Source organism: Parus major, chromosome 3 (assembly GCF_001522545.3).
Source record: "Parus major isolate Abel chromosome 3, Parus_major1.1, whole genome shotgun sequence".
Classification (NCBI taxonomy): domain Eukaryota; kingdom Metazoa; phylum Chordata; class Aves; order Passeriformes; family Paridae; genus Parus; species Parus major.
The window spans coordinates 44,201,788-44,345,966 of NC_031770.1; the positions used below are offsets into that span (position 1 = coordinate 44,201,788).

Genomic DNA, 144,179 nt, shown 5'->3' on the forward strand with positions numbered 1-144,179 from the left:
TTTTTATCCCTATATAATGAAAAGATAGGAAAAACTATATAATCAGGTCCTCTCAAAGCACATGTTTTGTTACTCCTTTGATATCAGAAACCCAGCTGGGTAAATGACTACCTTATTGAAGCTTAGGCTTTAATATGCACCTCTACAGACTGTTGTTCCCAAAGTGTTCTTTCCTTCTGTTGGAGCTGATCCTGCTGTAAGTCACTGCAAAAATGCCTGGTTACAGTATCATTATGCATAATTATTTACCTTAGTGCCACTGACAGCAAAGGTTGTATTTATTTTAACCTATGGTGTGGTGTAGAACAGCTTAGTGTAAACTTCCCTCCATATTTTTCTCCTTCTTTGACCATAATTTCATAGAGGTCATCTTAAAAAAAATGCCTATCAGCATCAGCCAAGTACCCTGCTACTAATTTAATACATGATATAGGAAGCAAATAAGGGGAATTTAGTATTTAATAGAGAGGAGGAATATAGTTTTTAGGATTGAAATGGTAGCATCTTAAATTCAAAGTAAACCAAGGAGATTAATCTGATGGAGGCAAAACAGCCAGCCCCACATGTGCTTCCAAGACATTACAATTTACCACCAATCCATTGGGAACTCTTATTTCATCAGAGCAGCAAGTTGGGATATGAAGAAAGGATTACTCAAAATGGTCAAACCCCCCTTGAATCCAATTCTGTTCTGAAGTTCTCACTCTGTGAGATGACAGCCCCAACTCACACAGTTAAGAGAAAGCACCCATTACTTTCTGGGCCTGAACTACAAATAAACAAGCATATTTATGACATATGAAATAGACACAGAGAGCAGTACAGTGTTAGGATGGCAGCAGGTCTGGTTTTGTTTTCATTTAAATTAGTAGGAATCAAATCAGACTGTTTGATGAAAATATAAACTCATTGCTTCAGCCTATAGGAAGCCTTTCTGTTAGATAAATTCATGTTTTGGAGAGCTTTGGGTTTTTTTTTATATCATTCTATACTTCATGATATAATATGTATTCATTATTTAGAAAAATGTACAATATCATTCAGATATTTTTGTGTAGAGGTGGGGCAACATGCTTAAGCATGAAACTCAAGTATCAATAGCAGATTATCCAAACTGTCTCAAAGGTCAAAGCAATACAAAATATAATAATGGCAAAGACATTTTATGGTTTGCTGGGATTGGAGGAAAAGATATTCTTTTAAATTTCTTTTAAGATTTTTGGATCAAGCTGGCATTGAAAAAAAAGCTAACCAGAAGATGCCGTTCTCCTTCAGAGAGTAAATTTTTTGATGGTGTTCTTAAGGAAAGTAATATACTTCCATGCAATTGAAAGCTGTTACAATTTTATTTGTTGTGTTGATCTTCTAAGTTCACCTCACCCTCTTCCCCTTCAAATTACTAATTTGCCAACAGTATATCTTCATTCAAGTAACTGGTAAATAAGGCCCAAGGATATTAGAGAAAGAGGTTTTGTTTTCCAGTAAGGAATTACGCTTCTACAGTTTAACCTCTTCAAACACATTATGGACATCTCCTAACATAAATATGCACTTTATGGTATTTAATGTATATATTTTTTTAAAATTGGAAGTACGAAATAATCTTAATAGATACATTTTCTTTTTTTTAACTTACTGAAATTTAAGAATTGATAAAAGAAGCCACAAACATGGGAACCAGCTGTTTAAAACATAACTCAAACACATTCACAACTCCTTGAAGAAAAATTTTGGAGAAAAACCTGAAGATCAAAAGAATTATATTCTCCTCTTGTAGTAATTCTGGACTTTTGTAAATGTAGCTCTTACAAGCGCGGATGATCAAAAGCACTGAAATGTTTCAATCTCAGGACGTCAGACACTAATCCTAATCAGAAACAGAAAGCAAAAGCAAGTTGTTTGCAATACTGTAATAAGCTGCAGCAATTTTGTTATTTTAGATGGGAACCTTAATGATGAGCCTCAAATGCAAGTTGTTACAAAGCCTTTGAGACTAAAGCTGTATGCCCTATATTCTCCTCCCATGCTGTTCCAGTTAAAACCATACATGCGGAAGGACAAATGAAAATGTTGCCATGGTGATCAGAGCAGTTACCAAATCATGTACACTGTAGGAAGGATTCCCTAAAGAACCTTATTAAGCATTTTGTTGCTCTTTTTTTTAATAAATATTTTCAGAAAGCCTTTTTTTTATTTCGCTGTCAATAAAATAGCTACTCAGTTAGCTAAACCCTATTTCTCTACCCTCAAAATAAAAGCACACCATACATATGGAAATAGTCTTGTTAAAAGTTAGGAATGAGATTCTTAAGCTGAAAACTTTGAAATAAGAGCCAAGAATGAGCCTACCAAAAATGAGATCTGTTCAAGATGCTTGAATGTTTTTCAGCATAGGTATGTCAAGCCTGGTAAGATACTGATGTCTTCAGCTGCCCAGTTCAAAAACCAAATCTTTAAATGGAAGACATCCCAAAAGCCTATTGATTAAAAGGAATATGGTTATGTAGGGGTTTTTTACAATATCATTGCATGTGAGACACGAGGTGAGCTCTGCCAGCAGCAGCAGCACTGTCCAAAGCCCCCTGTCTCGTGTGCCCAGACTAGTAGCTGAAGACAGTCTGGTGAGGCACATTATCCAAGTTGAATGGCAAAGGAAACAAAACCTGTACAATGCAGACATCTTGTATTTCCACTGCACAAAACAGTACAACAGACATTGATGGAAATTGCTAAAAATAAGCTAGAGAAGGTACATGCACTTCGGGGTAAATGCACATGGCTTTGTTCACCAAGCAGCCCTTTATAGCATCTATATTCAGTATTTAAGAACATCCCAAGGCCCTCAATTCCTCAGCTAGTTTTTGCCTTGGAGGTATTTAAGATGTTTATGGAATACAAGTTTGTGCAGAGGATGGGGGAAGCTTGATCTTTATTGGTGGCTGTTCAAAGTCTCAGCTCAGACTGGTGCAGTTCTCCAACAAAATTGTCTCCTGCCTTATGGGGCTGACTGATACACTGTACATATCAGGTACTGCAGTGAGACAAATGTCCTAATGCATCAGATTGGAAAAGAATTCACCTTTTTTTTTTTTAATAAGGAGAAGAACAAAAAAATAAAAGTCTGTAAAGTAACAGTTGCTTCCATCAGGTGCCTTGCATGAGCTTAATTTTACTTCATGAAGAAGGCAGCCTTATTTCACACCTCATTCTTTTCCTCTCACTGCACTTTAAAGCTGAAATAAAAAGAAATCCCAGAACTTCAACGAATTACTTGCTGACAACTTAACTACTCTGCAGCCACAAAATACGCAAATATAGTGGCTGTCAACACAGTGGTCTCGCTGCATATCCTAGAACAACGTTTATTTACCATTACTCTCCATCCCCATAAAGTCCTACTCTCATGGGCAAAAGCAGGTAGAGAGTTGCTCAGAAAATGTAATTCTTCCATCCCTGTGCTGTTCAGGGCAGTTTTACACCCCCACAGTAAAACCCTCAGGAACACTTATTTCACAGTTCAGTTTACTTTCTAAATAATTCAAATCATTGTAATTGAAAATAAGATACAAGCAACCACGTTTTTCTACAGTTTTATTGATGTAATCCTGGTGTGTGACTATACATCTCCATTCTGCTCATAGATACAATGGCACTTTACTAGGATTGTTTTTTGTAGTCAAGTTTCTTACAGTCTTCAGAAAACATATTTATAGACACCACTTACTGTATAAGTCCAATCATTCTAAACACTGTAAATCACTGGGACTTTTCCCTAGATAGTGCTACTTGAGGAAAAGGTCACACTACTCTCTTTAGATAGAAATTTGTAAAGGCAATTGAATTGAATTCACCTTCCAAAGAAAACAGGATTGTTAAAAATAGCTTCAAGAATTGGTATGACTCATTTAGGTCCCAGAAAAATCTATGACTGGCAAAGACATCTACAATTTGATACTGTACTTGATATTTTCATTAAGACCAAAAGAATGTTTATGAAGAACTGAAATTAAACTTTTACATTGCTCTGAAAGATAAGCATTACCTTGAATTTTTTAGTTTTTGGGGATTTTTTTTAAATTTTAGGGACTTTTTTTAACAGAAATTGCACTACCTTCCAAAAATATTGTAGTTATGGGGTAAGTGTTGACATCTGAAGAAAAAAATGCTAAAAGCATGCAACACTGATACCAAATTTTAGCAGATGACATTTTTAATTGAAAACTGCCTCAAAGGATAGTACAAAAGAGTTTCTTCTCCCTAAAGGGATTTTCAGATGCAGGTACAGGAATAATAAGGGGATCTTCTCCAATGTGTGCATCACAATATGCCAATAAATCTGCTGCAGCCTTGGATACCTAATAGAGGTAGAAGAGAAGAGAGAACTACTGTAACATTTAATTCTGAACCAATCTAAATTGCATAAATATTTTTTCATAGAACAAATGATAATGGAAGCTATCATAAAACAAGGAGTAGATTGCTTTATCCTTTTAAATATTAGACACATCTCTCAATTTGCTCTTCCTAGGACTAGTAATCCTTACACACTTTTATCTAACATAGTGACATAGATGATATCAATTGACATCATCCACATCAAGCTGTACCTCTCCATCAGAAGGAGGTCAGGAGCACATAGTCATTAAAACATTTATATGTTAATCACCCATAAGCAATAAGGATTCTCCTTGAAGTGTCTGTTTCTGTAGAGAAACCTCCTTCAGCTCTTACTCCCAATTCATTGGTTTTAAGGTTTTCCACACACACTCTCTCTCTGTCCTTTGTTCCTCTGGTGGCAAAATAAAAAGTTCTCTAGACACATGATCATGGGATTAAAAAGAAATAATAGATCACGAACAAAACTTGAACACCATGATTCATAGCTCTCATTTAAGCTAAATACTGCTCTTTTCAATGAAGCAAGACTAATGTCTTCTGCTCAGTAAATTACTATAAGTAGTCCTTTATTCACAGCATTCATTTAAACTTGAGCACTACACCTTAATATTTTTTAACTTTATATTTTTTTAATTCTAAAATAAATAATTCTCAAGTCTCCAAGTTCAGAACATGTGTTTTTGCTTACTGAAAAGTCTACAAAAATACAAATACATACAAAAATGTAGCAGTGTGTTGAATATTTGCAATGCAAGCTATGAAAAATGAAATATTAAACCTTATAATTTTTTCAGCTTTGTGCTGTAAGAATATTGGTGTCAGTAGGCCATAGTGATTCATTTATTTTTTCAAGAATTTAGAAAATATACACAATTTTTTTTTTGTTCTGCTCAGTCAATAAGATATTCACAGCTATCTGTATCTCTTTACTTTGGTGAATTATTGGGTTTTCAATATTCTGGTTGAAAAAATGAATTCTGGAGTCTTTACAAAGAAGTCTTTTCTTTGAGCACCATGACAGCTTGTCCCCCTTCCAACACCAAGGTCAGCATGTTTGCACAATTAGAGTGAAGAGAAGAAACAAATCACATTTCTGATATTTTTCTAGCAGGTGTTTCCTCAGTGTTAGCTTTAAGCTTCCCCATGCCCTGCTTGTTTGCACATGGACCCAGCCCATAGCAGGCTTCAGATCAGACCTATGAAGTCAATGGGTATTGAATCAGAATTTGCATGAAATTTGAATGAACTTCTGAAGACAGTTACAGACTCTTTATTTCTTTTTTTTTTTTTTTTTTAAATTTCTGTATGCCTTTGTAGAATGCTTAAACCTATGGAAAACCTGTGGTTGGCACCCCACAGTGCCAACTATAGTATGGACTATCCCCCTAATGGAGGATATAAGAGTGTTAAGGTTATTTAAAATTACTTTGTCTTTGAACTGGCCTGTAACAAAAGGGTGTCAGAGACACTACATGTGAACAGAAGGCTGCTGGGCACAGGTGAAACAGAAAACATAACATATCAGAAGAGATGTTCACAAGGACCAGTACTTCTCAAGAAAGAAGCAGGTAAAACAAAAATGCATGGAAAGTTACAGACCTCAAAGTACAAAGGATTGTAATGATTTTCCTGTAATGATCTTGTTTGTTCCATGCATGGGTAAAAAACATCAGCCCAAGTCTATTGCTTATCATTCAATGGAAGAGAAGTACAATTTCAGACTTCATTCTTAAAAGGGATAAACCCAATAATATAATTTCCTGTTTCTCTACATATTGTTGTGCTTTGATACAATATAATAAACAAAAGGGAGTTTCACTAGAAAAAGCTCTACATACATTTTTGTATCTAACTTATCCTGTAATGCTGGTAGGAATGTTGTGAAGCAGAGCAATGCCTTCACAGAATCACCTGGGTTGAAAAAGACCTTTGAAATTATCAAGTCCAGCCTTTGACCTAACACCACCTTGTCAACTAGACCATGGCACTCGGTGCCACATCAGGGATGGCAACTCCGCCACCTCCCTGGGCACCCCACTCCAATGCCCTCTCACCCCTTTCTGTGAAGAAAAACCCTTCCTTCAATGTCACAGTGTTTAAGTCACATTTCAGTTCGCTTTTAAACAAACCATAGTACAATTTATTTAAAAACAAACCTGCAACAAGAAACTGAGGAATATGATAATTGTCACAAACTAAACCCACACTAGACCATATATTTTCATTCTTTAAACAAATAAAATATTCTGAGGGGAAAAATCCTCCCACTGGGATTACAGGAGTCATAAAAGTGAATTATAACCATTTCTTCACTAAAAGTAGAGTAACTTAGGCCTGCACAGTGGAATAATGACCATTCACAACAGGGAGTTAAACGAGCTGATCACAGTCCAGGAGCGATGAAAACACGAGTTCCTGCAGCTGTGAGTGGTGTTGGCAAAGTCAGACCTGTGGCCCAAAAAAGAGCAAAATACAATACTGCCTCCAGCAAGTTTCCTGCTCAGTGTCATTATTGGGAAGAGCAGTGGTGGAAGGCCTGTGCACTGAGCGTAGCACCAAGGCTCCAGCAGGGGTGGCTGCTTTGGCACAGGCAGCACCCAGAGGTGTGGGCTGTGCTGTACATGTGGGTGTGCTGATTGTCCCCCTGTGCTATGGAAGGAGTTAAATGGAGCCCACTCTAGCACAGCTTTTACTCGCCTTTGGGGTTATTTGTAGCCCAGCATTGCTGGACAGCTTCAAAATAGCTCTTCTTAAGAATTAAAATAAATGCATGTGATTTGAATATTCAAATGAAGCTAACACATTTATCATGTCAGCTTTCCTACTCAATATGGCTTGGTCTGCAAATTTGAAGTAATTTATACATATTGCAGAAATGGCTAAAGAAAAAAAAAAAAAAACAGACTCCAGTTTGATTGATGAATTCTATCAGGAAGTTAACATTTCATTCTTAAAAAATCTTTTAAGGTGTATGGATTAGAAGAGATGGAATACATAGGTAGCACACTGATCTCACATTTTGTAGAATTACTTTTACTCTCCGTATCAAAAACCACATCTGGTTATCAAATTAACAAAAGGGAAAAACAAATCTAACAAAACACTCAATCCTGGTGCTTTAAAGAATTAGTCTCAGGAGGACTCTGAAATTTTACCATTACATTTCAGATTAGCAGAGGTGATAAAAACTGCCATAGTTAAAACATCCTGTTAGCTGCACTAATAATTATAAGCTTCAGTGACAGGGCAAAAGGCTGCAATTATGATGTCTTCTGCCTTGTCATGGATTGTGACTAATTACCATCATTGCTACAACACCACTCTGCTTATCCTTTACATCTAAAACAAAGAGATTCACACACATTTATTGGCATTCTCACTCTTCATCTCCCAACACTATTCAGGACCAGTTAGGAATACTTCCTATCTTCCTAAGGAAAAAGAAAACAGAATGGTAACTGATATGCCAAGTGTCTTAAATGTCAGAGCACTCTTGCTTTTCTGCTTGCAAAGAGAAGATTAAGTAGTGCTTTATTCTGAGAACAACTCTGATAAACACCAATACTACCTTTGCTTTCTCAATTTTACTGCTAGCATCTTTAGAAGACACATCACTGCACTAGTCACAAGGCCACTGTTCATCTGATTTACTTTGATTGTTCCTACCTAGGAATATGCATTTCCAGCTTCCTTCTTACTTCTGTTATAACTCTAGTTCTTTTGCCAGGTAAGACAGGTTCAATCATGATCCTTCTGGTATTCCTATGGTTTACAAAAAACCCACAGTAAACCTCCTTCCAACTACTGACCAGTAACTCTGTCCTCCTCTTTCGAGTCATCCTGTTTCTTTCTCACCTCAGCAGCGAGTTGTTTGTGGAACTTCAGAACACAGCACTGCTTTGCTGCTCTGACTGGCTAGAGGACTTAAGAGGACTCTTTAAATTAGTTGAAAAATCCAGAACACAGTGTGAAGTCAGCAACTATCAACCTACTTTTAACTACAACATTCTAATTGTGCAGACCGAACCCTTGCTGGTTACAGCAGCTACTGTGTTTGGGAAACAAAGTGCCTCTGCAGTAGAAAAATAAACAGGAACTTCTGATTTCCCCAGTCAATAACACAGACACATCTTCAATCTTGGCAATGTGGTCTTGCCTATTGTGGCAATAACAACTTGGCTATAGTTATTTGCAAAAGAGGGTTTAATTAAATTATTTGGAAAGCCCTGATCTTTTATTAAATGTCTAACTAGTTTAATCAGATGCAAAACACCAGGAAAAAAAAGGAAGCAAGTTCATTTATCTGCCTTTACAGTGATATTTTGAGAACTTAAAATCTCCTGCTGAAACCACTGGAAAGCCTCTTGGTAAAATTTGGCTGTGCTGAAACACACACTTAAGTGATTCAAGATTAAAAAGCCAAGCAGATTTTAAAGGAATAAAAAGTCAATCAACTGCTTTTCACAATCCCTCATATGCTTGTTCAAAGAAATTCTAGAAATCAAGGCATTTTTTTTTAAAACTTAGAAATCTTAGAAATCAAGGCTATATTTGTTTTATATTAGTATAGGAACCCTCTGAAATGTCAGATTTTCTTTGGTGTGCTCTTGGTCCCAGGCTGTTTCAAAAGGCAAACTAATTGCACTTTCAAGCTACCTGTTTTTTAGGTCTGCCACATTTGCTAATAACTGTGTTCTTTTCAATTAAATTGACAGCAAAAACAACCTGTGTCTTTCTTGCAGCTATGTCTTTCTTACATTCGTAATTAAGAATGTTATACACCCAACTAATGAAGCTATTTGCATAACTGACCTAATGATGTGGGACATGACAGTTACCACTGCATATGTGGAAGCAGGTTTAAGACAATCCACTAAGTATCAACAATTTCAAATGCCAATAAACTGGGCCATATTTTTCCAACCCTTTCCTCTGCCACCCACACCCTCCCTTGCCAGCTATGTTCAGGGAGCTGCAATAGGACCTGAGCTGGGACTGACCAAGGCAGACCTTCTTTTACTGCAGGAAACAAAAACCTGTCCCTGTGAACAGGTTATTTGGAAACAGGAATTTGTGACACATGAAGAAATAGAGAAACTACTTTTGCAAATTCAATGGTCTTACAGACCATTGCTAAAAACTGCCACAAAACAGAGTGACTGAAATTTCTTTTTTCATATGAGCAAGACTGACCACTCGTGGAATTGCACTAATATTTATGAATTGTAAATACTACTTTTCCAGCTGGTGAGTTTGTGATCTGAGGTTATTTTAAAAATCCTAAATGTATACTATACCTGCACTGACTGCATACAGACTTTTAGCACACAGGATGGATGGACAAACAGACTGCATTAAGACTACATGAAGATTTTAATGTACAACATTTCTAAATTATCCTACTGACATAATAATCTCAGTTATAGTTTGCAAAAACTCAGTTACAGTTTGCAGAGAACTGGGTCATTTCAATGCATTACTTTTTAAAGATGGAAAGACTAAAAAATTCTTCCATGTAGAGACTGGATTTTTTATCAAAACAAGTATTCCCTATATTCAGAGGCAAAGAGCAAAATAAATGAGCATTGCTTTCTTAAAAGGTTTTGTGGCATTATTAGCTTCTAGGTGCTTGGTATTTCACAAAATTTTAGCCTAGTGGAAAGCAGAATGACATGCAAGAATAATCCACAGGATTTTTTGGTTAAAAAAAATTAAAACCTGTGTTTAATAGTGCCTTTAATGATAATATTTCATGTATTTAGAGGTATGATGAAACCAAATCTTCACATACAACATGTTATCAAGTGTGAAGAATCATAACTTTGCACTCTGCAATCATACACATTCTTTGTGCAATGATGTGTGCACTAAAACTAAACAAAGCAAAGCAATTCAGCTTGTGTCATCATTATTCAAAAATTTTGCAATACCTTAAACACTTATTCCAATTCTTAAAGGAGAAAAACCAAGAAACCAGAGCTGCACTTAAATTCAGCTACAGGTGACAAAGAAGAACACCTGTGCACCTGCTGGCTGATTTTAAGTATTTCACAAAATACCTCTTTTGACAAATGTAACAGACACTCACACAGAAGCAGGCTTGAAGACAGGCTTTGGAAATCGCTTCACTAGAACCCACCAGTCAGTATGTAACCCACAGTACTGAATATTGTTTAATTGCTCAACACAGATTCTTGATTTCTGCATTATTAAAAGCATGCTGTTCCACAAACTAGTCAGTGAATTAAAAATCTCAACAATAAGTCTAAGTTTACCTTTATTCTATCCATGTATGCTTCCATTTTTAATTGCTCCACAGCTTTCCTGGCTTGAGAAATACTGGTAGTACTGTTTGACACTAGTTCCTTCATTTTGTTTTTCCTGGAAGAGACAAAGTTGAGACCATTTAAAGAAGGGGTGGGAAATGCAGCAATCACTGAGAGGAGTTATCTGAACTCTACCCAACCCATTGCCCACCACATCGGCACTGCCAGGCTGTTGGTCACGAATACACAGCAGACAGCATTTATTTCTGTTCTCTTGCTCCATGGCACCTTTTTGCATGACATATTTGCATCCTCAGTCGTCAGCATTCTGCCTGAATCCTGCAAATGACATACAAATGCAGAGCACATGACCATGACTTCAGTGTAAAAATGGTTGCCCTGGTTCACGTTGCCAACGCAGAACAGCTGCTCACAAACAGACCTTGCAGGCATTGCACAGTTTGGCTCCACGCCCCAGTTACACCTAGAAACATCAAAACAAGCTCAGAAATGTGTGCAGTGGAAACGAATGCCACACCGCTCCCAACGAGCATCAGAGAGAAATTGTAAGGTAGAGAATGAGTCAGAATTCTGACTATCAATAAAAGAAGTTTAGAAATGAGGTAACAAATCAAGAAGAAATAATGCAGTGGTTTCCAATGTTTAGCTTAGACATCCCCAGCCAAGTGCAAAGGTGACTAAACCCAGTACAGTATGCTGCCCAGGATAGGAATGCTTTACTTCTTAAGGGATTTGCAGCTCTTGGGAAGGGACATCTAGGTAAGGTATGTTAGCGTTTGGTTCTGTGGCACTGCTACTCCCTGAGGGATGAGGCGTAAATCAGCTCAATATCCAGCAGTCCTCAGCACTGTTACCAAATGAGTAGAGACACATTCAGACCTTGACTAACTTACAATATTATTTATGCCAGAGGTGGTCTGCGTGTTAGACCCCCTTGTGCTGACACCTCTACGCAGCACTGGTCCAGCACAAGGAACAGTCACTATTTTGAAGTCACTGGAGGTTGGACCAAGGCCACGTGGAAAGATGATGGGCTACAGATGTCCTAGGCAGGTCGCAGACTAGCTGTACTACCTAGTAAGATGATGCTGAGGTTCCAATCAGGCAACATTCTCCTGTGGTCCTTACCACAAGTGCCACCTGCAGCCAGATTAGTCTGGCACCAAGCCTCAGAAGCCAATGCAAAGTTCAACAAAATGCAAAGGACACGGGATGTGAGAGGCAGATGGGACACAGGAGAAAAACACACACAAGGAGGCATTTTGCACTGCTGCTAAAGCAGTTTTAGGCTCAAGCCTTTCAAAATGAATACTTCCAGCTTATTTCTGGATAAGAAGCAAATACCTAGAACCACACAAATTTCTTTTCTTGAACCTTGATAGCTTACCTGATCCAGTCACTGGGGTGTAAGATACAAACAGGAAATAAAGTAGGACGCTGGAAATGCTCTTGTAAAAAACCTGTATGTAAAATGTCCCTGCTAGACACAAGAGAAATACACAATCCATAGTACAGAAAGAATGGAGGAATAATTTTTTAACTACTTTTATTTTGCAAAACACAAATGCTCAGAGACAAGGCAAAGCCAGTTGTTTCTTCTCACAGCCTGGTATGAAACAGAGTGCTTCTAAAAATCAGTAACCTGTGCTGTAAAACAGGATGGTGGAACACATGTGCCATGGTGAGCCATGCTCAACACCAATTTGAAGAAACAATAGAATCTTTTTCTTTCAGGTCTAGTGTAATTCAAGGCAGGGAAATGCTACTTTAAAATATATTAATTGTGCCAAACAAAACAAGAGCTTTAACATATGCCAAGACAAAGAACAGGTTTTCTGCCTATACATGTGTCATTTGAATGTAACACAAGTTTCCCCCTTGCGTGCTCTGATGAAATAAAATCATGTCAGAACACAGCAGGTTCTTTGTCTTCATCTTTGTTTACCATTTTTAAACTCATATTCCTCACAAAGCAAAGGACTGAATACATGTGGAGGAACTGGCTTTGCATAAAATGCCACGTACCATAGAAAATCCACAACCAAGCCACAGCCTCCAATCAATTTTGAGATGTGTTTTGACTTGCAGTGGAAAGTCAAACAGCAGAAAGGATACAAGACATTCACAAAAGAAGAAAGTTCTGAATTACAGCTCATCTCTGAACTTTATGTTTGACTCAACCCCCTCACTTTTAAGTATCAACCTACCCATAAAAATTAGAATAAACACGTCTAGCTTTGTTTACAAAATGATACCCCCACAAGAGTGAATCACTTAAATTTTATCATCTACACATCTACCTTACTAATGATCACAAAGTCAAAAAAAGTCAAAGTAGAGGCCCTTCTACATTTGCTACATAGATTTAAATTAAACTGAATTAAGCAACTGCAACTCCTTGAACAGTCCAGAGAATTCCAAATCTCCCATTTTTTCTGGCAATTCATTCACTCATAGTGTAAAAGCTACAAACATTAGTGACAGACAATTTGAACTGTCACTGACTACAACAAAGTTGGCAAGAACACAGGTCATAGTACTTCCAGCCAGTGTTTAAGCATTTACAGAATAAGGATTGAGTTAAGTCCAGAGCAGAATTTTGAAAAGGCTATTAGGCATAAAAATGCTTCTAAAAATTCAAACCATGTTTCTAAAGCAATGCCACAAAGATAATATATCCTTACCTATATTCTAAAACACCAAATAGGAACATTTAAAAAAGAAAATATGTATCTTGCCTAGTAAAGCATTTCACAGTATCAGAAAACAACCAGAATATGAGGCTTCATAAAAAAATAACTTTAAAAACAAAAAAAGTCTGGCACTAGGCATTTCAGACACTGGAGAAAATTTCCACTTACCCCCAGCAAGAGGTTTGTTTATATTCTGAAGCATAAACATTTGTTCTGTTCCAAATCCTGTTCCAACCTTGGCCTTTACATGCATTTAAATATTTAACTACTGTATCTCTGGAAGTGTTTAGCATCCGTTTAAGTATTTAATTTCAATTTTTTACAGACAGGCCTGGTTCCTTAACTTTGTGAGGCTGACTTCTCCTCACATACCAAGTTACACATACCTCTACCTTCTCTCACTCTCTGCAAACACATTACATATCTGTGCATCATTTAAGGCCTTACTACATGTGGTGTGATGACGAAAATGAGAATTGCACTCATTTTCAAACCAGGCTTTGATAAAGGTCCTTATTGCACACAAAGCTTTGTAGTGACACTTGATTTTGCTCTCCTTAGGATCTATGATAATAACCTTAAACTTAATATTCTTTAATGAAATAAAATTGTTACTTAGAAATAAAGCTCTGGAGAGAACAGAAATTTTAATTACAAGAGAATCTATTACACACCCATCCTCTGGAATGTGAGGAAGCCTCTCCTTCAAACACCCTCTTGCAGGATGTGTTTGGTCTGAGGCTGCAGCCTGACAAATGGATCTGATCCTCTCTCTTAAGATGACACCTCTTAAACTGTCCAAGTATTCTCTAAGCCTTTATTCCCAGAGGAAGGCACATTTATCTTTGTATTGTACCTTGGTGGGCAGTCTACAGGAGCATGGAATGGTTTGTATTGGAAGGCTCCTGCAATGAGCAGGATCATCTACTATAACAAGTTGCTCAGGGCCCTATCCAGCTGACCTGGAATGTTTCCAGGGATGGGGCATCCACCACTTCTCTGGGTAACCTGTTACTGTGTTTCTCCACACTCACCATACTTTTTTTTCCCCCTTATATCTAGTCTGAATCAACCCTCTTTTAGTTTAAAACCATTACCCTTTGTCCTTCCACAACTAGCCCTGCTAAAAATTCTGTCCCAGTTTTTCTCTTTTTATTATTTTATTATTGTTTATTATTTATTATTAATAATTATTTTATTATTAATTATTTTCTTATTTAACCCTCTTTTTATTACTGAAGGGCTGCAATAAGGTCTCCTTGGAGCCTTTGCTTCTCTAGGATGAACAACTCTAACTCTTTCAGATATTCCTCATAGGAGAGGTGCTCCAGCCCCTTGATATCCCTTCCCTGGGCTCGCTCCAACAGGTCAATGTCCTTCCCATGCTAGGGACCCCAGAGCTGGATGCAGTGTAGGGTCACACCAGAGCTGAGCAGAGGGGCAAAATCACCTCCCTTGACCTGCTGACCACACTGCTTTTGATGTTTAAAAAGAGCAACTCCTCCCCATCGTTTGAATTACCTAAAACCCCTTGAACCAGAAATTCTCAGCTGGGTTTGCTCATTCCTGGCTGTTTTTACGGTGGATCAATACAGGCACACACACAGGTCCTGATAATCCATGTAGTTACAGTAACTGTGCTATTGAGCAGCCTACTTGCAGTCTACATGTTACTGCTGCAGCCAACAGACCTGGATTATACAGGAGCTCATTTATCCAGCGCAGTTTTGTGCAGCACACCCAGTTCATTGACCTGGTCTCTGTTGACTCCTCTTTTTAGGGGAACACTGACCATGCTAGCAAAAAACAGTGACAGCAGCTACACAGCCTCTTTTAGCCAAACAGCTTCTGCTGACTGGCACCCCACACCAGACAGCCCTTTCCTAAAGCATCACTCCTGCAAGCTGCGCATCGACAGCCTCCCTGCCAGCTGCATTTTCTGGTGTTTTGTTTACCTCACTTCATCCTTTTTCTGGGTGCACGTAACTCTTGTGTGCCGAAGTTCCTTATTTCCCAGGCTCCTAAAAATGCTTGTGAAGAGCAGCTTTTCCTTTTTCGTTTTTACAGTGGATGATTGTACCCAACAGCACTTCAAAGGCAAATTTATCTTATGATAATGCAGAAAGCTGCATAAATATTTGCAGGTATAGCTTGATGCTGCATTGGGGTAAAGAGTGCAACCTTCGCTTACTAAACATTATAAATACTTGCTGGTAAAATGCAGAGAAAGTCTAAAAACTTGAGTAACACAGAAGCAAAACTGAATTTTCAAGCTCTTTGGGATGGATTTCTATAAGCATCAGGGAAGAAAAGATGCAATTTCCCCCCATCTAGCTTCAAGTACAATCTTAAAATGCCATACCATAAAAGTGACCTCTAGAATTCAATCTAAAAAGCCCTAAACCAAATTGCTGCCTTAATCTAAAGCGATGGATCCAAAATTACTATATTAGAGAACCTAGGGCTGACAACTCTGAAGAACACCTCCCACACAAGCTCCGTACTTCTTGGACCACACAGCTCAATAGGAAAGTTAACCCAATCATTCAACTAAGTCCCAGTGACATTAGTGGGAATCATCTCTGGATAATGACCTGTAAATCACATCCTAAATTGAGGAAAGATCATCACATTTAATTATCCACTTGCAGGAACATAAACAGCAAAATTTACAGCCTCGCGGCTGTTCAATGCCAAACGGGTATACCGAAGAAATTAAAAGGAAAAAAAAAACCCACAACCAAAAAAAACCAAAAAGAAATTGAAAGAAACCCAACTTTCCCTGCTATCTCAGTGCTTACTCTAAGATTTACAGCAACTGATGTAGCTCAGTAAAGAGAGAGGGAAGCTAAGGAATCCTTCTCTATTTCATGGCTGCACAAAGGAAAACAACAAAATTACTACAGCTTTTCACTCCATCTCCTAAGGAGAAGCTTAGTAGTAGAAGCAGAAATTATTAGATTAAAGACAAGAACGATTGTTCACGATAAGGAAAGAATGCAATTTTCATACCATAAATGTGGTGACTTTGAAAATAACTTCTCATCTAACTGCAAATCAGCGAAACTCCAACAGCTCAGTTCTCATCTAACACATACAGTCCTATATCGAGTCCATTGTCAAGTTCCAAATATTCTTGCTGTCATATCCAAATTTTTACTCAAAAATATGATCTTGTTTCTCAACATTAAAAAATCAAAGGAAACAATGGTTGAACTAAAGTGATATTTCCCATAGACAATATTTTCGTCCAGTATTATTTATCATCAGCATACAGGTTACGTGAACATATAGCCCAGCAAACCATCAGATTTGGAAAGTCTGAGGCAGAAAGATTATTCCTGGCTACTCTTTTACCCCTTTAGCTAATTTTGAAAGCTAGCTGTGAGCTTTCAAAGAAGTAGACAGGGAATTTTGATTATTCCACTCGAACCCCGCTTACACCTATGTGAACAGAATTGTAACCCACAAGGTAGGGAGAGCGCCTGCGGGAAGCTCGGCACTGCATCTCCTGCAGGGCAGAAGCGTTTTTCAAGTTGTTATTCCGAGTTTTCTGTCTCACTGCACTGCCCTAATGGCTCTGCTGTGCAGCAGCTCCCAGCGCCACACATCAGCGATCACCGCCAGCAGCAGCCGGGCAGCGGGAGTTGTTCCTCCGTCAGCGCCAGCCAGTCCGCAGGAAAAGCGGACACTTCCTCGAGCCTTCGCCCCAGGCAGCTGGCGGAGGAGGAAGGAGCACGCCGGGCAGAGACCCCCTCCCCGCCGCCCGCGGGATACCTGGGCTCGGGGCGGGTTCTCGGAGAAGGATGTTCCCCGCCGGTGCCAGCGACAGCGGAGCCCAAAGCCCGACGCCGACTCCTGCGGATACCCGGGAAACTCCGGCTCGCGCGGCCGCCGCCTGCCCTCGTCTATCCGCAGCAGCCCACGGGAGCAGCGGGGCGCGGCCCCGAGGGTTTCCCAGGACACCGGCGCCCACCGCGGCCACGGCGAAAGCCCCGCGAGGAAACCCCGACCCGCCCTGCGCTGGGCGCCCCTCCCGGCACCTTCTCCCGGCCGGCCCCCGGGCACTCCCTCCCGCTGTCCCTCCCTCTGTCCCTCCCGCTCTCCCTCCCTCGCCGTGAGGGGCGGCCGTGGCACATGGCGCGGCGGGGCGGGGCGGCCGCAGGCCCCGCTGCCACCGCCCTCACGCTCGGCCTGCCTCCGGCCCTCCCCATTCCTGCCGCAGCCGTCTCCTGCCCCGGCTCCAGCAGGCGCTAGGGAGCGAGGGATCGTCCAGCTATTCTCAAAGAGAATCACAGATCACAGAAACAAAGTCAAGGCGGTTGGAAAAAAACTCTGAGATCATCCAGTCCAACCTTTGATCGAACACCACTCTCTCAACTAGACCGTGGCGATAAGGACCATATCCAGTCTTCCCTTAAATACATCCGGGAACAGTGACTCCAGCACCGCCCTGGGCAATCCATTCCGAAGTTTAATCACCCTTTACGGGAAGAAATTCCTTCTACTGTCGAAACTGAACCTCCCCTGGCACGGCTTGAGGCCATTCCCTCTCATCCTATCACTCATGACCTGGGAGAAGAGTCCGGCCCCTACCTGGCTACAGCCTCCTTTCCGCTGGTTGTAGAGAGCAATCTTTGCTCTGCTCCAGGCTAAACATGCCCAGCTCTTGCAGCCACTCCTCACAGCACCCGAGTTCCCTTCACCAAGTTAATTTCCCTTCTCTGGACAGGCTCAGCGCCTCAGTGTCCTTCCTGAACTGAGGGGCCCAAAACTGAGCATGGAATACTCAAGGCGCAGCCTCAGCAGTGCTGTGCACAGTACAGTCGCTGCCCTGGTCCTGCCGGCCACACTATTGCTGATCCAGGCCAGAATGCTATAGTCTCGCCTTGTCAAGGCTAGTATGTCAGAATAATCCCATTCAGCTTCATAGATCAATTTTTATATGCTTCTCCCTATAAAAGCTGTATGGATCAGCACCATTTAAAATGCCAATTAACGTTTTTAACTGAAAATTTTGTCAGCCGTGATAACCTGTTTGCAGGATCACCAGATTCTCGTTAATTTTTTCCCTAGTAAGATGGCTGTTCCCTCTGGAGGGGTGTATGTTCTCTCCTACCTGCCCTCGGCACTTTTTCTCATTCCATCAGAAATTCTGCTTCATTATAAGTAACATTTGTTTTCCATATGGAAGAGATCGAGGAAGAGTCCTATTTTTAAAAGGTGCTCTGGAACAAGGGCAGCCTTTTCTGAGTCAATGGCTTTTGGGGTAGGAGATGCAACAGGAAGAAGGTAAACATCACTAAATATACCTAGGTATGTTCACAAGCCTCCCATAACTAGAGTTCCAGAAACCCATGGAAACCTCAGTGGTCTACGCTGCTGCTCTTTCATTCATGTTCAACTACATCATCAGTCAACAAAAGGCCTCATTTCATAATGTAAAAGGGATTTACATGCTGTTAGACAATGGCACATTAGATGGTTCTAATCATGAGACTGTTTTCATCGGTTTTTACTACTGGATTCTAACAATTTTATGACTTAAGCCAAAATATAAAGGTGGGAAATGGCTGTTTTAAAATGTATTTTCATCATATAATACACAGATACTTCTTTTAAACTGTCTTCTTTTAAATCTGCAAACTCTTACCTTCCACCACCACCAAGAGTCTCCCCTACAGGTTCTAGAGGCAATACCCATAGAGCTAACACAAATTTCTATTCCTTGGATTTACATGAACTTGGCTCTAAACCACATTTCATTTATAATCCTTTTTCAAAATTATGAAATACAAAACAGAGCCTATTACAGAAATCCTGACGCAGAATCAGTGCCTTTCTGACCCCACTCCAGAGCAGTAATGGCAAATAAATCTCTAAACAGCAGTCACTTGTCACTCGTTTGTAACTTAATACAGCAACAAAGTAAAAAAAGGTGTCTGTACACACAGAGGCTTAAATATTCCACTGGGTATTTTTCAAGGCAGGCAGAGCTTTTAAATAGTAATTGTTTGATCGCTTTCGTAATAGAGTAGCAGCACATGGAAGTGTGACTTCCATTTTCATATGCAAGAAGGAAAAAAACCAAGACAACTTTAATCAAAAGAATTCATGAAGAAATTAAAAGGTAAACTAAATATTTGTTAGTAGTAAGCCAGGTGCTATTTCCCCCACCACTCTATGGTTATCTTTTACTATTATTATAATATTTTTGCTTAATTCAGTTCAGGCTTTTTTTTTTTTTTTCCTTCTGTTCATTGTTATGGGTTTGTTTAAGCAGTGGATCTCTAAATGCAAGATCAGAACTCCCTTTCAGTAATGGGTTGGAACACAACACAAGTGAATATCCAGCAATTGCTTCCCCTTTCCTTTTTCTCCATGTCTCTCCACTACCAGAACATCAAGGTCTGGATTTAACACAGAATCCTGCAATCAGATAGATAGGCCTTTCCCCATGAACCTCTCCCAAACCCTGGCTTCCAACAGGAAGAGCCTCACATACTGTCAGATGCCTCCCTGAGATCCCAGTCTACCAATTTCCACCCCTCTTTCTGAGAATCCAGAGACAAGTTGCTTTTCTGCCTTTGCAGCTCAGACAGGTTTTCAGTGAGAAGGCAGATGGAAGGAAGGGGAATGTCTCCACTTTGAAAACCATCATTTAATCCAAATTCTACTCATGCATCCTAGGGGAAGGAAGGACATGTGCACACATGTGCAAAGTGATATGCCTAGTTTCCCACTTCCCATCTCACATTCCCCCCACCTTCAGTTAGACAGACACAAGATGTAGTCCATAAACAGAATTTTCCCACTCCATGATTTTTAAAATATGAAGGACAAGGGAATCAGCAGAAACTGATCTGGAGCAAGGTGTGAAAGATTCCCTAAAAGAAGAAAGTTGTAACTAAGCCAAAAACATGTTTCTAATCATCTCAAAATGGTTTGATACAAAGATCTGTTTATTACCCAACAATGTGACAGTGTATATACAAATACAGTGTGGAATGTGACATTTACAGGAAATTTAAGTACATCATGCACAGACACTATTGCAATGTTATTTTAATAGTTCCAGAATATCAAGCTGAATAAATATTCCTTGCTTCAAAAAATCATTTTTACTTTTACATAAAAATATATAATATTGCACTCTTTACAAGGCCAGCACTTTTGCATATTGGTTTATAACAAGTGGAATTCTACTTTATAAAAAAATAAGCCTTTGTGAGCAACACCCCAAAACAGGGAGCACAAATGCACCCCAAAACCACAATGTTTGTCTTTTTCTCTTAAACAAAGCACATCACGTTAACATGAGCCAGGAAGCTTTTCAATCTGTATGTGGACCTTACATTAACATTTAGACAGCAAAAAATATGACTACAGCCATCCCATACAATGCTGCTACAATAATATGCAGTTTAAAACTCAATCCATACAGTGTGCAGCCACTTGCTTAATTGAACCAAGGATGAGCCTTTGTGTCTTGAACTATGAGAACATTTTTCTTAAGTTTTTCTAGTTTGAAAAGTTCTTCAACCAGGAAGTCTCAAGAATTTCTGAAGACTATCTGGAATTTTCAAAAGTGTAAAGATTGTGTGTGCGTCACCTTCATCACGACCTGACAATTTAATGTAAAGTGTTCTGAAAGCATATGAGTCTTAAACATGAGAAGATACAGCAGTTTGAATGGCAATAGCAGGACATGTCAGTGATAAAAAAGCAAAGCAATTTAAAAGGAAAATGTAACTACATCAGACTTGCGTAGCATTCTTGCTTTACCATTCGCATGACTAGTAGGCACTCAGTCATGGTGCCAGATTTAGAGGTCTTCAAATCCATCAACTGAAATACTAATTTTTCATGTGGCCTAAGATGTCAAATTTGTTAAGCCGTTCATGACAGAGGCTTATTTTTTCCCCCTCATAAAATAGCACCCAGGAACACACAAGAGATTTGCACAGCGTATCTGTGTGAACCTTTCCGGATCATCTGAAGCTTATGAACATTGATTATTCAAGCAGTTAGATTCAAACATTTTACAGTGTATTGAACCTCAATGACACTGGAACAGGAGCACATCTGTGCCTTCTTTAACACCTCTGTTTAGAGCTCTGGAAGATAAGCTGTGCATGTACATAATAGATGTTCTGCCACAGAACTGGGAGAGCCAACTATCACAAACAAAATTAGGGAATTCACATTGCACTGTGATCTAATCATTGTTTCACGATGCCATGAGGTGTCTACCCATCACTAAGACGAACATTTTATTGTCATCTGTCACAAAGACTATTCCACTAACAGAGATGGCAAAAATTACAAATATAGATAGCAGAAATTTGATTTTTAGCATTACGATACCATAAGACGGTGCAAAAAGCACCTACTAAGTTCTTGCTTCTCAAAAAAAGCAATTTTAAATGGTTGTTGATTTTTAAGTTTTGGATTGCTTATCCCAGAGCTAACCATATCACGCTCAACTAATCAGATATACATATGCTGACATTTGAATAGATATTTACAGAATTTGATGCTGCTGATATTTTACATACTAAGAGGGGGAATAAGCATAATAATTTTTTTAAAATACTTCCGCACTAGAAGTGATTTTAAAAAATACTGTTGGTGTTTTATATTGCAGCATTGAGCATTTCTTAGTCACTTTGCTGGCATTGGATAATATGACCAGAGCTTCCTGCTGACCTGGATATGCTTCAAGTTTGTGCATGCACATATGCAATCTTACAACCACCTTAGGCTGCTCTTTAAAAACAAACCCCACCTGTTCAGTCATTCTAGGGACATTCAAAGTACTTCAAAGTCCAGTTAAATAAGAGTTCCTATAACCTATTTGGATTAAAGTGCATCAGAGATATGAGTTAGCAGCAGGCCCTGCCGTCACCCAGCTGCGTAGCTGCTGAGGAAGGAGTAGAACATGGGCAGCTTCAAGCGCTGCTGGTCCTTGCGGCACCAGGCAATGACATTCCCGTCACTGTTAGCCGTGAACAAGTGATGGCCGTCACAGGAAAACGTAAGGCTGCAAAAGAAGGATTTATATTTATACCAAATGTGGCTATTCATAATGCTAGAAGGCATTAAAAGCCCATGAGAGTTCAGCCAACAAAGATGAGCTGTCAGGGGAGGCCCAGTGCCTACATTAACACAGCAGTATATGCTAAGTTTGCATATACCTGCTTACCCATTTGTGGGCTGAACTGTAGCTTTGGCCAGCACTTCAACATCCCCTGCAGTTTAACACTCATTTCTTTGCAGTGTCACAGGGCAAAGGGCAGGATTAGTAGCAAAATCCTACATTCTTCCCTTCTGTTTTTGAAAGGAAGGATTTTCTGCAACAGAGCTCTGTGCCCTCTGAACTTGCTTTGCTGACAAAGGCAGAAACTAAATCCATCAGATTTCATGACACAGCACAGGACTTTTGTTCAGATGGGCATTTCCTGAGCTGTAACAGGGCTGGTAAATCCCTTCACAGTCATGCCATGGGTAATGTTAGAGAGCATGAAGGTCAGCATCCATTTACTGTCACATTTAAGCAGGAAACTTTAAATTATTCAATAGCTACTAAATCATTATCAAGAAGCTTTGTGAAATATGCCACTTAAAGGAGGTAACAAGGACAATAACTGCTATCAGACAATCTTTTTAATTTCTAAGATAAAATGGTAGTTTGGATTTTAAACGGTATTTTACCAACAGTCAAAACAAAAAATTTTCAGAGTAATTTGTTACTATGCTAACATTAAGATAAAATTTTGGCATAACTCTAAGACCTTTGTGCAGACTACCGTACCACTGGGAGTATCAAAGACTCAGTCCTTTCAGCACGTTCTGAAAATTTAACACGAGAATTCTGCTCATCTAAATCAAGGGGACTCAGAGGAAACTAACTACACAGGCACTCCAAAATGGCAGTTTCCAGGCTACTCTGAGTTTGACTCCTTCTCCAACATTTCCCTCTACCACCAGAAAAAACAGAAAAGGCAGTATTTTCATTTAATTTTGAGGGAGAAACACTCTATTTGAGTCTGGCATAGGTAAGATTATTGAATTTTAACACAGATTCTGAGGAAAAATAATAAATTTAAAAATAAGAGGATAGCTACTGTTCAGTTTTCAAGGGAATCCTGCTAATTTCCATCTGCCAGCAGCAGAAGCTGGTTATTACTGTCATTACAAGTACAGTACATTTGTGCTCACTTTGCTTTCATGAATAATTAGTGGGCTTGCATTGCTCTTTTTAGACATGGGTGTTTACCTCCTATTTTCATGTTCAACACTCAAGACTATTTTGTTGTGGTTTTATTTGTTGGTTTGGTTTTTTTCCCCCTAAAGAGAAAAATACAATTCATTGTATACTTAAGATCTTTTTACCTTACAATAGGTTTGGCTGACTTCGAAAACGTTATTTCTCGTACTGGCTTCAAATCCCACGTACTCCACAGTCTGAAAGAAAGAGCCATTTTTCTTCACACTTGCTTTTACAAATACTTCAGTGATAAACAATCTATTTAGCAACTGCTACGACTGGGAGCTGAGTAACAGCTTGTCCACCTTATTTAAAGCCAAATACCAGCGTGATGTTTGGCTACATGCTCTCAAACTGTGAGCCTAAGTGATAGAGCATTTTAATAAATAAACATTTCAAATGCTTACCTTACAACTCCATTTTCAAGGCCCCCTGCAATCACATTGACAGACACACCTTCAGGCTGGTTAGAGAAAGCAACAGAGCAAATACTTTCCCTGCAGTGCACGTGTCCAACAAGATCACCATTAACTGTCCAAAGTCTCAAATCACTGCCTCCTCCAACTGCAACAGAACATAGCATGGGAGTATTAAAAAAATAAATCTAGACCACAGTTAAGTCGATAATATTTAAATATTCCGTGGTAAAGAATTCAATTTCTTGAGACTTCATAAGGTTTAAATGACTGAGTGATGTCTGCAATTACTTCTCTCTCTCTGAGACAGGAAGCACGCAAACCTCCAAGTCACTGCAGTAATTTAGAAGCCATCACATCCTATTTCTGGAACATTTTACTTACAAAGCATTATGTGAATTTACTTTTAATGACCGGTTTTCATGCACTAATGGGGAAGGCACTAAGATGGAATTCATACTAGCTATCTAAGCAGTTGCTTCTCATAACTTAGCTTGCATTTTAAGCAAAATACTTTAAAAATAGCAAGCATAGTTCTCTTATCTGGTTATCTGGGGTTATTTGATTCTATTAATGAACTAACAACCCAATTACTGCTTTTGTCTTGAAAGGACTTGTCTTAAAAGGAAATGTAATGTCCCTTACAAATTAAAGAATACAATGTTTTGCAGGACAAAAAATATTTTGTAAGCTATAGAAATGGACTTGAAAATTCTAAATATTAGTTTTCTGAACATGGCAGAAAAATGTCCCCTTGTCCTTTAATACCCCTTGCTTGTGCTCTGTAATACATGGTACTCCCCCGAATAATTGTACCTTTGACAACAAATCTCTGTTTAAATGATAGCAGCCAATGTCACAAAATTTGAGTCCCCCAGGCATCTTTGGAATTTCAAGTCTTTTAATAAAGAGACCAAGGTGTTGGTCTTCATATTCCTACATCAGATTTAAACACCTGCCTAATCACTTCTGGAGAAATTTTTATGTTACTATGCAAAAAAAAAAAAAGCAAAATGTTGTTCTGTATGACTGAATGCATCCTCAGATGATTCATACACACTCAGTAACTAATTTAGTTATAAGTCTCATTATTTATTTGGTCTGCAAGTCAAAACAGCTTTCTTGACTGACAAATATACCTGAGTCACAAACTGTTGCAATATCACCAGTGGTTTCACTAGCTGAAACTGCAGTCACAGGACTCTTGTGTCCAGCCAGACTCTGGACATAGCACAGCCTGAAGAAAACAAAGGGAACAAGCCTAAATTTCAGAATCAAATGCAGAAAAGTTTTTTTGAGGAAAATATTAAAAAGAGCTACATTAATTTCAATCAACATTTTGCAACAGTTATGGTATTTTTTTATATTCACTATAAAATCTTAGCACTTTTTAATGAGAAAAAAACAGGAAGGATTTGATTTCACAATAAGATACACACTGAACAAATTAAACTATCTTCAAAGGTGCAAAGATACCCAAGAGTGGGAAAACCTGTATTTATAAGAAAGCTGTGGGGAAGAGTTACATATATACTTGTACCTGTTCAAATCCCATATTATGCAGGTTCCATCTTTGCTGACACTTATCATTATACTGTATGGTTTGCACACAAACAAGCTTGTTATTTCTGCTGTGTGTCCATACAGATGGACTTGCGACTCCATTTCTATCTCTGAAGGCTGAAAAACAGCAAGATAAGACAAACTCTCATGAAATACGAAATTCACATCTCTTTTTCTAGAAAGGATAAGCCTAGTTTAAGTCTTGGATTTCAAAGAATGGTTCCCCACTGCTTTTAATAACACCATCATTTTGGCAACTATATTCATGCTTTATTATGTTTAACACATTATAAGGTGATAAGACTTAGCTATCATTGATGCTCAACTTTTTGCTTCCAGTGCTTTAGCCTCAGCAAACATATTGATGTGATCTGACGAACTGGAATGAAAAACTATCTAGTTCTGTCTCAGTTACACAGCTTGAACTTGGCTGATACGTTTTCTGCAAGACTGCTTTTTCCATACCACAGTGAAATGACAGTTCTCAATATTTTAGCATCTAGTGGAAGCACTTGGAAGCATAAAAGGAAAACCCTGCTCAGAAGCTGTCACTCTGTACAGCAAATTACTAGGAATTCCTCAGCTTGGTGCCAAAGTTCTTCAATGACACCAAGTTGGAAAAACATGCAGGAAGTCAAGTTTAAATATGGAAATTTCTAGGTAAAAATTAAAGCAGCAAAATTTAACACCAAACAACACACTGTATATTCAAGTCATATAATTTGAAATGATTCAGACTTCCAGAAAACTGGCTAAGTTGAAGGAGCTGCTTAATCAGAATGCTAATGCTTTACTTAAGACAACTTGCTGTACAGAGATTAGAATAATCTTTGTAAAGGAAGAGAACAGTTTTCTGCTTGTTTCCTCAACCATGTCAGAGCACATTATCTGTATTTTTTATGCTGGTACAGGATGCCTACCTATAGCAGGTCTACAAAAAAGCCTTGAAAGTTCTAACAGACAAGATAAAAGTATACATATGCTCAAGTCATGGGTTGTAGAAAATTTCCATCTTTGCACAAAAAGGGACAATTGAATCTATGTACTACAGCAAAAGGCAATGCACAGTCTGACAACAGTAAGAACTGCTAGTTTGCTCTTTCTACTGAGCATCTCATCCATGTAAGACATTTATGAAAGTACCCAGGTGTCATTCTCAGTGACACCTCACATATAAAAATCCTTCTTTAACCCCTTCTTAGTTAAGAGAAAAAAATTACACCAAAATTTTCTATAACAGCAACCAAAAAGACTTGTGGTTTTTTTAAGAACTGATTTTGATAACCTTTTTACTGTGCTCCTCCCACTTCCTTTGAAGTGTTTCTTCTTGATCTGCATTTTGACACTTGAACTGAAAGCAGCACCCAGCTTTAGCAGCTTCTCTCTACCACACTAATAGCAGTGGTTTATTGATTCTTATAGTGACAATATTGCAATGAGACAACCTGGAATCCTAACACCAACTGTATTATGTTACATTAAGTTCAATAAGTCATGAAATAGGTATTTCTCATGCCTAAAATGTTTTCCCCTTCTTACTTCTCCCATTTCTAGGTGAGAACTCCTAAAATGGTAGTTAGATGTGGGAAAACACACATATACATATCTACCTTTAAACAGCAGCTCTTCCTGCCTACAGCACCTGGAGTAGGGAATTGAAATGATCACTTCCCAGAATTACCCAAACAGGTCCTTTAAGTGCACTCTCTGTTTGCAAGACACCTCTAACAATCAGCAAGTGAAGGCTGAAATAATGTGTACAACCAGACACCTGTGGCTGAGGGGCTCATGCAGATGTGACTTATTGTCAGCACAGATCACAGTATCAAAGCAGTACTTCATGGGGTTTTCACCATCATAAGGCAAGGATAAACAGAGCACCTGAAGCACAACATGGAGCCATTTTTTAATTCTGACAGTATGCCTTTGAGTGCCCATACACAATTAACAACATTAATATCTACTTCATGCCCATGCACTGCATTTATACAAATGTGAAACAGGGCAAAATATTCATGTTTCAAGTACTGCATTACCAACTGTTCACTTTATCACTGATCAGCTGACAAGATGGATACAGAGGAGATGTCAGGAAGCACATTTGCATTCCCTGCAGCCCTGATTTGGGTAACTGACTCAACAACAGGAGCTACAAAATTGACACAATGTCCCCTCTGCCTGGGGCACGTAAAACTGTCAGTGCTGAAATTCAGCAAAGATGGCCTCAAAGAACATCATCTGCACAGATGAACAAAAATCACTTTTTTCTAGGAAACAGAAGGAACTCAAGAATCATAACCCCACTTAACTAGAGTTTCTTTTCAGCTTTGTAGAAGGCAAGTATATTTAATTTCTATTTAAAAAAAATAAATAACTGGAATCCAAGTCTCAGTACAGGTTTTACAAGTTCACTATTCTGGGGAGCAGTTAAGGTAACTAACTTATGATCCAACTAAAGTTTGCAGGCTTGAAGCTCTACTTCATTTTCTATACTCAAGGTGCTGCTGAGCTTTGGAAGTATGAGTGGCAGATCACCAGAAACTGAAAGAAAGCCAAGGGGAAAATTTTAAAAATCACTGTGTTTCGGTTTTTCCTAGCCTAAGCATCTGCTGTTTGCCACTGCTGAAAACAGAAAACTGGGTAGGCATAGCAGATCATACCAAGGTTCTCTCCAGCTCATGCTAATGTAGGGATTCAAGAGCATCAAGGAGTACAACACCAAATATGTTTCCCAATACCTGTATCAAGCTACATCTAGGAAATCAGTTTAGTTCAGTTGCTGCTATGGGTAATACTGTAGACACACCTAAAATGAGCTGTTAGGAAAGTTGCCTACTCTTTGTTAAAACTATGGAGAAGTTACTGCTTAAGAAAGTATGGGAGATTCAGATGGAAGCTTCAAAACTCAGTCAGAATCAGATTTTAAATTTGGAGTTCTATTTATGCTTTCTATTTTTTCTATTTATACCACATTTATTAGCAAAGAGTATCAAGGGACTTTCTACTACTCTCAGTATTTTCCACTAACAGATTAAGTAATCCAAGTTACTTTCTCCCTTCCCTACTCACAACATTTCCCTTGGAGAATATGACAAAGTGAAGAGGTTTGGTGGTTAATATATACACTGTCTGAGAATTCATCCTGGCTCTCTGTAGTTTAAGTGCCTTCTGCACTTGAATTATTGTTTACTTTGGGGAATTGCATTCCACAGCCTCAGTTAAAGCACTGAAAGGCTCTGTCTCCTTCACAGAAGGAATTACTCCTTAATGCAGGGAGCTTCACTATGCCAGAGAGCTTCAGTTCCAAGCCCTGCCCTGAGCACAGTCAGAGCACTACATGTTGTGCACTCAGGCAATGAGGGCAGACTAAAGGCTAGCTGTATGTAAACAGCAGCTTAAGAAAAACATGCAAACAAACATGCTGAGATGTCAGAGGAGCCTTCAAAAATAAATACTAAAAACTCATGTGATTCTTTTAGCAATTATCCAGAACATGGCTCTTTTTCTTATTTTTCCTGTTAAAAAAAAAAAAAGACTGTAATACTGCATGCTCTAAATCCTTTATTTTAAGTTCTATCCAATATAACTTACTGTATTGCTGGTGAATCTGTTCATATATGCTGTGATGACACCAGATTTACTACCTGTGAACAGCTGACAACTGTCTGGCACCCAAGCACAACTCGTTACCTTGAAAATACAAAACAAAGCCAGGAAAAAATTAGAACAGAAAAACTATTCTAACTGCTGCTTTCATTATGCCACAGCATTTGGTCAAACTGATTCTTTATTAGTTAGCCTATGAAAAACCATGTAAAACACCTAAACTAAAGAAATACAAGAGCTAAAATGCTCTAGGTTGTATTTGTTACTATGACAGAAACAGAATAAGGAGGGAGTTTTATGTAGCCTGGAATTGACAGCTAAAGAGCAGTGAACTAGTACAGACTTCAAGATCATCCACCAAAATCTTTTTTGGCAGGATCTTACCAGTCACTGGATTGTGACAGATTATGCAGCTTTCCCTGTCTTTTAAACAATCTTTTTTTCAAATAGATACTAAACTGTAAGTGGAATTTTTCTTCTAATTTATGTTTTTCCATATTGATTTTTCTTGTGACAGAACTTAAACTTTTTTAAATTCACAGCAATATTCTATAGGAAGGAAAAGCTACAAAAATCAAATTAATTCAAAAGGAACCTTTATCTAGCACAGGAAAACAAGGAGCAAGATACAACAGTGAAGCCATGAGGAACACATTCCAAAGGAAATCAGAAAGATTAAAAGGAATTGTGATTGGATGCTCATCTCCAAAAAAATACCCCACTGCCAAGTCAAGCCACCACTTAAACTACCAATATTAAATTGAAGAGCAAGAGACTGATTTCGTTTTACCTGATGGAGCTGTGAGCTCTGTATAAAATTCACTGGAGGTTCACTTTGTTTGCTTTTCAGTCGTAAGATGTTATCGGCGTATCCCCAGCTCAGGATCGCTGACCACTGAATGTCTGTGCTGTGCATGCTCCTCACCCCTGAAGGAAGGCACATAGGATTGTGTCACGTGCATAGCAAGATTCAAATCTTTAACAGTCAACAACAAAAGTCTCAGCTTCATGTTTTATCACAAGCTAAACAAGCTATAACCCCCCCAAAGTTTCAAAATAAGGTATTGTCTGTAGTGTTATTTATAAACAAACAGTTTTCAGAGACCAAATCAACATTCTATTGTCTCCAAAGACAATTTGTGACCTGGACAACACTTTTTTGAAGAAGAGTTGCATCTTTTGATGATTTTGACAACAGGGAAAAGAGATAGACAATACCTCCCACCTAGAGAAATGAGTGCTTGTAACTTCAAGTAGAGTGTTACTTGCTTTTACTAACTCCAATGTGATTTTTTAGAAAGTCTGCACTAGTATATGCCACCAGGAAAACAAAAGATTGTAGAACTTGTTTGTACATTCTTAATAAGAATCCCTCCAAGAAGTAACTGAAAGCAGAAGATTCTTCTCCTCTGCTTTTTTGCCGTTAACTTTTCTCATTATATGCCTCTAAATTCCATTTATTAAGTTTTCTGTTGCCGCATGAGATTTTTCATCTGTTCTTCAGTTCTTGGACCCAATCTGCTGGCAAGTTCTAAAGTTAGATTCTCATGCTTCAGTCACTTCAATGAAAAATATGAACTCAATTACAGAATGCCTCTACTGTAGAGTTTTGAAAATTTTAAGTAAAATCCCTCCTCCAGTAAAAATGCCACACAATGTGGAATCTGTTAATGGAGTTACAATTTAATCTTTGGCAAAAGCAACTAAACTTGAGAAGTTTGCTGAAGAACAATAATAGCATTAGATTTAAGTTTTTTTATGGCTCATTTCACATACATTGTGCATACAGAGATGAAGCACAGATTCATACCTTGCTCCTTGCTATATATCATCAAAAGGCAAAACTTGCTGGACAAACCACAGATAGCTTTAGTTGGTAAAGCTTGGAGAGAGCCAAACCTTTCTCCATGTGGTTGGCTAAAGCAGACAACAGGGTCTGGAGCACTTGGGGAGCCAACGTATTCTCCCCACTTCAAGCCTTTTATCCATGGTAATGGACTCTAAAAAACAAGCACAGGTAAGGTTCAAATTATATAATTTTCAGAAAAACATAATTTCATTAGTAATGAAGAATGATTAATGTCAGTTTCCTGTAAGCAATCACATGGTAAGGACAGCTGAAGTCTTTAGTACCATCAGTTAGACTGTTAATTTTAAGGTAGTTCTATTCCTTCTTTAAAGGTATAGGCAGCAAGCTTCTCGTTCAGGTAGTTTAGTGAAAAATACAGATCTTTACATCCAAGGATGCAGTTTTTGACTGAACTTCAGGTAAAACAAGTGTCTGAAGTGAAGAAAGTCCAACTGTCCTATAGGCAGTGAAGAAGCTGAGGATGGAAGAAAGCACAGTATGTGTTTGCCTGCAATAGATCTGCACACTGATCCACAATTCATCACTGAAAGTATAAAATTGGTTAACTGAAATGCTGTCCAACACCTATTTGCCAAAGCCAAGGTAAACTCAGATCTTAGTTTACACAAAAAAATCACAAATGCATGAAAGCAATTTTCACCATCACTTACTAATTTTGTGTACTTTCTTTATAGTACAATATAGGAAGTAGCACTTTTAGGAAGACAATTCTAAAACCAAAGGTGCAGGGTACAACAATTGCAGCATACAGATATTAATTAAACCATCTTGCAATTGAAAATTACATACTGGATAAATGATTTCTTTAGTGTGTTCTCTGGTTTCTCTGAAAGCAAACTGCACTAGCAATCCCATGGCAGCAGGAAGTTCTCCTTCCATGATAAGCCTGGATCCAGGTCTACTAACATGTGCTGCATGAAACAGCTGGCGAGGTGTTTGCCCGTATGTTTTTATCATTGTTTCAAGGGCTCTCCTCTGAACAGGATCTTCAACAGCAGAAACATCCATCCCAAAATAGGTCTAGAGGCAAAAAAGAAAGGGGAGGGGCAAGAATAAGCTTGTCAGGTTTGTCTTTGGGAAAGATTTTGCAACACACACACAAATTCAGAGGCAGACTATCCAGTTGTTTGCTTAAGGTGTGGATCAGAAGCCATCCCACAAGGACTGTGCTGACTAAAGAGCCACAGAGAGCAGTAACCTTGTCACTTCCTCTTTACTGGAATAAACTACCACTTTAAGGATTATCATGTGAACTGCTCCTACACATGTGCTATGACTAATTTCTGTCCAAGAGGTTTTCTTTGAGACTTTTACCAATCTATGCAAAACTGGAAGGGTTGCTGATGATAAAAGAATTGGAAAGAATTAGAAAAGTTTATTTTCTTTACCTCTTTTTAACAAGCATATTAAAACTCTCTTTTGGGGTAGGGAAGAAGAAAGAAACCTCATACTTCAAGAGAGTGGAAATTATTTCCTTCTATTTGCCTTTTTCATGCTTCTTCAATTGTGCACCACACACTTTTCCTCAGTCACACCAAAGGCCTTGACTTTTCGCTTTAAAAAATGATTAACATGCAAACTTAATATTTGAAGCTCAAGTTACTAAATCAATACTTCAGCACAAAAAGAAATAAAAGAAAGGGAAATATTTGGATGGCTACTTGAAAAAGCCATCACTGCCATTTTATTAGCTTTTCTAGCCATAAAACAAACACTAAAAAATATGAAACATTTGAATGCACTTAAAACCAGGACTTCCTGCTGAGCAAACCTTGTGATGCTAAGGATTGAAGCTAAAGAACGCAATTCAAGATATCCATATAGCAATTAAGCTGTAAAACTCTGGAATTCTTTACATTAAATGAAGACTTATTTGAAATCAAATTTACTGTAGAAAAAAGTACTCATTAGAGGGACAGAACACAGGATGTGTATGAAGGAAAACACCATGAGCTCAGGACACACAGAACTATTTTAATCCTATCAAAAACTGCAGCAGCACCTGCCTAAATTAAAAGCTTTTGAATTAGGCAGAAGCAGATACATACAGTTACAACAAACTACTGTAAGACATTGCAAACAACTATCCACAAAGTCTAAACCCCAGACCTGATCATCCCCCCACAGCTAGCTCAAGGCAAGAAAGAGAAACAAAAATTCACTAAGTCTCACAATACCCCCTGGGATCTTATAGTTCTACATTGAAATGGTTAAAGCCTTTTCTTATTTGTCAACACTTCATGAGCAAGGGATCTTGTTTCATGCTTGATGTTTTCCAAGTAAAATCAAACTCTCCCCCATTAAGTTACCAAGGACAATGAACAAACACACTCTTTAACAAATACTTACTGCAGGATGAAAGACATTAATAGCCTGAACAGAGGCCTTGCCTTTTTGCTTATAACCAAACACCAAGTCAATCCAATGACAGATTGTCTGGGAAACATGATCAGACTCCAAAGCCTGACGATGAATCAAGATGAACAGACGAGGATCATTACGGGCCCAGGGTGGAAGATTGACATGGTTAACTCTTTCACCATTTTGACGCACTCCAAAATCAAAACCTAGAAACAGTGGAGTGAATATTCCAACATTTTAGTTGACAATAACTCCAAAAATGTCTACAGGGTTCTACAAAACTCAACGGTTAAGCACAGTGATTAACAATCAACAAAGCAGCATCACTAACAAGTCCCTCCAAAACACATTCAGCTGTACATACTCATTCAAATGGGAAAATGAGAAAACAAAAAACTCCTTTGCCCTGCTGACAAATTAGGAAAAACTTAGCTTAACTCCTACATAATAGCTTTTTTACCATATCCCACAAATTTGTGCCAGATTTCTCCCATACATCTACTACTTAGCATATTCAGCCAAGGGATATAAATGTTCTCAGTTTCAACCCATAAGCTCAATCATACAACTCTTTTGGGTATATAGCTCTGTTGTCCTCTTAGTATACCTTCTCTGTTAACTAGAAAGTCGGGAAGGTAGAAAAATTCTGGTATAAGCTCCTTTACGTCAGTCATTGATTCATACGAAGAGAGGCGCCAGGTTGTATTGGTAGAGTGAAAAGTTCTGTCTGGGATGTCAAAACTTTGATCTGTAAAGAAATCCAAACTCATTTGTTACATTGATGATGGACACTAACAGTTGCACATCTGCAACTTCATGTAGTTAACTGCTCTCTAGTTAGCTGAGAACATTTAGAATTCTCTTATCTCAATTGTTATGTGTTACACATGGACTGCAAGTCAAACAGAGGTCAGCTTTTCATGCTCCAGAAACTAAAGTATAAATATCAGATGACCAGCTTTATGGTCTAGCTTGATAATTTCAGGAATGGATCTACTGTTAAAGCATTTAATTAACCAGATTTAATTTAACCAGGCTCAGCTATCTGAAATTGGAAAACCTATGCTAAATAGGGTAACATACAGCATTCCTGGGTTATTGGAACAAGGCCCAGATGTAAAAGGCAAGGACAAGCAAATGCAACCTTACCTTGATAAGCTAAAAACATTTTAGTAAAAGGTGGCAGCCTAACTAGGAAATGAAGTACAGTTCCACTGTTAGAATAATGAGATCCATAGTGATATGGTTGCACAGGGGGCATTGGATCATCCTCTCGTGCTCCTTTACGGTACTCTTCTTCTAAATACTAGAAAAATAGGAGAGAATAAAGAAAAGAAAATCAAAAATATCCTCCTTAGATGCATTCCAGCAACAAAAATAAGAGCTTGCCTAAATTCTTTAGGAATAAACTCTCAAACTTTTCAGAAACATGCATTCAAAAGTGATCTGGAATCAAATACACTTTTAAGCGTCTAAAGACACACAATCACTTTTACAATCCAGTTAGGTATAGAAGCCTTTAGCCAATTTAAATGACCTATTTTCCATGATTCATTACTCTTGCTTTTCTCCACTCCCCCATCTTGTTTTCTAACAAAGCAGAGTCATGGAAAAAACAGTATTTGCAAATAATACAGTAGACCATGGTGACACAGACAAGTTTGAAAGTCCAGCTGCAGATGCTTTAATTCCCCAGTATGTTGCTATTTCCTACAGCCTTTAAAACATTTTAAAGGGGGAAAAAAAAATAAAAAGTTCCATTATCATAGTAGGGCATGTTAAAATAACAGAGTACTTGTGGGAAAACAGACTTTCTGTTATCAAAAAGAACAAATAGCTACAAATTCCACCAAAGTAATGTCAACTAAACAGCAGTAAATGGTCTTCCTGATCTTTAGGGAATCTTATGATCTTAAATGTATGCACATTCCCATATAAGGTGGAACCCATTTAAGTTCTTCAACAGTACCACATGGATGGGCTAAATTGATTTGTGATTTCAGGTGTAGGAAAAAACACGAGTTCCAAACATGTTATAAAACAATTCCTAGGAAATGTTTCCTGGAAAATATACTGAAAATAAGAGTTCTATAGCCATGAAATACTGTATTTGTGGTTTCTTCTTCGCCAGTAAAAATATGTTATAAAAACTAAAGCCACAATGTCATTTATACCTGGGACAAAGGCAAGAAGAAAAAATTATCCAAATTACCTTGTAAGTGTCCACATAACGATCCTCTTTTTCTTTAGACTGCACAGCTATTGGTTTGACCAGATTTCTGCAACAAAAGCAGTACTGATATGTTGTAGTTTTTATTACAAATTGATTCACATCATTAAGAATAACACCTTTAATATAATGAAGAGGACAAGGAAAACTAAAGACTTTTCAAAAAAATTCAGAAAATAATAAAAACCAACTTTCTGTTAGTGCTAAAGGCAAACTCAGATCTACAGCACAGCAACAGGCAAGCAAATGCCAAGCTCCTCAGTCAAATCAGAGGCATCCCATAAAGGCAAAGACTTAGTACACACAAATGTTAAATCAGCATAACAGAATTAGGGTGGGACAATTCACTCAAATCCATTCAAGTGAAGACTTATCTTGTAACTGGCCGAGTAATTTATTATACTATTTCCTTTTCTATTTAATTGTTTCTAATTGGCCTGGAAGTCTGTAATCATATGAATTTAAACATACAGCTTCTATATAATTCTGTGAATTATCCATAGCCTATTAAGACAGTATAAGTCCAACACATTGCATTTGAATCTACACACCTGTTTTATTCCAATATCCCAGGCAAAGCAGCCACTTACTGTAAAAGCCCAATTAGAGATGAGGCTTGTCCCTGTATAGCTCCATTTGTGTGTGTGTGCAGTTTAGTACAATAAAGCTAAAAAGCTATATAGGATGATCAGTTCAAGTATATGGAAAAAAAAAGTTTAAAGCACTTCATATTACCTATATACCGAGGGATCATTTAGGTCCAGCGTTTCATTGGTGTAGTCAGAAAGTATAAAAGGAAATACTGGATATTGCATGAGATCATTGAAGGAACGACCTGCATGTTTGTTTAAATGAGTCAGATATTCAAAGTTAGTAATCTGTCCTGTGCACCACAGGTGGGTCAAAGCAGTAATGTTTCCATATTCCAAAAGGTTAGGCAAATTGTTAGTCAAGATGTTGTGGTACACATCATCACGGACCTAGAAGAAAACACCATAGATATAGTCATACAATTTAAAAGTTTAAAATTACCAAAAGTAAGTCTCTCTCATTTTGTGTATTTCCGGATATCTGCTGTAATAGAATGTCTAGTATCACTAAGATTTTTTAATGTCTTAAGATATCGGATATGTGTTTTACAACATGCCTATGATCATCCAGAAGCCCAGCTGAGCCAAGTTCTTTCAAAGGTATTAGGCAGAATTTAATTAGTCCATGCAACAGGTTTCTTTAAAAACCTAATGCCTGAATATACATGTTATAAACACACAGCAAAATGATTTATGGTGTATTACTCTGCATTGGTGCCCCAGTACCTTTGTATTATCAAAAGCCAAGAGCAAAGTTCTGCCATTGGTTAGAAAGATTTCCACAGCATTGTCTCTTAACTGCCACCAGCGCTTATGAACTTCCTTGATTTCTTCATAGGTCCAAGAAAACGATGCTGGTTCTGTTTCTCCATGAAAACTCTGTAGAATTTGCAATTTGGAAAGTTGTTTTAAATAATGGTTTTTCCAAACAAGAAACCCTTCAATGCAGCCAGTTTATAACAATACAACATATCATAAGGCAAAACTTAATTTTAATGCAAGGTTTTAATATGATGTGAATTTCTTTAGCTGCTTTCCCTCTCCTCAAGGCAGTGGGTAGAACATGACACATGCTCCTCAGCTGCTCCAGTTCCTTACCCAGCACTAGCAAGCAATGCCACCTTTTCCACAGCTCTTAAGCTAAAAATATTGGACAGCCAGTCAGAGCAAGCAAAGCTTTGTTGTGAATCCCAGCTCTGACAGCTCTGTGAAGGACACAGCAGCTGCTAGCATCTTAAACCACAGGAACTGCCTGTTCAGTACATGCAAGGAAGAGCTCTTATAAAAGCAGTTTAAAGCTTTCAGTAGTACAATCCATATCTTGATTATTTTTACATGTTTGTTGGATGTATGAACAATTTACATATTCAAGTCTTTGTACATCAGAAGGATTAGGTCAGCTCCCTTTTCTTTCATGAAACAGTCCTCTTGTACAAGAAAAGGAAGGAGCTAGAACATCATATATAATGTAAAATTCAAGAATGAGATGCTGTGGAGCACAATTCATACACCTGTGACTTTCTGCACTTCATAGTGCCCAGCTTCCACTGAGGCATGTTCTCAGGTGTAGACCTAAGGAAACTCTGTGCACTTTGCAGAAAAACTCAAAGCAATGGACTGCAAGGTGCAGAAGCCTCTCACATCACCTGTTCCTCATTCCCTCCCAGCATCAGGCCCACATCTTTGTTTGCTTCTATCACCACAAATTCCATAGCCAGGGTCAACAGAAGCACCACAAACCAAACTAATCAGTTTGGCTAGCTTTATCCAGAGATCTCTGGTACTACTGCCACTGAATTTGCTGAAGAAACAAGCTACTCACAGCCATAGTTTGGTAAAATTAAAGCTGGACAATATGTTCTAACACTTACCGAATTTTCAATTGTGTCTGAAGCATTATCTTCAACAAAATACATGCCACATTTTCCTACAGCAAAAATAGTTATGAAAAGGTACATGATATTGCACAATGCATCTTTGGGTTTTATAAACAGCATTCAGGAGTTAATAATGCTAAGAATAGTACCAGGGGCAAGACAGCACTTGACAGAAATACATTTATCATCCCACATCTTTTAGCAAGTGGTCTTAAAACTTACTGGCAGTTCAAAAAGCATTCATGAAAACAGTAGAGAAGAAAGGCAAAACTGATATATCAAAGTATGTAATCCACAGAGTCAGGCAACAACTCAATTACTTCTAAAAAATTAGCCAGGTTTATATATACAGCAGACTCTAACACCAAAAATATATTTATAAAGACTGAAAATTCTACTTACCTAGCAATAGTTCACCAGCAGTCTCTCTAGAAGGTGCTACACTTATACATCTTCGATTAACTCTGAAATATTTCAAAGTGGAAATGCTTATGGATTAGGGAAATGCCTGTCCTTTCTTTAAGGATTTATGTACCTTTCAGGAGACCTAAAACCAACTTAAACCAAACAGCCTCCAAAGTTACAACTGAAGAAAACTGTCCAACAACATGACTAATGGTTTATATCCCAAAGAGGCAAAGAAAATAGAACCTCAACTTTTTAGATGTGCTTATGAGTGTATTTGCACTTATTTCTTTCCATGTTCTCTACAGTTATTTTAGGCTGTATTAGTGCCTGTAACAGGTGGCAAATTTACACAACTGCAGAGTTGAGTAATGCAGTGATAAAAGCAGAGGACTGAAAGACAATTTGCTTTTGAACTCTGATGGAAAGACCTACCAGATCTTAGATATCTAGGACAGGCAGTGCTACTAAGTGAAAATAAGAGATCTCACCAGGTTATCCCACAAGTCCTATCCACAGCACACCAGATGGTATTTGGTAGCTCCAGTCTTACTTTTGAGTAAAGCAAAATGCCTACTATTTTTGACACTAGTTTCATTTCCCACTTGATTTTTTAAAAAATGTTTTTAAGACAAAAAAATTGTTTTTAGACAACTGTTTAATTTGGTTAGAAAAAGACAGGAAAGGGAAGCAAGTGTTATCCAACATTTACCTTATATGTTCACTTGCAGCTTTGTCCTTTACAGTAGAGGAGTGAGAAGAATGTGTTTTGTCTTCAAATAAATAAGACAATGGAGTTTTTATCACACCTATAAAGACATCACAAATAGTAAGGTAGTAACAGCCATTGCAATTCAGACATTATGCTACATTCAGCATTGAAGATGTTTTAATTACCTTCCTGTTTTTGCCTGTCTGGGAGAAGATATTTGTTTGGAATAGTTAGGTAGCACCTCTGCAAGCGGCGCCTCTCTCTGTTCGGGCCCTCTGTTGGATCCAGTTGCCAAGAAGTTGGGTAATAGACTGGGTCATACCAGAGTGCTCTGATAAAAAAATATATGTTAGGAGTATGGCAGCTGAGGCAGTATACATGCTTATTAATTCAGCTCTTCTTTAACTAGTAGAAAGACAGAAGTTGCACTGAAGTACACTGGGGAATTTTTTCTGAAAAAATATTAAAAGACTGAATTCTGTAGTTTATTTTCATGAGCTATTCCATCAAATGACTTTTCACAAGCTGCTACTCTAAGACTGTTCTTGAAGTTACTCAGTCTAATGAAAACAGCACTACAATGCATCCAACACTATTTTGAAAACTCTGCTGCTGCAAACATGACATAATACTAGTTCTGCAGTGGTGAAAATACCATAGATTGATTTCTTATCAACATTAACATCCTCTGTTCTACACTATTTAGTGAACAGATTATATAGATGCTAATGTGAGTAACATTACCCCAAAAATACTTTTTTTACTCCATCTATGTTGTGCAAAATGTGAAAACTTTAGGACACCCTTCATTGTATTAGGCACAACAAAATGTTTATGATGAAAAAAAAAAAAGTCTAAATGGGATGGAAATACTACTTGGCAACTGACCCTAAAAGATAGGGTAAAAAAAAATAAAAATCTAATCAAGTCTTTTACAAGTGCAACTATCAGACAGTTAGCAAGAGGAATTCTTATTTTAATATCTCCATTTCATATTCCTCTAATTAGAACAAGAAGCACATGTCAGGCATCAAGTCTCTCTCACTTCTTCACTGAGATGAGAAAACTCACCGATCATGGGTAAGCTGCTGAACAAGTTCCTGCCAATGTCTGCTGGCACTTAGCTCTGCCTTATACATCCCCCTGATATGCTGGATTACTTTCTTCCTCTCCATTCCTTGTGACAGCGACACAGCTTGTGTGATGTCTCCAGCTATTTTAGAAATGTCTTTAGATTTTGTATCTAGACGCTGAAAGAGACTGAGGAGAGGAGCTGTGTTTTAAAATGCCAAATAAACACACTGAAAAGGGAAAGACACCAAAACGCCTCAAAATACAATCAGTTTGGCAGTAGATATGTAGAGTTCCAGTTACAGCAGAAGCGGAGCAACTTAGCCTACATAATGAGATTCATGAGTACCTTCTGCTTCTTAGTCATCAAAAAACCTATTACTTTTGGCCAAAGACAAGCCAAGCCAGTCAGAAGATCAATGGCTATGCATCAACGTGCTTGACTAATTCATGTATACTCGTTACAATAAAAATCTGGAGTATGGACACTAATTTACTACTGATTAAATCTCCTAAGTCATTCAACATAAGAAAGTCTTAACATTTGTCTGCCATGGACTTGACTAATCTGCCCTTTACAGCTACTGCACTTGCCTACTTAAAAGCACATTGTGTGTGCATCTCAAATCTGATTTTCATGGCAAGCCTGAAATTTAAATTAATGGAAAACTCAAACTACCACAATGTACTGAAATTTACAATTACGCCACGGAGCAGTAGTCTACATAGCTCACATTGTATATTGAATACAGTATTTCAGTTGTTGGAAATCAGGGTTAGTTGCAGGAACATTTAATTGCACAGACCACAGCAACAGGAGAGGTGATTGGACAGATGCAGTAGTCATAAAATTAAGGGTGAAATGCCAAATGTCCAAAAAGCAATTCACTATTGAGGTTCACACAATGCCATTTATTATGCAACCTACCAAAATGCATATGCCTATAATATAACAGTATACTTAAAATCCTGAAAACTAGTGATGGTGTTAATTTGTAAAAAACCCCATCCATAATAACCACACAGGCAACTTTGCAATGGGAAGTGCTGAACAGGGAACATTTCTTTAAGTTCTTGCAGCCCCTCTAAGGCACTTACTTCTGCCGATTATTAGCCATCGTCTTCTCCCAAGCAGCTTTGTTTACACCTTCTTCCATCTCATATTTCTTCTGATCCTGAATGGAAGTTTTACACATTACTTTCTTTTCCAGACAGATGAAAATAAGGAAGGGGAGGCTAAAGGATATACCAGTTTTAAAAAGGAAGAGGGACAAAATTGTTAAACTGAGATCTTCACAGCATTTTAAATCAGCAAGGCTTCATTTCAGTTACTGCCATTTTTATTATATTTATATGTAATTATTCTCTTTGCAAGAAATTGAAAATTATTTTCTTGAAAATAAGAGATACTAGTAGTTTATTATGAACTCACATCTTCCTCTGGATTAAATATGTTTAAGTGAGAAGCTTGTGAGCTTGCTGTGAAGAGCTGAGCGTATCTGACAGAAATATTGAGAACCCAAAGAGAATTCCCTAAAGCATAAGCCACGCACCAAAGAACACCACAATCTGCAGTTAAACCCTGACCCCATGTAAGACAATTGTCTCAAATACACCCAGTTTTTAAAGCAAAGTTTTTATTCACAAACCTCTTTCAAAGCTTTTATTAAATCTGGTTTTGGTCGTGGGCTCAGGGGAATGCATTTATAGCCACAACTCCTCAGTGTATTCATTAGGTCTCCTGCTGCTCTTTGTTGTTCTTTGGTCATTCCATCACTGTGATTGTGCATTAACTCATACAAATAGAGCACTAATTTAGGCCCATGCTAGAAGATGAAAAGAAGGAAAGAGGAGAATACAAATGCATGGTCACGCTCATTTCCACAACACTGAGCAATATTTCCCTCTCCACTTTTATACCCTTTTCTAGTCAGACTGTGCAGATTTCTTCTAATTGTTCTCTGATTTAAAGAAAAAGACAGCTTTAATGGTTAAACGTAAACTTTTATAAAATTAGAAAAACATGCTGAATTTTATCCTCACATGATAAACTTTGCCCCAGCATCTTGTGACTTGTCAAACAGCTTGCAAGAAAATGGAGTGCCCCAGTACTCATCTCCTGAAGCCTTATTTATACTTCAGGAAATATGTGCCAGAGACTTCTAATTTTGCCTGCCAAGAATACTACACCTCATTTGATTAATGAAATTAGAGCTGACAGATAATGAAGTTAAGCAGACATAAGCCATAAATACACTCAACATGACACTCCCACACAGAAGTCACTGCTAGTATATCAGGTCTTTTCTACCTGATAAAACTCATTTATTTTAATAACGTATACGTGATCAGAAATATATACTATCTATTTCTATATTTTATATATATGTATATAAACACTAATCCAATAAATACTTTCTCTCCCTCAAACTGTGGCACGTCTTTTATTTCTTCTTGCAATTCCTGAAGATCTCAAACGGCAACATTTCTATCTAATTTCTCCCTGTGACTCTAAGACATGATTGCTCTTAAGCTTGCACTAACATAGTACAATTAGAAGCTTTCTTCTGACAAACTCAGAAAATCAGGGAGAACATATTCAACTTTTTAGCTTAAGAACATGGAATACACAATCCCACTTTAAGAACTAATAAAGGTTAAGTAAGAAAAGAGTGTACTGCTTTGGCTTATGATTGACTGCTTCTTAAAATCTAGTTGCAATCAATTCTTACAAGCTTCAGGAAATCTACAGTTAAAAGCTCCATAACAAGGATAATTCCTTCCTTAATTTGCTTTTTAGAGTACTTTAATTCCCAGCTTCCTCAGTAAAATCCTTCATGCTAAGACTAGTATCACCTTTTGTCTCTGCACTGACAGAGGATATGTTTGATGCAGAATAGCATCAACATACCCAGACTTAATGCTGTCTGTCCTCAGGATAGTATAGCAATTGCAGAGGTACACGCAGGTGTTTTGTTTGACAATTGTCATACTAAAATAGCACTGAACAACTAGCCACATACAGTTCTAAATAATTGCAAAATGTAGACAAAAAATTGAAAACAGGTTTTAAAAACTTATCTCAAAAACTCTTGAGCTTACTTGCAAAGTTGGGCTTAGACAGTCACGCAGAATCTCTTGCTGGTTTACTTCTTGTACCATTTCCAAAGCCTGCTTCCTCTCCTGCAGGGGCCTTACAGGAGACAAGCTATGCACAAGAAGCCTCCCAAGCTGCGTACGGAATGTGTCCTTACATAACACAAGGATTCTGTTCCACTGCTGTTTTGGAGCGCTCATTCTGCTGGTGCCCTAAGTAATGGAGACAACTTTTTAATATTGCAGGGTTAGGACTTCCTTCTATCAAGTTTTTCACATTACAAAATAAACATGGTTAATATGATCAAAATGCAAGATGAAGTTTTATCTACCAAAGTAATTGTTTTGGTTTAGTACAGCGATTATTATTATGGGTTAAAAGGCATTCTACTAAAACAATCCAGAAAGTGAAAATTGTGATGTAGAGGATTTAAAAACCAGAGCAATTTCTTTATTGCTCATTTTAATCAACAACCCTTTTACATTAATCACCAGTTTCTGAAGGATTACCTCAAAAGACAAGAAACCAGGCATTGAAAGGAGGTGTGTTCATCAGAAAAAACTTGCCATCTTTGGAAAGTACTAGAGGTATGGCACAATGGAAAGATAAAACACCTATCAAATATAGTTTTTCTGAGCTAGAAAGGAGGTAGAACTACTTTTACCAGGATGACCTAAGGAAGAGTAGTAACACACTTTGTATTATCCAAGCAAAAACTGATCACCTTGGGAAGGCTGACAAGCTAACTAACACCTGTATGTTAGAAGACTTGCAGCGCTTTAGCAAGAATTGAAAAAAAAGAAAGCTCTCCTTTCCAACTCTAAAATATACTATAAAAAAATTGCTCAAAAAATCTCTACCACCTGTGGATGCACAGAAGATCTGGTTTTATAGGCTTCAGCAAACCTCAGTGTTGAAGTTTAAGAAATCAAACAAATATTCACAGTACAACAAAGCCTATTTAAATTCTGTGCTCTTGTTCAAGCACAATTTTGCTAAATGCAAAGGTAAAAATCAGAACAGATCCATTTTTTATTTTGTAACTGCAAAGTAACTGGGAAGCTGAACAGGGTTTTTACTGCCACAGTTGAACAGACTGAGGTAGTAAGAAAAGCATTTATGGATAGAATACACTGTGCCTGAAAGCTCCTGATAAATATGCTTTAATATAGACAGCATCTATTACTTACAGTGGATACTTTGATTCCGTCCACCAACATTTTGGCCATTTCTTTAAGAAAAGGATTTATTCTGCTAGTCAGGTCTTGCTGGCTTTCCTCTTCGGAAACTTCCAGCTGGGATGCTGAAAGTCTGCTTTGACTTGTATTTTCTGTTATACCCAGTACATCAAGGCAGTCTTCAGTAGAGGCTTAAAATTTAAGAGGTACATATTGATCAGTACCATCTCAAGCAAGACAATCCTATGAATCTTTAGTTGGCATTATATCAAATACTGCCTTTACTGATATATTTACCATACTTACACTGTCCCTTGCTTTTGCAGAATTTGAACTAGCTCTCAAAGTCATCAAGGCTTGCTAATCAATGTAGCCATTTCATAGAAAAATAGCATTTTAAGGGAACAGATGCCCCCTTTGGAAGTTAAATCTTCATGTAATAATTCAGGCAGTTAACACATGTGTTAATATAAAAATAAAATAACTTGTTCAGTTCATTCAGATAAAAACATTACCCAGATTGCCAGTTACATAACAGACAAACCACAGAGAACAATGCTTTATGGCTAAATCCATTAAACTTGTGTCAGTAGAACAACTTTCCTCTCTAACACTTCTGCATTCCAAAAGCAATAATTAATTTCTCATGAAAAAGGAAATAAACCAAAAAGAAATCCTACCTAAATAAATGAGCCTGTTAACAGCCAAAACTGTCAGCCTCTGTAACCTTTGTGCAAATTCAGACTCAGTGGCTTGGATAGGATTTTCTTGGCTCATTCTCCGCTGCATCATCATGTTGAATTCCTCACTTGCTAGTGAGCGCATTTTCACCAGCAGAGCATCAGACTGAGCAAGGGAAAACTTCCTGGAAGCTTCAAGGAGAGAAGTATGAATAGAATTCCACTAAAATGCACAAGAACTCAATCTACTCAGCAATTACTTTCATCCAAAGAGTTCACATCATTTAAAGAAACGAACATTTGAAATATACCAGTATCAAAGGGAACATATGTGTCATTGGGTGTTTGTCTTATTTTTAAAGCTTTTTGAAAATAAATATATAAATTTCAAATAATAAGTGATCTGAAATGACTTAGTCTCAAGATTAGATTTATTGTATGACTTCCATATCCTTGTGCTAAACATCCAAACCCACTTACTTTTATTCTTCTTCTTATTGCATAAATAGGATAAAGGACTGAAAATCAGTAATACAACAGAATATTTCAGAGTAGGTTCATCAGCACAAATCATGTGCCAGACATATCAGCAGACACATTTTGTACCATATCTATTGCCACTAACAGAAGCACAGTATCTAACTTAAAAGAATATTCCTCAGAATTTTCTTGAAATGAACTGGAAGGTCTTGATAGTGCTTCCTTCTTTTGGAAATAACTGTTACTATTTACCTTTAGTGCCTCAACAGGTTCACTAATATAAAAACGTTTTCACTGTACTGAACACACACACATATATATATATATAAACATTTCACTAGGTTGCTAGGTTGATGGAGAGGGGTCTCAAAAGCTGACCATCTCAAGAGAAACATTCCCATAGTAAACAGGGAATAATAAGTGCTTTCCAGGTTTTTAAACTATCTTCTGTGAAGCGTTTAATGCAGCTTTATTTGTAAGAGACATACAAAATTAACTTACATCCAGACAAATCCAAAACCTTGACAGAAGGACTGACTAGCTATCAAATATAGGGAAACTATTACTGCTAAAGCTAGAAGTCAACACAGGTTTTAAAAACACAACCACAGTGGCACTTCCAAGTATAAATTTGGAGTGGCAGGTTTAGACAATTTCAGGACTGTCTCTGAAGAGAAGTTGTGCAACACAGCAATCCCTACATCATACCTGTGTTAGTTACAAGCACTAACTTGATTTTGGCATTACCTTACTGTGAGGTTGGCTATTACAAGCATTATGAATTAGTTTAAAACCATCTTTACTAAGCAACTTGTGAATTTAAGAGAATCCCCAGAGAAGGTAATATCATGCCATCATCAAGTAATATATCCAGGAGAAAGTACAAGAACTCTACACTTCTGCTACTCACCCGCGATGCCTTTGCGCTTTTGAAACATTGTGCGGTGTGGTGCTGAGGGTGCTGGGGCTGAACTGGCCTGCTCCTGAGCATCTTGGCTTGCTGTGGTTTTTATTAATTCAATGGCTGCTTGAAGAACTCTTAACTGCAGAACAACTGCCATATCTAGAGAGAGAGGCATACAAAGTCTACATGACATCCTTTACACATCTTCAGGATTTTTTTACCAGATGTTTGTAGCAAGTCAAAACACAAAATGTGTCAAGAACTATAAAACTCTAGCTTCCCCAGGAGTCACACAGAGTCACCTCACTATTCCACAGACACTACAGAAATGAGTTCTCATAGAAAAGCCATTGAATTTGATTACTCTAAAACAAGCTAAATTAAACTGTACAGAATGTTTTCATTTAAATATTCTTAAAGAACTTTTACAGTCACTGTTCTTTCAGATTAGCAGCACACAATTCTTGACCACAAGGCAGACTCCTAAGGGAAAACACTAATTTGAGAACCACTTAAGAAGAGAAAGATTCACCACCAGAAAACTCCCCCTTCTCCCTCAGCAGGAATATTAAATAAAGAAACAGTGGGGAAGGAATTTACTTCTCCAGTCCCATGACCCCAAAAATTAGCAGACAACTTACTTTGCATCCTTGCATTTTTACTATTTTGGAGATGACCCAGCAGCACAATGAGGTCTTCAATAACACGAAAATATTGAGAACCTGAGGAGCTGCAGGCATGAATTGCAACTGCTACCAGCAGCTGTTGTATATCGCATGCAAGTAACTTGTAGTCATTCAAGGGAATGCTGCAAACAAAGTTGTAGTTACCAGAAACATGACAATTCTAGTAGATCATAACTCTTCACAAGACCCATTATTATTCCCCTTGTGACTTCTGCCAACTCTACCTAATATTATGTTGTACTTCATATAAAAATGTCACTGCTGAAGAGCAGAAAATTATAATTCAAGACATTGCTTTAGTGTTAATTTGGCAGATTGGATGCCTGCAAATTTTTGAGGCATTCTAATGTTCAGTGCAGCACAGTTTTATTGGAAAAGCAATGATGTATTACTATCAGATTTTTTAAGCTAAAGAACAACTCTGAAATCCCATATTTCTCAAGAAAATACCAGGATAATCTCATTTTATAATCATGCTGAACAAAAACTATATTGAGGTAAAAAGGAAACCTTTCCATTTCTTCAGGATACCAACTAATTAAATAAAATAACAAAACCCTGTCTTTTCCTTTGTTCCCTATATAACCTTTGTTACAGAATCTTTATAGCTAATAAAATCATTGAAGTTACTCAGAATCTCAAATATTAAATCATAGCCAGTACACAAGAGACTTTTCTTCAGTTTCGATATTGGCCATAGATAGAATGCTACCATTTCCTGTGCCTTTATCTTACTGTTCAGCTTTATTAAGAAAAGCATTAAAGTGCAGACAGTGTGACAAACTCTCATTTTAAAATGTCATTTCACTTGACTGTTTAAGGTATGGAAAGAACATTTTATATTCCATTATTTGACCTGACTGAACATTAACTTACAGGTATAAAGCTGAAAATATCAAACCCACTATTTTCTACATGGTCTCTGATAATTTTAAAAAGTTGAATACAATACAGTAATTTCTTACTAGCCTTAAGGCTGTGCCTAGAATATTTGATAGCAACAGAAACAATACTCACTTCGTTTCCAGTCCATTCAGAGCAGCCAGCGTATTACACAACACATAGAGCAAACCATTATCAAGCAGTAGGTCTGCAACTTTTGAGCAGGAACTTATGATTTGCAGGAGGAGACAAAAGCAGTTGTGGAGCAGAACATTATCATAGAGAGAATTCTCTATTAGACCCAGAATAGGAATGACACACCATTTTCGAAAAAGTCCAACATTCTTGACATCTTCCAGATCAAATCTGTTAACAGAAATATGAGTAAATGGCATCCTAAAGAACAATCTGCTAACAAAAACAGTACATGCAACTGGAGTACCCGTTATATATCATATGCTTATATTTTGGCAAAGATGTCCATGGTAGTATCCATTTTATTTTAGTAACATTTCATTTTAGTAACAATACCTGTCTACTAAAAAATCCAATAAGAGAAAAATAACTTTTCACAGAGCCACAAAGAAATGAAGTGCCTAACAAGTAAATCTGACACTTCAGCTAACTACCAACTGTCTACAATACTGACTTCATGAAAATAGAGGGGGGCTTTTAATCAGTGCAGAAAACTTTTGCATCACCTTTCCAATAGTCACTATTATCAAGATATTAACTTATTATATTATTATATTATATTTTAATTATATTATTATCTTATCAAGATATTAACTTATCAAGAGAACAGATACAGCCTGTCACCACTATAACAATACACTGACTGGCAGCAGGTTTGACACTCTATATCCACTACTGCTAGATTTCAATTAAGCTTGGCATCTGTCTTGTAGTGATTGCAGAATTCAGTGCAGTGCTTCAGACCCTGTTTTATTTGTGCACTAAGAAACTGCATTACTATTATAAGGTTATGAGCCCATCATATGACTATTATACACAATACTAAAAACTTGAGGCATTAGAATTATCTTCCCAGCCCCATAATAAATCCTGAAGGAGTTTACAGAAGGAGTAACAGAAGTAGTTTGCTTTGGGGCAAATTAAGCAGCCATAACTAAATATTGCAGTTAAACAAGAATAGTTTTTGAATGGTGAAGATCAGGTCAAGAGGCAGAATTTGGCTAAAAATTACAAATTGGCTACTGCAGAGGTAGCAATTGAGAAGGAACTTTTGGCAAGATTTTTCCAATGATTATATTTAAACATGTGACTATACAAGCATTATGTAGTCAGACTAATGCTAAAAAATATAATTTACTTATATAGCTGTCTGCTTAAAGGTAATCTTTTCTGTCAATATGAGGTGACTCTTCGGTTCATAAAAATGGTGTATGTCTGGGATTTTCCCTGAAAGGGACAGCCATTTAAATTCGGACCCAAGACAAGGAAGCAGCTGTGGCATCAAGATTTTTCCTTAGTTACCTACCAAAATCCAAGAAGAGAAGTCTAGTCACTGCTACTTAAAATTTTAAGGATACAAATCTGTTTCAGAGACAACAGAGAGAGTTAAACTGATTATACGACGTTTGAGTTCAAGGCCTCAGACTTTGAGTGCCTCAGAGAGTTTACAAGATCCCAGCTGACAGCCATCAGGTGAAGTTGCTTACAAATAGTTTAAGAGCCAAACAATGGCTCTAAGGATTTTAATACATTTCCATGTTAAATAAGCAAAACATACCAGAACAGTTTTGAAGGAACCCTTTATATGGTTGTTGACCAGCAAAGTGCACTGCTTGTAACTTACATATTGTTACAGGACATAAAAGCACAGCATTACTTACTCTTCATCCAAGCCAACAGAGCGGCCAAAAAGCATTTCCAAAAAGCATTCTACAACTTCCTGAGTCCCCTGATGAAGATACAGCTGGTTGGCTAGCAAAGAAAAGCCACGATTCTTTAAGAATTTCTCCTTCTGCTCCCTCCTTGCTCTGTTGAAATATGCATCCAACAACTAAAAATAAATGCATAATTATGGTGTAAGAGTTAAACATTTAATATAATTGCCCTGAAAGTTAAATTGTTGTCTGTGATTGAAATATTTTTTTTTTAAATTCAAACATTGATGCAATTTTTTAAATTGCAAACATCAATTATACTATTGCAGCTGAAATCTACACTGTCCTTATTACAATCAACATCTGATAATATATTTTTGATCTTACATTTTTCATCAAGTTTGGAGCAGATGAAATCACACACAACAGTTAGCAAATGCATACATAAATACTCAAACCTTTTATACTTGTTCAGTCTTACACTTCTTACATTTTGATATGCATGCAAATGCAAGCATGACATTTGTTCTCAATAAAGCCATACAATCTTATTCTTTTTTAAATTAAAATAGAAATCTACTCTAAGTTTTTTATCTACATAATGCCATCATACAGAAACACTGTCCTTAATGCTACAAAAATCTCTGAAAACATTTTGAAGCCTCAAGTCCATCTTCAGTTCACAAATGTGTAGATGACTCCTCAGCATAAGTCAAAGTCAAAGTAAGGTGCAAGCACTTTTTTTACACACTGCATCATGTCTTGCATTACTGACTTTCTGCACTGTTTCTTCCATTTACAATGGCAATGCTGTCATAAGCTCTTAAGGCCTTTGGCTTACATTAGGGACTATATTTATCTATTCAAGAGTTTGTGTTAATGTTGCTTTGTGATTTGTTCTGTTTTGTTTTTTTTTAAAATCCATAGAGTGAAAAATTGTCTCAAAACTCAGAAATAAATGTAGAAAACTTAAGAAAGCAAAACAAAAATATTAAAATTTTAATCACATTTCCAGAATGTTAATTATGCTGGTTCACAACTTTTTAGGAGAAAACATTAGATATAGGCCTACTTTTATGACTCCTTGTTGTATGAGAGGAGATGGGTGGTTCACCAGAACTATAAGATAATCAGGTTGGATAAGTTTGTCCATCACATCTTCTAGCATGATATCTGGTAGGATTAGGAGAACTCCACGCAAGAGATCATATAATCCACAACAGATAAGCACAAGGTAGTCTTCTGCACATCTGAAAACAGGAATATGTTTTACCACAGCAGCAAAGATTGAAAAATGTGAAATTGCAGTTCTTGAGGGACAGGAAGAAGGTTCAGGTTAGAAACTTGGAAAACATCATTTCTCCAATACTCTTGACTACCAAGCTACATTAACACTTATTTTTATGATGGCAGATAGTAAAAAGGATAATCTGATCAGAGTAACGTTTTTTGTGAGCAGTTCCCACTTCTACTGCACATAGCAAAAATCCCTATTTTTAAAATTTGTTATGTAAATACAGCAAAAATTGAAACAACAGAACATTCTATACACTAAAAGCTTAATAAATTTCTATCTGACAGCCATTGAAAACATTCCCTTAGTTTTCAGAATTGGAATTTTGTGGAATAGTAATCAAGAGCAAGAACTGTGAAATTAAAGCTCATGGTAATTTATTATTTTATGTGTTTACCTGTCATCAGGGCTTTCAGATGGTTTTGGGGTATTCTCATTAGCTGAAGAAAAAGCAAGACTGTCCCAGTCTTCAGGAAGAACGTTCTTGTCAGCAAAGCTTGGCCAGCGAGCAATGGCTGATGATGCTCCAAGAACAGAGAATGCCAAGCCCAGCCCTGCAAAATTACCCTGTCCCTTCTGAAATGAAGGCAGTCCTTTCAGATTGTCTGGACGACGGAGCGTTGCCTCAGCTGCACCACCACCACCAGCTTCATTACATTTCAGGTCTGCATCGGCTTCTTTACTCTCTAATGCATTTTCAGATAACTCTACTTCTTTTGCAATATCCTCAAATGTTTCGGCAGATGTTAGCTCTGAGTCACAAACTGTTTTTGCAGACTCACAGCTGCTAAGGAAGAGTTCTTCCTGTACTCTCTTTATAGTTTCAGAGCTGTCTACAAAACCAATTCGACCCTGAAGATCCACGTAGTCACGCTCACCAAGGATCTGCAGGTCATCAACACTGCTTCCCATTCTTTCAGTCAGTCTTTTCCGATGAACTTGGGGTGAGGAAGTAGGTGATGCTGGTAAGCTTTTAGAAAGCCTTCTGGGTTCCTGAGAGCTTATCTTCTGCTGTACACTAGCTTCGGAAGTGCTACCTAGGGAAATAAGGATATCTTCAGCATTCATTCCACACTAAAACCCAGCTTTTCTCTTAATGTTGAATGCTTCATCTATTTAAAATTGTATGACCCAAGTTAATTTTATGTGTAAAAATGATTCAGTGCCTAACGTAGCCCAGATCTGGTTAATCAAAGTAGAGACAGTAAACTATTATGCCGCCACATATTTAGCAAGTCACAAATGTGAAAGAAACAAAACGCAAAGTAATTTTTGCCAGTATTCTGGAGTTTCTAGATTTAAGTTTGGATCCTTTCACCTAACTCTCAGCATGAATTTCTATAGAATCAAGGAGGGTGGAGGGCACATCTGGAGGTGTCTACACCAGAATCCTTGCTCAAAGCAGGGTCAAATAAAGCAGCTTGCTCTATCTGGAGCTTTGTGTAAGAGGTCCAATCTGCAGCGGACATCAAATTGCTACTCAGCAACTCTTTTGCACTGAGTTTTTACACATACTTCAAATTTAGTACAAATAATTAGGTGTTTTAATTAACAGTGATTGCTTTTAATTGCAAATTTTGACCTGAAACAGTCCAACTTTCAGAGCACACTACAAGTGAACAAAATATAGCTTTAAGAGAGAAAGATGTCTGTATACAAGACAGTTAGAAGCAGTTCCCTGTTAGTCTAGGAAAAGAAGAAATTTTTTCATTCACAAATATTTTGAAAACTACGCATCAGTTAGTACTAATGCAATGATGATGCATTAGGAATATATTTTTTATGAGAAATATATGAGTATCATACACGTGCCAACACAGCCAGACCAAGCTGGCTCTCACACAACAGGAGAGATCTACAGCTGAAACAGTCTTACAGTCAAGCTTTCACACACATGAGCAGGCAGTACAACAAACTGCAAACCCACATGCAGGCAGCAGGCTACTTAACACACAAACAAGTTCAGACATTTCATAGAATCATACAGTGTTAAAGGGTTGGAATGGACCTTTAAAATCTTCTAGTCCCAGCACCTCCTGCCATGAGCAGGACACCTGACACTAGACCAGGTAGCTCAGAGCTTCATCCAGCCTGGTCTAGGGCACTGCCAGGGCTCACATCCACAGCCTCCCTAAGCAACTTGTTCTGGTGTCTTGCCACCCTCACAGTAAAAAAATTCTTCCTACTATCTAACCTAAACTTCCCCTCTTAATTTGTACCTATTACTCCTTGTCCTATCACTATTATAGTTCCTGATTAAATATAAGATTATATAAATTATACATGTATTTACATAAATTTGGAAATTCAAATTAAGAATCACAAACACTCAAACATCCACTTTCACAAAAAGAATTTGAGTAGTCCTCATTCTTCTGGTACACATGAATAATCTCTATTCAAGAACAGTAATTTGGTAATACTGATATAAAAAAAATACTAAAAGCACTCATTTAGAATAATGAGATATCATACATTTTCCATATGGATAAAGGACTGATTCCATACACAATTTGGTACTGTGATATGTTCTTCATACCACTTCTTTAGTAAAAAGACTAAAAAAACTTGAATAAACATTGTTTCAACTGAAGCAGTACTTGAAAACTCAAGTTCCTTTTCCTAAACAAAGTAACAACAAGATACCAGTTGTTAAAGGTATTACATTGTGATACCCAGAATATAGCCAGTCACACATGATCTGACATACGGGGACTATTGTTAGGGATTATGCACAAATAAAGGAAAGTATCAACTTAATGCTTTCTGCCCAGATAAGATAGCTGCTTATGGCTCACTGCTTCAACTGCTGCCTGGTCAGGGCACTCTCATACATCTCTGGCAGGTCTGTTTAACAAATGAAATGATTCTGCTTATCTGGTCCACTTCACTGCCTGAGCCATCAATGTGGCAATTTGCTTCAACTTAAGAATGAAGAGCAGTTTAGGTAGCATGTTCTGTTCCATCCTTCTTACTCTGCTGTTCAGGCATCAAGCTCCAAGGGTTGGGGAACTTAATAAGAAATATATTAAGAAATAAGTGGGAAAGTAACACTTTAAGGCAGTCCAGTCATTTGCCAAAAGATTGTGTCTTAACATCCTTGTTTTTCCAGCATTGTTTTACCTTCCAGTGGTAAAGCTGTAAATCCAGTTGGAGATGTAATCACAAATGCAGAATTGTCTAGTGACTTCCCACCACTGCTGGAATTTCTAAGGTACCTAAGTGATTCAACTTTCTCCTGGAAAATTTTGCCATCTAGAAAGAAAAGGGTGAAAGTTATATAAAATCTTTTTGTCTGTATGGCTGGTAAATTAGACTCAGAGTAGTCAGGTGGTTATATTTTGAGCTGACCCCTAGAGGCTAATGAGAAGTGCTCAAGTCCAAACAACTGAGAAAAAGCACTTTTAGTGATATGACTTCAAAATTTACTTTAGAAAAATAAAAATATTATGATGTACAAAAGTGGTTACATTTAAAGGGGGTCCTTGCAGGCATACAAGCAGTGACAACTGACTTTCTGTCATGTCAAAAACAGGTGGGTGTTCTCAAACAGCCTAAAAAGGCTTCAAGTATCAAAACATGCATTCTCTCCTTACTCAGAATTTTACAGCAGTTAGTATTAGAAGACAGATAAAGATAAACAAAATTGTGCTGCCTTTGAAACTGATCACTGAAACTTGAGGTACATGGGTATTTGCCAAAGGAGAAAATATTTCAAACTTGGATGATGCTTTCCCATGTTTACATAAGTTACAGCTTAGGTTGCACAATGCTAATATTAAAGCATGAACTATACATTGTTTCACATTTTTAAGAGCAGCAAGAAATATATTTTAAAGCTCACATCAGTCATTTTGCCAACATGATCATCCAGTACAGATATATTAAAGCAGCTGTTGTTCTAGGTCTGTACCCCTCAAAGCCCACAAGCACTGCCAGGAGCTTCTATGCAATGAACTGATGAATAATGAACAATGACGTCTTGCAAATCATCCATTGCTAAAAATGCTCCTCAGGCTCTTTATTTTTCTAGGAATTCAGTAACAGGAAACAAGAAAGTAGAAGTGGAGAAAGGACCAAATACACATTTCTGAAGAAGCTCCATTTACAGGTAAGCTAGATTTTTTTTTTCCTAAATTTCCCCACAGACAAATGTCCACACAGGCAGCTAAATTAAGCATATCATTTAGCAGCATCAAACTTTTAGAAAATTAAAGGCATAACCATGAGAGAAATTATCTATGAAGAAAGGTCTCCAAGTACACAAAATCTAACTGTAACCTGTTTCAGAAAAGTAAAAGTAATTTACAGTATTAAGTCCCAACCATTCAATAATTTTTAATATATTGTCATTAAAATACAGAAAAGGTTTTCTGAAAGTATTATTTTATTACCAGATTTTTATCTTATTGTTTATTCAAATGTTGCATATTTACCTATGTGCAGGGAAAAGTAGAAGTTGGTAGGGTTGTGACAAACATATGTATTGGTGGGAGGGTGAACTGCTAAGAGGAAATTGAAAACCAGTGTCAGCAATTCCAGGTCTGGGGGAGAACCAAGCACTTCTTCAATTATTTTCACAAATGACCTGCAAACCTCCCGAGGCAGGGATGCAAGGTGTCCCTCTTTATGCTCCTAGAAAGAAAGAGTAGCACAACTGTAAGGTACTTGTAATTTTTATTTGAGAAACTGTCTTTTTTTTTTTTTTTAAATTGTCATGCTGCAGTAGAACAGACAAGAAAAAAAAAAAGCTTAGCTCATAAACCTGTATTCTTTAATTTTGAGAGGAGGTACTGTATGTCCTGAACATTATCTAAGTCCATCATGCACCAAACATTGCACATGTTATGCAAGTTGATTTTTAGAAAAATGGGCCCTTCTCCATACTATACTGCTCTGCCATGCAATGCTGGAACTTTAGGACACAAATCACCACTGAAAGTATAGTTTATTGTCATTGGTTACATTATTTGTAGAGAAATTAATAGTTGCCAATACCAGTAATTCAAACATATTAATAAATTCCTGAACAGTACCACAGTGTTCTGCATTTCTACTTCAGTAGCCATTTTTATAAACACACACATTTGAGATTAATTGATAATTATATTTATAATGTCAGCTTAATCAAGCATTCTATATAGTTTGACAACAGCAACCTCAAAAAATCTATTAAAAGAATACGTATTTTAGAACCAAACTTCAATAAATTTGTGGGAAACCTCATTGTAAGGCGAGCATGGTGATTATCTTGCTTCTTTACAACTTCTCTGAATTTACCTCCTTTTTTGATACCCAAGCACCTTAACTGAGACTGCTGTGGGAAAAGACTAAATGAAGTTAATTTAAGTAAGTTTTTCTAAAGAAAATGGCTTATATAGTTTCACCTTGGTTTCATCAGCCCCCACAAAATTGCCAAATCACTGATCAATTTGAGTAGTTTTTTTAATCAATAAATTATTTTTTTTTCCAATATGCAAAATGACAGGAGAAATATTACAAAACACTCTGTATCTAGGCATTTGCACTAGTTTACAATTTTGGAAGTAACTATATCTCTAAAATGTTCCAAAAGTAGGGAACACTACATAAAAATGAAGAAACTAAAAATATACAGATACTAAAATGAGGAAAATATTTTTGTAAAAGATCATTGAAAGAGGAAAAAATAAATACATTTCATATGCTGAAGTGAGAAACTCAGAATAAAAAGCAACATAAGATAGAAAATAAGAGTACAGGAAAAAGTGATTACATATTTTCACAAACAGAGGCATGTGCTATAAGCAGGAAACCATTTCAAAATTATGTTCTTAAGAAATGTCTATCAAAGGACAGAAGCATTTCTCTAAAGTCCTTTCTGGCATAGCTATTTCCATGCCAGGGAGGAAGCTACTACTGTACCAAAATTTTGGGATGAGTGCTCAGACTGAGCACTACAGGCAGGCTGCCCCATTAGCTCTGATGAGATACAGCACAGACAGCTTCACTACCTGCAGAGTATCTGGTTTTCAGTAATGAAGACAAGAACCAGCAAGAGACATCTCAGGTCTTTCTATATAAAAGAGACAGTTCATTTCAGCTCCTGCCGCTGTATGGCTCTGCAAATAAGCAAGAGCCTTTCCAAATCACACCAGATGTTTACAAGCTTTTGTCCTTCTGTCCAGCAGTTAATGGAGCACCAGTAGGGAACTGTACCAGTTTACAGCAACAATGCCTGCTGAAGATGGAAGTAGTCTAGAAGCACAGAGGACAGTCTACTCAACTTTTGCTACAGAATTTAGTCCCTTCTACCCCATCCTCGCAAGTTAAAATGAGTATTTGCCAAGCACAACGTAGGATTTCAGAGTGGAAGTACCTGCAGAACCTGACAAGTTAACAGGAAGTGATGGACCACTTGAGCTTTCAATAGCTGTTTAATGTTAAACATCTGTTGGTGATGGTTAGCTCTGATAAGGATTTCAAGAGCTGCTAACAGGGTTTCCCAAACACCTTGCTGAAAAACAAAAAACAGGAATGTAGCTTCAAAAATATATTTGTGAGTCTACATACTAAGAAAAAAAAAAAACCCAAACACAACAAAGTCAAGTTAGTTTTACACTTAACATGATAACCACATGAATGCAAGCAGCCAGGTCAGAACAGGTTAGAAACTAATCAGAAAAGTCATGCTCATACAAAATTGCACATATTTTAATGATTAGGCTACAAAAAAATTACTTGTCTAAAATTAGCTTTGTATATTCTTAGGTATATTAACCCTGAATAGTTATTTTCAACAGTTCAACTCCAAAAGAAAACAGGTCCTCCTTACTTTCTCCACAAAAAAAAAAATATCAATTCAATTAAGAAGTCATATGCATACAACACATTTACAGAATTTAATACACTAAGGCTACCTCCATCACTGATCAGATGAGATTGATATTACAAACAGCTATTCAAAGAAAAACAAGGAACATTAATTTTAGAAAATTGTGGTAACTACTACTCCTCCAGTTACTAACACGTAACTGGAGAAATGAATTCCAGACTTAGTAATACTTCCTTTTTTTTTTTTTTTTTTAGATATTGACTTTAAGACCTGAAGAATTTCCAAAATTAAAATATTTACCTTTGCTTTAGACCATATCTTCCAGTCAAGAAGCAGCTTTTCTAGCAACTGGACATCCTGAATAACTGCAGTAGAATCAGGGTCAAGCTGGAATTGCCCATTTTCATTTATACAGAGAATCTCATCACTGCAGCATCCTTCAAGGAGAGTCTTAAAGAGGGAGGAATTTTTTTTTGAGTATCAAAAGAAAACAATATAGTTGTTCTATCCAATTTATAAAAAGATTAAAATCTTTAAAGAGACGGCATACTCTTGACAGGAAATACATATCTACCTGCTCAACACCAATCATGCTTCAAATCACTGTTCTGTCTTTGTAAAAACAGTTTCAAATGTACAATTAAAATCTCAGAGAAGTTTCTAGATTTAGATTTTAGACAGTGAACAAAATATCAGGTTTAAAAGAGGACTTTACCTTCAGCATGCAAAATCCAACAATGCATTTTGGTTTGATTAGCACCCGGCGAATCATAGAATAACCATTACAGTTGTCCATCTCCTGTATTCTCTGTTGATTGTATTTTGTTAAAGATAGTATAAGTTGTAGTGCTAAAGCTTGAGTATCTTCACAGCTGCTAATCTCTACTACCTGGGGAAAGGCAAATTTAACAACAGTTTAAGTGAGAAACACGTAGAAAAAAGCTTGGTTGCACTCCTAAATAATTACTTATGGATTAAATCCCTTCTAAAGAGATTATGAGAGATTTGAGATTATGTAGATAACCTTCATTTTGTCTGTGTGTACATTCAGATATTATACTTGAAGTGATAATTTCTACTGTGCTAAATTATGAGCTGCTAAGGAAATACAAGTCCAATTACAAGAATCCCTTTCTAAGAAAGACATCTAAGTAAATTTTAAGTAGAAGGTACTTGCCATACTACAAAGTCACAAGGTTGTGAAATACATGAGCCACTAATAAGAATAAACTGTTTGCCCTGAAAAAATATTTTTCTGAAAAGTATTTTTCTGAAGTATTTAAGCTACAAAAAAAGGTTCCTGAAGTTCTAGACTAAGTGACTGTAAATGACAAACTAAGTTTTATTTTATCCATAAAGAGACCTGCAATTTTATAGATGAAGACTACGAATCCTTTTCCCATCTTTGCTTTGCTTTCTATAATTCTTTAATCCCAAGAGCAACTAGTATTTTCACCAAAAATATACAAGAATGAAATCTCACATTAATGGGATTTCAGATCCTATGGGTTTTCTTGACATGTACCTGTTAATTCTGCTGCACTTACACATTTATACACCTGTATTATAAGACCTGTATTGTCTCACAGCTGATCTGTTTGCTGGCCTTACTGATGCAAACAGTCTTCAGCAGGACCTACAGCAGATCTTGGCATCAAGTTACATAATAAAATAACATGGATTAGGATTATCACCTCAGATTTCACTATCAGTGGTGAAATTACAACAGACAGTGTCTTTATAACCATAATCTAATGTGAATTTGTTACTACTCTCACCATATCTTTCAGAGCAATACCAGAGGCATATAAATCAGACAAGTCTTAGACCTAGGGTAAAATTTTGATTTAACTGTAGTACTTCAGGGACTGTTAGCACAAGTATTAGCCTCTCCATGTACAGGTCACAGTTCAGCAGTAACTAAGTTAAGGCCTTACTATTTTTCAAATAGCAATTTTTCTTAAGATAAGCCTTTAAACACAGCTGAACAGTTATCACCAAAAGGCTCTCACTATTCACTAAATAAAAATAAACTTTTGCACACCATGTAGTTTCATATTTACTCATAGTTGCATTGTGAATATTCTGTGGTTAAAGATACACAATGAATGTAGGTGCCTCAAAATCAGAGACAAAAAATATAATCAGTTCTAAACCATCCCCCAAAATAATCTCTTTTGATATTTAAAAGCCCCATTTCTAAATCAGAATGTAACAGTCCATCCTACATACTGGCAATATTATAAAAGTCATAATGCGACAATTATAATTACATTTACAATTTAAGACAACCTGCATGATGCAGTCTTACACCACAGGTATTTTCCACAAGTTTTCTTTAACAGAAAAGCATCATGCAGACAAGAGCAAGGCAGCTAGAATAATGTGATTTTCTACCCAAGATACAAGGAAAATTTCATATGGGAGAACACATGCATACACCATTCTCCCTACAGCCCCCTTACCCTGGCAAAGAGGAAAACAAATGCACCAGTGCCTCCAATTTCATGTAGTATACCCTGAAGAGTTTTATATTCGACTGGCTGAAGTGCTTTTAGGTGATGGGAGTCCAACACATTGCTCTGAACTTCTTTCAAACTGAAAGGTCTCTGAGAAGGTACAGTTTTCACTTGACCTTTCAGTCTAATGACAGGCTCATATATGGTGTACTGACCAGGACAGCTTGTGGTATAAACAACAGCAAGACTCTCCTGGAAATAAAAAAAGTTGTTCAATTTTTTTCTAGAAATTTAATACAAACCCCATCCCCACACACACCAAGGATGCAAAAAGCCAAACACAAAAGTTACCTAACAGCCTAACAAAGTAAAAACTTTGGCAGTTCATTTCTACTTGACCATTAGCAGGCAGTGAGTGGATGCATGTACAATAAAATGCAACGGGATTCCCAAATCTTTGTAAACTCATGCAATAACTAAAGCACAGAAAATTAAGAAAATGCTAAGAAATTTCACCAAAGACCCACCCCCCTTCACCTGACAAATTATATAACTGTTCTGCATAAAAAACAAAGTTACCGACAAATCTAAAATAAAATGAACATATAGAGTAAAGAATTTCCTTTTCTAAAATGGCAAGTCCAAAATATTGATGTTTTTTAAAATCTTCTCCAGCTTTTTGTTTTAAATCTGCTCTTTAATCAGCTTTGCCATATGAGAAACTCAACACAAGTTTCATTAATGAAGAGACTTAAACCAAAACCAAAGCTCCCATGGAAAGCAACTTATTTTCACAGAAATGTAAAATGATCTTATTTGGAAGGTTATTTAAATTAGAGAAATAATTTCATTTAAGGAGCTTGCATTCTATACAAAAGTGCAAAGATGAATTTATCACTTAAGCACATGGTTCTTCTCCCTGTCTATCTGGTGTTCTGTAAGGCAAAATAAGCTTATAAATTGCATGACTGATTTGTTAAGCTCTTGTCCCATTAATTTCTTCTTAACCTATTCTAAACCAAAATTTAGTACCATTGTCTACAAGGATCACATCCAGACAGAATGAGCCTTTGCCTACAGCTAAAAAATGAAATCAGAAATCCCTCTAGTGGGAACAATTCATACAGCAGGAATTACTAGTGTATGAATTCCCAGAATATAGCAGGCTTCACTGATAAGCAAGTTTTATTTTATTCTTCTTCTAGCAGTAAGTATATTTACATCTGCATCTGGCAGGGCTGTTTCAGTCAGGAAAGATGAGAAAAGCAATGTCTGCCAGCTGAAAAATTAGTTTTCAGCCAAACGTGATGCAAACTTAGTTCCTCCAAAACCTTCAAGGAATTTGGATTAACTCTTTTGCTCCTTAAAGCCAGAAAAATCATCATTTCCCTTCTCAGTTTTAGTCCTAAAAGGTTAATTCAGCAGTTCTTGGCTACTTTTACACTAATGGAGGGAAGAGCTACCCATCCTAGAGCTTTTGAAGGTACCTGTTTATCCATTATGATATATGTTGATTCACTATGATGCTGGAACATCTAGAAATTTTCAGAACCCAACCTAAAGCAAGATGAAATGGTCACCCTGTGTGGAGTTCAGCTCCCATTAAAATAAGAAATGATAAGAAAATGATCTTAATGAGAAGAGTATGTGACCCTCTCTGCTTTGATTAAATGAAGCACTTTGGGAGACTGCAGGAAACATGTTCCAACTTTCTTCATCAGTTCTAAAAGATTAAGTGGAAACTTACAATTAAAAGCCCAACATCCACTTCCTTTTTTGTCATGAAGAGCTCCTTAATTTGTTCACATTGTAGAATCTCTTTACTTATGTACTTTGAGCAGTCAGTCAATGCTCTGCCATATTTACAAGGCATTACAGATGTGAAGTCCGGGCCACACGTGTATAAGTAGAATGCTTCCTCTGGTCCAATATTTGCACCTAAAATCCAGAAAATAATCCAGAAATTATCTCTTTACAATAAAGCAAAATTCATACATACATAGCAGGATCAGAGACTTTACAAGAAATATCACCAGCTGGATTTTGTAGGCTCTGATGACAAAACAATCAGTGCAGCCTAATGCTTGCTATTAGCTACAGTGGATCAGTGACCTCTGACACATCACAGGCCAGATTAATTCAGTGATAAAGGCAACTGAAACCAAGCCAGGAAAATGACCTGCATGAACTGAAGATCAACATCTCAGAAAAATTCCACTTTTTAAAATTAAGTCGTCATCTACCCAAGCCTCCTCAAAGATTACAAAGCATAGCAAGATTACAGATAGTAACAACATGCTGCATTGTCTTGGAGTCTCAGGCAGCAACTAAGCAGGATGCAACAACAGCTCACTACAACTGACAGAAGAGAAAAAACCCCATAGGAAGTAGAAGATCAAATGGACCTTCCTCCCCTTTCCGGGCAGAATATCTTTGGTCATCTGTGACCTGAGAACACAAACTCAAAAAAAGCATCCAGAATGACCCAGGTCTGGTGTGTGGGTACATGACAACTCTATGGCCGCAAATTCAGGGCTCCCTGGATACATCAGTTGTGCAGACAGCAGGCACATGGCAGCCAGATCATGTAGATTCTCTAGGTTATATTTATGACAAGTTTCTTGCTTATGGCCCACAAATAAACATCTAAGCACAGAGGACCTGCATGCACCACACATCCTGGGCAAACTGATCTCACTTGTGTAGTCCTGACTGGGCCACAGCATCTGAAATGCCAGGTGACAAAGCAGCAGGGTTCAGCCTTCAGCATTAAGCAAACACCTAGAAGCACTAGATAAGACTTCCCAAGGAAGGAGGAGAATTATACACCTAAGAAATCTCCAAAGTAACACTACAAGTTCCAGAAATAAACCTGCTTAACTCAGAGCATTCAGTGGTTCAGAGTTTGTTAACTTCTCAATATTAAGCTTTTTATATTTTTTAAACTTTATTAATATTTTTAATCAATAAAAATATGTTATTTGAAGCTAGCAGGTTAGCAGCAGGTAAGTGAAATCAAATTTCTAGGTAAGAGACTGAGTGCTTTAAGGAAAAAAAAATAGAGCAAATATCGCTATCTCCACCCCCTACCCTAAGGCTTTATTTAAAAAAAATCTAAGAATATTGCCAATTATGGCACTAAACAGAAAGCAAGAAAATATGGCAGAAGAACACATTAGTAAGTATCCAATACTTAAACATTTGCCTACATTCTCTCTGATATATTATGCTGCTAGAGGATGTATTGTTTTTACTGTAAAAACTTGGCATGTTAAACAAGTTATTAAAATAAGCCTTTGATCTTGGAGGGGAAAGAGGAAATGAGCAGCCATTCAAGAAAAAAGCATACAAAAGTACCATTAAATAGAAGCAGATTTCCAAGATCCCATCTACCCGACAATCGAAGCAGATCTTCTTGGGATGATGTGCAATGGCCAATCATGCAAAATGTTTTGTTACTGTCAGATGATAAACTTGTTTTCCTTGGTAGTGCAAAATCTAAATTGATCTCACATTGCCTAAAAATACACACAAACAAACAAGTTTAAATATGAAGAATGGATCAAAATTGCTATCTAAGATATTCGGCTTAGGTTTAAAATTCATTTTAATATTCAGTAAGGTGCAAAGCCATGCTGTAATCAACACTAAATTACTGAGGCTCTCTTCAACTTCCAGGCACCTTAAAACTCAATAACATAATGATATATGCATTCCATTACTGCACAGGACAGATGAATAGAGACCCACTATCTAAGGTAGCCATGAAATCAAGTTTTTCTAGCTCTGAAATTCCTTCCTTCTTTCCTCTGACCTCAAAAAGGAAATGGTATGTAACACTATACGAACTTCTAAAATAACACAATTTTTCAATCATTTCTACTATTCCTAACAAGTCAAAGTCCTTTGAGAATGCTAATGTACATCATGAAAACCGTGGTTCCCAAATGCTGGAAAACACCATGTTGAGGATTTGCTTGTATCAGAAAACATTTTCAGAAATACTGTGCTGCACAGCCACAGGCAATTAGCCTGATGCTTTCAGAAAGCATCCAATTAACTTGATGTGCCTTTACATAAACAGACTGATTGTACTGTAAAGGTCAGTCACAGCTTCCTGAAAGAGCCTAACTACTAGCAAACTACCAACTAAATCTATATATAGTGAGGCCTCAACTACACATGGCGGGAACATTGTGGTATTTTTTGCTTTCCCCTATATCTCCATATTTGGACTTCACTGAATACTAGCATGCACAGACTTAACACAGCCTTCACAGATTGGACTTGGAAGGAAGAAAGGGTAAAGACTGGGATACTTAATAAATTCCTATTTCTCTAACCAGCAAATAATTCATACAGGCACAGGTCCACTCAACCTGGTATCAGGTAGCTCATTTAGGAGCACGGACCTTAACTTTGCAGCAGAAGTAGTACTTCTCAGCATCAGTTCTTGTCTGAAATACATTTTAACTTCTTCCCTGTTCATTCTTCTCAGTGGAACAAACTGACTTTTCTCCTACTCCTCTTAATTCCTACTTCCAGCAATATTGCCAGTACCTGACCTACACCTCCTTAATTTGGATTCAACCAGATATTTTATGCCTACTGCTAACTTCATGCCATAGCTTATTTTGCATCTTACTGAAAATCTTGTACTTGCCTCTTATCTGTGATACAGAAAAACATTGATGTCTGCACTGGTCCATGGTATAAACTGTCAATTCTCAAAGTAATCCATGAATATTCTGGATATCTTTAATATTCTAAAGAATTCCAGACAGTGTAACATACTCCCTTCTCCTATTCTCCTAGAAGACTACTCAATATTAACTACAGTTTGCACCAAAATATTGCTGATTTTTTTTTACCAGAAAATATCTTCTAAAGAAGATAAGTATATAGGTACAACTAATGTGTTCTTTACCTCTGACCAGAAACCCACAGCAACAGCTTTCCATGGAAATTTTTCTTGCCTTCTGGCTTCTGCAGGTATTTTAATGCCAAATGCTGCCACCTGCCCACATGGAAAACATTCCCTGGAGATTCAGCCTGTGCCAGCAAACCAGCTTTCATCTCGTCATTTGGATCCATGCACATACTACGAAAACAACAGAAAAGGAAAAATGAGGGTGTGCATTTTCATACTTGCATGTTAAGCCCCAAATGTGCACATTTTGGCCTCAGTTAATTTGACATTGAGCTCCTTAACTATGACAGGTAACTTTTTTGATCACAGTTCTATTTTTAGAGTGCTCAACATAAGCTAGGGAAATAATCACAACACTTTCACCTTAGTTATTCAACTTGTCTGCATAAATCTGCTTACATTTAAGATAAAGGTATCTCTATTTTAGAGAAAAGTTGAATTCAATTCATTCAAAAAAAATGCAGATGCTTTGAACACTGAAGTGAAGAGTTCTAAAGTTGCAGTTTTAAACACATTTCAAGGATACTTAAGGATTATTTATGAGAACTAAATTAGGGCTAAACTGTGCTCAGAAGATTAAAACCAAGACTGTCCCAGTATTACATTGCAGCAATTTTCACAGCTGAGGTGTGAAAACCACAGCTGCAAAAATCTTTTCTATCTTCTCACATTTATTGTGTCATTTAATTAGAACTTGAATTACTACCTTGTGGGCAGTTATTTATAAATGATTACATGAAACACACAGGACCAGAGCTTAACATTTGAAGCTGATAAACCTGTAGATCTGTATCCAATACACTTACTTGATGCTGCCCCATCAGTGTGCAAGATGTCTCTACTATAGGAATTAGTTCTCTACTCTCCATCAGCATTCTCTGCAAGTTGCTACTAGAGGAAACAATACAGTATGTCCACAGGACTGCTGCTGGACTAATACACCATACCGAAATATGAATGCTCCAGTGTTCAAGTCTGCCCAAACTTGTATCATCAGAGCTTTGGAACCCAGTGAAATTATATGAATACAGCCGTCTTCAACAAGTTTGTCTCCCAGGCTTACATATTCCATTCCTATAGACTTTGTTTCTTCTAGAAATATAAACATGTTGCAATTACAATATAATACAACAACAATGCCTTTTGCAGCATATATCAAGTGTGAAAAGAAACAGTTCGGGTACTGCATAGAATTGGTTTTTGTTTGGTTGAGGTGGTTTGGTTTGCTTGTTTTAAGTGGGTTGACTAAAAAGGTCGATTCTCTTTACACAGCTGGATCTCAAAAAACAGTAGAGGAACTTAAAATTAACTCAGCACTTTACATGTTTTTGTTTCTAATATATAAATGCACTGAGCTGAATATCCTCCCCCAAAAACAATGCTTTTGACATATCATTTTACATTCCTATGTTGAACCATCAGTGTGCACCAAGAAGTCTTCGGACTTTTCTTCACAAATCATCCTACCCTTTAAGCATGTATTCTTACTTTACCAAGCAAATGCACAGACCTAACAAAAGCAACTCTAGTGAGTTCCAAGGTTCAGGGTTGGGTTTTCCCTCCTATTTAAATACAAAAAGAATGATAAAAGAATAAAGGTATTCCAAGCATTATGAATAGGAGACATTTTAAATAAGGAATTTTCCCCTTTACAAATTATAATCCAAAAAAATTCTGCTTAGAACAGTTTGGGAACAGTTGACTCCCTATAAACAAATTATTGTAGAGCTATTGGCCTTTACATGGTGCACACAGAAGGAAAGTTACGAGGATTTATACTGAGTCAGCCTGAAACTTGATCATCAATACATGAAATCAAATAAACTTGTGTAGTTCTTTCCATAACCACAGCTGCATAACTTAGTATTTTCATCATAACATGAAGCAGCATAAATGTCACTGAAGTTACAAATTCAATGAAAATACTACATTTCTAAGGAAGCAGGCATTAATCTAATTCAATTGGGTTGGAAATGTATCTCTAAGCATGTGGTATAGTAGTAATAAAAAAAAAAATAAATCAGAAAATACTACCACTACTGTTTAATATCAAGTATAAAATTTCAAACTTTTGTATACAGTACATAGATTAGTAACATTTGTAACCAGAATCCTTCAGTGCCACCTAAATCAAAACAAAGCACTATATCCTCACCTGTGCTGTCAAAACTGTTCTCTCTTACAGCTATGAGTCTGCTTCTCCTCTTGACTTTTTTCCCCTTTTCTGCTGAATTTTCTGTTTCATGAGCATACTCCAGACGAAACCACAGTGAGACACTGAAGCCATCGGACATGTGTGGCCAACAGTTTTGCCCAACTAAAGGCAAGTGAATTGGGGCTACATGCCAAGAAGAAAGTAGCTGGTGACTCAAGTTTTCACCATCTGCCTCTTTCTTACTCTGTGACAATTTTGCTCTTTTTGGTAATCCAGCATTTTTATTACTTGAACTGCCAGCACATTTTTGTGAGGAACTGCTACTCGAATTTGTGCCGTTCAGCAAAGGAAAGGCAAGGTATTGTAATGGATTCATATAAATATTAGTGTCTACAATCTTCAATACACCCTTGAGTAGTACCTCCTAGAAAAAATAAAACAAATAAATGAGAAAAAAAGCCACAACAGCCACAAATGTTTACACAGGGTAGTCAAGTATCATGCAGCTAAATAGAAGCTTACTCCTCATTTAAACTTGGATTCATGTTTTTCCAAGAGAAGTGAGCTCATCTATCCAAACCTACACACATTGGTAAAGCATCAGGTAGCAACTTAATAGACTGTGGTCCAAAAATGGTTTGGGGATTTAGTCTGGGCAGATGAGACTTCAATTTACCATGCTTAGTAATCAGTTAAAACGCAGCAGGTGGTCACTGCACAATCTTATCTCACTTCTGTTACGTGCATAAAAAGACTGCACATTTTACCCTGTGTTTTGAGGCTGGTTAAGAAAGCACATACAGGCCATGACTTCGTTTTTGCAAAATGAGCAACAAAACTAGTTGAGCCTTTAAACCAGAAAGTTGCTTGTTATTTGTCTGATAATTAAAGGCTACCATTGAAAAATTGAGTTGTGACTCTTTGATTTGGTATTTTTTCACACTGCACATAAATTTATTGCACACTGCACAATTATTACTTTTTTTCCTTCCACTTGTATTTTTCTACATACTCTCACAGAAACCAACAGAATTATTTCAGCAGTGTATCCCACACAAACAGTAGATTCCAACATCACACCAATCAACTTAAGACACTTTTGAAAGTAATTCCTACTGCTAAAGCATTCTCAAAATAGTGAGATGCCTCATTACTTTAAAGGAATGCTTCAAATGTTACAGTATTATTGTTCTGTTATCCATAATCACAATGTCAGTCTCCTTGAGAGGATTCTTGGTTTCTTGTGCTGAAGAGAGTTCCCAGGACCTACACACCCTTCAAAACCCTTCTCATCTCCTCTTTCCTTTTCCAATTTTGAGACTGAACTTTTCCTACACCCAAATTTTATTTACTCTGATCAGTTCAAACATTGCTGTTCATCTTCTAATTTCCCAAAATTTCTTGGACACAAAAGGATTTTCTTTCTGCTTAATTTTTTCTCATTAGATGTCTGAATTTTGCTATGTGCTGCTCCATACATACCGTACAAGGTGTCTTCTCCAAAAATATCCTCAGAAGAAGAGTTAGCTCTTCTGAACAGGTCTGTGAACTCATCAAGGAAACTAACAGATCTACCAGCACCATCTGACATGCTAAAAATAAGGAGACAATAACATTGTTTAAATGTATTTTTTTTAAGATCTAAAAATCCATATTCTATACTATTATGAGGAAGGATTAATTTGGAATATAAAGGGTTTTTCAATAACATTTCAAATTAAGGAAGCAATAATGATTACAAGATGAATCCTAGAGAAATCCAACAGTACTTCCTGACACTATCATTCAGAATTTTGTTGAATCAATCAGGGCTATGCTAAACTTTGTCCCAGGTTTGCAAAATGGAGTCAAAGCCTGAGAACCAAGTGTCTGCCTTGTAAAGGCTCTCCCTGCAAAGCCACCATAGATCCAAGTCCTGGGATGGGTTTACATCACCTCCTGTTGTGAAGCACCCTCATGATGTGAAGCTACCTTAGTGCAATCACTTCATCTGCTTCCTCATTCTTGGATTAGCTAGCTGCCTTCCAGTTAGAAAAAAAACTCAAGGCATCATCAAGATCTGGGTTACAAAGAAATTGGAAACACGGACTTGTGTTGTGATGGAATGAGAATTCATCAGCTGCTATTTTTTCCAAGCAATGTTTAACACTGTCACACTAGTATTTATGGTTTCAACTATCATTTTCAGATCTGCCAGTATTTCTTTAACTTATTTCTACTACCTCCTATGTGTAGTAATCATATATTTACACTAAAGTTGGGCAAGTTTCTTACAAGTTAAAAAAGCAGCTGCATAAATTCACACACCAATGAATTTCCTTTGTGAATTTGGCATTTGCACTGTTTGACTGTGTATACGCCAAACTTTAAAAACCAATATTTAAGTTACTTGGCTCTTTAACTTACCATGAAAACTAGATTCTGTTTGTGTCAATATGTTCAGAAATCCTCCCAAAAGGTGTTTAACAGCTCCCTGTTGAAAAGAATAGGTAGAATAAATATATCTGAAGAATATACAGCAGCTCAAAGATCTAAGAAATAAATTCTTTTAATCAATTTCTGCCTATTATTGATTTTAATGATAATTCAAATTATTTGAAATTACAGACTGTTTTTATATTTGCCAATGAACAATCTTTTGTGTTCTGTACAGTCCAGTTGCAGAAGAGATTTTGAATTTCCAATTATCATCTTTTGCAGGGGGGATACTCAATTCAGTTGTTAAGAAAGGTAACTATCAGAAACTCGAAAGGATCATGAGGGCATGGCCATTTGCACAATTAACTTCTAATACAAACTTATGAAGAAAAAAAGCATGGAATATTTTTGAGGTACATGGCTCACAGTTTCTAAAAGTACATATTCAATAAAAAGTTTAGAATGCTTACATATTACACACATACAAGCAGATATCTGTCCTTTTTTCTTAAGGCCCTGACCCTCATCAAATCTATGGTTCAGGATTGAACAACCTTGATAAAAAAAAGCCCTGAAAAACTCAAAAGCTTTGGGACAAATACCTTTCAAAAAATTACTTAGTGCCTGGTAACTTAAATGCAAGGCACTTGACAATATCAGTCATTTACATTGTTTCACATCTTATTAAATCCCATGTCCCAATCTCACATAAAAAGAGAGTATTCAAGATCACGCTAATAGGCAGGATGAAATTAAAGATACATAACTGCTAAACTGTTGCCTCTGTTAATAACATTTTTACCTGTTCTATCAGGACAGCAGCATTTCTCTCCTTCTGGTTGATGATATTCAGGCAGCTTTGGAATACATGAGCAAGCACATCTAAACTTGCATTACCAGTTGAGAGCAAGTTTAATTCTAACATGCAGATGTCAGGATACATTAATTCTCCTTGATTGATGTTTTCAGCTAGACCATTAAAATAACCTGAAGCACCAGTACATCCTGGTTCTGCCTTAGTGTCTGCTCCTGAAAAGAAACCACATGTGTCTTACTGAAACTTACTCAGCAGAATATAGTTTGCATGATTTAAGCAGAACATCCAAGGACATAGCTCCAAACTTCTCATAGGTACAAACCAAAAATAGCCACTAGGTTATAAGCAGTTTTCAGAAATTAGCATGATTTTATATTCTGCTTCAGATTTTTGTATTTTCCTGCTAACATAGAAGGGCAAGGATGTTGTTTCTCCCATTACATGGTCTTAAACTACCTGGCTTCATTTCCTGGGAATTGGACACACACAGTAATGGCAAAATAGGCTGTTCATGAAACACAACAGTAAAATCATTGTAACAGAGCCCCAAGCTTCTACAGAAACCTTGAGCCTGTCAAGGAAGGAGACAAATTTAAATAATTTCATATTAAAAGGCTGGAGGAAGCAATTTGTTATTTAACTCTGAAAATGCACATGACAGAATATCTGCATGACAATCAAAGAAAGAAAACCCAAACAAGTAAGCCCCCCCAGTTACATTTTGGAGAGACTTGAAAATACATTACTTAAAATTACTTGGTACAGACATATGTTACATACAAATGTATCATGGAAGTAGTTCCGATTATTTTTTTAAATTCAGAAATGTTTTGAAATCTATTATTTAAATAAATTATTATTTAAATAAATCTATTGATAAGGCCTAGTCACACAGGTAAACAGCAGCAGTTTGATGCAGTTCTATTAAGGGCTGTTGCTGCTCATACTGATCTCAGAACATAAGCACCCAGGTGTGCTCAGCACAAAGGAAGAAATTAAAGCGAATTCATGTTTAAAATTAATTACACAAACAGAATACAGCAAGACATGTGCATATCAATTTTTTAGAATAAAGAGATATGCTGTATAACAAGGGGACTATCAAGTCAAATGAAGCATGTGATTGGGAAAAGCCAAACAGTGCTTGACAAACCTGATCGCCTTCCACAAGCAAGAAACCTGCTGGGTTGACATGGAATGAGCAGTGGATATCTACCTGGATTTCTCCAAGGCTTTTCAAAGTATCCCCCGGGCTCCTCCCAGAGAAACTGAGGTATTAGGGTGGAGACAAGGGGTCTGTGCAGTGCTTGGGCACTGACTGCCTGGACACACACAGAGGGAGTAAATCCTTTTTAAACTGGATCCTGCCACCAGCGGGGTCCCCAGGGGTTGATATTGGGCCCAACACTGTTTAATACTTCCTGAGTGATCTGTGTGATGCCATCACTCCACCCTGATGGAGTTTGCCAATACCAAACTGAGTGGGGAAGTGCACACTTGGGAAGGGAGAGCCATCCTGCAGGAAAACCTGGATAAGCTGTAAGAGGGGGCTTACAAGAGCCTTGTGAAGTTCAGCAAGGACAAATGTCAATGTCTGCACACAGGAAAATAGAACCCAGAGTGTAGCACAGGCTGGGATCTGCCTGGCTGGAGAGCTGGGGTCCCAGTGGACAGCAAGCTCAGTATGAGCGTGTGCTGCTGTGGCAAAGAAAACCAGATGGAGGAGGGCTTCATCTACAAGGACATCATCAACAGGGATAAAAAAACCTTTATCCCACTCTATTCAGTGCTTGTCAGGCCACACCTAGAATACTGTGTTCAATTTTTGTCCCCACTACACAAAAAAGATGAGATGAAAGGGTGAGAGAACTGGGCTGGCTCAGCCTTGAGAAAAAGCAGTTTGGAGGACATCTTATCACCATTTAAAAGATGTCTACAAAGCAGGTAGACTCCTTTTTTCCAAGGAGTCACACAGACAAAGCAAAGGGTAATGGGTACATGTTACTTCTGGGGAAATTCCATATAGACACAAGGAGAAATATTTCCCTAATGAGAAATCAGACATTGGAGTACATCTCCCCAGGGAAGTGGTACTTTGGGCACTTTAGATTCAGATGGACAAGGTGCCAGGCTATCTTGTCTTGACAGTAATTTTCTGAAAAAAGGTTGGACATGATGATCGTTGGGGTCCCTTTCAATCTGGTATTCTACAACACAATTAGACTATTTAATTTTCACCAGATGGTTACAATTTTAAAGACAAATAAAATTGAGCACTGATTTTCAAACAAACTGCTGATACGTATCTCTGGAGTTTCTAGATCACAATAACACATTTGAGTAACATGACTTTGGAGCAAGAGTCACATAAACCAAAACAATCAAGACAGAACAATTTCTGCAACACTGTGTAAGAATATTTATCACCTGTGCATCAGTAACTCCATCCTACCGGAAGTAAATAAAGTTAATTATTTCTATCTGTTAAAGGTGCTTGCACTGTTTTGGTACATCACAAAAGACAAACAAGCTTTGCTATATCGTAAAGACAGCTTTTTATATTCAGAAAGTTCCCATTTACCTTCATTCTTGGTTTCACTATCATCAGGGTTACTTTCACTATCTGCTTCATATCCTTCCTCTTCAGCAAAAAGTTTAAGACTACAGCATTGTGATTCTTCAGTTTCTTCAGAAATTTCTTCACGTTGTGACACAGGCTCCTTCTCAGTGTAGTGGATCTGTGCAATACAACCAAATAGACTGTCATTGGTCAGAAAAAAAAATCTTTGGATCAGAAAAACAAATAATTTAGAACTGTCCAAAAGCCTATTTACCCCAAGCCCATTGGGAAAAGAAACAAATTAATCATACACTTCCAAGAAACTTGAGATAGGTTAAAAATACTTAATTATTTTGTAAAAAACTGAATCTGCAAAGAGGGATTTTTCTTACTAACTACCTGATCAATGTTTTAGTAAGCAGCATTAAAACAGTGTTTCTAAATCACTATCACCATCAGCATGCACCTTGACATTCACACAGAGGTGAAGATGTCTACAGCCAATAAGGTCACTCAACATTCCCATCTGAAGCTCTTCCTTGAAGAGCTCATCACACTGTTGTGAGACGAAAGAGTAACGAGAACATCAGGTTGACTGAGCTTGCTACTTTCTGGGGCATGACTCATTTCTGAGCAGTAATTGTGGAGATGGTATCAATAAACAGTGTTCCACTTGCATATGAGAAGCAGAGATTTCATCTTCAACTCTCACAATAATCAAACACATATAAACATTTCTTATCGAGTTAAAAAAGACCAAGAGAAAAAATTTGAGAAAATCTTGCATTACTCAGAATTAGATTGTTTAGCTGGTGCTTCATACCTTTTCAATTTTTTCTTCAGAATGATCCAGATCAGCAGAAAAAGTGCCCAATGCAACACGAAGCAGTGAATCAAACAGAGGCTTTGCCAAGTCAGTTTCTATCACTTTTGACTGAGCAAGCTGCTCTCTTATTTCAAGTAGGATATCATCCACACAGGTATTCTGTGTTTTGGGAGAGAAAAACATTTTGGTTTGTGTTACCATTTCTAGCTAACAGAAATAGTCTAGTGCTTTCATTTAAGAGTTTCTCTTTCCATCTACACTAATCTAACTCCTCATCTAAAACCATCAGAATTCATCCAGTCTCTCGAAATAAGAAAGATTCACCCTATATGTCATGACAGATTTTATTGGAACCTGCACACTGAAAAAAATTGGCAAAATACTGTAATCTAAAATTTGCAGGTGAAAGTGCTGTTTCAAAAATAAACATCTTGGAAACAGTTTCAGGTATGCTGTGCATTCAAACCACACCACAACATTACCAGTAGTTAACAAGACAGAGGATGACATATCCAAGATCATAAAAACAGTGAATGTTCAAGACAGAACTCCAGTTTCCAGTTCTTTCCTGTACTTAATGTCTCATGCTTTGCAACAAATTGCCAAGTAAAATTAAAGATAGTAATTAAAACATTAAAGAAAAGTAAAGGTATCTTCTGTGAATGAACAACTTCTTGTGGAACACCGAATTAGTCCACCTTTAAGGCATAAGGAATAATTTTTCAGGTGTTCTTTTAGTATCTGTGCCCTTCAGTAATCCTTCCACAAGCACCATGCTCTTTTCAGAACCATCCTCAAAAAACAATGGGAGTCATTGTGTATAATGATGACATCTTGCCTACACAGCTTTCCAGCAGCATCCCTTTCACACACATTCTCAACTGAAAACTCTTTCTAAAATGAGTACTACTCAAGCAGACCACTACTCTGACTACTAAACTCTTTATTTAGTTGTTCACTTTCAGTACTATACAAAATGTGGTACCGTAAAAACTGCATCAAGTTTTTACCTCCCTAGAAGTATTTTTAACTGAATTACTGTTAAAATAATATTGTATGGAACAAATATGAGCAAAGGAAGCTAGGGAAGTTGCACAGTACCTGGGGAAACATCTCCACTTCTGTCTTTTGCTGCATGGTGCTTGCACTGTGTAGACAGATGGTCAGCAGAGCTTCTAGAAGTCTGATGCCTTGAATTGCCCACTCAGTCTCTTCTCTTGCAGAAGTCCTTACCCCTTCAAGATTGGCAGCTGGAGTAACCAAAGTGTGTTCCATACTCAGAGCACTGTCACAGGAGACAGAGTCAGGCACCAGCTGCTCAGCACCAGCAGGACTGCCAGAACTATCAAGCTCCAATTGCATCATCTCTCTGCTTTTAGCCAGCTGAACAGAGTCATCCTTGCTAAGAATCTCAGTTCGAGGACTCCCATGTGAACTTCTGCTGCTTTCACTCAATACTCTCTCCCTCTTTTCTTGCTCATTTTCCTTATTTTTTGCAAGTTTCTGAATTATCAGGATTAGTAATCTCTGGCATGCTTCAAAGCCTCCAAGTCTATGGAACTGTCTCTGGAAAACTGAACTATACAAATAGATGCAACGACACATGGACCAAATATCTGCAGCCCTATGAATATGTTCCAGAGAGGGCAAAGTAAGGCTTTCCAGGGACAGATAGGGTAATCTGTGGCCTAATGGCTCACTGGCTGTACTATCATATCCCGATGTATCTTCACACTCATTAGCTGAATCCAGATCACCATCTGCTTCTTTACTTATACATAAAAAAGCAACACAGAGGAACAGGTTTATTGTGTTGACGTGAATGTCTTGGCTCACAAACTTTTTCTTTTTTGGGTAAGCCTCTTTCAAACCAGCATAAAACTTGCTCAGGCTTTGAGGAACTTCTGAAACAGCGTGCTGGCTACAAAGAGAAGTGGGCAAGTCAGACACAGATTCCTTTTGTTCGCTGTTCAGGCCTTCCAGTTCTGGTGTTGCTTGGTCTTCCTGCTGATCATCAAGGCATAATATCAAAGTCTCTAACACCTTCAAAGAATGGCTTCTTAATGCATCTAAGTAATTTAACTCAATCATTTGATTCACTCCATTACAACTCAGAAACAAGTCTCTAATTACTCTGCAAGAGAAAGCGTAAGAAAGTTACCTTATAAATCAGCTAAAAACTCATGTAAGTCAGCAATTGCTATACATTACTGTAAATTAAAGAGAAGTTCTCTGCAGCACTCCAGGATCCTAACTCAGCATCATCCAACTGGTAGTAGAAAACTCAACATTTTTATGAGCTATAATGTTGGAAATACCTCTAAAATGCAGACCACAAAAAAAAAATATGATGTTCAAAACACTGAAGGTGGTTAATTAACTTTATTTATGACATTTGCTCTTTAGTGATATTTACTTGCCCCAATTTTTATTAGCAATTGAAGCTAGTAAAGATTTTTATTTCTCCGTTCAGTGATTTCACCAGAAAGGAGAGATTCCTTCTCAAATAAATTTGATGACATATTCGTAGCTGTCTACTAATTCTATGGATGATGAATTTCAGATAAATTCAAGAATACTTTTCAAGCATAAGTTTTTGTTCAATTGTTATGCCAAAAAATTCTCCATATATTTGTTTCCAAGTCTATTTTTTCCCTTCTTCTACTCTCCAAGTATTATGTTAAGTTCATATAAAATTTAGCTTACAGTAAGTTACAGTAACTTTTCTTACAGTAAGTTAAACTTAACTTACAGTAAGTTTTCAGCACACTATGTTTGCTTGTAGATACCCACTTTACTTACCTCCCATCTCCTTCCCACAGGATCAGATTTAGATCAGATCTAAACAAGTTACTCTAGAATCAAATGGATCATTTACTTACTTATTCCCACCTTTAAGCCAGTAAAAAAATAGGACATTTTAAACTTTTTTCTTCATCAAAGCTTTATTTCTCTTGCCTCTTTGCCACTAAGTAAACTTTTAATTAATAGCTTCTGATACAGTTTAGGTTAGGATATAAGTTAAAACTGTGCTAGATAATCCCTATACATAAACTTGAGTACTAGTCTACTCTTTGTCTTGGATAACCCCATTAAATTTACTTCAGGACTCCAAGAGAAATGAAATCAATCTTTCCTGGACAAAAGGACACATTCATATTCTGAAAAAAGTTCCATATATTTATTAAACAATTATTTAATCAATTTAACAATAAATAAAAAGTATCTATTTTATGTCTGGGGACAATGTTTGTGCCTTTTTTGTGTTTTGGGGTTGTTTTGGTTTCTGTTCTTAAATTATGCTTAAATGAACAGGATTTTTTAAGTTAGAAAACAGTTATTTCAGGAAAAGTACACATCAAGATTTATTTTTGAAAGGTGGTTTCTATAGTGACCATTCTGAAAGGAAAAAGGAAACAGATCAGAAAACTATGTATTCTAATTCCCACAGAAAAATGACACATCAATCTGTTTAACATTCCTGACTAATTTTAGAACAAGGAATGAAGAGGCAGAGAGAATGTCACACTGGACAAAAATTTTATTTATTGCTACAGAGTTTGGCTTGTTAAAGACCATAACTCATGGGTAGAGAGCCCTCACTTCCTACGGTTTATGAATCTAGGCTTCCTAAGTATCCTGTTCCTCAAGCATTTTCTTGTTATTATCTACTTCAACAGCCAAACATCGCCTACGGTCCAAATAAAACTTAAATTCTGATCAGTAACATACATACAAAGCTCTGCACTTGATTAGCATGCTTTCCAATAACAAACAGAAAATCAACTAACCTGGATTTTAGCAACACAGGGAGCATCTGCAAATAAACCTGAAGCACTTCAGAGGGCAAATCCTGGCTATGGTAACTGCACATGAGTTTATCAGCTGTACTTAGTCCAAGTTGCTGTTGAGCATGGCTAGCTAGCTCAACTCCTCTCTGAAGCACTGGATTATAGATACAGTTATACAGTTTCCATTGGACCACTACATTTCCCTTTTGAATTAAGTGGCAAATATGGCTGGCGATCTGTGCGCCACGTAGTTTGTCTTCTTCAAAAATGATGTCCTGATAAGCCTCCAGTGCACGCCATCTCAACAACATATCTTCAGATCCAGTGCTAGGCAGTATTCCCTGAACTCTGCAAGAGGAACTAGATGTGGGACTGGCATCACTGGAGCTGCCCTGCAAGGCATCTTCCAGCTGAGCGAGCTGATCACAGTCAACAGTACATATATTGCATGATGCCTGTATGATTTTTTGAGAGACTTCTGCTCCACCCAGTTGATCCAATATAAATTTGTTAAGGATGTTCAGTATGTGCTGTTGAAAATTTTTTAATATTGGCAACTTGGAAGCATGGAGCAATGGGACAATCACAGACTTTGGGTCCATACAACAACATATTCCTACATTATGGACACCTGAGAGAATCTCAGCACAGGTACTGCTCAAAGAAACTTGCTGCAACAAGCGCAAACACTGGTGTGCACAAACAGCAATGCAACAGCATCTCTCAGGGTAATCAACTTCTCCATCAGCAGTTTCAAAAGGGTTTTTGGAAGCTTGGTTTTTAAAAGCAGATACAGAAAGTCCAGAGAGATCTCTGTGGTGATTCATGAAGTGAGAGTACTCACATCGTCTGTGCCGCTTTCTTGTACACATTGATTGATGGAGCTGCTCTGATTTCACTTTTTTGACAGTGCTGATTATTTTCATGATGCTGTTAATCAGGGCTTTCAGATGCTCTGAGGCTTCCCCAGGTACTCCCTCGTTCTTCATACACAGCCATTCCATTTGAAGCACCGTTACTTCAAACAGCTTAAATCCCTGCTGCTGTATGAACTCATGAACCAGATCTATAGCTTGGCTAAAGTAGAATGGATTGGAGGCTGCACTTTGTAGGCAGCAGATCAAAATCTGCAAGACCCCTTCTATAACCTCAGGTAGAAGCAAGGCTCTGTGACGGTATCTTGAAAATATATAATCATCCTGAGCCAGCTCCTGTAGTGTTCTCTTGTATCCTGGAGCAAAAGGACCAGGTTGCTTTTCCAAGCAAATTCTAATTTTTAATGCTGCTTTAAGTAAGTCTGTTAAATTTCTTCGTAAATTGTCAGGCATTGTTTCTGTATTGCTAATGTCTAAAGACATAAGATGCAGCACTGTTCGATAAAGCATCCTTTGGACCAGAGCCACCGGTTCTTCTGTCCACCCTGCAGAAACAACTTCATTTTCTGTGTTGCTACTTACATTGCAGGAGTCTCCAAATCCTGACAAGAATTCTGTCAGTGTGGGCACAACACTCGCTGAAAGAGCAGAGCTGTGATTCAAAGTAATATCAAATTTGCACACTTTCTCCAGGAGAGACAGTAAGACATGGCATAAGTCAAAAGGAGAGTTATCCATGCTGCTCTCAGAAGTTCCTGCAGCTGGCTCATTCAAAATCTCACGTGCTAGAATAACGTTGCTGGAACTTTCTAGATTAGGGGCAGCTGTATTAGAACCTGGTACCACCTCAGGAGGTCGGCAGTCACTTCTACCTCCAGGGTAGCTGTCCCTAACAGAAGAGGTTAAAAAGGGCTGCAGTAACTGGGAGCGTCTGTGTTTTGTTATTACAGCAGTCTTTTCATCAGAATTGCCTTCGGAATCTGACGTGGACAGCTGGGACCTCCTGGCATCTCGCACAGAGTAGCGGTGCGTGGTTTTGCGCAGGCGGCCGCTTTTTCGAGATCGAAGACTGAGCTTTGCAGAAGTCTGAAGAGATGAATGAGCGCTTCCATCTAAGTTTAGTTTTTCCTGAGTAGATTTCACGGAACTTGTATTATTCTCTTTGGTCAGGCATATGTCTACTGTAAAGGGTATATTAAAATCTGTTGAAACAGAAAAATAACAAAATAATATTAAAGGAACATTAGAATATGTAAAGCATTTTTCCTAATTTTATAGTTAAATACTTCCAGATCTAAAATACACAGCAAATTTGTATCTTAATAGGTCACGTTTTTGCATGCACCTGTGTCAGACAATTTCAGTATAAAACAGGCAGCACCAACTCATATTTAAGGGGCATACTGGCTATTTTTAAATCCTAGACAGATGATTTCATTTTCTATTTAGGGTTAAACAAAATTGTGCTAAAAGGTTTCCTAAAACTTTTTGTTGGCACAACTATTCTCAAAAAACCATTCTCAAAAAAAGCTGTCATCAAGGTAGGTGTAAGGACTTTTTGGTAAGCAAACTAAAAGGAGGAAGAAAGGTCTTTTTAACTTGATGTTCCATTGTCACTTTTTGCAACTCAGCTGCTATAGGAACCAGGTGTGTTAGCTCACAGCCCTCTTGGCATGCATGAGGACACTGCCAGTGTACCAGAGGTAACAGAAAAAATAAATTCCTCTACTCATTATCAATGCAAATCTTCAAGTATACAGACCCCAGTCTTTTTACTTCAGCTTTAAATATTCCAAACAAGCAGCAGAAATAAAATCAGGGATTTTAAAATAGGGAAAAGAGAGACAGGAATAATGCTTACAGTCCTGAATATTCCTACAAAAACCAAGACAAAAACTTCCACCCTCAATTACCTTTTTTTTTTTTCACTTTCAGTATAAAATTGAAATCTGATTCAATGGGCAAGAACATTTTGAAGAAAAAAACCAGAAGTAGTACTGCTTCACTTGTATCAGTAAATTCTGATTAAACTATCAAAAAAGCAAGCAGAGGAACAACTTTGAATGTCCTTGGATTAAGTCCATTGGTATTTTTAAGTAGTGACACAACTGTAACTGGATGCTTTGGGCAGTAAAATAATTTCCATAAAACAACTGCAAGTATCCTCCACCCTGCAAATTTGGTATTTAGAAAAACATCATAGTTAACAACAACAGCCCCCCCCCACCCAAAGCCCCAGAAGCCCACATAATAGCTATAAACATTATTTAAGATGAAAGAAAATATGTTTCCATGTACAAGCATGACTGTGCCATGCAGTTTCAAAAGTCACAGTTGTGATAATTAGGGAAGAAACATCATCTGCTTTAAAGGCAGGAAATTAATCAGGAGTCCTTTATCAAACAAAGGATATTACCTGCACAGAAAGAAAAAAGCTGTCTAATATAGGGGAACTCATTTAAGTCCAATAAAAAACTCAACTGCTTAGTGCACAACCAGATACATCATGCTTATTCTTTCAGTACTAAGAGAGGGTAATTAATAGAAGTAAAAGCTGTGCATTATGTAGTGTATAAACCACAACATCTTAAAACCTATTTATACAACAGCCTTTTAAACTAACACTGGAAAAGCCACTAAGCTGCCACAGAATAACCAAAACATTTCTTTAATTCCATCATGCTTACAGAAGCATGAAAGAATGATGCAACTGAGCAGGCAGGAAAGCTTATTATATAAAACTTCTGTGAAACTGGCCCTTTAAAGATCCCAAGTCTACAAACATTAACAAAGGCCTTCCGTTTGGAGGAGTTTCAAATAGCAAAAAAAACCCTGAAAGAGCTTTGGGTATGAATCTCTAGAAACTCTCTCAAACACAATTTCATTTACTTCATTCTCTTTGTTTTATCCTCTAGTATGGAAAAGAATGCATCAGACAAATGTAAGAGCCCAAAATGAAACAAAAAAATCTGACTCAGATTGCTGTCATTTCCTCGTTCAGTTTTTACACAGCAACAAAAGCACTGCCTTTCACACTGACCAAAAGCCTTTACCTTCTCTGCACAATTTTTTGGTATTTTTAAAATTTAAATTCTCTGCAGATCTGCAGAATCCACATCCTCATTCCATGTTTGAGGATATGTACTACAATGAGCTACTCTTTGGCACAGAGTCTTAGGCTCTGTAGTAAAACACAAATCACTTTTTTAAAGTGCTTAATACCATAAGTAATAAAACATACCTATTGCTTTTTCTTCCTGGACAGGGATTTTCCAAACCAATGGCAGAAGGGACAGGAGGAGGGTCAGAAGTTCTTCTCGACATGTCAGCTCCTATGTTAGGAGCAAAATAAAAACAAAATATCTTGTACTTTAAAAGAATAGATTAACCTTCTTTATTTTACCAAGCAATTCAGAATTTAGTTCTCTATGCCAGTCTGCTGTTTTACGTGCTGAAAAAATGACCTAATGACAAAGAGTGCTACAATCATTAACTAGAGCCAATCAGAAAGCATCCAAGATATTTATTACACCTCTGCAAAAAGCTCTCCTAAACCCCCTTGTAGAAAGAATAACTCAAGAAAGAAAATCAGAACAGTCAAAAGCACAAAACTTAGTGATTTTAAAAAGTCAACATGAAGCCCCAGACAAGTTTGAAACTTTGTTCCAAAAATGTAACAGCAAAAAAAAATCAAAACCACAGAATGACCCCTAAAAAACCTCCACTCCTACTGGGATTCTATGACTTACATCCTAAAAACTTCAGTGCAGGGAAGAACAGTAGAAAGCACAGAATTCAAACACAATTCTTTTACAGGATACTTGGCAGCACTATCAGAACAGTTTCAGTCCTGAAGATCAATAACTTTTGAACACAAAAAGCTGACTCAAGCATTTTGGCACTCTACATGGTCCTGGGTCATGCAAGTGAAGTCTCATTCCACCCACCTACTGCACTTGAGCTTCACACGTGCCTTAGTCAAATATGAGCTGGCAAACAGGTCTGTGATTATCTAGTTTTCCATTTTCTGCTCCTGCTGAAGGACAGAAGGCAACTACAACATATCTTTTTGAATTTCTATTCTTCCCAATTAACTCCTGCACTCTCCACAAAAGGAAAAGAAAACCAGCACCAAGAACAATGTAAGCCAGACAAATCCACGCAGTCAAAGCTCAATACAAAAATTGTAACCACTCAAGAAAAGCTACTACCTGATCAATTATTGAGTTCAGAGTGGTAAGCAAAATAAACCCACGGCCTTGAACTAAGTATTGTCCCAGTGCTGCCATATGAGTTTCTTCTTCTTCATCTTCCTTGGCTTCTGTCCTCTGTACCACTGCATTGCACAGTCTGTTGACATCAGTCAAAAATTCCCGTGCCAGTGAGTTACTGGCACTGCTCATGTCTGAGCTGTAAGTACAGGAAAGGACAGAAATTAGCTTCATCAAAAAACACATTCCTTATAGACAAAAGACAGGGAAAGAAGGGAGCACTTCTTCCCTATATCTCACCCTCTCCAAAAGACAGTGTCTGTTGAACTGAGGAATCAATATACCCATGTAGGGTAGAGGGGAAAGAAAAGAACAAAATTAGAGAATCTCAGTGAATCTTTAGCTAACAGTCCAGGACCCCAAACACTGATTTCATAAATCTAACAAGTAGAAGCCTGCAACAGAGCATTCCCTTCCACTACATAAATGAAAGTTAATTACATTGTTCCAGCTTTTTTTTGTAACCTCTATGCAAGCTTCAACATTTGTCAGCGACTAAAAGCTACTTGACCTGAAGCATAAGGGCAAAACACATAGCACTTACACAACATCATACAGAAGACATGCTCTTTAATAGTTCATTTGAACAACACCATGTTATGTATTCCAACAGTATGCAGATTGTTTCAGGGGGAAAAGAAAAAAATTACTGAGTTCAGATAATTTTGGGAATTGCAAAAGCACAATGTTTTATATTTACAATTAAGCCAGACAGTGTTTCCCTTCTGGCACAACTGTGTGGGTAGCAGTCACTACAAGTGTGTGCTGAATTCAAGAGACGATTCTGCTGCAATTGTTCAGGAGGAAATACCAAAAATATTGCTTCTGCTTCCCAGAGCGATTAATTTTGCTTTGGATGCTCAGCAGTAGTACACAGAGAAACATTTAACTCAAACAAGACATAAAATGCAAGACTCAGCTGCAGAAAACTCTCAAGAGAATCACAGAAGAAAGCAAAACAAAAACAATAATCAGTGAAGGCAGCTATGGAAACAGCCATTTAACCATTTAATAACCATTTAATCCACATAAACCTAATTTAATGAGTGCTACAGCACATTTAACTCCTATTTCTGTATAAGCAACTGAAGTAAAAGCTTCAAAAGTCAAATACTTTCATCATATCCAAGCATGGAATGTGAAAAAAAAAAAAAGCAAAATAATTTTCAATGTAACATTTAAATATAACAGATGGATTAATGTGTAATTAGGTAAAAAATAAGACCTTGGAAGTAAAAGCAAGTTTGTTTGCACTAATGGTTTAGAAAGCTCCATCTAGTAGCAAAACTGCAAACACCTATACATATAATATCAGTGTAGAAGTAGCAAAAAAAATTCTTACCAGAATCACTTTGCCAGCTTAACACATTTATCTCCTATCTGGAAGAACAAGCAAATATATTCGGGAAATATCACTCTTGGTTCACCTGTTTTTAAAAACAGGAAAATATAATGGTTAATGTTTTTTTAAAAAGTTATTTTATGACAGCTATTTGAAGTTTAGGAAGAGCCCTTGAGGGTTTTTTGAGCTTTAAAGCCCTGGTTTTCACTATTAGCTTAAGACTGTGCACAACTGAAATCCTATTACAGAGAAAATAATTGGCAAACATAAGTTAACATAATAAAATCCATTAGTTTGTAAAGTTCAAAATGAGCTAGGTACACAAGCTGAAATAATTCCCTCTAGAAACAGTATGAGGTTTCAGTGATCACTACCTGCATATAATAATATTTGAAGAACTTGCAGCTCCAAGTACAAGTGAAGGATAGAAGGAGAACTAAATTACACAGTTAGGTGTTGATGTAAATGCATCTTAAATCTGTCCTGGTCTGTTCTGACAAAATACCAACTCTCTGTTACACTAAGCACCAGGGAAGATGTAGCTAATAAAAACTGAAAATTTGTCAGTGGGAAACTCATCAATTGGAAATTTATCACTGGGAATGCAAAGGGTATTAACCAAGAAAAGCCTCAAAAACATTAAACTACTAAAGGTCTCTAGGAGAGCACTCAAAAGATATTTATAACATCCACAGTTAATTGTGAGAAAAAAACCCAAAACACAACAGATGGGGACAGAAAAAAAAAAGGAAAGAAAAACACTAAATTGGTTTAGTATTCTCAATGGGAAACAAATAAAAATTTCAGCTTAAAGTTATGGTAAGCATGAACATGACAGAATTCCTTAAGGAAAGAGACAAGCACTACAGGTTACCCAGGCATGCAACTAACAATTGGCCTCCCCTGGACCACTAGGAAACATGTTTCCTCCACAGCCTCACAATAATCTAATTTACCCATTCAGCTAATAGTCACAATTTCAATTCTATTATTGAAATAGAATAGCTTAAGCAGCTAGAGGTTCTGCTGTTGCACCAGACTAATAGATGAAGAGATAAGTTGTCCATCATGTTTTTGTGTCCTTCCAGCTGAAGTTTCAGTCTCCAGGTTTCCTGCACTGCTTGCCTGGTTACATGGATTTACCATTCAATGCCATATTCTATCAAAAGGGTGGATTCCCAATATCAGTAGCAAGACAAAGTACAATTTTGTTGCCATTAACACAAAAATAGGTATATATTCATAATACAACAATTTAATATAGAATGGGAAAGGAATTAAGATGCTCTGATTCTACAGTGCAGAAAAAAAAAAATTGTAGAGAGATACCATGCTGGATAGTGGGGCACTTGTTTTAGGATTTGCTTCAACAAGTGCTAGCTAGTTCTGAGTTGTACCTATTTCTTTTTCCGCAATGAAGTTTTGAAACAGACTGACAGCACAAACATATCTTTGGGAACAGTTGGTGTTATAACCTAACTAAGCTGCATGAGAGCAGAAAGAAACCTACTAGAGTGCAGTACACAGTCCCAGTGTGACATTAACAATTTCACAGTTCTGAAATACACTATGTGTCAGAGTTTCACATAGCCAGCTCTTAAAAAAAAAAAGCAAAAAGAAAGCCATTTCTTCTGCTAGATGAATATGACTATCATATTTCATAAAAATCACCTCTACTATATAATATTTATTTATAAAAGGAAGAAACTCACAAGTTAAAAAAAAATCACTTAACTGTGAATAATTCTGGTAATCTTCTGCCCTTTTCATGCCCATCTTTGCATCATACTCATAATTCAACCTGTATCATGTCTGCCCTCTGGCCCCTTTCTGCACCACCTCTCAAGGGAGTTACTTCCTACTTACTATTGTAGAAATTAATTTCTTGCAGCTGAAAATTGTATTTTTTCTGAACTTCTTTCCATTTTTATGAAGTTGCTAATCAACTGAGCATCTTAAAGTGTAAGACTGTCTTCTACTTTGGTGGACTTCAAAAGAAAATATCAAAATTGTCCTTGAAAGAATGGAACTCAAAAGTAAGACCAATTTACCTAACTTGAATACTGAATCATTAATACACTAAATTTGCATTGTGCTAATGATTAGTTGTTATCTCTAACAACAGCAGAATTTGTGGAAAGAAGAAAATGGAACAAAAACACAGAGTCAGAACTAGCAGTGTGTATATTAGAGTGAACTGGGCCTTTTCCTTAATTATGTTTTCAGCAATTTGCCCAGAAAGGCCTGGAATGCCCAGTAAACAGCAGCAGCATCATAATGAAATACAGTACTAAGTCAAAAGCCCATAATACTAGTTTATTACTTTCAGAAACTGTTGCCCAACAGCTATAGCAGGAGGAAAAGAGAACTAGATAACATATAGCCACATTAAGTTGTTAATTTATTTACCTTCCCTAGTTTTCTGTTTCAGATAAGATATAAACATTGACAGCTATGGCATGGCTACAAGCCCTTTCTTAAAAGGTACAGAATACATTGAAGTTGCTTTTTCAGCAGCTATTAAAATTAATGCTTTGAAAAAAACCCCTTCATTTCTATAAGACATTGGGCAATCAAGTTTTTTCTGGACTCCAGTTCAAAACTTGCAGCCTTCTTAACCATTCTGTAGAATGAAGTATACATACAAGTCACCTCTGGCCAACAAACACTACATTTAGTTTATACAGTGTTCATTTCAATTAGCAAATACTTATCCCAGCCTCATTGCTTGTACTTAACATTTATTCTCTGGAGAGCATGCTCATTACCTTTTCAAGTATTTTAACATTAATCTATCAATCATTATTTCATAAGACTTAGTCTGGGGTTCAACTTTCAATTTAAGCTCAAGCTTTTATTAGCAGAGGATACAAACATAATAAAGAGCATCAGCACGTTATTAACACTAAGACATTCCACAAGAGGCTTCTGCTATTGTAGCAAAGATTGTCAGGCTTATTGCAGAAACTAAGTTTAGCTTATAAGTGGCAGACAGCAATTTAATTGTCTGGTTAAAGGAATTCACTAACAATTCACTAACAATTAGACTAAGAATGAAATCCTCTGAGCAAACTGGGGAGGAAAATAAAGTGCAGGAGGGCATGCAATAGAGAAATAGATATCTAGTGTGGCCTGGAATGAAAAGAGAAGCACAGTGCTGCCTTGAAATCTGTACGTGGTGGGAAAATGCAAGTAAAAGCTCAAAGTAATGCATCACTGAAATCAGCATTCTTGCTTTTCTCTTCTTTTGATATGATTCAAAACTTCACACAAGATGGAAAGAAATAACCAGCTGACATTGCCAAAATAGGTTACATACACAGCAGGAGCAACACACAGAAAGAAAACAGGAACCTGCCGTTTCAGCAGAGTTTCCCAGAAAGCTTGAGACACTTTGATGCTTTGCATTGCTGATGCAGGGCAATCAGCCAAAAGAATAGCTTACAAAACACAGTGAACATTTGCTAACCATCCAACAACTCAGTCAAAAACATGAGCAAACAAGAGCAAATCCAAGACCTTTAAAGTTTGGTTCATTCTCAAAACAGACATACCAGACAACACTCCAGCTCCACAGAAGACCTCCTGCTTAATATCTTCAACCACTTTCTGCTCTGTCCTCTGCAATTATTTATTAACTATTTGTGGTTACAGAAGCATAAAATCTATTCCATACTAAGCAGTATGTATGGAGCAGACATACTGTTCCAACCATGACAATGCACATGAAAAAACAACCTCTTAACATACAGGTATTATGATAAATATGATTTTGTTTTGACAAAGTACTATTTCTGACCAGTCTTTGATTTCATCAAGGAGTCCAGTACCCAGCTTTTAGCCTTGCATGTAATCCACTAGACCATTATTTCTGAACAAGCTATTCAGAGTCCCTCCCCCCAGAACAAAGAAAAAGGTGAAAACAAAAAATGCTTGGTATGTTTGGATAAACAACACATGCACTGTCCTTTTAACAAGCCAGGGAAGTATGTCAAGTGCACAGCACAGTAAACAAGTATTATTTTAATGAACCTCAAAAGTATGGTGAGACCATCAGAGTAATGATGTTTCAGTATACACAAGTGTGTTTATGGCTGTATAATCTTCATATTGACACTTCATGTATTAACTCCTATCTCACTTAAGAGGGATGTTTGTCTTGGAACAACTGAATTTGTTTTGCAGAGTCCTGCTTCTCCAAGTATTTTAAGCCCTCTACAAGTGTTGTTTATTTGTTTTCTACTGTCACGGTATTAAAAATTTAATCCATGAAGCTCAGTGCTTATACAATCTGAGAATTAGAAATATTCAACCTCTTGTGGATGTGCAAGCATTGTATCTTACACTGAAAAAAAAAAATTAAAGGAATTATCTGTGTTTACTGAAAAAAAATAGTTCTTATAGAAATAAAATACACATTTTCATATTGTGTATGGTTAGGGAACATAGACATGAGGGCTAAACTAGCTCTTCCTCATGCAGAATAGGAATGCCAAGGGAAAAAACCAAATTAAATCAGACAAACAATAAGCCAGGTTTGTTAAAAGAAACTGGTGCTTTCCAAAATACTTGTCATATATGTATTTATAAAAACAAGTCAGCAAGCATACCCAAGGCTACAGACACTTTGAGATACACAGAGGCATTACAGCAAGTGCAGGCAGGTCACCTTCTCAGAAACAAGTTTCAGAGCTGTCATCCTTCTGATCAAGACCCAGACCTGTGATGTACCACACAGTGAAATAAGAAAGAAAAAGCCAAACCCTTGCTTAATCCCAATTTATACTTCCCCATGATTTTCAGGTCTCAGGTTTTTTTGATAGCTTGAAATCAAACTCCTGTGTAATGTGTTTGGGCACAAAGATTGTTGCAGACTACTCTTCCAAAACTTGATCAGAGTATTCTTTTAAAATGTAACATATTTAATGTAACATTGCTAGAGTTTAATCAGCCTGCTGTGATATATTTTGACCTCTGGGTGTTTATGTCAGCTCTCCCCAACATGACTGTTTCTAGAATTTTACTTGCCTAGCAAAAGTATTGGTGAAACTGGCTCTAAATGATAGAACCATTACTCACAGGTATCTCAGATCAACATGTACACATTATTCTTACACACACACCACCCCCCCAGTCGTGTTTTTCTCTTCAACAGTTTCCAAAGCTTCATCTTGGGACATTTTTTTCTTGCGAAAATTTGGCAGGTTCTCAGGTTCTGCCTTGAGTTATGAAAAACAGTATTCCTTTACAAGTTAACAGATTAACAATAATTTCCTCCTTTTGAGCACTGAGACGGAGCCAATGGCAAAGATTGCCACAGTCTAGCTGCATGTTAGACAAGTGCTTTGAGACAGCTTCTCAACTTCGTGTGGAATTTTATTTAGTCATCAAACAATATCAAACACCTGTGAATACATTCTTGTCAAGCCTGAAATCAAGAAAAAGAGATGATTCATCTAACAAGATAAAAAGTACAACACTAATGAAAGACAGGCTCTCAAACAACCACCTACACTCAAGTTATACATTAGCCCTGTACATATGCTATACTCAAGTTTATGCTAAGATTGTGGTCTTACACTATCCAAAGTCATGAACTACAACGTAGTTGTTAGCCAAATTAAATCCATTCCAGTTAACTTCAAATTTTCCTATTTCAAACCACTGCATACAGGCACAGAGAATAGGCATTCCTTACAGGAGTCATGGGGAAAGCTTGGGGCCTTCAAAGATAATCATTGCACCATTAACCGTGTCAAAAACAAATATGCCTGCTCTCATGGACATCAGCTAAAAAGCACTAAAGGATACAGTGGTGCTATCAATAGCATGAAAATGACGGAAACAAGCTTTGGTAGTGGAGTTGAAGATCTCTTTCTGATCTTTATCTAGAGTGTCAGAGGCCAGCACCTCTGCAGATACACGGTACTAAAGGAAGGAACTGACAAATACTCCACCATAAGGCAGAATTTATGAAAGACTAGTAAGTTCTTACGAAAGAAAAATGAAGGATGAAGATCATCTGTAAAAATTTGGCAGTGGCAAGGCAATACTCCTAAGTGAGCCTTGTTCTGAACACTACTCAGAGTGCTAGCAAGTTCTTCCCTAAACTAAAATATATACAAATAATACTCCCAAATACCTTCTTCCATATTTTAGCTTGATACTTTAACCGCAGAACAGACTGCAAGCAAGCAGTCATGGCTGCACAGTAACAACTAAATCTAAAGATCCAGACTACCCTCCACAGACTGCAAATTAAAAGGAAAGCAGCAGTCTACTATGACAGGTAAATCACAAGACTTGGTGATATGGTCTTACATTAATCCACAGTACTGGAGACAGTGTGGTCTCTGGGACTGTAGCTTGGCCACACTACAAGCATGCAGACCACCCAGCATTTTGAACAACAAATGTCTGCCCGAGTCGTGATCTAGAGGATCACACAAAACTTTTTGTAACTTATGATCTTATACACTTTGATTTTACCAATACCTGGGAAAAGAAAACAAGTAAAGATTTGAGCACTCTTGAGTTATTCAGGCACTTTTACTGAAGGGATATGAAAGAGTAAAGGCTATACTCAATGAAAGCTTAGTAGTTAGACAATTAGTAGGTACAAAGTGCTTAAGATAAGTTTTGACATTGTAACTAAAGTATCCACTAAGAGCAATTAAATAAGGGGAAGATAAATGATCAGTTTTTTTTAAAAAAGGTCATAAAAGGGCCATAGACTAATTCCACTTCTGAATCTTTAAAACAGGTCAGTGAAGTTGGTATTTTCTATTAGCAATCAGATGCAGACAAAACAGCAGGTAAACACTTGTAAAAGTGGCAATTTAAAAAGTCACCTAAATATCTGAGTTACACACACTGCTATTCCTGTTAAGCTCAGTATGCCACCTTCTTTACAAAGTGAAAACAGCTTTGGTGGTGTTAGGGAAGCATACCCTGTATCTCTTTCAGGCTTTACAGCAAAAAGGCATTTGTTTCAGTTGCCCCTCTTGCACTGAGCTGGACCCAGACGACCCAGTCAACATTCCAGGTAAGTACAGGCAAAATGACCCACATCATCTCACTTTACATAGTTTTTCTCCAACGGGAATGTAAATCAGGAACAGCTCAGATTTGTAACTTATTTTTGAAGCGTAAGCGGCACTCCAAATTAGTCAAGGAGTACAGTCTCCAACAGAAAAATTATGATTAATAATTACACTTTTCTACATATAATAATGACCAAAAATATGACATTTCCCAGTGTACCTATTATAGAGATAAACAAACATTTAACAAAATGCTGAATCACCAGAGAAAACCTTTAATCCATCCACAATGCAGAGAAAAGAATAGTGCCAAACTAGATAGTCCCCCAATTATAAATGTGCATCACTCATGAATACACACAAAAAAAGATTTTGCACTACTGAGATGCATGAAATATGCCAGAAGAAGGTACCTCTGTAGCCAAGTAGCATTTTCAGTAAGCAAACATCATATGGTAATTTTTGCTGCAAATGCTAAGGACGTAGTGGGACTCCAATAATCAAATTGGCTTTGCAACTGATGTAATTTAGGCTTCTAAAAATAGTTCTGGAGTAATTAGGAGTACCTTCTGGAGTGGAAAATACACCCACACTTCCCCCCCAGCGTTTCCTCTATATATTCAGACACATAAAGGAACTTTTCTGCTTTCCTTTGAACCCTGCTTAATTGAAACATGCAAATAAAAAATGAAACTACACATTCCTCAGTGACTCAAATCTCCCCATATCATTGAAAGATCAAGTAATACAAAGAAAAATGGTAATTGTCATGTAGCACACCGTTTTACACTCGAGCGCTTTTCATTTATTTTCTCTACAGCAAATCACAAGAACATTTGATCTCAGTTCTTGGAAACTGGCATTGTTAGACTCCCTTTCCCTCCAACAGAAAGACTAGCACTTTTTTAGTTAATTTTAAGACTATTTCAGTGTCTGTTTGAACTAGTGAATCAAAACAGACAGAGGCCAACTTTTGAAATCTGACAGTTATTATATTGCTGGATTTTTGTCAGGTCCTGCAAGAGAATTAAAAACTATCAGGAACTTTTCTTGCTCTAAATCTTAAATATTTTCCTTACTAATTCACATTTTTCAAGAATTAAGGCATTGAGAGCTATTCATCCCTTCACTGTTTCCATTACTCATTCCCCATCTTTTAGTTAATCCACTAAGGCCTAAACCAGTAGCTTAATGAAATTAACAGATCTACATACATTCTTTTTGTCATTTATTCCCCCAAGAACATGAATCTTTGGAAAATGCCTCCACAATACTAAAGAGAAATAGATGTCAAGTGTTTGCTGAAATAAAATTGCACAGAAGTTAACATCAGTTTTAATACTTCCAGCAAACCCTTGCATTTGGCATTACCTGACAGTAATTCCTAATATTTCATCTTCCCAATTTTCTCTTGAGAAAACAGAAAAGCTTTTCTTTACTGTCAAAAGCTGAAAAAAATCAGAAACCCCCTCCTCCCACCGCACAATTAGTACTTTATGCTCCCATACTTTTCCATGGAGCATGGTGATAACTTCTAACTGAAGCCAAGGAGCTCCAGTTTCTGGGCACAGGAAAAGAAAGCATGAGAAGAAAAAGAGAAGAATTCATAAAGATGAGAATTAGCTGAGATTGTCAGAGTGGCTGAGCAAGCATTTGACAGACACAATCTAACAGGCAGGAGTCTTCTACCATCTTTTTACTCTTGCACTATCTTTTGCAAAGCACCATTCATGACTTGCCTTCCACTTTTTACCTTCTAAATTATCCAGGAAGAGCAGAAAAGCTCTTTCACAGTGTAAGTGAGAGTAATTCCCACAGTGCCTCAGCACCACATGGCTCAATAAACCCATACAAACAAGTGTCACAGAGCAAGCCCCAGATGCCTGCAGGAAGCTGCACAAGCTCAGAGAGCAGAAGACCACCCTTTCAGTGCTTCCCACTGCATGGTCACTGCAAAATCTCACCCACAGTAAGAGCAGGCAGTAGGGAGTTATTTAATGGGGGAGAAGCTGACCAAGAAACAAAGACAGAAGCAGAATAGAAACCCTGGCTCTTTGGTAACACACAAAAATCACAAAGTCCATGAGGTACAGAATATGAAGGAAGATTAAATGTGCAGCAGTGATTAAAAAACAAAGCTAGAGTAACTTCAGAGAATATCCAAAATAAGGAGACAGCAGAAGTTCCAGCAGGTGCAGGCACCCAGACGCAGTGCTATTCCAGGACTTCACTACATGTATGACAGTATTACCCACCTATCCCCTCCTCAACATACATAAACTAAGGAATTTCACATGTTTTTTTTCCATCTTGCTGTCTTACTCAGCATCAAATTTATCTGCATCTTCACACAACATAGTTACCTAAAATCACACTGAGAAGATTCACACATCTACTTAAATAACTGGTACAAAAAAACCTGACCTCCCAGAAAAAGAGATTTTAATCAGATCCCAAGCTACAAACATGAATCAAAGAGCTAACAGCTTACAGTTAGAAAAAACTTAGACTTCAACACATAGCCTTCTCCTTTCCAATCACACATTACAGTTCCACTTCTGTATAGAGCACTCCATCTGAAAGCAAGACGTCACCTTGCACTAATTTCAAAGTCCCTGAGAGTCATGTTCAAATGCAAGACCTGAAACTGAACAGAGGAAAAGAAAACTTGATATGGCACATACCATGCTGCTTAATTAGTTCTTCTCAACAGACCATGGCAACTGGATCAGAAACCCTGCTGAACCTCAAAAGCCCCCATGTCCCAAAATGCAGCTAAGGTAGAGTTATACAAGACAGCTCAGCCCACCTGACAACTCAAGACTAGCATGAAGGTGCTTTTTCCTCCCCAGCAACTCTTCTCCTCTCATCTCCAGCACTGCACTCATCCAGTTACTTCTTGACGTGGCCCACTGTGACAGCTTTGCAGAAAACTAGCTTTCACAGCTGGATTTGTTGTTGTTAAATTGCCATATTCATTGACAGTTGTCACTGTCAGTGAGGGAAGGCTGTAGGAAGGAGATTTCCTTCTTCAGCAGTAACAAGCTGCTCAATCAGCTTAGCAAGCTCAGACAAACCAGTCCAAATCACACAACAGAAGGAACCTCAAGTCTCTTCTACCTGAACTTGTCCCAGGTGTACCATCCTCAGATCAGGGCTGTCATAGGAACCAACAACTGCCATGACAACAGCTCAACTACTTGATACTATCTAAAGGCCTGTGAAGCTTCAACAAGCAATAATTTGCCAAAGTACCTGATATTCTCACAACCATTTCTAACTGGAAAACAAAGCAAGAGACAAAGTAATGCCAGGCAAATATATAAAGGCCTCCCTCCACTGCATATTACGATCCTTTTCTAACAATACAATCCAATTTTTCAACAAGCATAGCAAAAAAGACTAAGTAGTGACATCTCATGCAACAGCTACTACAGTTCTTAGCTATGGAAGCCCACAGGGCCTGACAACCCCTCAAAAAGGAATAAGACAGGTATTAGTTTGGTTTGTCAGTGACAGCTGTTCTGGACAGTGCTTCTAGGTGCAGCAGAACCCTCTTACAAAGTAATCATTTCACCCTGCATTCCCCCTGCTCCTTTCTGCCCTCAAAAGACAAGTACCAAAACTAGTTTTGCTTCAGATTTCCTCCACGGGCAATATTATCTTATTTGAAAAGAGACCACCAACGGGAAAATTCTGCAAATATTAAGGAAATACGAAATGACCAGCTGCAAAGGTGTACAATTTCATACCAATAAGGAAGCACCATAGTCTGTTACAGAAATCACTCACAATAGAAATACAGAGCTGAGCTTCCTGAATTGCTAGTTCACAGTGTTTGCTTATGCTCTGTGAACTTGACTGCAAAGAGAACTATATGAAAACAGCAACTTACTTTCAGTAAGTGTTAAGAATGCAGTTTCTCTTTTCCAGTGTTTACACATCCAGTATCTAACTTTCCAACAGATTCTATACTATTGTTTAAAGTACTCACAGACTCTTTCCCTACTATTTTAAGCTGCACTACCAACAGATGTGGCAACATATGAAAAACCCTAGCAGGGATTATGAGAAAGGAGGAAGCAAAAGAAGCATCAAAGAAGAATCCTAATAAATATAGAAAGACTTCTTACAATCAAACATTTTTGATGGGAAGCTGTCTTGGAGTATGGCTAAAAAAACTCACAGGGCAAGGAGAAAGGGAAGGCAGGAAATGAGTGACATCCAATAAGTTCAAGAAATCTGTATACAGTCTTATAAACCAAAGGACAACTGACTTCCTTTAGCAACTGGCTTTGATTTTATAAGTAAAGCCTTGAAAACTATATGGTTTTAGCTTGCAAGGGTCCCTGTCCAAAGGACAACAAGGAAGAACAATTTAATTAAAACCCTAGAAAAAATTGGGTTTTTTTCCTTATCTAAGATAATATATGAAAGCAGCATTATTTTACATTCAATCTATTCAGAACATCCACCAGAAACTCCCAGAGCCAGTAAACCACAGTTTTTTTTTAAAGCACCTGAGAGAAAGCTTTCTTCTTTGCACTACTGGTCTGTGAGCCTACAATACAGGTGAAAAGGAGACTCAAGAATATTTTCCTGAGTCCTTACCACACTGTAGCTCCACTATGATAAAAACTCTATGCAGACATGGTCTCTTGTCCAAGCAAGCAAAATCTGATCCTTCCTTCAGGAAACATTAAATGTTACAGATACCTATTTTCTGTTACCTAGCACAAGATTACAATACACAGGAATAGAACAGATAGTTGTCCCACCACCTCATCACAGTACACAAACAGTACACAAGCTTGTGTCACCAGCTCCAAGTTCCCTGTAGATCCCTATAATGAAGTCTTACTGATTCACTTGGCACTACAAGAAGGAGAGGGGGAAAAAAAAAAAAAAAAGTCTGCCATCCAGATTTTCTCTTCTTTAGCCAGTCCCATTTGTAACCACATTAGATAGTTTTCCAAGTCCTAGGCGATGACATTCAGTCATCTGATCTTTTTTCTGAATTTCTTTAATTGCTCTGCTTTCTCTTACACAAGAAGTTTTATTTTCACTTCCAGTGATGCACCTGTTTCTCTTGCCTTCTCCCTTCACTGCAGATCTTAGTAAAAGCTAGCTCTTTAGTTCCTCTGGAGATATCAGGCAATATCCAATTTTAAGATTTTTGCTTTTCTCTTGGAGAAGCATCTTTGAACAGTCTCCCCGCACTCAAAGAACATGTAGAAGAGTTCCCATCGCTCCTCTGTCCACTCATTTTGATGCAAGCTTTTCAAAAAGGGCACTTCAGGTGCTGAAACGCTGCGACTCTTGCATATTCCACGTCCGCCAGCATTATCGCGTTTCCGTGAACAGCCCACATTTGCTTTTCTTCAATCCTTATCTGCAACACACGCCTCGCTGACAGCAGAGGCTTTGTGTTCGCGCTTTGCACCATCACCTCACACAGCGCTGCCCACCGTAGGCAGCGCACAGGGAACGGGCCGGGCTGGAAGGGACCGCAGTGGGGCATCTGCTCCAAGCTCCCTGCTCAAGCAGGGCCATCCTACAGCACGTGGCCCAGGACTGACGGTTCTTGAACATCTCCAGCGAGGGAGACTGCACAACCTCTCTGGGCAATCTGTTCCAGTGCTCGGTCACCCGCACAGCATCCCGGCAACACGGGAGGGGGCGGAGGAGAACTCGCACGCACCGCCTGGACACGCACACGGGGTTCTTAAAACGGCGCCTTTCGGCAAAGGCCGAGGCCTCACGTCAGCAGGGACCGCTCCGGGCCGCCGAGCGCCCGCCGCCGCCCCGGCAACACTCGGGCCCCGGCAACACTCGGGCCCCTCCCGCCGCCGCCGCCGCCGCCCGGTAGCCCCGGGCCGGGCCTCGCCCGCGCCACCTCCGGCGGCTCCTTCCGCCTACTGCTGCCGCCGCCGGGCTGCCCCGAGCCTCCAGCGGCATCTCCAGGCGACAGCGGCGCCACTGACAGCCCGCCCCGGCGCCGCGGCTGCCGGCCTCGGCCCGCCGAAACCCGCGGGCAGGGCCTGTGCTGAGCCCTCCCACGGCCCCGTGCCGCCGGGCGAGCCCCCCGCCGTGACGGTGCCCGTCCCGCCCTTACCCGCTCCTCTCCCCGCCAGAGCCGACGCGCCCGGCCGCCCGCTCCGTTCTTATCCCGCTGACAGCGTCCCGGCAGCCCATGGCGGGAGGTTCCTGCCCGGCCCCGCCGCGCCGCCCGCCCCCGTCTCCCCGGCAACACAGCGCCCGCCCCGCCCCGCTCCCGCCCGCTCCGCCGGGCTGGCGGCGCAAGGGCGCTCCGGGAAGTGCCGCGGGCAGCCTGCGATTGCCGGCTCCCCCTGCTCCTGTGCTCGGGCCGTGACAGCGCCCGGCAAGTGCCAGGCGGGCAGCCGGCCGGCCTGCAGCTCCCGCTGGGGAGCCGAGCGGGCGGGAGATGCCCCCCTAGAGCGGTTCACTCCACCGCCGCCACCGTGCCCGGCTTTAATGTCAACATTAAAAACGCCCTTAACATGCGTGTCACGTATCCGTGGCCATCCGCCCGCTGGCGCCTGGCGCTGCCGGGCTGCTGCGAGCCGCTGTCACCGCAGCGCTGCGTTGGCTCACGGATGGGTTTGCGCTCTGTTTTGGTGTTTGCTCAGGGTACACTCCTGGGAGCAGGTTTACGGCTGCGGGGCTCGGCTTTGGCACTCGGCTGGAATGCCCAGAAGAAACGGCTGCCCTGAGTGCTGGTCGAACAACTCTCTGACAGAACAGGTTCGCGTAGGCAAATAAATAAATAGTGAGCCTTGACTGCATGTCACTGCTCCCATCTGCTTCAGGAGTTCACCTTGCACGGCCGGGGCACTCAGTAATTTTATGAAAATGAGAGTAATACGGTACAGGCGATGTTAATAGGAATATGCTTCATACATTCATGCATACCTAGGCTTGGCATCACCATCCTGATTCTTGAAATCAGAAAAATGTACATACGGAGGGTGCACAAGTGCATCTTTCTCACATCCTTATGCTTCTCCCTGGTGCATTGGCCTCCTACTCCCTGACCTTTGCTGCCTTTTCTGGTGGGGACTGTGTAATTGCATTTTGCTTATCATCCTAGGGCCTGCTGGCTACCTTGGTGTCATATTGGCTTTGTAAAACTTAAGCCAGGCTGCCTGCAAGGATTACACGGATGGACAGAGCCAGATCTTGGGAATGCTTCAAACAGCAGGATCCCAGGACCCACCTGCCAAAGTAAGTTTAGATACACACGAGGTAACGGCAGTTAAGTCTTGCAAATATAAACTTCAATCTGCCTGTACACCCTGCTTCTCATGCTTTTTCTCATGGCATCTACTTATGCCCACATTGCTTATTTTTTTCTCTTGGCACCTGCTTTTGGCTGTTGTTCATGCTTGTGCTCACCTTATTGACAGGGAGCAAGCTATCCCTGTCAGATGGGTAGTGGGCCAAACAGATCTCTATTCCAAGCCAAGAGAGAAACTTCCCTGCAAGGACTAGCTGTGCAGACCCCAAGACTGTGCCTTTCTCTGAGATTTAAGCACCTAGGCAACACTTCTGCGCTCAAAAATTGCTTAAATCCCTGAAGAAAAGCAGTCCTAGGCAAGTGCCACCAATATTCCAATAGAACAGGAAGGAAGGGAAAGGAACCTGGCCTTCTGCTTTGCTGCTAGGCAAGGTTACCCGACACGATCACAGAGCTGCAGGTGTGGGAGCCCCAGGGACACCACATGGCCCTGCTTAGGTGCCCATCCTTGAGAAGCTCAGAGAGATAAGTGGCTTTTGGCACCCAAGCCTCTTCAGTGGCCACAGAGAACTTTGAGGGAAAAGTGGTTCAATCAGTGTCCTGGAGTTTAAATGACAGTTAGTTGCTAATTCAAGCAGACTAAATCCTACTTTTAAGCCAATTTATTTTGAAGTCTTGGAGACTGTGGTAGGATTCAGTCTAGCCCATCCCATCTGGCATTGCAGCTACTGGAGGGGAAAGTGAGCCAAGATTCCCAGACCCAGGCTCAGGAAGTCCTTGCCCTAATAATGCTCACACAAATCCTCTCCACTTTCTGCAGCTGAGAAGAAAGAGAAGCCTCTTCTACCTCGGAACTAGGACTTCCTGTTTACTGAAGAGGTATCACTACTTTATCTTCCAGATCTTACAGTTGCCAGAGGATGAATGTATGTGTTTGTCCCTTCTCACTACTGACAGCACCCTGAAGACAGAGGTTTCTATTGGCCTCTTCCACAAAACTCCTGGCTGCCAGTAGCTCCAAGGCTCTTTGCTGTTCCCTCTGCTGCTGCCCAGTTTTTCTCAGGAGCAGATGTAGGACAGAGCAAAAGCAGTGCTTGACATTTGCGCATTATCTACAGTTTCTCAAGGAGACCAGTGAAGCTAAGCAGGCTGTACAATGCCTTGTGTGATTGTACAGCAAAACTGTAATAGCAGCAATGAAAATGAAGCCAGTGGCCAACAGCACATCAACTCACCCTTGGAATATTAGATTTTACAGTGCAAAGAATGGGAACATTTCAGATTTGTAACATAAATTTTACTGAAAATAAGAGTTTGCAGGAGAGAATTCGCCATCACATATAAACATCTGAGTGAATCTCCACAAGGTATTTACTAAAATCTTTACAAGGAAAGTATGTCATTGCCTAAGTAGAACTGCACTGAACAGTTATCATGTGTGTTAAAAAAAATTACAAACTGTTTAGACTAAAAATATTGTTGAGAAAGACAAGTAGGGACAATTAAAGATTTCATCTGAATGATAACATTTTTCTCACTTGAATGCTTCAAAGTACAACCTTTCAGCCATGCAGATTTCTTTTATAATTACAATAATTAAATATTCTGCAGAGATACAACACTATGCCTGCTCTTAATTTTCAAATCAGAGTTTTTCAGTAAAGTACTAAGCATTTTGAATTCATTTACATCAATATAAATTTGCAGCACCTCCATGAAGGTGAATAGAATGACACCAGTTCATACTAAAATAACTTCAAATCAAGCCTGGTTCTTCTGAGCATCATTGGTTCACTGATGTCTCCCTCTATCCTACAAACAGCACCTGAATCTCACTTGAAGTTATTCAGCATAATTCTTCCTGGGTTTCTACTATGATTCTTTCTCTTCTCCATAGATGGAGAAGATAAGATGGAAAACAAGCAAGGAGCAAGAATACAAGTGGTATTTCCCTACTGTTCTCCTGGATAACAGAATAAGCCCACAGCACTGAGGCCTGCACAGATCACACTGGTACTCTAATTCTTCAGTGTCTGGCATTAATGTTAACAGAGAGTGGACTGAGGTCAATGTTTCTGAAATTTTAGTGTTCAGTGAGCCACTGCCCATTCCTGGAATTTTTTAAGTACCCACTAGTAATTTTTCAGTACAACTCCATCTACACTCATCATAAAAGTTTCAGCTGAAAGCCTTGCAAAGGTAATGTAATGTAAGGCCTAGATTTTATAAGCCACTTTTACTGTCTCATTTTCTCTCCTTTTAAATTAGTAGGTACCTGTCTTGGGAAATTTACCTGTGTTTTAATGATAAAATAATATTAAAAACTGTGGAGTAATTAATATTATATGTGATCTGTCTTAAATCCATGATCTTAAATCAAAGTGGTCTGTGGAAAGGGCATCTTTTGTCAGCTGAGATGAGCAGCCTTTCAGCAGGGAATGAATAACTGTCTGTTTTCCTAAGGAAGCACATTATTCCTTTATTCCTATACTACTTTAAAAATTTTAAGAAGGTTTTTTTTTTTTAGAAAAACAGTTTTGTACTTAGGGAATCAAGGAATGGTCTAAAAAAATTCAAAAAATCATACTAGTTGAGTTATGGGTCTATCTATATCATGAGGAGAAACAGTCTTTCATTATCTACTCACTTCCAAATCAAAGTTGGAGGAGTAAGTTGTTGAATGAATTCAAGGACAAAGAAATACAGACTGAACACTCTTCATGTTTGCATTCTTCATGTTTGGCTTCAATGTTATAGAAAGACCAGAGACAAAAGAAAAACATTATCTAGTAGGTAGAAAGCAAAGGTGAAATTAAATGCTTCCAAAAGTAGCTTGAAGCACAGGAGTTGTGGAAAGTCTTCCCTAGTTGTTTTTAATCCTTGTTTTAGGTTTGCCTACTGCAAGCAGGACTTGATTTCCATTGGTGCTTGATTTTTCATTGCATTTATTCCCATTCGGCACATTCTGATGTCGGAATGTTTTTTGCTGATGGTTCTAGTGCCCATTTCCAGAACAGAAGAGGAGGTAGCCAGATAGCCTGGTGGAAACATGTTATATGACCCCTGATTCAAAGTCTACATTGATCAGCCTTGGCTTCTCCATTTAGAAGGAATTATTCCAATTTAAAGTTTTCTCAGAAACAGCTGAGGTAAATCACTGGTTGCAATGTATGTTGAACTAGAATTAAATTGCCTTTAGTGAAGTGAGTTTGGATGATGTAAGAAAACTTGATTTCTGCAGAAATGATTGAGGCTAGAATAATTCCCACTACAAAGAGGGAGAGAAGCCTAATGAGAAATGCAAATGGTTTAAAAATATATAGACAGGACTTTGAGTCTCAATTTGCACCTACTCATGGCTTGTAAATTACACCAGATCATAGTCTCTTACAGTTACACATTGTCATGTGTCTAACAACTCACACCTCTTCTGCAGTAAACAGTCAGGCAAAGGATGTGTTCTTGAAGTGAGCCAGTTCAAGAGGTGAAACTGAGATGAAATCTCCTTAAAAGCATGTCAGATTGCAGTTTTCACATGTCCCCATTAAGCCCATAATTGCCTTTATCTGGATCTATAACCCAGAGGAAAATACTATCTTCCTAATTCATTGCAAAAAGTTCTTAGCAACCCACATGCTTTAAACTATTTTTTCCCAATCAATGCTATGAAATTGCATAATTCATAGAGACTAAATTTTTTTTATAAGAACTTCTTTTTGGTAGTGGTTCATTTGAAAAGTCCTAGCAATTTTCATTTTTATCTATTATGCACCATTTCTGAATTTTTGCACTGCTCTTCTTGAAAAATTAGGACTGTATTTGTGAGTTTAGAATGGGTAGATATTTTTTAAAGAGCAAACAATACAAAAATAGGAAATTCACAAAAGCATGCTGAAAAAGTGCTGAAAGTGACCTTGTTTCCAGATGTGCATTTCTGACATAATTTACTTATCCATTCATATCCTAATAAAGGTTATCCCCAAGAATTTGTCAAGATAACAATCTGTTTTTTAAAGGAGCATATCATCAGAATGTTAGCTCTGGGAACTGCAGGTCCAAACCCCATCAACTCTATGGCAGGGGCAATGGGAGTATATATTTGTTTGGATAAAGCTTAGCCAAGCTTTCATGTTTAATCCTTTCACCCTGTTTCTCACACTCCTGGTGTATCTCCCCTTTTCCTACTCGCAAGAAAGAAAATTCTATTTATTTTGCCTGGACACGGAACCATCTGATACTGCTCACTATTCTAGTGACAGCTAAACTTTCTTCATTGCTGTTTAGTTGGACACACAGGGACAGTTTCTGGCTTTGTTTCAACGCAAATACTTCCGTGTCTTTTTCACTGTTTCAGTTTCCTGATGGATTTGTCTTCAAAATGGCCAGTCTGGATCACAGCAGACCTGTTCAGCTTGGCATCAGTTGCCTGCAGAAGGCTACATTCTCCAGTTCAAGAACATGCTGGGACAAATGGTTTATAGACTTTCATTCATTTTTGTTCCATTGATTTGTCCAGTAGCTGTGTGAGCCCCCAAAAGCCTCTGGCACCAACCAGATCCTGCAGTGTTCTCAAGTTGAATTGCACTTCTGGTGAAAAAGCACCGATTTTAAATTTTTTGGGACCTTGTACCCACACATTTCTCTTAGTTTCCTCTAGTTCTGCCTTGTGAAGGAGGGAATAATGACTCTTTGGTTCCTCTCTCTACACTGCTTATGTTTTTAGGAGTCCTTGTCAAATCTCCCATCTGCTTCTTTTGTTCCACTCTGAAGAATCCCCAGCTATTTAATCATTCACTGTGTACCATTTGTTCAGCTTTCTTGCCCTTTATAAAACTGTCTGTCGTAACTCAGGGATCTCTTCTGCCCAAGTAACAGGACTTCTCTCTTCAGCACTTCTCTGTCTGCACACAATGTTAGGATTCCTGTGACAGCATTGTTTTTTTCTGCCATTTAAACCAAATAACTCAGAGCATTACATACTTTTTTCCCCTGGCTTTCATTTTTGATATCTAGAGGAATTTTCCATCTCTCACCTCAGACTATGCTTCTTTTTTCAGATAACTTCTATGTCAAACAATACAATTCAAGAGGCAGATTTCCGAGACTTCACTAGCGACTTCCATCTCCTTCCTCTGCCCAAAAAACTCCATCAAGCTGTGAGATTTTTTTTTCTATAAAAGTTATATCAAATTTTCTTCATAATATCACATGCATTTATACACCTTCTAATCACATTGTATATTATATTTTCTACCAATTTGTTCACTATTTCTGCAACCTTTTTTTTAAGGCTTGACCTCTTTAAATTTCATGAGTTTCAGTATAGTCAGTGTGACATTAGAAAGACTCAGCAGCAAAACTTGGTCTTTCACAAATATAGTCACTTTATATTGATTATTTTTTGTTGATGGTTTTTTAAAGAAAAATAGATAATGCAGGTCAACCACACAGACTATTAATCACAAGACTATGAATAAATTATGAGGCAAACATTACAATTTTCTTGCAAACTGACTATGACTTTTACCAATGTATTAATGCTACATAAAGCAAACAAAGAAAGCTGTTTAAAAGATTTCTGCATAAGACTGATACTGCATTTCTCCCTGTGATTTCTGATTATCAATCTAATAGTTCTATTTCCAGTCCAGCAATTAATTTCTTAGTGACTTTCCTTTGCTGGAAAAGAAAAGGTAATTCAGCAAAGATAAATGTTCAATATTTGCAAACACTTTTTTCCTGGGCATTGGGTATCTCCATCTTCAGAAGGAGTAACCCACCTGCATACATGGAATGCCAGGCAGCATTCAGGGTGCTCTTTAGCTGCTGGTGAAGCAGACACAGAGCAGTCACAAGGGTGCTTTCAAACACTCCTCTGATGCTGGGACTGCTCACGGCTCCCCCATGGAGGTACAGGTGTGGTATCAGGGGAGGTGAGGGGTGGTTTCAGTGCCTGTTCCCCAGCAGTCACAGTGTTTGTGGGTGTTTATGTCAGCATTGCAAACAGGACATTCCCCTTGAGCTGCTTTAAGGGGGACAAACTGCTCTTCCCAGCCCAGCAGCTCCAGATATTTAGAGATGTTTGGTTCCCTGTTGGTACCAACAGCTTCAGATTCTCTGTGAATGTCAAACACCTGCTGCGGTCAAGCAGCCTGAGCAAGTAAAGCCTCTTTGGTGTAGAGGGTGACAGCTGAAATGTAAGTATGGGGAGGCCTGGCAGGTTGCCTGTATCACATTCAGCCAATCCCATGGTGGCAAGTGCCATGTGCTTATGATGGTGGAGGCAGCCACAGGAGTGCCAGCACCCAGAAACGCTATCCTGGGCCTTGGAAAGCAAATCCTATGGCTACTTGGTACTCCAGAAAGAGCTGAGTCAGACAATGGAACTAATTTCCAAGACAGCCTTAGAGACACTTGGGCCAAAGAACATGCTATTAAGTGGTTGTATCACATCCCCTGTCGTGCACCAGTCTCTGGAAAGATCCAGTAATGTAATGGACTGTTAAGGACTATGCTGACAGCAATGGGTGGTGGGACATCAAAACATTGGGGTACACATTCAGCAAAAGCCACCTTGTTAGACAGCACCAGAGGGCCAATCAGGATGGCCCTGCCCAATCAAAACTTTTACATACTGTAGAAGTGGATAAAGTTGCTGTAGTACACGTTAAAAACACGCTGGGGAAAACCTGGATTATTCCTGCCTCATGCAAAGGCAAACCCATCCATGGGACTGCTTTTGCTAAAAAACCTGGATGCACTTGGTGGGTGATATGGCAGGATTTAAAAGTCTAGTGTGCCTCAAAGGGATTTGACTTTAATAATGTTGAAAATAAACAATTAATTACTCTGTGTTATAACTACCCAATGGTAATATTAGCACTTCCATGGTGGCTACATGTGCATCACCTCAATGAGCATCTCATGGCATCAATCTTAGCCACAAGCATTCTAGGGATCTGAGGCTGGCATCCCTCTGATTGCCACATTCACACCAAGGAAGAATGAACTAGGATGAAAAAGAACAAGGACAGCAGTGCTGGAATGAGAACTGACTCAAATATGCACCATGCAATAATCCAACACCTCACACCATCTTTCCTGCTTGAAGGACTGTTATCAAAGATGGAGGCCAAAGTCTTGGAGTAAAAGAATTCAACAAACTTTTTTTGTGTGTGTGTGTGTGTGGATGTTTTATGAACATTTAACAGAGGCATTCCATAGACTAAGAGAATAATATTTGTATGTATATCTATCAGAACAGATGAATAGGGAAGGTAATGGGATACTGGCCAGTGTGAAACTTGGCATGATATAAAGGTATGGAATAAGGGGTGGATATTGTCCTGGTTTCAGTTAAGGTAGAGTTAATTTCTTCTCAGTAGCTATTACAGTGCTGTGTTTTGGATTTGTGATGAGAATGGTGTTGATAACACACCGATGTTTTAGTTATTTCTAAGTCATTTATCCCTGGTCAAGGACTTTTTTTTCCTTGTGCCTTGCTCTGCCAGTGAGAAAATAAGCAAAAGAAACTGGGAGGGAGCACAGCTGGGACAGGTGATCCAAACTGACCAGAGGGATATTCCACACCACAGAATGTCATGCTCAGTATATAAACTGGGGGAGTCACCTGGAAGGACAGCTGATCTGGGTTTGGGAAGGGGGGTCTGGCATTGGTCAGCAGATGGTGAGCAATTACATTGTGCATCACTTTGGATTTTTTCCATTATTGTTATTATTGATATTTTTGGTGGTAGTATTAGTATTAGTATTAGTATTGTATTTTGATTTATTTTCAGTTAATAAAATGTTCACCCTAAGCCAGGACACTTGCATTCTCCCCATTCCATTAGGTGTTAAGAGAGAGGCTGTGGGGTATTTCGTCTCCAGCTGGACTTAAAACCATGATACATCTTCAGCTCTGGCACAGTGGGGGAATCTGACAAGAGGAATGATGATCCTGGGCAAGCGAAAGGGTGCAAGAGAGCCAGCCATGGATGGTTTGCAGGGTTTGCATTGCCTGTTTTGGAATAAACCCAGCACATGAAGTAGTCTCTGTAACAACACTCAACCATTGTGTTTTTCTGCTTTTCTGTCTCTAGATTAGCATTTTTGGGCAGGCACTAGCTCTGAAGACACAACAGGGCACAAAACATGCTCTATTTCAGACACTGTCACTTTCTCACAAGGAGCAAGAGACTGTTGCCCAGCAAGAACCTTTCTTAGAGTGTTCTGTCAGTTCACCTCCATGCTCCTCTCACTATGTTTTCAGTTCTATCTCCAAATGTGTTAAGCATTTCCCAAGCCAGGGATTTACTACTATGAAGTAGTGATCAGAAAGAGGCAATACTATTGATTCAAGTCAAGGGAGTGAGCCAGTTTTGCAGTTTTATGTAACTCACTGGAGCTCTGTAGTTATTTAGTTGCATTGAATAATTCAGTGGGTAGGCTGTCTGAAGTGCAGCAGCCTCTTTGTTTCCTGTGAAGGGTGATGCATGCTTGTAGGGCTTCAGACATCTACCCAGCAATCGGCACACACTTTTGCAGAGACACACATTCAGAGAGTACCTCCCAGCACCCATCCAGGCCCTCTGCCAAATCTTCTTGCTTTCACAGTATAAGGCAAAATGCTGTTCACAGTTTTGTCAGTGTTACTCTACTGCTGTCAGCAGAGTCATTCCAGAGTCACACTGGTGCAAATGGGTTTGATACAATCTTTAGTGTTTCCCCAACCCAGCACACACCATCCTAAACCTTCTGTCCTACCTGATCAGTGTTTTTCCCCTACCCGCTGACCTAGCATACAAGCTGGTGCACAGATACCAAACCACAAATATCAGTCCCCGGGCAAACACCAAGACATGTGTGACTCAGGTGCTAATCATCCCTGAGTCCTCATGCCAGACCTCACCAGAGACCTCCCTGCTAACTTGCACCCCAGGCAAATTCCCCAGCCACCTGCACTCAGGTTAATTTTCCTGCACACACCACTATCACCACTCCATGGCAAGAAGAATGACCCTCTTTGGGGAGCTTTCTTCCTCTCAACCATCTTCCCCCTTTGCTGGCAGCTTCCCTTTTCCTTAGAAATTAGCCACAACCATAAGGAATAAAAACTGTTTAAAAACCTGTAGAGCATACCTGGTTTCCTCAGAGAGTTGCTACTAAAAAGCAAAGGGATAGAATTACATGTGCATCCACCTCCTGGGCACTCCTCAGTTAGCATTTGACATGGACCCAGCCAGAGGGAGGCTGCTGCATCTGCACAAACTGCTGCAGTGGAACCTTGGATTTTCTGTCAGACTGCCGGATGAAATCACAGCTTCCTTGCTGGTATGCTCTGGCTCCTTTTCAGCTTCACACAAGCAGCCTGTCCTGCAGAGGCTTGGAATTGAAAAGTTGCTTTGGTTTGTTTTTCTTTGAGCTGGTTATGCTGCTGTGTCTGCAGCGAAGCTGGAGGAAAAAAGTATATAGGAAAGAAAAAGGATTCCTGCAGGCTTTTACTGTCAGTGGTGCAGGAGGATGAGTAAACAGTGCAGACAGCTAAAAAGACTGTGCTAAATGGTGCAAGAGTCTAAAAGCTTTCCAGTGTGCCATTCCATTTTGTTTGCTTGAGTATTGTATATAGGCATATAAAGAGGGAACAGTTTGGCCTTAAGGCCATATTCATGAGCTGAGATGGTTAAGAGAAAAACTCAAAACTCTGTCCTGTTCTGCCAAAAAGACTCTCAATAAGCAACCTGAGCTGATCTGCAAAAATTGCTTTTGGTCATTTCTCCAAGCACAACATAAACAAAAAAATAAAAAAAAGGAAAAGGGTGATCAAACCACACAATTCAAAGTCTACATATGCCTCTCAGATCCTGCAGTTTTAGACATCTCCTTTTGAATTTCCAACTGCAAGGACAGCAAGGCCAGGATCCCCTTATATTCTAGTCACACTAAAGAAATTACATTTGTTGTAAAATACCAAATTACTTGATCTAAATGTGTGTGATACCAGCTGCATAGGCACCAATTCTCTTAAGGCTAATAATGGTGAGCAGGTTTCAGCAAAACATGATAAGATCCAGAGCCACAAACCCTTTAAGATGGTGATCTGCCTTAGCACTGTGAGTGTGCTAAGGTTTCAAACAAAATCACTAAATCTTGATGCACCTCCTCAAAATTGCCAGTGTAATATTTGTGGGTTTTATGAAGAGTTGATGGTTGTGACTGCCTCTTTGAGCTTTTCTGACACATATGACCATGCTGATCTCCCTATTAGTCTTAACTCTTAACTGAATTACCTTAATGGCTTCTCCTGTCAGTATAATACAGACTTGGGATTTGTCTCAAGGATTTGCTGGGCATATTAGTTTTTTTACTTTCTGTATAGTCACAACTACCTCTCAGGGCACAGTTTCACTAAGCTCAGGTGCTGGAACAGCACCTTGTCTGATCTTGCAGCCAGCTGGATCAGCCCACTGACCCAGCTGAAAAACAATCTGCTATTTTTCTAGGGCAAGTTTTCAGCTGGATCAGCTTGCTGATCTCCTTGATGGCACAGTCACAAATACTTTGTTAACACAAGGCAGGAGGGGGACATGCACCTGCAAGATGAAGGATAGTGCCATCCATTTTGACTTCAGTCTGCATGATCATCTCTTAAGCCTCACCACACAGTCAAACAGTACAGATCCTGGCTAAGTGCAGCTCTGTCACGCTTGAGTCTCCATTTATAGTCACCAGACCTACACCACCTTAACTTCAGAGGATTTACTACAAAATTATAATTGTCTGGTGGGTAACTCAGACAATCTCTGTACAAGGAGCAGCTGGTATGAAGAAAGGAGACACAGATCACTGCCAGTGCAATGTTGTTGAAAACATGTAATCACTATTTAATTTGACTTCTCAGCTTTACTAAGCTTTTGGAAATTTTCCAGATGTAAAAGTCCTTTCTTTTCTTATATCAAGAGGAAGCTTCTTCTGAATTACAAAATGCAGCACAGGACATTAGGAAATACTATAGCAAAATTTTCTGTCTGACACAAAGACCTAAAGCAATTCCTGCACTGATGCTCTAGTACCTTCAGGTGACCAGGAAATCTGCACATCTGTCTGGACATTTCTAAATATTTTGATGGCATTTGGGTTTTGCTCAGATTTCAGACATTTGCAATAGCTAAATGGATCTTGATTTTTGTCTTACCTAACATCTCCCTACAATAAAGTCTAAATAAAAATTCTTATATGGTAAGTGGGGAGAGATAGTAACCTCCAGAAGGCAAATCAGTCCATTCAGCAGGTATGCATATGCGGCATGAACTGAACCCTGAAAATGCCCCTCTCCCCTCCTCACCTCTGCAGGTAAAACAAGACAAGGCCTTAAACTGAAGAAGGAAAAGAACTCCTCTGGACTCTTCCATCCAAGAGATGGATATGAACAGAAGAAAACTCAGTTTCATGAGGATGTGAGGGTAATCTAGAGCTGTGTGTCAGGTGCTGTCTAAGCAAGGCTAAGGTCTGTCAGAAACTTGTGCAAGCCTGTTTTATTCTAACTTCTTGAGGTATCATTAACTTGTGGAACTTGGGCTGCTGGGAAGCAGGGCCAGGGCCAATGCACCTGTATAGTGTGGGGAGAGGTGTCTCTTTTCTCTGGAGGGTGACTCTTGTGGGCATACTGTGTTGAGGAAGAACACTCTGAGCAGGAGTGCAGAAGTCCAAAAGCCAGGGTAGAGTTTAGATGCTGCTCACCCTGAGCTTGTGCCCACGATACTGGAAGAGAAGCACAAGCACTTGATGAAGGTTCAGAAGTCTGCAACACTTGAGAGTCTGGAAATGCTCTTCTGACTGAGAGTGAGAACGTCAGGCTTATGCATGTTGTACAAAATCAATTTGTCCCTTGCTGGCTCCAGGCCAGGTAGGACATAAATCTTACCGTGAGTACAATTTTAAACAGACATTTCTGCTCAGACAAAAAGGCAAGTGTGTGTAATTTTGGAGCAGAAAAGCCTCAATGCTGCATGCACTCAGTGCTGAAGCAGTACCATTTCCAGGGCCTGTGTGTGTCACTGCTGACGGCAGTGGAGCCTGAGTGATGGAAATGGCTTCCTCCAGGCAGAGCAGGTTTGTTGCTATGCTATTTCCGAACCCTCTGCTTACTTCTGTTACTGGAAAGGACTTACGTTTGTTTCTAAATCTGTGTCTATTGATTAGCACTTAGTAACTGGCTGCACAGCTTAATATAATGATTGTGGTTCTTGCTTCTTTTGTTATTCCTGATGCACAGAAGACTGTTCTTTCTTTTTTAAGTTGCAGGATGTTCTTGTTAGCTCAGTTTAGCACTGTGCATACTTCACAGTCCAGGGTATTTGGGATTTTCTTTTGAAGCATTTTATACTGGCAATGAAGAGGAAAAATGTACATAATATTCACTTCGAATGAAGCTGTGACTATATACCAAAACATTATTGTTTTGGTATACCACATAACTTGTCAGTTTTTACTGCACTAGGTATTTGGTTTGCTCTCTCTGTTACAGAAAACACTTGGTTTTCCCACAAGCATATTAAGTACACTCATAAACTGTACCATTTCTACATGGTTTGGCTGAAAAACAGAATTAATCAGAGTGTGTTAAAATTTGCCTTTAAAATACACTCATTGCAAATACCACATTATAAAATGACCATTACCTGATTTTCTCTGTACTGATTTCTTGACTGGAACATTACACTATTTGTGATTATATCTCTAAATAACTTTTACTTCACTCATGCATTCCATCTTCTTTCCTGAGGAAAACCTGGTATCAGATGTTGATTATTGGTTACAGTAATTTATTCAAGCATTTTGTTCAGCAATTTCTACTAACTTTCATCCTGATAAGAGAGTTAATCAAAAACACAAGTAATATTACAAGTGGTTACACAAGTGGTCAACAGCAATTCTCACGAATATTTGCTGTAAACATTCAGTCAGATGCTCAGCAAGACAGCAACAATAGCTCCAGTGTAGTTCAGTGGAAAAAGATTTTATGGACCATTATTGTATGCAGTGTGTCCTTCATGTGATATTCATGCACCAGCCCTACCCACAATCGCTCTTTAACATCTGCTTAACCACAGATTGGGTCAGGTTATGGTTCTTCAGGACTTGTTGGGGAAGAGGATCTGACTAAGTTCCTGTTGAGGTTTCTTGGGGACCTCATTTATCAGCATTTCTAGGAGTGCTGCTGTACCATTCACCTCTGCTTCTAAACACTGCAGCAATGCCCGCTGCAGATCTCCCAGCCACAAGCCACTGTCTGGGTGATACTGTCTAGAATAAAAGAGAAGTTTCCAGATAGCCACCACTGTGATCCTTTTCAAATTGGCAGAGCTGAGGTGCAGTGTTGCCAAACTCCTGATGAAGACTCAGATAGATTAGTTTCCCCATCCAGCAGTTCTACAGTTGCTTGTCTTCTTTGAGACGCAAGAACATGAGGTTTTGGTCAGAGTCTGTATCTAAAAGAGGTCACAAAGAATTGTTCCAGGTGCAGCATGGAGCCATCGCAGCAGGCTGCTGCTAGAATGTGTCTGATGGCAACATCATGACTTTTGGGAGCGGTCTTTGAGACTTTGGTTCTTTCTACACAGCCCCGTCATGTTCTGAAATCAACCCAGACATCTCTCAGCTATTCACGACCAGTAGGAAATGAAAGCTGATCATCACCTTCATCTGTCTACTAAGAAAAGAGCTTTAAACTGGTGTTGGTACCAGGGGAGTGAGTGGAGTAGTCCAGCAGACTGTATATACCATCCCCTCCCACTCTACAACAGGGAAAAAAAACATTTGAAAACTTAGAAACAGCTACTGCTTCAGATGCCTGGGACTAGTATCCAAGTCACCATAACTATAGACAGAACTCATATGGACATCATGGAGATAGAAGAAGGACCCTTGCATCTGGAATAATGTCTCTGTCTCTACACTGTCTCTATAGTGTGTGAGATCAGTTTTTCTTACACTGGTGATGTCTTACCAGGTCAGCTCTTGAGTACATACTTTTCACAAGGTGATGCTGGAGACCAGAAGCTCTCCCCTGTGGCATGCACTCTACATACCAGCTACTTTAACACATCCTACTGGTACTGAACATGCTCAGGAAATCCTGCTCTAATACTTTGGATGTCACCAAAAGCATCACCTCAGTAGCACTAGTGCTGTCATAGCAATGCTAGGCCCTTTAAGAAAGCTAGATGTCTGTTTCTGTTAACACAAAATCTCTAATTGATGAATGAGAAAGATTAAAAAAAGTAGAAGATAATACTAATGTAGACAGCTGATGCTCTTTTAGCAGCAACATCCAACAATTTTTAGTCATTCTTCAAAGGATTCTAATCTTTATCTTGGCAGGATTGTAAACAAAACCACAATCACAGGATATACAAATTACTCATCCCAGGGGGTTGTGCTTCTTCAGCTCCAATGTAATGCTCCACATAAAACACAAAAATTGAGAATGTGATTGAAGAGTCAAGAAAGGCTGGGAACACTTCCTTTGCTCCAGTGCTCTCACCACAGCCTCGCTCCCAACCCTGTGTACAGTGTAACAGCTCCTACATTCTGCTTGCACAGCTGTAAGAGAAACACAGTGCAACTCAGCCACAGATGGAGGCTGTCACTGCAATGAAACGGCCAGAATCAAATCATGTTGCCTACATTCAGGGAGATAGCCATTTTAAAAGAAGGTTCTAAGAAAGCTCCCTTCCTTCACTGTGATCTAAAATAATAACCAACAGCAGCACACATCCTTAATTTTAATATTTAAACACTTTCCAACAAAAGAGAGACATTTTTGTCTCATTTCAGACAGGTTTTGTTGTTGCTTTTTATTACTTAAACAGAAGAAAGGATGGTCTTGTGATTATAATCACAGGCTACAAGTCAGGAGATCAACATTAAGCTTTTCAAAATTTTTCTCAGTAGTTTTGGTCTCTGCCCTAGGAAAGAGTGAGTGATGTGCTTCCTTAGCTTACAGGATTGTAAGAACTTTTAAGAATAAAACCCAAAAATGCTGGATTTAAAGTCTGATGCTTAGATCAAATTTTGGTTTACTAGGGCTAGTTACATTTCCAGCAGAAAATCTGACTAAATGAATGCTCTGTGTGTGTCTAAATCAGTGTGGCTACTTGTCTTAAAAGCAAGCTTGGAGTAAGCATTCAGTGCTGTACTGATTGACTCATGGCTCACCTATGAGATGCTGCTTTCAGGTCATGGCCATATAAACACAAAAAAACAGTTGCCAAATACACTACAGACTGAGATTTTCTGTAGCAATGTGACATGGAAACATCATGTAGTGTTACTCATGCAATCTTGTCAATCTACCTGTTACATTTACAGTGCAGTACTCCCTGAGGTGTGGCTGTGGTTCAGGATCCCATTGGGCCAGGTGGGGTACAAAAAAATTATCCTCTTTCTTAAAACAGGTTTTGAAGCCAGAGAAGATCTTGCTGCATTCACTGCAGAATTATGTGCCTCATCTGATGGTATGGGAATTGTAGAATCATAGAACAGCTTGGGTTGGAGTGGACTTTAATCATCACGTTCCACCCCCACTACTGTGAGCTTTCACTTTACGAGAAGTTTACTGGAAGAGAAACACATACAGCAAGATAAAGCAGAAAAGGCTGCTGCTTATAAACAGCATTGCTGGTCAGAAAGTAGACAGCCCTAAGAATGAATTCTGGCTGCCTCAAGCTGTTGGAAACTTCTGAGAGGGCAGGCTGTGGCAGGAAATAAAAAAGCACATTGAATAAATCACTTGATGCTCTGATTAAGAGGCATGGGACTGGATATCATGTGATAGTTAAAGCCGTAAGCTCCAGCCTTGAAGATATTATTTGGTACACGAGCAGTCTGAATGGGCAGATGGCATTCATGAGCAGGATTACTATTTCTAGCAAAACAGGTCAAACCAAGTCACCTAGAAATGGAATTAAAATGTAGACTGTTATCTCTGAAGGTGTGTGACTTTTGAAAGAGAGCTAATGAATTGAGCTCATTATAACTGCATAATTTTCAACAACAAAAACATTCTGTGTAGTAGAGAAAAGTTTTGCCTTTGTTTCCTTTCTGTCAGCTAACTACACACTCATTTTCCAGCATGAAATTTTCCTCCAAATAGGAATGGATCAGCCAACTAGTACTGACTGAAAGTGTTCATTTTCTTACACTACAGAATAAGGCCACAGGCTGAGTGACATCATGTCGTGAGTGAGAGCAAATGTTGCACATGAAGAGTGGTTCACTGACAATAATGTCTGTCCTTCTAAATAGTAGCCAGACTCACTTCTCCCTGGTGCTTCTGTTAGCAGGCACCTTGATGGGCTGCTGACTGCTCTGAGCCAGGGCTTAGTGCAGGTTGCATAGGCAGCTCAGGGATGAAACTCTGCCTCGCAAAGGCACAGGATCACTAAGATTAACCACGTGGCAGAAGAGCCCACATTACTTCCTATGACAAACTCTCATCGCTATCTGGACTGAGGCACAGTGTAGAAGAGCTGCTTTTGCAAACAGAGGTTCCAGAGGCCTTTCAAAACTCCTGTCACCTCACAGTGAGGGAGGAGAAGTGACAGCAATTCCTGGGTTACTGCAAGAGCCAGCTGCAGCTGCTTGCAGGGGTAGGATGGCAAGCTGAAGCAAGGTCCCTGCAAAAGACCAGAAGGTGTAAAGGACCAAGGAGAAGGAGATATCCCTCTGCCTTTTCTACATGAGCATCAGCTCTCTGGGACCATTTCTCACAGACTCATTCCCAGCATTCTTCTTTGCCATAAGACCTCCCCAAACCCCAACACATTAACAGAGTATTAGCAGGAAAACATTATCTAGGTCAACTTAATGGACATGGAACACATGGGAATTTCAAGTGCTCTGCTTTGTCTTCCTGAGCTTGAGTGAGAGACCCCGCTCAAGTCCCAACAGTGTGGCCAGATGCGTCCTCAGCCCTGGGGCAGCCTCCAAACCTCTTTGGTGTTGGCTGACCTCGGGCTGCCAAGCAAGCCTGGGAAGTCTCACTCGAGCCCATGCCTTGCCCAGAAGCCTGCAGACAATGAGAAGCAACCCATGCCAGCACGTGGTGCTGGGTGGTGAGAGGCAGTGGTGGCCCTGCAGCTTGCAGGTGCAGGGAAGGCACTGCCAGCCCTGTCTCCCAGTGCTGCTCTGGCAAGCTGGGCCTGCTGGGGCTGTTGGAGAAGGCAGGCAGCTCCCTCACCTCAGGCAGGGGAGGAGGTAGCAGGCAACAACCTCACAAGCCAGAGCAGAAAGAGGCCACCAGCCTGGGACAGCTCAGCTCGCTTGTGAGAAACAGGGTGTCTCTTCCCTGCTCCACCCGTTCCACTTCAGCATCACCAGTCCTAGGAGTGTGAGGAAATTACACCTGAGGCTTCCACCAAACCTGTAAAGGCATGGACAAGAAAATACACAGAACCTTGACTCCATTGATGTTGGAGTTGTAATGTGAAAAAGCCATGGAGCTGCAGAAGAGTGAGAGGGTAAAGGAGAGAGGTGAAGACTTAGGGAAGTTTGTCACAGAATTAATTACTCCTTGAAGAAGATGCTCATCATCAGGCAGCTCCCATATGAGACGTGATTTCAGCTGGGCCTTCAGAGACAGTAGGGGCCAAAATCACTTTGTTACATCCCCTGGACAGAAGGCAGTGATCTCCTCATACAGTGGATGGGCCAGCTAAGCAACACCAAAAGGGCTCGGATTGCATTTGTGTGGTGGGCACTGCACAAACTCACAGTAAGGCAGTCGTTCCTGCAAGGAGCTTGCACTGCAGCTTGGACCACTAGTCAAAAATAGAAGAGAGGAGGAAACAGAGCATCACGACTTTATCTGGGTGAGGAGAGGAAATCAAAGCTGAAGGAGGTAAACCATGGACAAAGGACAAGAGAAAGAACAGGCAGTGAAACTGTCTGGCAATGAAGGAACTGGGAAAAAGGGATGGCAAAGGGTTTGGCTTGATAGCAAATCTGCAGAGGAGGTAATCAGGGACACAGTACAGCCCAGGAGCAGCGGCAGCCAGCTTTGCCTCCCTGCTTTTGCTTTAAATGCCCTCCCTGCATCAGCCAGCTCTGCCTGTAGGGTCAGAGAGATGGGCTGGAATATGCAAAGCAGATGTTGAGCTGTGCGATCCTAAAGAGAAAGATTGTGTTAGATCAAGATCATACCAATGTCTGTGCCAGAAGGTGCAAAAGCAAGCAACTATTTTGGCTGACTGCTTGATACATAAAAGATGCAATCTTGGTCACGAAGCAAAGGTATAACAAATTTTGCAGTGACGCTTATATTCCAAGCCTCAGACTCTACTGCAAGTAACCAAAATGTGCTTTGTGTTTCTTCTACCCATGCCCACATATAAATTTAATATCCATGATCAGAACACTTGTGAGAAAAACCAAAATGAAAGTAAAACTGTATCTTTAACCACAAGACAAACCCAGCATAAACAGGGCCTTTAATGTGCCTCATTCAGGTACAGGGGCCCCAGAAATGGGGGCAGAGGGGCTGCAGCACTTTGCCTCTCACAGGCACCTGCTCCTTCCTCTCTTGATTCAGCCTGGATTTCAGCAATGCTGGTGATTCCTGGCAGCTGTGGTGGTGTCTGCACATTGGCCAATGGCTTCCCTTTTTAAAGTTTCACCTTAAGGAGATTTATTGATTTTATATTTGTTATGTTTTCCTATTTTTCCTTTCTTTTAATTTAATTGAATTTTTTATTTTATTTTAATAGATTGGAAAGCAAGGTATGGAAAGCAAGAACTATGGAGAGTAAAGAGAAATCAGTGACATTCCTTTCTGGGTCATGGAAACCAGAAAGGTTGCCAGTCTGTTGGCAAATATGCAAAGAACTGAATCTAAGCACATTCATTTGATGTTGCAAACAGGATTTAAATGCTGCACTAGGCTTGTGACTTCTCTTTTGACTTCTACTATCCATAATTCATTATTTGCTGCATGTGACTCATTGGTTAAATCACATGCATTATTTCTGCTATGTAGTGAGTTTATCTAAAACTGGTCTATTAAAAAAAGTTTCCCAGAAATGTCAACAAAAAGAAACACCTTTTGCAAATGTTAGTAGAAAATAAAAGATAAACAAAAGTAGGGTAAATTGAGCAAGGATGGTTCTCGTATAGGTGAAATATCTGGAAATATTTTATTTCCTTTTTCACTCACATCCTGTCAAGCTATGCCAATTCAGCCAGAGAGAGACTAGGCACAAGGGATGCAAAGGTTATGTCTGATACAGATAAACTTCTCTTTTATCTCTTTATGTTCTCAGTTTCTGAGCTGTAATTTGAACCGGAGATCAAGTCAATGTAACAAAGACACAAAACATTAGTCAGACTTCAGTAGGCGCAGGTCCTGAGATTCAGTTTCCAAACTTTCCAGTTTGTTGCTAGCATCAGATGTCATAAGTTGCACCTCTATTCTTTTAAAAGGGCTCAGTGGTCTGAAGGGAACATAAGAATACCAGTGACGAATGACACTATGCAGGTAGTTAGGTTTTCTTGCTCTTTTTCGCCTCCTTCCCCCATTTATCAGATTTTATTGTAAATTCTAGCTTGTCTCTACACAAGCACCTTTATTTGACAGTGCACAGCAGAGAAGCAGCATTTGACAGTTTGGCCTCAGCCTTTCAGAAAGGGAGGGAGAGAGGGAAAAAGAGAGAGAGGGAGAGAGCAGTTTGGGCTTTGTAGCCCATATGTTCACCACACAGATGTACTTTCATATAAACTGAGTGTCATCACCACACCTTAACACTGGAGTGATCCAGGGAAGCCTTACTTTAGTGTAAGCATGCACCAGGCACCATTCAGCAAGACGGCCAACATGCAAATGAAAGATAAATAAATGACTAACTGCTACAGCTTCAGCTTGCAGAGTGTCAAGTAGCTCTTGGAAAGTGTTTAGAACTTTCCACTTCAGGTAGTTTCCATGGAGGCTGAGAGATTTCAACATGGGCAGAGTGGGTCTGTCACTTTGTAATATTGAGCCTTAGAGACCAAGGGCAGTGAGGAGCTGCAGAGCCCCTGGGCTGTAGGGGCCTTTCCCATGTGGCAGCTACACACTCAGCAGACACGGCTGTGGCAGTGACTCCCTCAGCCCATTGTTTTTCTGTGGCAGATAAATGGAGGTCCCAGGCACTCTGGAAGCATTCCTGAAAAAAATCCAAGGTCATCTCTGTCATGCTTAAGGATTGAATTACCATTTTTAAGTTTAGCTATCCTGAGGAAAACCCTCCTCTCCTCCACCTTCACAGTGCAAGCAGTGTGTGAGCCTAGAGACCACTTATGGTACAGGTAACAGTATTGTGGCAATAGAGACAAGTTTGTTGACATCTACTGTGACACACAAAAGGAGAAATTTCTACTTGATACCCCTGCTTTTAATATCTGTACTACTTTATGCCAGATGGACAGGTTTCGTTGAGAAGAGATGCATTTATTAAAGCTGGTATGTTTATCTTAGGGAATATTTACATATATGTGCTTCCATAGCAGCTGTGTACATGACAGACTAAGTAAATTCAGTTTAAAAGCCCAAACAGAGCACAACAGGGAGCAAAAATAATTCTCCAGCCCTCAGCAGAACGCACATCACATAAGAGTGACCCCTTAGTCACTCTGATACCCAGTAATTTTCTAATATCATTATACAAACATGTTACACGGATGTTGGTGCTTTTATGTTGCTTCTCTTCAGAGGTTTATGTGAGTGTCTCTCAGCTTAGGGCTTACCCTGCAGATCCTCAGGGATGTGCAAAGAGTGTCCAGGCTTGCCATTTACTCGTGTAGGAGCTGCCATGGGATCTGGACTCCTGTACAAGAGCAGTGGGGATCAACCTGTGACCAGGACACTCCTCTCCCCTGCACTGCTGTGCTGTGACACTGACTGTGCACAGCACTTCAGGCTGAGAAGCTTGGGAGCTCACTAAATGGAGTTGCAGAGAAAGGAGAAACCAGTCACTAAGTATGAGGAGTGCTGAGAGAGAGAGAGAGAAAGAGATTTAACAGTGCCCAGTGGAGATGCCTTACTCAACTAATACAAACCAAATTAACAGCAGAGCTGCTAATTATCAAAAGGAGTTAAGCAACGAAAAATGGCAGAAACCCAAGCAGCAATGCTGAGCCTCTTAATGCAAAGAGAAAGTATCCAGCAGACAAACAGTTTGTAACACAAAACAAAGAGATAGAATCAGATTTTAATAAGATTTGCATTGTATGAATAATCTTCTGTACATTTTTTCTGATTGAAGATACTTACATACATCCAGTGGATGAAGGATGATACCAGAAGTTATGTTGTTTTAAATATATTCTTTGAAGCCAAGTGTTTCTCCCTTGGAAATAAAAAACAGCCTCTAAAAGTATTTAAAAATGCAAAGGGAAAGTACTTTCCGTAGTTTTTCAGGAAAAAGAGAAGGTGCCACATAAGAGAAACATAACTCATGCACTTGCATCTCCAGCTCCTGGGACTCCAGGATACTGGGCCCAAGTCACTGGTCACCATGGTTACAGACAGATGTGAAAGCTCCCTTTGAACAGACTGTCAGCTGCTGTTAGTGAGGCCCCCAGAGAGGCAGTGAAAGCCGGGAGATTGGCTGCCTTTCCCCAGCCTGCAGAGGAGGATGCCCATGGTGGTGCAGAGGCCCCTCAAACCATGCCCTGCTGATGAGCAGGAACTCTGCTGTAATGTACAGGCTAACACAAATGTGGCACAGGGAGAGGGATCGTCCCTGAGGAGCTGATCTCCTGCAAAGGCAGGGAACAAAGTAGGCTTTAATATGCAGCCACTGGCACTTTAGGCAGCATCCATAAACAAAGAAGCCATTTCCTTCAGAGGTGGGGCTGAAATGGAGGGAGTGACTGGGTGCCATAGGGCCACATCCCAGAGCAAACCAGTTCTCTTTTTTACCTGTGCTCCACATAATTTACTGTTTGCCTAACTAAAGTGTCCAATCAGCACAGCAACATGCAGAAACCTGGATGTTCCTGAGCCAAAGACTCTTTGGCACAAGTTTTTGCTCTGACCCCAGGTGTGGGCAGGCAAAAATGAAATTAAATCCAACACAAGTGGAGTGAATTTCACCCCTATATTATGCTGGTTTTTGAAAGGAATCATTCCAAGTGATACTCCCCTGATTCTATTATTTGCCCTGTGAGTCAGGAAGCTTGCACTCCACTCATGACACTTTGTGCATTTTCCCCTGGGATATGTCTGTGTATTCATGTGGATATCATAAATCATTTTTCAAATTGCTCTAGCTGCACTTCTGGGTAAATATATCATTAAGAGTTTTCCCAGTTTTGTTACTGACCTGGCTAACCATTAACAAAATAATTGTTTTTACAAAGTCCATAAAATGTCTGCAAGCACAGGGTACAATGTTCTTCTCTTCAGCATGCCAGGCTCTGGTCTTCAAAGTGCAGGTGATGAGTTGAAGACTCCTGGAATGTTCCATTTGCACATGTGAACTAGAAAGACTTAACTCATTGCTTTATGCAATATTTCCAGACTCCTGGGGCAACTTTTTTTGTACCCCTACATAGTACAAATGTGTAATCCTACTGAGTAGGGTTTATCAGTAGGTAAAGAGGGGCTTTGGGTATTATTTTTATGAACTGTATTTGTGCTTCTCCAGCTTCCTGTGTACTGCTGGGCAGGAAAGAGGTCAGAAAACAGTTTATCACTAGTTTTCACTGTAGAAAGCAAACTGTGGGCAAACAGCAGCCAGGACAGGCCTGCTGGTATGAAGTGATCTGTCAAGAGATGAATTGTCTGTTTTCCTAAGGGGAAAACCACCATGGTGGAGATAACAGAGGGTCCAATAACTAAGGAGGGATTTCTGTAATTCAAATTTTAAAGGAACATAACATAGTATATAAGGATCTGTTAAGAAGAGACATCTAGAGGGAGAGAAAGCAGCAAGACATTTTCTGGGAAAAGCAAAGTCTGTTGCATGGGTACTCCTGCACCTGTAGACATAATCTGAATTTTGACTCAGCCCTGTAATCAAAGGGCACTGCCAGCTATGTCCAGTGAATTAACAGATGTTGGCTGATTTGGAAGGAAGAGCTGCATCACTACAATTATTTCTCATGGTGCTATTTGCCTAGAAGGTAAAAAAGACTCCTTGGCATGTCAATGGAAGTGAGTAAGCTTGACTCATGGACCTTGTTTTGAGGACCCACCTTGTGAAGAAGCTGCATTCTGTTTTGCTTAAGGGTGGATTTGGGGAGACTGTTTTGAGAAAAAAACTGTGACAACTTCCCTGAGGAAGAACCTAATACAGGCTTTCATAGCTCATGATCACCCAGATGCATTTCCCAAGTCTTCAAAAAATGTTTTTCTATATTGTGTGGCAATGACTCATGGACTAACCACCCAGGGAGGTGAAAAGTGAAAGTCTGGGAGAATCTACATGCCTGATGGCTGTGGCACTAGCTGGTCTTAGAACCATCAAAAGGGGATGGAATATTCTTCCTTGTCCCAGCCTTCTCCTTCCTCCTCTTCCAGCCCTCAGGGCTAGCCCAGCCCCCTGACCAGTCCCTGCAGCAGCAGACAGCAGAATGGACAGCAGGAGACTGGGCAGTGGGAGGGACATGAAGAGGAAGGAAGCAGTGTCCTGCTGGCAGTGTTGTGACAGCTTCGTCGCCATGTATGACTTTAGGTGCTGAGAAATGTGCGCTTTTGAAAACAGTGGCATGAAACAAATAGTTGGGGTCACAGGGAAATCTCTTCTCTCTCTAGATACCTTCAACTGCCAGACTTCAAAGCAGCATACCAATTGTTGTGAAGGAACTTTCAAGTTGCAGGCTATGTTTCAAGTCCAAGATGATAAACCTTCATAAAGGTTTATCCTCCTCATCTTGCCTTCAAGAGAGGAGGATGTTCAGCCACCAAGAGGCTGTACCACATATTCTTCCTGAACGCGTCTCCCACTCAGAGGGAAAGCAGGTGCCTTTGTCATACAGTGTGTGTTCCTAGCCATGGAACAGGTGAAGCATTTGTCATTCAGAAGAGAATAAACAAGGTTGAAGGCAAGAAAAGAAAACAAAAGTTATAAAGATCTGTTTTACCTCTAGAAGATGCGGGCAATAAATTCATGAGTCACCCTTAAGAAATCCGTCTGCTTATTCTGTGATTTATGCATTAAATTATATAATGAACAAATGTCCAGCCCTTCAGGATTTTACTAAAAGCTATTTGCTGATTTAGGGATAGAGATAGCAAAATGAAGTGAAAAAGCAGGGCCTTTGGAGAAAGGGAAGCAATCAGCACTAATGGATTTATTGTGCAAAAGCCCACGTGGTTGAAGAACTATGCACGTACACACACATCTGGCTGCTTCAGCTGTCAGTAGTCATGAATGCAGCTTGCTGATGCCAAACAAAAATCTGTATCAATACAATAAGTTAGCTGTTCCTTTTTATAATGTAGAGCTTGAGATATTAGCCACAGCTGTAGCAACAACAAAAAACAAACAGCTAGGTTTTCCAAGAGAAAGTTAAATTTGTACAAAGTTAATCAAAGTCCACACTAAACAACTCAGTTAATAGGCTGACAGAGCTTACCTACTGAGTCACAGAGGCACTGCTCCAACATTTGCAATGAAACCAGCCAGGATATCATTGCCAAAACAGTAGAAAAGCTCGTTCCCTTTCTGATCCACGTTTCTGGCCACTGAATATAGGTCAGAAGCGTGTGCACCTTGCTGCACATACTCAGCACATTGCAACGCCAACAGCAGTTAAAGAAAATGTAATCTCTGAGTTAGAGATGCATAAGGAACAAATTTTTATTTTAAAAAAACAATTAAAACAAAAGTTGTGAGGAGGGCACATGTGATAAGTGGGTAGAAATCATCAAATAGTTTCACTTCAGGTAGAAAAGCTAAATCCCTGCCCAACAATATGGACAAGTGCATGTAAGAAAACCTTTGTCTGGTGCCTGCAAGGAAAAGGAAAAATTAAGTTGATTTCTGGATGCAGGTACTTGGCTGTTGGGATGCAATGCCAGGACACAGAATTGTTCATCTTCCTTTCACTCTGTTCATTAGCACCCAGTACTTTTCATGCTCTAGGGCTGCTGTCTCAGCCATGTCAGTTTGGATTGGTTCACCCCTGGTTTCATAATATTTAATTATCTTTCATAAAAGCCCAGTTCTTGCATTTATGTGGTCAGTGAAGAAACTCCACTTCCCCTTAAAAAGTTACTCTTATTGTCAGAACTGCATGTTGAAACAGAGAAAATGAAAGTGCTGAAGTCTCAGAAAACAGAAAGCTAAAAAATAAATAAATATTCAGAATTTTCAGAAACATGATGAGTTTTAAAGCAAATGTTATTTTTTTATAGGAAGACTGACATGGCTTTTGGGTCACTGGTATGATAAGCACAATTTTACACAGCCTTCTTCCCATGAGTAAAATGATTCTTAGTGTTCTGAGGCTGATTGGCATCACACACAATACAGCAGAATTTTATACCAGAAAGATAGCTGATGGCACATGTCTATTTTATAAAAAATGAGAGTTTACCATGAATATATGATTTCTTAAAAATTCCACATTGAAGGTTTTAACCTTTGGTTAGTGATTCTAACATATAACACTGTATCTTTAAAAATCACACTCTTACAAGGAAATGCAATTTTGTGAAAGCTCTTAGAAAAAATCCGTATGCTTCAACAATTTATGTTAAGAAGGCATCCTTTTTAACAATTATTAAAAGCAAATTTCCAACTAATTCAAAAAATTCCTTACAGATTACACTGTTCTTCTTTCTTGATTATGATCTTACTATGAATAAGCCAGGAAATGCTACAAAAAAAAAACCCACCAAACTTAATACACTGTCAATTTTAATGGGGAAATGGTATTTTCAGTTGATTATTTTCAAGGAATGAATTAAATGGATTAGAAACCTGTTTTTTAAAGGATAAGTGAGATCATTTTACACATTTCTTTTTCTTCTAAGTAGAGGCGCTCTGTGGAGGCATGTCTTGCAAGCGTGCAGCGTCTGGTTCTGATAACAGCCCTGGGCACCCACAGAATCTGCCATTTTTAGATCAATGTGGTACATTTAACACAACAGGACCCATCAAATGAGAAGTAGGATATATTCATCTCAGCACAGAGTGGGTAGATTGAGATGAGTTAAATGAAGCTCTGATTCTATACATGGTGCTTTTTAATTATGTGATTTGCTTTGAATATAAAAGAAGATCTGGTTTACCCAACATTTATGTAACATTTTTCCTCATTAAGAATTTATTAACAGTTTCATCAGCACTGAAATCACAAGAAGGAGTGGCAAAAAACCACTCAAGTCCATTTAAAACCATTAATTAGCTGGGCAATCTGATTGTTCATACACAACAGCTGTTGCCTCCTTGGGGTTTCAGTGATCAGCTGTGAAAATAAATGCAAAATGGAACATATTAAAGTAAGATAAAATTTGGGGGGGGGGTTGTTTTTTTGTTTGCTTGTTTGTTTTTAGTTTTGTTTTGTTTTGTTTTTGTGAAGGAAAAAATCCCAGACAATCCTCAAAGGTAGAAAAATTTCATTAAGGCATCAGGTACATAAAGCTGCAAAGTCAAAATTGAGTTTAGTTTTCCTGAGGAGCATTTAAAATGCTGAAAATGTCTCCTGCTGCTGCATGATTTGCTTCCCTAAAGAACATGGAGTGCTTTTCTGAATCACAGCCATGTGGAGCTTTACTGTATACTGCAACTCTTTGTTTGACTCATAATTACCCGATAGGATTTGCAGCTTTGGCCTCTGTTCCCCCTGAAAGTAATGGGAGCCATATTATTGATTTCAAGGAGATGCAAATGTCAGCAGCTTTTCCATCCATGGCAACTATGTACATGCAAGAACATGCCACTTTGGGCTCCAGTTACTTAGTTTAAAGTTAAATGTACAAGAAAATCTTTATCCACAAGTATAGCTTTATCCACCCCTGGCTTCCTGCTGCCAGTGAAGACAGGCACTGACAACACCGACTGCAATTTCCCTTTTTGTCTTAAGACACCAGCTCTTACACAACTACTACCTCTACAGAGAACCAGATATTTTTATAGGCTCTGTGCTGCTGCCGAGGTTGAGAGAAATTCTGAACCAAGAAGGCTTCAAATCTAAAGTCCTTTGAAGGATAATGACCTTCATTTTCCTTTTAACAGAAGTTGACTCATTCAGCTCTTCTGCACGCCGTGACTGAGGAATAGAGGTAATTTCAGCCCAAAACCACCAGCCAGCTAGTGTAAATCAAACAATGTCAATAATATATCTTGCTTTTAATGTAATTTTAAAAGTGGTCTGCTCATGCAGTCCTTGCATTCATGTCTTAGCTGGTGCAGGACGTATTGATGAGGATAGATTTTTTCATGTCTGTTCCAGAGGGAACGTGAATCAGTATAATAAAATGCAAGACTCTCCTTCCCTCCCTGCAGATTATCACAGTTCCAGGAAATCCTTTTTGTCATCCCTTAGTACTAACTCAAGATCAACCACTGAAAACCTCTGAAATCTCATCTCTTCAGTCGAGGCCATATAGCTGGTGAGTCACTTTTTCTCCAAGGGCCTCTAATGAGCAGGGTTAGAACACAGTCAACATACTTGAAAATAAAGTAAGTTCCAAAACCACAACCCTAACTACTGACCTAACTTCTGTGACAACTTCCACAAGGCAAATGCGTCCACTTGTTCCTCCTTCATCACCGAGTAGACAGAAAGAATTGTTTCAGCCTTCAAAGGACCAATGATTTGTCCCCAAAGTTATGAACTCCAGCGTTAAAGGCAAGCTTGTAAAAGAGTCTGATGTTTGCTGACATTGCCTAATTTTTTATATACTAAAATCAGAGGCTTAGAGAGCTTGTCAATCAGTGGCTCTTATGAACTCTTAGTTTTAAATTTCCCATCATCTTACAGGCTAAAAAATTTTTAAGTAGTAACTTTTAATATAAAATTGTTCCTAATTATTTTGATATTTAAAGTATTAGAGCTGAATACACTATTTGGTTTCTTTTTAGACAGAGAACAGAAATACCCATGAGCACAATTATACATTCTTTTCCTGATCCCTGTCTAATAATGCAAATTAGCTTTGATCTCTTCTATCTTCTGTAGGTAGCTCTGTAGGTGAGGGTGTTGGGTGGCTTTACCAATTCTGTATGAAATCTGAGAGTCTGCTTTCTGCAAAACAGAAAGCAGCTAATTATGATTTTGCTGCCTCTCATATTTGCTTGAGTTTTCAAGCCTGAATTTTCAAATTTACTTGGAACTAAACATCGTGTGATACACCTATTCTGTGCAAGAAAAACCAAACACCTCCTTTATAGATCCCTATCCTGATTCTGAGACTGTCTAGAAAAACTGCCTCATCGCTAGTCTCATTATTTTTCTATATTATGAAGAGGAAGGAGACCTACTTTTTCTTCAAAAGGGAAATTAATCTAAGATGCATAATGAGCTGTTGCTACTCTGTTGTGAAGAACTGGAGGTTATTACAGGTTTTTCACATTATCTGATAAAGCAGCTTCTGTTGCTACCATGATTCTGTTACACACTCAGCAGATTTTAGCATTTGTTTTACAAATACATTTGCTTCCAGTTGTCAACCCAATCCCTGAAATAGGATACTCTACAAGTGCAAGTTGCAAAGAAAGCAAGAAAGATAGCATTTTGCTCTCAAGAAAAACAAATAATGTTAGGCATTAACTGGTGTGAGAAATTTTATCTTTTAAAAAAACCATTTAGTTGTTCAAAGTAAAAAAGAATAACATCCAATTGCAAGAGGGGATAAAATTCTTTGGGATTTTGAAGAGAAGGAACTAGACATACATATTACTTTTGCAAGAATGTTTGCTTCTGATAGTGCCCAGTAACCTCTTGCCAGTGAAGGTGTCTAAAGAGGGTTAAGTGTGCATATGCATATGCAGGTGCATTGACAAGTCATGCTGTGCCTTAATATTTGAACTTTCACTGTTTATCTGTTCAATAATATGCAAATCCTTCCTGAGTCATCTGAGTCCATGGTAGCCAATGAAACCACAGGAGCTGCTCAGGCATTTAATTTTGTTATCCAAGTCAAAACTCCTAAAGTTTGAATGCAGACCAGCCCAACAACAGCAGCTTGGAGTGAACTCCTAACTGAGGTCCTCAGAAGGAAGAATAAAGCAGAACTGAAGACAAAGACCTTGCGAAGATGCTGAGAGGAAACCTAGTCAGTAAGAGAGACAAAATGTGACCTTTTCCTTAAACACTCACTTCTGTGAATATTTTAATATATCCCTTTGCAGGGATAAATACAACCCATAGTATTTCAATGGAGGGGAAAAAAGGACAACCACGGAACAGTTTTCAATGAATTATGCAAAACATGAGCACCTTCTTCAGGTATGCAAGCCTGTAATGGTACAATCTCCCACTGAGATTGTTACCTGAATCGAGGGAAAAATAAAACAAGGACGAAAGAATAAGCACAAGGTTTTGTCTATCAGCTTTCTAGAAAATTGTTGATGAGATAGAAAGACCTTTGACTGCGAATTGTGCCTTTAAGCCCAGCATGTGGATAATTCTGCTCTCCTGTACATCAGCTAAGCAGAAAGTCACTCAATTTCATTTGACTGATTTAGACAGCCTCTGCAGAGAGCAGGGGTTGATGAAATGTGAGTCAGTGTGTTTGCCGGCTGCTCTCAGCCCCAGAGGAAAAGTCTCATAGCGGCTGAACTTCCTGGAGCTTCTGAAGAGCCATGGTTAGTAAAAAGTGGTCAGCCCTAGAGATGAACACAAGATAACTTATTCTGAGGTTTCACAAAAGACAGTGCAAGAGAGGGAGTGCAGTCCAGAGTGGCCAGTCATAAGTAGAGGTACAGATGTGCTTGGAATGGTCTTCTGACTGGTACAGGAACAGCCCAACAGCAGAAAGTAAAGCAGCTCATCTTGCAGCTGTCTATGAGTTCCCAGGCCTGTCCTCACCAACCTAGCAGGAAGTGGTTCCATCACCAAAAGATCCAGTTGAAGAGGTTTCCTGCACCCAGAGTCATCCCTTCCTCTCCTGTGGAAGGCGATGCTGTCACCAGTACAGGTTCTCTCAGCCACAGTTCAGAGTCCACTCACACAACCCCTCAAATCAGCTGCAGCAGAGAGGGAGAGAGGAAAATTTTAAGGCAGATTTGTTATCACATGTTTGCAATATGAGGGTACAAACTCAGCTGCTCTGCAGTGCAAATCCGTGCAGCTCTGGAGTCTTACTGTGTTGACATTCACACTTGACAAGCTAATTCAAGATGAGTTCTCTTGAATAGCAGTTTATATGGATTTGTGCTGCGATGGAAGCAAGCACTGCAAGTGCTTTCACTGGGTTTTCATTCTTTAGCATGAAGTACATTGTGGGGAGTACACCTGTTCTATTGAAGCATGGCATTTCTTCTCTCTCTTCCCATATTCAGTGAAAAGTACTTGCTTTTTCCACAGGCTTTGAACTCCATTTTTATTTGCTGTGGACTACTAACTCTTCAGGTTTTACACATTGCACAGCAGATGGTCCTATTAAATGTGTTATGCCTAGCAGCCTGACCACTGGTAAATGAAATTATGAAGGTCTCAGACAAAAAAATAAGTTAAATACACATGGCAGATAATGCTAGTAAACTACTGGACATGGAGTGATCACTACACATGGAGTTACATAGAACATTTAAGGAAGTAGAATAATGATCAAATTCTGATAATCAGTCAATTTCTGTAATGCATGGAGTGGCTGCAACTTTATACTCCCACTTTATAAGAGAACCACTTTACAAGATATACTGAAACCAAAAATATCATACATATTGATGCAAAAAAGGAGAGGATCATGACCCATGGCACCCTGGCACTTAACATGAGTTAGGAAAACATGATCTGCATCTAAAATTAATAGCTTCCATGCATGACTCCTGTGAATAGCACTTGAAATCATGACACAGACTGATTTAATATACATGAAATCCACCACCAGATCCTAAGAGTTTCCTTCTGTCTCTTTTCAACCAGACAAATATCAGACCATTATAAATCAGCATACTTCTGTTCTGGTGGAAGCACACAGAGGCTGTGGCTCGCACAAATGGAAAAGCTTCTTCAAGCTCTCAGCTGTTCATTATAACGTAGACAGAAAAAAAATTTCAAATGCTGAAAAAGTATAAAGAAACCCTTGAAATGCTCAGAAGACTTTGCTTTCATAGGTGTGGCAATTTATACCTGTAAACGTAACCCGCGATATTTAGCCAGACTTCTGTGAGAAGGTGCAGTGACAATGGAGAGGAAGTGTGATGGCTCTAGGCAGGTCACAAGGACTAAAGATGCCATTATTTATTTGGGGTGTCTGAACTGAGAAGTAGTAATCTAGCTCTGTTTAATCTAATTACTGCATCTAAATTACTACTTAAATGTTAAATAAATCCTTCCCAGCAAGGAAAAAATGCTATTTTTGTGGTTTTTTCATATAGAGCAACAAACTCCCTCCAGCTCAGTAGAGTTTACTGTGTAATTTTCTTCTGGCCATGATGTTTCTGTGGTGTGCACATCTGCATGCTGACCATGAACTTGTTTTGTGTCATTGAACAGCAAAAAGGGAGTAACAGTCCCCTCCTTTTATACATTTTATCTCTAGTAATGGGCACACAGAGTTGGACTATCTCTGAGCCAGTTTGTTTTCAGCCACAAGAGGAAGCAGAAGGAATGGTCTAATACTCTAAAGCAGGAACAGAGAACATATAGATTGCCAACTTCTACCACCCACCAGAGGCAATTTGTGCCTCAATGTGGGAGCATGTTGCTGAAGAAATCCCCCAAGCCCACTTTTTAAAGAAAAACGTAGGAGTTCACAAATAGTAACTCTTTCCTTCATCTCTTTGTTTGCCCCATACCTGTGTATATCACCACTGACACTCTCCTCACTATCTGCAAGTAGATTTGCATGCATTTTTAAAATTAGGTTTCAGATTAATATTGTAGGAAATGTAAATTTTTAGATCTGAAGCAATAAACCAGATTTGAGGCAGTGTATGAAAAATCCTAAAACTTCAGCTACTGGCAAAGCATGATACTACTCAGGAAGGAAGCTTTTCCATAAGGTATTGAGCCAAATTTTTAATGACACACATAAATGAAGGAAAGAACCCTGTGGTTCAGTACATCATTATTACTTGTATCTCTGACAGTATCTATGCAGACAGAAATGTTATATATATTGTTCAAACCCAGGTTTTCTGTTCAATATCAGGGTTTTCTTCAAGAAAAAATGAACTCTAAATATGTGATACCTGTTACAAACTCAAGTTATGAACAATTTTAGTTAGTAAAAGTCATCCAAAGCCAATAAAAAACATTAAATCTTTTCCTCCTTAATGATAATAAGTGTTCTATTAATATATGGGACAGGACAAGGTAAATGCCTGTTTTCTTTTAAATATTAGAAGGATGTCTAAATCTCTGAAGATTTCTCTTTTAAAGATGGTGACAACTTCATTCCTGAATTTTTTTCATCACTTCTCAGAGTTTATTAGGGACAAACATAATTTCCCCTCTCTTTTCATAAGCAGCATGACAGTGAGCAGCAACATGAACAATCCACACCCCTGGCTGCAGTGCAGCAGACTGTAAACAAAGGAAGCTGTTGGCAGTGACTGACCTGACCTGAAGAGAAAACTTATGAGTCATGGAGCCTTTGTTCATTTGAAGATTAAGTCTGTACTCTCCATGAGAAGGATTCTCCCCCATCCTTTGCCTCAGGAGGAAAACTGAAATATGAGCCTGTTGGAGCGTGAGCAGTGAGAGAGGTCCTCATGCAAATGGTTGTTTTAAGAAGAAATTATTTTCACCGTGTGAAAGTGGTTGATTGCAGCATTTTTTTCATCTAGAAATTGCTTTTTAGTGCTCAGTTTGACACCTCCAAACACTTTTTGAGACAGAGATTTAAATTTTCACTTTTGCATTCTACGTCTTGATCAATAGCTGCTTGGCTATTTTGTACTGAAAGTTCCCTAGTTTCATTCTCACTGAAAATTACAATCTCAGTAAGTTATCTAAAACACCACTAAAGTTTAGAAGGCAGAACAGAAGAACTTTCTGATCCCTCCCAGCTTATAGGAATTTTGTTATTCCTGAGAGTTTGCTATCATATTGGCCTGGAGGGTCAGTAGATCTGACAGGCAACACCAGCACAAGGAAAATGCCGAATTCCCCAGACTGAGAAGTGGTGAATTTTTTTACCCTTTCCAGATTTTTACTGTTAAATAAAAAACATTTAGAGTAAGATAGCAAAAAGGAAGTGATCATTGCAAGTCCCTACACATACAGTCAGCTTCTGTATGTGCAGCCTGCCTGGAGATACAAGTCTTTACAACAGGTGTCCTTCCCACAGCACAAGAGAGCGCTGTGTGATATACTGCTGTCAGGCCTTAGCGTGGAAACTTAGCAACAGGAGTAATTTTGTTTCTATACAGACAGCAAATACCTGGTGATACTTCCATAGCTCTTAAAGGTTTAGCAAAGCATACATTTTTAGCTGCTTCCCTCTGTCGGTGGATGGCTTCAGAAAGGTTGTGTCATGGGTAAGCAGATTTTTACTGTACTACCTTTGAAGTCAATTTTTGCATTTCTGTTTTTCTCTGTGTAGAAATAACAAATAGCAAATTTCTACCAAAGTGTTTCATCCCCTCCAAGATGAACTTTTAAAAAATAAATGCCAGAAGGTGAAAAGATCAAAAGCCTCGCCATGCTTTAGGAGCTAAACCAGATCCAGTTCCTAATGCTTAGGAGAGAAGACTGTAATAGAAATGTGTTACCCCCATCTATCTATTGCTGCTCCCCACTGCCAGGGATGGAACAATGGAATAAAGGTGCAATGGGACTGCACTCAGTATGGCAACACTTAGGAGAGGCTTTGCATCTATGTGAATTATGGTTTCACTAACAACTGATGCAAATCAGTGTCAGTGACATCATACAGCCCTAAACGATGTCCATCAGGCTGCCTGCTTTCCTGCAGACACACCATCTGTTCCAGTCGAGGGTGCTAGAGGCTCCAGTCAAAGCCTATTGAAGTTACTGGAAAGATTCCCGTGGATCTTTGCCCCTGTGACTCATCCGGAGCTTATACAATGCACAAAATGTCAGGCTCACAAAGTGCACTGTGCAAACACCACAGCCAAAGCCTAAACAAAACACAAAGCAGCAGTCAGCTCTCTCACACCAACATATGCCAGGATTTGCTCTGCTAAAATCATTGCAGCTGCAGCCGTGGATAGCAGGAGTACCAAGAGGAGGATAAAACTCTCAACTGCTGCCTTTTACTGAGAGGACTTCAGGAGACAAGAGGACTCTCTTAGAGCCAGAGGAATCAATTCTGCATCTTGACTGATGCTGCCATCAGTGGGGGTGATGTGCCTAAAAGGAAAAACATGGGCCACTGTGCCTGAGTAATTCAAACACCACAGGAGAGGTGGGAGGAAAGAATCTCTGAGAGAGCAATAAGCCTAGGCAGAATTCAATGGCACTGAGTAAAGCAGGAGGATGACATAAAAATGTATCTATAGATTTAACTTGTCTTCTCTAAGTAGAGATGACAGCATTTTTCCTTCTCAAGATTACATAAAGGCACCCCCTTCCCTGTGTGGAGCTTCCACTGAAGTCAGTGTGAGTCATTTGTGCAGGCTGCTGAGAAATACATTCCCAGGAGAGCTAATTATTGCACATATCATAATGAGCTTGCACAAGAGGCTTTATAAACATCTGCCACAGTTTCATTAGCTCCAGTTGAGGAAACAGAACAACTGTCAGTCTAAATGACATGGTTTGGTATTTTCCACAAATTCTGAAAATAAGGCAGTGAAGGGCAAGTCCTGATAACACATTCAGTTTTCAGGTTCTCTCAGGTAAAATGTGTACTTTAAAAAGCATGCTAATTTTATCTCCATTCCTCCATTGGAATACACTGTTGTTAGGACCTCTTATCTACTTTATTTACAAGAAAAAGAGACAATCAAAAGGCCACCCCAAGCCCTGATTTACTCTTGGACTTGCATAAAACAAAACACTATACCTGTTCTAATTGTTCAGCAGAACTCAGTGAGTTGAGAGACATAAAATTTGAATGTATAGATCCAGCAAAACAGAAATGAGGTTTTATTAAGGACAATGCTTATGTGCTGCTCTCCACATATTAGGAAGTCTATTGGCCTAAATTTTATGGCCTAACAGTTTATGATTAGGACCTGTCCTGTTTGCAAAAACTTACCTATATTATATTTATAAACTTTTAAAGCATGAGTCTGCTTGTGATTTAGTCAAGATCTTTAAGTGATCAAACCCTTCTATTGATCAAATACTGATCATGAGCTTTATGTGTATGGCAGTTGAGATCTGAACCAGCATCAGCAACAGTAGAGGCTCTATCAAACATTTAGATCATAGAATAGATACAAAGTTTGTTCTTATATTCTCATTCCAGGAGGAAGAATGGGAGGCTGCAGGCAGGAAAAAGGAAAAGGACTTCAGAAATCAGAGAGATGGAAAATGAAGGCAAAATCTCAAGCAGAGCACCTAATCCTGAAACTAAACTCTGGGATTTGCAGCAGAATCTTTCTGGATTAGTGGGTCTTTATATGCCTCATACTCAGGAAGTCCCTTCTCCTGAGGGACTTTCCTTGGTGGGGGAGAAAAGCTGCTTCACGCGATGCTTTCTCCATATAGTTGGCAACATTCTGAGGCAATAACATCTTTTACTAGGCACAGCTTACTGAAAAATAGGGTTCTGATAAAAACTTGCACTCATCTTTATTATCTTGGACAAGGCAGTGAGGGTTATATAAAAATAATAGTTAATAAATATTTAGTAAAAAATGAGAAAGGGAATAGGGATTATGTGATTTCTCCCAGGCTGACAATGTTTCTCTTAGCTGATCAGTTGACTGATTAAGGCCTTCCTTGTATACACTTTCCTGATAATTTTTCAGAGGAAGGTGCAGATACATGTCTGTCCCCTGTACAGCTTGCCTTTTAGGCAGTGTAGCCTCACACAAGTCAGTAGCCCTTATTCAGCAGAGCAAGACAGCAGAACAGATTGACTGGCTCAACAGCTATTTTAAAAAATAATCAAGCTGATCTATTTATCTATCATAAGCTTCAGCATCTGGACAGTTTTTTATCTTTTTAACACTCCATTGACTTTTACAAGGTAACAAAACAATTCAAGAAAGAAATGCAGCAAGTCTGGAACATGATACATAGAAAGAACAGAAAATAGACTCAAGGACTAAAATGGCTCTGGAAGCCATATTTTCCTGATAATTGCTTTGGACTGAGCCACATTACCTTGAAAAAACATGGAACTGAACAAAATATACTGTTTGCTTTTTGTTTTGTGAAGCTGCTCTCTGGAGTCCTTTCCATATCCCTGGAGTCTGACTGTGTACCAGTGTAAGTGAGAAGTTTCTCGAAAGGAACCAACCAATATTAACTGGTAAAGGGAAACAGAGAATTAAGTTCAAAAAAGCAGGAGCTGTATGTACCCCTAGGGTATGTCTAACACAAGAACCTACAGTGTCCTTCCAAACACAGTTCATGGGTGAGAATTACACTTTACTTCCTTTTTATCACAAACTGAGAATCCAGCAAATACAGAAAGGTATTTTCCCAGTTCCAGGAAGGTTGCTAAGTTAGAGCAGGTTTGGGCACAACTCAGATCTGGCTTTCTCCTTTAAATAACATTAGTAGTCCTAAAATGTTCTCAGTTAAAAAAATTCTTGAACAAAAAGTATCATTCAGCACTGTGTAGCAGGTATCTGGAACCCTTTGTTATATTTTTTACTGCTTACCAATCCACATGCCTCAAAGTTACCTGGGAAAACATTGGCATCAGACACTATCAGGCCAAACTGGAAGAATTCCAAATCCTATCAAATATATACTACAGGCTGCACCTAGTATTTTAGCCCTGTATTTATAGAACTGGGATATGGAACGATTTAATCAGGGAAAAAACCAACACTCTTATTATGGCTTGACCAATTCAGAAATTACAAGGTCTATACTCACTGCTCAAAGGATTGTCTGACGTGTCCTGTTTAGGGGAAGACATCTCAAGCTGAATTTCCCTTTTTGTCCCAGTTATTTTGATTTTTTTTTCCCCCTGCAGTTTGCTTTCTCAGCAGAAGGAATGTAAAGACATAGGACACTCAACTGAGCTGGGCATGCCTGTGATGATGGATAAAGGGATCAGTTTCCAAAAGCTTGTACGCAGTGCAGCACTCTTAGAGAAAACCCTGAGCGTGAGTGCCACGCTGTAAGGCACTGCCTGGATGAGGCAAAGCACAGCATCTTGAGTCCCTGTGTTCAGAAAAAACCTAACTCATGTAGAAGGACTGCAGAGAAAGATGCTGGGGATTCAAAATTGTCTTATAAGAGGGGACTAAACCAGGTAAGCTTGTTTCATTTTAAAATGTCTGTGAGGGCATACGATTGCTTTCTGTAAAAACACTAGAAAGAGACACAAAGAGGGGGAAAGAAAGGCTTAAAAATGGCATAATGTTGGCACAAGAACACATGGCTGTGAGCCAGCCACATACAAATTTAGGCTGGAGTTTGGGGATTATTTCTACCCATCAATAAAGTGATGCTCTGGAACAGACATTCAGTCAGGAATAGTGGCTGGAAAAGGCCTAATCAGTTTTAAGATGAAGCTTGATAAATCCTTTAAAAGGATAATAGGACAAGGCTGCCTACAATGGCAGACAGCTGGATTCAGTTTTGGAAGATTCTTTCAAGTACTAAGATCCCAGACAATTGCTAAATGCTATATAGAATTTACTAAACTCCATGCAATATTAAGCCAAGAAATATCTACTTAATTCAGTTCTTGGCTTAAAAGATATTGCAATTTCAAAGTGTCATATACAAAAATTATTTTGCATAGAGAAGGAAATTGAATGGCACAATAGCATAAAGACAGAATTATCTCTGATTTTCTCAATTTGTATCATCCCTTATTTCCAAATACTTAGATGATGCTATTATTGTAGTTCAACCTTCCAGGATATTTTGCAAGGTACTAGTAACCACCCTCATTATTTTGTGGTTATAATACAGAACACAAAGGGGTCAATGAATTCATTAATTAATAAAGCATGTTGTAATGCCCAGAACTACACAGGGAGAAAGATTTTTTAAATCACCACACTCAGAATTTGGAACTTCTCCCTGAAACACTGGAGTGGAAAAACAGCTAGGCCAGCTACCTCTGAGTTATTCAAACCCTGGTTCAAGGACCAGTGATGACCTTCCAGAAGATGTTTTCAAATATTTTTGGGTTTTTTGAACTACATTGCCATTCAATTGGTTCAGCTACATCAAAAGTCTGACAATACCTGCTTGATAAAGGTGGATGAAAATCTTGGGAGACTTGGAAAGCAAAAGCTCTCTAAAGGTGGGACAACATTCATTACAACATCTTCCTGATAAGCACAGTGATCAGTCCTGAAAAGATGCCACAATTCCTCTCCAAAGGAAGATTTTGGATTTTTCTTCTCTTATGACTGGAACAAACAATAGGGGGATTTACACAAGAAAAGTACATTTTGCAAAGATTCAGTGATTCCAGATGATTCACAGTTCTGAACCTTCTCCCACAGTCCATTCCAAAGGCTCCACTGTGGTCTGGCTGGCTGGTGGGCAGGTACTCCATGCTCTGCCAGGGCTGGGGGATACATTGGTAACACAGCACACTGATGGCTTGGCAGGGCAGCTGGTCCCAATGGACTGCCAGGCAGATGGACTGACTGACGGGCAGGAGCGTGTCCTAGGAGAAAAAACAACACTTTGGGGGTTTGTTGCTCATTTACTGGAATCAATTTTCACAACAGGTTGCTTTGTTGGAACTTTGTTTCCGCAGGGAGCTAGTTAATGAGAGGATTGCTAACTAGTCCCAAAATTACTGCTGGCAGTTGCTGGTACAGAGCAGAACAGAGTTTTTTCCCCACAGGTCTTAGCTCCTCTCTTCCTGTTTGAGTCTCTCAGATTGCTGGTGTTCATTCACAATGTGTTTGTTCAAGAAAACTTGCTGCAATATATATAGTACCGACAGAAATGAACTAAACTCTATTTCAGTTCAGTTTTTCCGGATATTTTTTGTGAAGCACAGCACTGTCCAAGGACCCAAAAACTAAAGATTGCATAGGGCCTGGATGCCTTAATGCAGAGTCATCTCAGTAGCACGATAGCTGCTGAGAGCTCTAAGGCAGATTAATGGAATGATAGCAGCTTCCTCAGAACAGCTTTTTTGCAATCCTCACAAACTGTGTTTGGGGCAATGCCATCCCAAGGAGTACCTCATCAGCATCTTCGGCCAGATTATGGCTTGTCTCTTTGTTCTGCTGCTCTTTAATAGGTAATGGGAAGAAAAGGGTTTAATTCCCAGAGCCAGCTGTTCATCTTTTTTTGTTGTTGTTCTATATTCTACTAACATTTTACTTTCTGAACCCCTGTGTACTTCCTGATGTTACCATTCCAACTCACGATCACCACAGGTTCTGCAGGGAACGAGCAAAGTGTGCAGTCACGGAATGGCAGCAGAGGCGCTGCGGGTCCGAAGCCCGGCCAGCTGCTCCCCGCTCCAGGCCCGTCCTGGCTGCCCTCGCCTCAGGCTCGCCGAGATCCCGGCTGCGGGAAGGCATTCTGTGTCCGTCGCTACCACCTAGCGGTACGTGCTGCTCCCACGGCTTCCCAGCTCCCAAACTTTCTCTTGCGGCTTCTGGCTGGAGTCTGCAGAAAAGGCCTTGCTCCTGCTGTGCCCAGGCACGGCTCCCGCAGCACCTTCGGGCTGGCGGCGGTGTTTCCCTAGGCCGCTGTGAGCAGCGGCGCCGATTCTCACCGGATTTATTTATCCGAATTGGCTCTCCGTCCCCCGCAGAGCTCTGCCCAAACCATCAGTCCCTCCTGCACGGACAGAAACTTGTTGATCTGCAAGAGGGATCCGAATTTCAAAGCCACTCTGGTACTTTTGGGCAAACTACAGCTGTGGCCATCAGCTTCCTAGGCAGACACCCTGTGCCTGCCCTCAGGAGCAGGACCCTGAGAGGACAAAACCAACACAACCCAACCTGGGGAAGAGACAGAAGGAAGGAAAAAGCAGATAGCAGGGCACACCTTCAGCTGAAGAAGGCCTCCTTGTCTAACACAGCACCATCAAAGCTGTTCTACCTCTACTCTTATTTTCAGGCTCTGCACTAGAAGGTGTAGAAAACATACTAGGCTAAAGACACTAACATTTTTACCATTACACGTTTTTGAAGATTTGAGAATGCTATGTTTTACTCCGATGCTATGCTGGCCTTGAGAAACCAGACAACAGAGGGTGCTTAAAAGCACTCCTCAAAATACAGAGATGAAGAATGTCCCACAAAAAGCAAGTGATGCAGTAAGACAACACATTACATCTGATTCCACTCCCTGATTTATCAGTGTGAATATGCCATTATACTCATATTTGATGCTGAGATGAGTCATGTTGAGTACTGACCTTAAATATTTCGTCTGACTAAAATTCACCCTCTTTGCTTTTTGTATGCTACTTAGCAGGTTTTAGAGTTGAAGGTATAAAAGAAATGTTAATTATCCCACCAGCTTTAATATGTGGTGAAAACATGCAATAGTGCAGAACTCTATCTAACCTTAACTTCCTTTGGAAGAAAAGTAGACAATTCTTTACAAAAGCGCTTGACATTTTGTTTCAGCTGATTTTGCAACATAGCAGTTTTTCATCAACAAAGGATCACAGCCCACTAATTCTGGATTATAGTGAAGTATGAGATGATTATTGTTTAGCAGTTTTTTATGTAATGTGTTTCTAAAAGTTCCTGTTGTTTCTACTATGTATTTCTTGTCCTTGCTTCAAAAACTTTCACAGGCTAGCTGTATCCTAGCAAAGGCTGATTTTCGACTTCACTTCCTGCACTTTTACGCTGCTTTCCATGTTACCTCAGAAAAATCTTCCTCTTGCAAGTAACTAAACCCACCACTGGTACAATTTAAAAGAATGCTGTTCCCTAACACATCCTGCTGACTCCAACCCAATAACAGAGGCAAGCACTGAAGACCAGGAACACAATTTTTACCTGGTTTCTGTTTGTATGGCACAGTTCAAGACTGCTGTTTGAGTTCACCTACCTATCACACATCTTGTTTTTGCCTGTAACCCTCCATGGATGGTGGTAAGTTTTCTGATGTATTTATCTCACATGCATATACATATGGGCTAGAATTTAAATCAAACCACATCAGACAAAGCTCCTCATGCCTTAAGTTTGAGAACATTTTTCTAGGCAACAAAGGTAAGCTGACAAAGCCTTTTCCCAATCATTAGTTTAGAGAAGGGCTGTGAAGGGTTACACTTGTTTAAAATGCACAAGGGCCTAAAAAATTCCTATCTTCTGTCCTTCCATCTTCATGAGTCTGGACTTAGCCCCACAACCTGTGCTTGTTCATTCAGGAGTCTCTTGTGTCTAAGTGAGGAACAGACTTACTGAGCGGGTAGCAGAGCTGTGGCTCATACCTGTCACTGCCAGTGGAGCAGCAATCATGGGCAGATCTATGCAGCCTTTCTCCTCCTGCACCTCCTCATGTTAGACCATTGGCTGCATCTGCCCTGGTTCTGACACATGGCAATTCTGTAATCCTTCTCATACTCATGGTCTACAGTTGATCCTGGCATCAAACCCATGGGGTGAGGAGCTATTATTTTCCCAGTTTTAGAGCAAAATAAATGAGTGAGTCACATTGTCCTCCTGTCTCAAAACTATCAACAGCAAATGTTTGAATGCAGAGCTTTGTGTTTAAGCTTTGAATGTGGGATGCTCAGCACTCCCTTCCACACTTGACTTGCACAAGAACTAAGACACATCATATTTCTGAAACTGCCAATTATGTCTTCTCAAGCTTGTAAAAGTGTAACCACACACAACTTGCAATTCTGCGCACCATTCAAGCAGAAAATGCACCCACAGTAGACCACAGAGCAAAGCAGAGGAATCAAACAGATCCTCATCCAGCCCCCAACAAATGCTACAAAACTTTGACCCACATTATGACCCCCTGACCTCTAACTCTAACAGGCATTAGCAACCAAACCTTTCTCCTATCTGAAACCTTCTGCTCAGAAGGTGAGCTTCCTAAATTCAGAGCGGCTACTTTCAATCCATAATTGAACTATGTTACTTGTATTTCACACCTGTGCCTTAAAACTGCTTCCTGAGAGCTGTTAGCTGTAATAAATCACAGCTTCCCACAAATCCGAGTTCTTTCAAATAACAAGGATTGCCAGTGATTTAATCTCTGTATCAGATCAGTCTGCTCATTGAGCTTCTCAGCCCAAAGCAGCATCAAAGACATCTTGCTAGAGCTGCACAAAACCAGGCAGCTGCCAGCAAGATTGTAAAGGGAGGATGGGTTGAGGGCAAGCTTCCTGATGTTGGCCTGGAAGGAGAGGGAGGTGGTGGTGGCTGGGTGTGTGAAGACCTGCAGCTGTGTCAGACTGCACGCGTATTGATGCTTCCTAAGAATGTAGAAAAGGTCATCCAAAGTGCTGGCAGCAAGCCTGGGTGCAGTGCTGATGTAGCCCCTGGGTGGTCTCACAAGGACTGGCTGAGGGTGGGCTTTCACAGGTGCCTCAGGAAAAACTAAGGGAGCAGCAGCATTGGGATGTTTAATACTTGATGCTGCAGATATTTTGTTCCTAGTGCTGATGGGACTGATTAAACCATTTGTGTTTCCTGTATAAAGGAATGTAGAAGCTATATATTAAGGCTTGGGGGTTTTAAAATAAAGTTATGCTTGAGCTATACTAAAAAAGGGTTTTAAATTTACTTTACTAGTTACATGCATCTCAGCTTTACATGTGGTTCATTAGATTCCCTGGAAAAAGCAGGACTACATCTACTGGAATTTCTCATATAGGATTGTTGATGCGAGATCTTTCATTTATTTTGCTTTTATGTGCATAATCTGCCTAACACTTTTGCTTCAAGACAGAGGTTCATGTCTCAAGTTTTCTGTGCATAGCCTAAAGCTCTGGTAAAAGATAAGGGTCTTTTCATAAAAGAGAATGAGATCCAGCTGTGAAGTTTCAAATTTCAACCCCTCTTCAAACATGGAATTTGAACTGAAGTTCACAGTTCCTAAACTGCACTTCCCGGTTTGGATGCTGTAAATTAGCTGGTCTGTTCTTTAGGACAGGTCTTTTCTGTTCTCAGCAGCTCTGCTATTAAATGCCAATTTAAGGCATTAAGGCTTCCAAGCAGTGACCTTGCCTTTCACTTAGGTCTTGAAGAGAAAAGGATTGTCATACAATGAGGTAAAGGAAATACATTGCTAACAAGTGACATCTATTTGTGTTGGGAGACAGGTCCAGTGAGAAAGGCATAGACTTTGTATCAGCTTCCTGTACTTGCAACAAATATGTACTTTAGAGATGAAAGGGATGAGTTTCAATTTTACTGTTCTTCAGTTTTATCTTATTTTGACAAATATTTACCCCTGAGACCTTGTAGACCTCTAGAGAAACAAGTACCAAGTTCCGTTCTCAGCTTTAGAAACTACTAGCACTACATAACAACTCTGAATAATGAAGGCTGAGATTTGTTCTTTATTTTTAAATTGGGCTTTTTATGCTAAAAAGAGACCAAGACAGGGAATCTACATTATCAGTCAAGAATCTCCACAACTCATCCATCATGCTGTCCTAGCCAACAGAAAATTAGTTACTCAGTATCTTATTTGCAGTGTACAAGCAAGTAAAAAAAAAAATATTGTCTTGTTTACAAAAAATGGTCAAATGGCACTAAAGCCTTAACAAATGTTTGTTTGCATAAACTATATCCAAAGTAAACAGTGAATTGTCTTGCTTTTTTAAGACATTGCACTCTCCAATAACCTCAGGACAGCTAATACATGAAGTTTTAAGCAAATATTAGGCAAAACAGGTGTTGTAAATACTTTCCTTGCCAAGTTGGTCTAAATACTGCACTCAAATAATTCATGCTTTTGAATCAGAACAGACAAAAGAAAAAACCCAAACCCCCACACCAAACCCAACACCCAACTCACCCCCAAATAAAAATCCCATGCACACTTAGGAGCCAACTGGTTTTAAATGCTTTACTGAATTCCACACATCAGACTACTCTCAATCAAAATATTGATTGATCACATTCATTAGAATATAATTTCAAACTGTAAATACCCTTTTGAGGGCTGCAAATTACTAATAGATTATTTGACAAGAAGCTGACATTTCATTTCCTGAGTTTTTGAGTCAGTACAACAAGCACATTTTTTGTCTGTGAACACAAAGGTCTTCAGAAGGAACTGGAGCACCATGAACATTTGAATAAGCCCCAGAGGAGGGATCAACATGACTGTAATCAGATTATTTTTGATCTTCTGCCACTAGATGGTGTCCGGTTACCTGAGCTGTAACCACAGCTGCATTAATCGAAAAACAGCCTTTGGACTTGCTGAATTCTTGCACTTACAGCTTTTGCTGATATTTTGGGAAAGCTATTTTCAAGGGAGATTTGGCTTTTCAAGTCTTACTTTTGATCTCTGTATGGTCTTTTAAATGGGAAAAGATGAAGTCTTTGATGAGGGTTCTTGCATAAACAGAAGCAACAAACCACAGAGCACCTTAACTGCAACCAAGAAAATGTGAGCTAGGCTTGAAGCAATGCAAAATATATTTTCTAAAAATAAGGGGGAGAACAAAAAGGAGAGTAATGCAAAGTCCAGAGGGCAAAAACCAGCACCGCTGTCCAACTTAGCAAGCATCAAAGGACCATAAAAGTCAGTCAGAAGAAAAATGAAACCCTTCCTGTGTGTGTTGTGCAGCTTGGTATTTGTGGTGTTTTACCTCTCCTTTGAGAGATACTGCAGAGCTGTTGAGAGGAAGGCCCCAAGAAGAAGAAAGGATATGAGAGCATGGAAGAAATGTGAGGTCCAGGCTTGAGTGTGCAGTGGCAAAGAGCATGATCTGGTTTACCCGTATAATTAAACACGAGGACAAACAGGAAACTGCAATGCTTCACTCTGTTCCCAGATCTGCTAATAAATAAGGCACCAGGGGGCCTCAGTCATTCACTAGCAGGAA

General features: G+C 38.9%; 3 protein-coding genes and 1 long non-coding RNA gene across 5 annotated transcripts in view; 1 reads left to right on the forward strand and 3 right to left on the reverse strand.

Moving 5' to 3' along the window:
- Positions 1–3,574: 3,574 nt before the first annotated feature.
- Positions 3,575–17,430, reverse strand: GNG4 (G protein subunit gamma 4). 2 transcript variants are annotated; one of them, XM_015623353.3, is made up of 3 exons: positions 17,156–17,430; positions 10,674–10,779; positions 3,575–4,355 (listed from the first exon to the last, which is right to left on the reverse strand). In XM_015623353.3, exons 2-3 carry the CDS (start codon positions 10,767–10,769, stop codon positions 4,227–4,229), a joined length of 225 nt encoding a protein of 74 aa, XP_015478839.1. In that variant the 5' UTR covers positions 10,770–10,779; positions 17,156–17,430; the 3' UTR covers positions 3,575–4,226. The 2 variants fall into 2 exon arrangements, with proteins under 2 accessions (XP_015478839.1, XP_015478837.1); XM_015623351.3 differs by lacking the exon at positions 17,156–17,430 and adding an exon at positions 10,876–14,531.
- Positions 17,431–20,319: 2,889 nt separating this feature from the next.
- Positions 20,320–97,909, reverse strand: LYST (lysosomal trafficking regulator). The gene is made up of 53 exons (XM_015622011.1): positions 97,817–97,909; positions 84,659–84,743; positions 83,257–83,455; positions 82,287–82,377; positions 78,171–80,247; positions 75,481–76,513; positions 74,377–74,538; positions 73,575–73,731; positions 70,979–71,205; positions 70,165–70,231; positions 69,241–69,350; positions 67,759–68,182; positions 66,551–66,695; positions 65,601–65,774; positions 64,031–64,191; positions 62,421–62,611; positions 60,680–60,925; positions 58,930–59,103; positions 58,515–58,664; positions 57,759–57,896; positions 55,837–56,035; positions 54,524–54,655; positions 51,798–52,437; positions 51,179–51,356; positions 50,113–50,282; positions 48,392–48,622; positions 47,330–47,496; positions 46,695–46,847; positions 45,305–45,496; positions 44,637–44,815; positions 43,452–43,658; positions 41,999–42,175; positions 41,448–41,524; positions 40,350–40,538; positions 39,464–39,609; positions 39,279–39,375; positions 38,564–38,625; positions 38,156–38,211; positions 37,011–37,163; positions 36,430–36,674; positions 35,677–35,743; positions 34,614–34,770; positions 34,072–34,212; positions 33,453–33,670; positions 31,893–32,123; positions 31,044–31,233; positions 30,024–30,160; positions 29,219–29,317; positions 25,605–25,744; positions 25,204–25,301; positions 24,056–24,212; positions 23,774–23,845; positions 20,320–22,421 (listed from the first exon to the last, which is right to left on the reverse strand). The coding sequence occupies exons 3-53, from the start codon at positions 83,446–83,448 to the stop codon at positions 22,283–22,285; spliced, it is 11,415 nt and encodes a 3,804-aa protein (XP_015477497.1). The 5' UTR covers positions 83,449–83,455; positions 84,659–84,743; positions 97,817–97,909; the 3' UTR covers positions 20,320–22,282.
- Positions 97,910–98,280: 371 nt separating this feature from the next.
- On the forward strand, positions 98,281–104,117 carry LOC107201186. Its single transcript, XR_001520078.2, has 3 exons — positions 98,281–98,466; positions 98,813–98,946; positions 99,780–104,117. It is a non-coding gene; the product is annotated as an uncharacterized LOC107201186 (long non-coding RNA).
- Positions 104,118–143,177: 39,060 nt separating this feature from the next.
- The window catches only part of NID1 (nidogen 1), a 52,086-nt gene continuing 51,084 nt past the window's right edge, over positions 143,178–144,179 (reverse strand). The window contains exon 20 of the mRNA XM_015622519.2: positions 143,178–144,179. This exon is cut by the window's right edge and continues 10,137 nt beyond it. The gene's annotated coding sequence lies outside the window, so the exon portion shown is untranslated.

What these genes read in the sequence shown, in the direction of transcription:
- GNG4 (XM_015623351.3), bottom strand. Translation starts at nt 11,117, where the DNA reads ATGCCTGCAAGGTCTGTTTGTGAGCAGCTGTTCTGCGTTGGCAACGTG. An exon ending in AGCCTGGCAGTGCCGATGTG is followed by an intron (nt 10,780 to 10,875) that starts GTGGGCAATGGG and finishes TGTCTCTTCCAG; the next exon opens with GAAAAACAAAATGAAGGAAC. An exon ending in CATACATGGATAGAATAAAG is followed by an intron (nt 4,356 to 10,673) that starts GTAAACTTAGAC and finishes TACCTCTATTAG; the next exon opens with GTATCCAAGGCTGCAGCAGA.
- LYST (XM_015622011.1), bottom strand. Translation starts at nt 83,448, where the DNA reads ATGAGCAGTGCCAGTAACTCACTGGCACGGGAATTTTTGACTGATGTC. An exon ending in CTACTTTTCCCTGCACATAG is followed by an intron (nt 54,656 to 55,836) that starts GTAAATATGCAA and finishes TTTTCTTTCTAG; the next exon opens with ATGGCAAAATTTTCCAGGAG. An exon ending in AATGATCCCTCGGTATATAG is followed by an intron (nt 35,744 to 36,429) that starts GTAATATGAAGT and finishes CTTTTGTTGCAG; the next exon opens with AAATCTGGTCAAACCAATAG.